Genomic DNA, 144179 nt, shown 5'->3' on the forward strand with positions numbered 1-144179 from the left:
TACCAGGAGATATTGGATGGAAACGTGATGCAGTCCGTCACACACCTGAGGCTTGGGAGACGTTGGACCTTTCAACAGGACAATGATCCCAAGCATACCTCCAAGTCCACTAGAGCATGGTTGCAGAGGAAAGGCTGGAACATTTTGGAGTGGCCATCGCAGTCACCAGACTTAAATCCGATTGAGAACCTCTGGTGGGACTTAAAGAAAGCAGTTGCAGTGCGCAAGCCTAAGAATGTGACTGAACTGGAGGCCTTTGCCCATGAAGAATGGGCGAAGATACCCGTAGATCGCTGCAAGACACTTGTGTCAAGCTATGCTTCACGTTTAAAAGCTGTTATAACTGTAAAAGGATGCTGTACTAAGTACTAAGATTGAATGTCACTTGGGGGTTGAATAAAACTGATAATGCTGTGAGCACAGAAAAGACATTTGTGGTTATTTCATTATAACTGTTATGTTATATTTGTCTGACCTACAAGTGCCTCTTTAATGTAAATGTAAGCAAGATGACTGAATGATCAAAAGCAATGTCAAACTGGCCAAAACACTCAATTTCAGTGGGGGTTGAATAATTTTGGCCACAACTGTAAGTGCGAGTGTTGTTTTTCATTTATTTTTATCTCTGTCTAAAACACTTGGTTGGTCACAACAGCAGCTGCACATTTATTAAAGTATTATTCATTAGTTAATCATATAAGCGTTGGTGTTATTTTTAATCTTCTCTCCTGGGCTTACTTTCTGGGCTGTATTTCTCCCTGTCTCCCAGTAGCATTGCTCATGGAGTACCTCTGACACCCTATTTTCCTCCTTGGGTTCCCTGCACTGTCTCTTCTCTCCAACCATGCCATAGGCAGAGACAAAATTCAGTGATGGCCAGCCACAGCCCGCCTTCTCCATTTCTAGAGTTGGGTTCCAGTTCAAGACTGCGGCTGCAGCAAACTCAAGTTTTCTATGCTGCCTTCTCCGTGCGCTTTTCGAACTCCAGTAGGGAGGGTGCAGTAATTTGCAAGCAAGGTGCAACATCCTGCTTGGTGACTTATAGGGGCCACTAGACAGTACTACACATGCAAGGGAATAATGACTTTTTCTTGGGTTGTGAAAATATACAATTATTTTGCCACTTTTGGAAGATTATAGAGTTTGCAAGGATTAATGCTCAGCAATGACTGTTCCGGGGATCACAGAGAAAATCATAAGCCTTACAGGAGAAATATAGCAAAAGCACTACCTGTGTGGAGTTTGTATGTTCTCCCTGTGCCTGCGTGGGTTTCCTTTGGTTTCCTCCCACACTCCAAAGACATGCTGGTAGGTTAATTGCCTGATGTCTAAATTGGCCCAAGTATGTGTATGTATGAATGTGAGTTAGGGACCTTAGCTTGTACGCTCCTTGAGGGTTAGGGACTTATGTGAATGTACAATATATGTAAAGCAATTCATAAATTGACGGTGCTATATAAGTACCTGTAATAATAATAATCAGTACTGAACCCTGGAGTTATGTAGAGAGAAGCTAACCTTGATCATGACTTGGCTGGATGTCACTTCTGGATAAAGAGTTGGATCAGTAGGATGAAACTGTAATGCTTGTTATAGGATAGTGTTGCTATTAAAGCATAAAAAAAAAAACAGGAAGTCAGTTTCTTGTGAATAGGGGCCATGACTGGAGAGACAGGGACGTGGTGTGCAGGAAATGACTAGAAATTAATTCCCAGATGAGGACTGACAACTCATGGGGCCCCCGGACAATAGGGGGTCATGGGGACCCTGTGTCCTTGCCCAAACTCAAAAAAGTCTATGAAAAAGGTACCAGGGGCATCTCATGGGGCTCCCTACTGACCCCAGGCCCTCGGGCAGTGCCCGAGTTTCCAAATGGTCAGTCCACCCCTGTTCATACCATAGAGAAAATGAAGGATTTGGGGCAGGATGTGCAGATCTGCCTATCAATGCACTGATGGGAACTCTGAGGTCTGTGTGTAGAGATGGTTTAATGTAGCAGGGATCTCAGGCAAGGTCACTTCTTTAAAGAGTAGATTAACGAGAACCGTACTTTGATCTCTGCTCTTCCAAGTATTTTTTTCAAATGTCAACAGTGTTGCTGCAACCATATTGTCCTTAATGCGTTTCACCAAAAAATGGCTTGATCAAAAGCCATTTGTCAGTGAAAGGCAATAAAAAGTTGGGGACTCTGGGGTGCAGACATTATGGTTGCAGCTAGTCAGTGGATGTTTGAGCAAATTGCTTGGAAGAGCAGATATCAGAGTATGGCTCTCATTCATCTACTTTTTAATAATGGGCAACGATAGGCTTCTTTGAGCAGGCACCTTGTTAGTCTATAGAAAAGTAGGCAAAGCAGGCTCGGAACAGTGCTGTGGATATCTTAACTACAAGGTCACAGCTTTGGCAAACATTGGTCCCATTTGCATTGTCAGTACTGTCTTGGACTGTTATTCATATACCAATTGCCTACAAGTACACCCTTCATTGTGATGTGAAAGGCAGGTGCACAACTTTAACCAAACATGCTATCCCCTGATTTACAGCATAGAGCATGCATGCTGCAGCTGAGTCCCTTAGATATCTACCATGCTCTAGTTTCTTGCTTAGGTTGCTTTGTGGATGATCCAGCTCTGAGGCTATGAAATGTAATGGGTTTATATCAATAATGTATAGAGGTGCAAGTGGGCTGTACTCACTGTATTGAAGTGGGTGGGATGTCCTTTCCATATACTAAAGAGATAGAGACATCGCTACCGTCTGAGGAAGACTCCACCCAGAGACATAATGCACAAGGGTGGAGTGAAGCAGTGACATCATCATGATGAGTGATTTCCCTTGATTGCTATCTCCAATCTCCATATCTGTGGATTTTTTAAAAGAGATATGCCACTTTTATATTGCTTCAATGTGAGCAGCTGGTATGCTTGTTATCTGATCAATAAAAATTTAATTCAATAAAGAGGAGTAGATTGTCTGGTTTTATTGCTTCAAGAGGCACCTGTACCACATCACCTAGTGGATGGTTGTGGATTGTAATCTCTGGGATAAGATCCCAGTTATTTCTATGGTAGGTGGAAACAAAGAGTCCCACTCTATACTGCCCTATTTGACCTCCTATTTATTCAGAGGTCAGTTCCAAGGTAAGCAGTATTGACATTAGAGCACATTGGGGTGATGGAGTGGATCCTCACTGTGTGAATAATTTCTGAAGAGCCTTCTGGTGGATACACAAAAATAATCTGAAGATTTTTGGTACTGCACAACAATTTGAAGATATGGGACTGGTATATGTCACATACAAGGGCGGACTGACAACTCATGGGGCCCCCGGGCAATAGGGGATCATGGGGCCCTGTGTCCTTGCCCAAACTCAAAAAGCCTATGAAAAAGGTACCAGGGGCATCTCATGGGGCCCCCTACTGACCCTGGGCCCTCGGGTAGTGCCCGAGTTTCCAAATGGTCAGTCCGCCCCTGGTCACATACCTATTGTCGCATAATGTTTTTTGGGGTATTTTTGCTATATAGTTTAAGCACAAGGTGATCATATGTTTTTCATTGATTGTTTTCACTACAATTTATGAGCCCCTCACATTTTTATAATTTTCCTAATTTTATATTATAATTCCATGAGTGATACACAGAAGGTATAGACTTGCAGTTAAGTCACATGGTTTTAAAATGTTTTTGTGCACACCCAATTTGTATTTATATTGGTACATACTGCTCATTATTACAGTATTATAGACAGAAATTATTTGTACCATGTGGACTTTGAAATACTAGAAATAAATACTAAACAAAAGTATTTGCTGACAGATTAATATGTATTCAGTGGCTAGTATTCTTAACATTTTGTTGTTACTGCACAGCAGAATGCAATAGGCATGCTGGGTGCAAACAGTGGGCTAGCTTGCTTAGTGCTGAGTTTTAAGTTTCTGTAAAGAGGTATGGTGCCCATACGGTGCCCAGTGCCCACATGCATTTCAATATGATCAGTTAATCATTCATTTGTTTCAATGGTGGGATCGAGTCTAAAAAATGAACCCATGCTGATATTTTCAGTTGCTATCAGCCTTGCTTTTTTTTTTTTAAAGGTTGCGTTGAAAGGCAGTAAATAGACAATTTTAAAACTTGTGATTCAATTCTTCTGTAGTGTGTTATAATAAGGGATTTTTTTTCAGTTTAGTCTTTTTTTTAGCATACAAAAGTCAATCAACCACATTTATTGGAAAACAATTGTAATTTGAATTAAAGTGATAATAAAGCCAGGACCTTGCATTCACTATATCTGGTCTCCCCGGACCCTGCATTCACTATATCTGGTCTCCCAGGACCCTGCAATCACTATATCCGGTCTCCCAGGACCCTGCATTCACTATATCTGGTCTCCCAGGACCCTGCATTCACTATATCCGGTCTCCCAGGACCCTGCATTCACTATATCTGGTCTCCCTGGACCCTGCATTCACTATATCTGGTCTCCCTGGACCCTGCATTCACTATATCCAGTCTCCCAGGACCCTGCATTCACAATATCCAGTCTCCCCGGACCCTGCATTCACTATATCTGGTCTCCCAGGACCCTGTATTCACTATATCCGGTCTCTCTGGACCCTGCATTCACTATATCCAGTCTCTCCGAACCCTGCATTCACTCTATCTGGTCTTCCAGGACCCTGCATTCACTATATCTGGTCTCTCAGGACCCTGCATTCACTATATCCGGTCTCCCCGGACTCTACATTCAATATATCTAGTCTCTCAGGACCCTGCATTCACTATATCCGGTCTCCCAGGATCCTGCATTAACTATATCTGGTCTCCCCGGACCCTGCATTTACTATATCCGGTCTCCCGGACCCTGCATTCACTATATCCAGTCTCCCCGGACCCTGCATTCACTATATCCGGTCTCCCCGGACCCTACATTCACTATATCCGGTCTCCCAGGACCCTGCATTCACTATATCCGGTCTCCCCGGACCCTACATTCACTATATCTGGTCTCCCCGGACCCTGCATTCACTATATCTGGTCTCCCCGGACCCTGCATTTACTATATCCGGTCTCCCGGACCCTGCATTCACTATATTCTGTCTCCCCGGACCCTGCATTCACTATATCTGGTCCCCCACAGTACACAGAACATGGAAATGCAATTATTTTAGTAAATATAAACTGCTAAATACCTTTTCTCATCAGCAGTTAGAGCAGCACCCAGAAGAGTAAGAGAGTGGAAATCTTCTAATGAGGACACTAGTTCTAGTTACTTAGGGGTTCCCAAGGAATTTCTTTAATTTGCAAAGATTTCCTCTCACTTTCTGTTTGGCTATGGAATAGAAAGTGAATGGAAATCTCTGAAATGGGACACAGATGGCGAAAACAAATCTGATGGGTGATAACCCTTCCTTACTTTATCCAAAATGAAAAACAAATTGCCTACAGTTCTATTTTAAAACAAAAAAAAAAAACCTTAATTTTGCCTTCCATATTGACTCTAATGCATTTTGCCAAATTTCCTGATTTTGCTAAAATTTCTGGAAAACTCTAATCTTACTTATCACGCATGGCCAGTAGATAATGCTAAATCTGTACCAATCTACAGAAACAGGATTCACTAATATTTTAAATAAAGTATACATAGAAACTGCTAACCACGCTTTGCATTTTTTAAAAATTAATCATCAAAATGTGTTATATTGCAGCTTACCTTTAAGCAGGTTGCCTACTGTGTAGTTAGTTGGTTGCTGCCCTGGCCAGGAATGGGAGGGATGGGATAAGGCTTCCTTTTTTTACGTTCCCAGGGTGTTCTCTGTGGGCCTTCTGGTCCTGGCCCACCAGTCCTGTGTGGCTATAAAAGGGATTTGGGTCCTGGATCTGGGGCTTCAGAGTTCAAGTGTGATATCATCAGCGTTAGGTTTTTGTGATCCTGCCCAGATTCCAGCAAACTGCTACCACCTGTATCCAGGAGCCTTCCCCTATGTAGGGAGATTGCTGGGACCTGCAGTCCATGCTGAAGACACTAGTTCCGGAGATACGCCATCATGGACTTGCCTTTACATGGAATTCACCTGTGCAGGTATGTTGGGGCAGCCAAACCTGAGTTAGGAACTAGGGTAGAAAAGGAAAAGACTGTTGCACCTTCTTGTAACGGTTATGCCAAAAATCTTCAGCAAAGCTTTTGAAACTCTGCCTCTGTCTGGTCTGAACTTAGCAAGTAACGACACCATGTGGTTTCCAGTCTGGGTCAGTAGACACATTGGGGTATGAAGACATCAAGTGGTTACCAAGAGTAATGGATATCTAGCGTACAGCCTGTCATGAAGCATGTAACTGAGATAGGTGGGACATCCTGTTGCCACGATGGAGTTGTTGTTTGCCTTATCCCCCCTGGTGGTCCATCTCCTATAGCAAAAGGAGCAGATAAGTGTACAGAGGTCCCAGCCTAAGCACAGGTACAGACGAGGAAGAGTTAAGTGAGTGAGCGCACTGAATCCATGCTAGGTGTTCAGCAGGATTCCATTCTGTTACTGGGAGTGCTGCAGAGGTGGACTGGGCCTCGGCTCATAATGTCCCTCTGAAATGCAACAAGTGTCAGTAATGGTGTACAATGATTCAGCATCTGAGAGAGTATCTGTCCAAGTTTACAATGTGTACGGCTTTCACTAAAATTAGGGGTCCGCCTTGAGGTTGAGTTATACCCAATGGCGGCCCCCTGCCTTGTCTCGGGGGAATGGTGAGCAGGGCACAAGTGAAGGTATCCTCACGTGCAAGGCAAGTGCAAGGCCTTAGGTGCCCAGTGTAGCCCAGAAGGACCCACCCTTGAGAAGGCCTTTTATGTTACCCATACTTGGCACCCAACAAGGAGGGGAACATGGAGGAAGTACCACCCACCTACTACTACCCCACAACAGCCCATACATACCAGTTCCTAGATGTGGTGGCTGAATTAGTTTTCTTTATTTCAAGCTTATTTTCCTTTATTTTCTGCCAGTAGCATGCTTTCAGTCATAGGAAGACAACTCTCACCCTTCTGTATCAGGAGAATATACATTAGATAAGGATGTAGAAACCCACCCTCTCTTATTCTTTATAACATAGTGGGAAGTGATTCTGTAGTCCTCGGAGAACAAATGGATTTGATAACAGTCTGCACAGGCAATGAGCACAGAAAGTTATCAGCTCACAAAATTTCTGGCATGATCAACTGGTATTTCTTTTAACTTATATAACAGATATAACCAAACACTTTCAGTGATATATTTATCAGACTATATATATAGCTGGATATACATCAGTACATTTTTGTACGAACGTTAGTACAAAAAAATCACATTAATACATTCATAATGCCTGCGTCATGCAAAATACTTCAAAATGTTGTTTTGCTTTTAACATTCAACTTTGGAATGAATCTAATTCCACAAACAATAACCATGTATGTCCTCAGAAGTTTGTTCAAGAAAACATTTCCATCCTGCTACTTCAAATGTTCTCATCACTATGGCTGGAAACAAAGGTCGATTTGACACTACTAATGATTAGAAAATGAAACCTACATTCCGACAATGAAAATTGTGAAACATAGGATATGCTTTAAAGAGTAACTCCACATTTGTTGAAAAATAAAACATTCCCCTGTGGGTCATCAATGTACATTGCCAGGATTTTTACAAACTTTGTTACAGATTCCTACCTGCTTCTGCTCTGAAGAAAAAGCTGTTTGTTTGATTATGTAAATTTTTCATTAATAATCAGCTGATGCACATGCACAATTCTAATGAGGAAAGCTGCAGGGTCTGCATCCTTTTAGAAAGGAATAACCCATTAAGTATATCTCACCAGAAATTACATTTGTTGCAGGGGATGCCTAAAATCTGAGATGTGAGCCAGTCACATGAGCAAGAAATTATATTTATGGGGAAGTTCTGTACACCAGTTGTGTACAGAAGGCCTCCAGGTCACCATATTGCATTGAATTTTACAGAAAATGACTGCAGTTTGAAAAGAAAATATATATTTTAATGACATTAAATTACAATATGCATTGTGTCACAAATATATATGATATATTATTATTATTTGCTATATTTTTCCCATTGAAGTGGAGTTACCCTTTAAGTGAAATAGGCCTCTCTACCATTGTTTGTGTATGTCATTTTAGCATGCCTTTCCTTAATGCAGCTTAATGAATTGGGGCAATCACTTCACCCTTGTTTACTCTAGTTTTACTTTCAAGTGGTTGTAAAGGTAGAAGGTTTCTTACCTTATTGCATTCTCTGCATTAAAGTAAAAGACCTTCTGTGGTCAGCATTCCCCCAGCCCCTCTTATACGTACCTAAGCCCGATCTCGATCTAGCCCTGTGCATTAGAGCAGAGGCTCTTGGCTCTCTTTCTCCTCATTGGCTCAGAGACAGCAGCAGGTGCCATTGACTCCTGCTGCTGTCAATGACAGCCAGTGAAGGGAAAGAGGGGGTGGAGCAAAGCTGTGCTCTGTGTGTCTATGGACACACAGAGCCAGCTCCGTATTGAGTCCGCATGAGGGCCCCCATAGCAGGTTTCTTGCTATGGGGGCATGGGGCAGGGGGGAAGGAGCCAGGAGCACTGCCAGGGACCCCAGAAGAGGAAGATCAGGACTGCATTGTGCAAAACCATTGCACAGAGCAGATAGGCATGTATATTATTAAAAAAAAATACAAATGTATCCTTTTCAATCACATTAATGCCTCACAGGTTGATTTCTCAAACTGCAGAGATGCCTGTAAAAAAAAAAGAGAAAGAAAGAAGAAGAAAAACACATTCTATTTGCCGGACAGATTAAATCTTGTGTTAAAGAAAATTAGAGAAAGTCAGAAGTACCAGCATGGCAGGAGATAAAGTTAAACAGCATTACTGAGATATCACATTTACATTAGAATAAGATTTCCATTTTAATGGATGTGAATATGAGGAATTACACAATGCTTTCCCACCTTCTCCGTGTCGACATTCATTGTTACTAAGCACAATAATAACTTTAGGCCTAGAACATAATCCCACACTTTACATGAATCATGGGTCTTAAAACAATTTCTACATACTGCGTGCTTACCATGTTTTATTTTCATCATCTTTATTCATAGGATGCTACAAATAATGATGATGCTGTGTTAAGGTGAACCTGTTCCCATAAATTAATATTTACTGATTTGCCTATAGAGTATGATATGTTAACGGTACTTCCCAGTTAAAAAAAAGAAAATGAAAACTTAAAATGCATAAAGGGAACTTTCCTTTCCTACTCCCGGCTTCTGCTTTTTATGTCTGTGGGACTGTACAAATCATTTTATTGTAGACAGGATAATATATCCAAATAGTGCAACTCAACTAAAGCATTTCATCAAAAAAGGACTTAGTCAAAGCTGTGACTAAGGTCTCCTTTGGATGAAATGCATTAGCAGAGTTGCACTATTTAGACGTATTATCCTGTACTCAATATAATGGTCTGTACAGTCTCCCGCTGGAGTGTCGGCTTTCATCTTACATTTGTCATATACAATTTATTGGAGCTTTAGTCGCAGCACCCATCCTCCTCACAGCTCCTATGGACCACCTGGGTTGAACATGGGGAGTCTATTTTGTTCTTTTGCTTTTTATCTAGGCATAACTGTATTGCACCTAGGCACCCAATGAATCATTACCAAGGAAGAGGGATGAGCAATAGAATCAGGTCAATGACTAATTTAATCTCTACTCTTGCTGTTCAAAGTTTTTAAACTAAATAGCTAAATGTGGCCTGTTCGCTCCCACCTAAACCTCTGGCTGCTGCTGGAACTAGAAACGATTCATATAGTGATGGCATCACTACAGCCAATAAGTTAAAGAGCTCCAAGGAAGAGGACTTCCTTCAAAATGCATCAGCTGTGCCTATCTGACTGAAATGCATTCGGTGGTGTTTTGTGTTTTATGACTGTGACCAATGTTTCTTTGTGAGTATAATGGAGTGTTTTATTGTTATTTATTAAAAGTCTTTAAGTCCATTAGGCTGGTGCGCCTTCCTCCTATTTTCCATTTCCAATTCAGTGTCCCTATACCAAAGAAGGCAGCAAAGCCGTTGTGCATCCATTGGCAGTCACAGTTCTTGATAATTCCAGGTGGCTCTATTTTGTTGTGAATGATGGAAGTCATTCTCCATTTTGGTCCTTTTGAAGATGGGAACACCAAGGAGAGTTCTTTATCTTAGCGCGGACTGGTGCATTTTTATAAATTGAGGATTCCCTGGCCTACCTGCAGCAGGTATCCCAATTGATATCAATGTCCTCAGTCAGCATCACTGGCTGGCCTGTTGAAATTCAGCAGCAGGTGGGTGAATGGTAATTTGCTTTGAGAGTCCATTGGTAGCAGAACTGTCATGTTGGGTACATGTCAGCAGGCCATGGGCCATCTTCATTTGTAATTATAGATGGATCTACATGGCCGAGTGAAGTGATATACAATGAATATACACCATGAGACATTTTTTTTTAAATAAATTACTTTGTCAGTGTTCTCTGTGTGTTTATTTATATTGTACCTTTATTTTTAGAATGAGTAGCAGAGGGGTGCTAATACCCCCTACTCATTCACATATCTCGGGGCCCCTTATTTTAAAGGAGGTTTTCAGATTTTGACAAGTCCTTCCTGCAGACCTCCACATACACTCACCGGCCACTTTATTAGGGACACCTGTCCAATTGCTTGCTAACACAAATTGCTGATCAGCCGATCAAATGGCAGCAACTCAATGCATGTAGGCATGTAGACGTGGTGAAGAGTTCAAACCAAGCATTAGAATGGGGAAGAAAGGGGATTTAAGTGACTTTGAACGTGACATGGTTGTTGGTGCCAGATCTGGTGCTGATCTGAATATTTCAAAAATGGCCCGAGATAGAAAAAATATCCAGTGAGCGGCAGTTGTGTGGATGAAAATGCCTTGTTGATGTCAGAGGAGAATGGGAAGACAGGTTGTTGCGACATTCAGATGGCAAGGTGAGAATTTGGCGTAAACAACACGAAAGCATGGATCCATCCTGCCTTGTATCAACGGTTCAGGCTGGTGGTGTAAATGTGGGGGGGGATATTTTCTTGGCACTAGCAAGGTGTACCTAATAAAGTGGCCAGCAACAGAGGGACAAGATGCTTTGCCAGGCAGGTCACTTCTGATAAGGTACCTTCCCCATGTTGAGGGCACATGGCCCAGTGTGATTTACAGTTGCAAGAAAAAGTATGTGAACCCCTTGGGATTACATGGAGTTTTGCATGAATTGGGCATAAAATGTGCTCTGAACGTCATCTAAGTCACAACAATAGAAGAACACAGTCTGCTGAACATAATACTATACAAACATTAGATGTTGCCATGGTTTAATTGCACATAACATGTAAACATTCACAGTGTAGGGAGGAAAAAGTATGTGAACCTGTTGACTTAATAACTGGTTGACCCTCCTTTGGCAGCAATAACCTCAACCAAACGTTTCCTGTAGTTGCAGATCAGACCTGCACAAAAATCTGGAGTAATTTTGGACCACTCCTCTTCACAAAACTGTTTCAGTGTAGCAATATTCTTGGGATGTCTGCTGTGAATCGCTCTCTTAAGGTCATGCCACAGCATTTCAATCGGGTTGAGGTCAGGACTCTGACTGGGCCACTCCAGAAGGCATATTCTGTGCTGTTGCAGCCATTGTTTTGTTGAATTACTTGTATGCTTTGGGTCATTGTCCTGTTGCATCACCCATCCTCTGTGGAGCTTCAGTTGGCGGACAGATGGTCGTACGTTTTCCTGCAAAATGTCTTGATAAACTCTGGAATTCATTTTCCCATCAATGACAACAATCTGTCCAGGCCCTGAGACAGCAAAGCAGCCCCAAACCATGATGCTCCCTCCGCCATGTTTTACAGTGGGGATGAGGTTTTGATGTTGGTGTGCTGTGCCTTTTTTTCTCCACACATAGTGTTGTGTGTTCTTCCCAAACAACTCAATCTTGGTTTCATCTGTCCACAGTATATTTTGCCAGTAGTGTTGTGGAACATCCAGGTGCTCTTTTACAAACTTCAAATGTGCTGCAATATTCTTTTTGGACAGCAATGGCTTCCTCCGTGGTGTCCTCATATGTACTCCATTCTTGTTTAATGTTTTCCTTATTGTAGATGTGTCAACAAAAATGTTAGCATGTGCCAGAGATTTCTGTAGGTCTTTAGCTGACACTCTGGGATTCTTCTTTACCTCATGCAGCATTCTGCGCTGTGCTCTTGCAGTCATTTTTACAGGACGACCACGCCTAGGGAGAGTAGCAACAGTGCTAAACTTTCTCCATTTGTAGACAGTCTGTCTTACCGTGGACACATGAACATCAAGGCTTTTGGAGATACTTTTGTAACCCTTTCCAGCTTCATGCAAGTCAACAATTCTTGATCGTAGGTCTTCTGAGAGCTCTTTTCTGCGAGGCATGGTTCACATCAGATAGTGCTTCTTGAAACCAGTAAACCCAAAACAGGTGTGTGTTTTTTAAGGGCAGGTCAGCTGTCAGCAACACATCCAATATCATCACACTGATTGGAGTCAAGGTTGGCTCACTCCTGCCTCCAATTAGCTCCGGGAGAAGTCATTAAGCTAGGGCCTCACATACTTTTTCCTCCCTGCACTGTGAATGTTTACATGTTATGTGCAATTAAACCATGGCAACATCTAATGTTTGTGTAGTATTATGTTCAGCAGACTGTGTTCTTCTATTGTTGTGACTTAAATGACGTTCAGAGCACATTTTATGCCTAATTCATGCAAAACTCCATGTAATCCCAAGGGGTTCACATACTTTTTCTTGCAACTGTAAAAGGGAGGGGGGCACAAGCTTCTTGTCCCTTCCATTTCTGGCCGGCAAGGCTGCAAGCTTTGATAAGAGTCTGGTATAGATTTTAGAATATACCCTACATTTTTTCGCATGGAGTTTCCCTTTAAAACCCATACCAGACCTTACTCCCGTTTACAAACAGAACAAAGCTGGCTGGAAAATGTCATATAACAGCATTTTTTTTCTAAATGTTCCTTTTCATGTAATACATCTTGGAAAATAACACTTTATGTAAGGCATTCCCTAAACATGTTATTTAAAGGAATTACATATTTTTAATGTTGCTTTTTATGCCTTCAAAAAAAAAAGACCCACTGCCCGCCAAACAGTTCAGTTCAGGGTTTGCAGATATTTTAATTTGCTTGTTGAATGTCCAGCAAATCAAATTTGGTTCTCTCATCACTTCTGAGGAATGTGTAGACTCCCACTGCCAAACCCACCATTTCAAAATGTGAGTTTTCTGTTTGCTTTGTTGCTCTCAAAGCTTCAATACTGTTTAATTAATTGAAAAAGTATGCAATTTCCGACTTTTTCCTGTTTCCTGCTACTTATTGTACTGAGTCTCTGGTTTCAAAGTATTAAAGTGTATGCAAACCTTTACAATGAGTGCCTCTTATTTGCTATCTTTTGGTTTGTTAAATGTACCATTGAAAGCACGTTCAATACCCTATATCCACTTATAGTGCAGCTCAAGGTGCTCTGCTTCTGGTGTCTCACAGCTATGTATGGGTGCAGACTGTCTTACAGTATGTTTGATCCAGAAAGCAGTGAAGCATGAGAGGATGAGAGACACTGCACACCATTAGTTCAATAGGTGGAGAGGGATGTGAATGGTCTTAGCCTTGAACTCCTCCTAAGCCATGCCTCTGATGCATTCCAACCCACCCACAAAGGCGTAGTCATAGAGAGCCTCCTAGGCATAGTTCAAGGCTGAGGCCAATTTACTTTCCTTTCCACCTGCTGAGCTAGTGGTTTGAGGTGTCTCTCCTCCCCTCATTGAAAGTATTTTGTTGTAGAATAAATGGCATAATGATTAATTAAAAACTAATGGCTATTTCACTGGATAAACACAAGAGATTTCTAAAAATGTTATCTCCATGGATAACCTACTTGTAAGCAGGTTGAAATGCTGGGTAGTGAGATAGCTGCTTCCCCAGCCAGGAGGGAAAAAGTTAACCTGGTTTCCACACTTTTTGCTGAGCTCTGCCTCTCTCCCTGTGTTGATAATAAAAGCGGGGAGGGCTCTACCCAGACAGACAATCTGCATGTGAAGGAAAGACACGGAAAAGCCACAAATTGTAATCTCCAGCTGCTTACAGAAAAGAGTGAAGGGAAAGCAGTTCCATCTTGGAGAGCAAGCCTCACATCCACCATGTAGGGGAATTGCTGAGGCCTGCTCTCTGCCCTGAAGACACAAGTTCTGGAGATCTGCCACTAAGGACTCTGCCATGAATAGATATTCATTCTGTGCAGGTACACTGGGGCAGCCACAAGCCTAGTTATGGATTAGGGATTTTAGGGAAAGACTGTTTCTGTTATCTGGAATGACAAAGTTTTTCAATAAAGCTTTTGAAACTTTGTTCTTGCCTGTTCTGGAGTTACCAGAGAGGTGCGATGCAAGTAACTGGCACATTCTACCCATAGTCTACAGTATGGCTCAATAAAGCACATTGGGATATAAAAACGGCACTGTAGGAGTAACGTGGCGTGGAGTTATTCAAGTGGTTAGCAAGGGTAATGAAGGTTTACCAATCAACCTGTCATGAAGTGTGTGCCTGTGACAGGTGGGACAGCTTCTTACAGCGAGATTATTGTTGTTGGTACTCTCTCTGTGAGTGGTCTGTCTCCCATAGCAATGGGAGCAGATCAGCACTGCAGAGGTCCCCAGACTATGCACAGGTGCAGAAGACGAAGACTTACTGCAGAGCATGCATGGAGTTCGCTCTAGGTGCTCGGCAGGACTCCATTCCATTACTGGGAATAAGGTAGTGAAGATATGCTGGACAGGTGGAGAGGGCATAGGCTCAGCATGTCCCTCTTATATGCAACAAATTACAGTAAAGGTGTACATGGACACAGGGACAAGAGAGTTAACTGGAGGACAGTTTATTGTTCAAGTGTACACAGTGTACGGTACAAGTAAAAGCACCCCATGTGTAAATGACCAAGTTCAAGGTGCCTAGCATAGTCCAAAAGAATCCACCCTGGGGTAGGCCTCCCATGTGACCCACACTTGGCACCCAACGAGGAGGGGAACATGGAGAGAGTGTCACCTGCCTGCCCTACATACTCACAACCTAACCAGAGAGCCCTAAGCTTATGATATAGACCAGAAGGTTGATTCATCCTCAGAGATGGGGACACCCCCTCTCTTTCCTTTAAGAGTGCCCCTCTTTAACCCTTCTTTTCCTGTACCCTATGGATTCAATTAATCTAGTCTTTCTATCAATTTTTTCTATCTTTTCAACTTTCCCTTTCCTTTTCCCCTTTACAGGTAGTGCAGATAAAATACATTATCATTCTGAACGTCTTCAAATCCCCTTTTGGGCTAATCCTAGTCCTATTTTACTAAATTTTTACAGTAGTATCAAAATTCAGTTTAACATATATTAAAGCTCTCAAAATTATAACATTACGGGACATCATACCTAATGATGTTAACTTTACTGTATTTATATTAAGAATAGGTCATGAGATACTTTGATACTCTATCATTGATTTTTGTACTTCTTTTTGATACTGTAAAATATTAAACCAAAAATGTAATTATCTACTTTATTTATTTTGTGCTTGTAAAACTTTAATAAGTCATATTGATCAAGAAAATGCTTATTTTGTTATACCTGTTTGATAAGTGCAATACTATACCTGTTGAATTCAGAGTGTACTTTGCGCACTTTCTGTGTTATCCTAAATTTAGTTCTTATATTTGACTACAGAAGTAGTAGTAGTAGTTGAGTAGTTTAGTAAAAGACAACTGGAAGGGATGACACCACTCAGTCTACAACAATGTTGTGTGGTCAGCCCACAATATAGTTTAAAGCTAAACTCCAGGCACAAATGGGAGGATTAGAAGATTTGGTAAATATATCTCCACTCTCTTCTCCCCAAGAAAAAACAGCAGTTAACTTGTGCAGTGCAGGCACAGCTCCTCTACTTAGGGAAAAATCATTTGCCTGGAGTTCAGCTTATAAACTGTAATCTAGGAATTCAGCTACTTTGTAAAAAGTGCAGGATCATTATGATTTAAATCCAAGGAGGAGCATGACATTCCCTGAATGTATCTTTATTATTTATATCTGACATGTTTATGGCTCTTCCTGAGCATACACTGACAATTGGGGCTGTGAGAGAGAAGCACACAGAGCAGCTATGACTGCCCCTCCCCTCTGCTGCCCATTTAGAGAAGTCTTTGTATTTTGTGAATGAGTTAACATTAGAGAAAGGCTTCTGTGATTGGGCAGGAGGATGGGGACGGGCAGGCATAGCAGCTGAATCCACTTCACTCCACTAATGTTGAAGATACTTAGACCTAAAGCGTCATTGACAGGGGCGGACTGACAACTCATGGGGCCCCCGGGCAATAGGGGATCATGGGGCCCCTGTGTCCTTGCCCAAACTCAAAAAAGCCTATGAAAAAGGTACCAGGGGCATCTCATGGGGCCCCCTACTGACCCGGGCCCTCGGTTAGTGCCCAAACGGTCAGTGCGCCCTTGGTCATTGGGCTCCCAGAAATATAGCGATAACCATCTTATGGAAGTGCAATAAAACTGTCATATGTAAATAATAGAGATAAGTCCAGGAGATGTTGTACACCTCTTTGGTCTCAATTCTTGGTAAGCCTTCACTTGTTACAAAAGAATTGAATTCCTGGAGTTCAGATTTAAGCTGAGTACATTACTGGTGGAATAACAGGCATTTTTCTGTTCTTGGATGATCTTTAAAGGGATTAAACATGGGGAAATATGCATTTATTGAGTATGCTTTTGTTTACTTCCTGCATACACTTTAAAGCCAGAGACAACAAGGTAACCAGAACTCAAGAGGTACAAAATTCCACAGGAAAAAACTGTTTCAAGCACAAAATAATCCCCACAGGCAAAAATAAAAAAATGGGGGGGCAACAAGAACAGGATACCATTGTGACTCCAAGACTATATTCAAAGCAACAATGAATGAAACAGAGTTGATGCAAAAGTAACAATGTTAATTCGTATCTATCTCAAATATGAACAGGGCAGCTTCTACTTTTTTGACAGTAACAGCTGCTGTATTTAGACTGCAACTCCTTGTAGTCATTTTAAAGTGCTGGAAGCGATACAGTGAGGTAGAAGGGCAAAATGTACAACACGTGTCTTGTGTAATTTAATGAAATGACAGGGCCCACTGGTTAAATGCCTCTCATTAACAACTTTTCATCCAGTCCCCATCAACTTTTCTCTACCTTTAACTCTCTACATTGTCCTTCACTGCCTCCACCTACTAACTCATACACTGCCCAGGAGATCGCCAATCACTTCAAAAGTAAGACTGATACAATTTGTGATGAGATCTCCACTGTACAGATATCTCCCCCACTTAACACACCATGTCCACAGGTACACCTAACACTTCCCTCTCTCAACCCTACTACTATAGACGAGGTTGCTAAACTTTTTTCTAACGCCCACCTCACCACCTGCCCCCTGAACCCTGTTCCCTCTCAAATACTGCATTCACCCTTGGCTCTATTCTACACTCTCTAACTGGCATATTCAATCTCTCCCTCTCTTCTGGTAACTTCCCCAACACTCTAAAAACATGCAGTAGTTAAAAGCCTTCCTTGGATCCCACCAATTTTAACAACTTATGCCCTGTCTCCTTGCTCCCCTTTTCCTCCAAACTCCTTGAATGTCTGGTCTACATCCAACTGAGGGACCACCTCATTAAGAATAACCTTCTTGATCCCCTTCAGTCTGGATTTTCACTCAACACTCCACAGAAACCGCTCTCCTAAAGCTCACAAACTATTTACTAACAGCTAAAACCAATGGACTCTATTCTGTATTACTACTTCTGGACCTTTCAGCTTCCTTTGATACGATTGCCCACCCCTTCCTCTTGAGAAAACTTTACTCCTTTGGTCTTCATGACTGCATTCTTCATTGGTTCTCATCCTACCAATCCCTTAGTGTCATTTAAATTTCTACTTCCTCCTTTCTTTCTCCATCAGGGTTGCCCAAGGTTCTGTTCTTGTACCTTTCCTATTCTCAACCTAAACCTCTTCCCTGGGTCAGCAGATAGCCTCCCATGAATTTCAATATCATTTCTATGCTGACAACACACCCAAATCTACCTCATAACATCATGCTCCTCAAGCATCACTAATTTACTGACCGATATATCAGCCTGGATGTCACACAACTTCCTCAAACTTAATATATCCAAAACCAAGCACCTAAAATTCCCCCCCCACGTGCCCCTTTCCTGACTTCTCCATCAAGATCAATAATGCACCCATCAATTCATCCCCCCATGTCAAGGTGCTAGGTGTAATCCTGGACTCTGAACTCTCTTTTCGGCCCCACATCTAATCACTGTTTAAAGTTTGCCACCTAAACCCACCAACATCTCCAAAATAGGCCTCTTCCCAAACAATGACAACACAAAGTTCCTAATTAACTCTCTGGTCATTTCTCACCTCAACTACCGCAACTTCTTCCTCATTGGATTACCTTTACATAGGCTATCTCCCCCCTAGTCCAACATGAATGCTGCTGCCAGACTCATCCACCTTACCAATCCATCCATTGGCTGCCAGTCACCCAACAAATTAAATTAAAAATGCTAATAATAACTTACAAAGCCATTCACAACTCTATACCCATCTAGATCACTAATCTAGTCTCAAAATACCAACCAATTTGTTCTCTTCTTTCTTCCCAAAACCTCCTGCTCTCTAGTCTCCTTTGCACCTCCTCCCATGCTTGCCTCCAAGACTTTTCCCAAGCTTCTCCCATCCTATGGAAATCCCTACCCTAATCTGTCTATCTCTTACTATGTCCACTCTTAGGCGATCCCTGAAAATCCTTCTCTTCAGAGAAGCCTACCCTGCCTCCACATAACAACTGTATTTCCACTTTCTGCATCAGGCCATCCCCCACAGGTATTACCTTTTTGATCAGTTGCCCCTCCCTTTCAGATTGTAAGCTCTAACAAGCAGCGCCCTCTAATTTGTTTGTAAGGGGTGCTGTTGCGCTTAGGAAAAAAATTTATATATATTTGAAATAATTAACTATATATAAGAAACCTATATAGCAGCAGTCCTAAATGTGAATCTTATATATTTAAAAAATGGACCGCGCTAAGGTCACAAATTGACAAAATAAACTGTGCAATCTTTACAGTGATAACACTGAGCAAAATACAAATAAAATATTAATATTCAGTCCCAACTTACCTAGATATAGGTGGTCATGAAATTATGGTGAGTTTACATCTATGTGGGGCACCAATGTGAACACAGTGAAGCACTTGTCATTTCAGTATGGAGTATCACCGTTAAAGATACAGTGCCATTGCACCAATTATTCACATTTTGGGACTGAATATTAATATTTTATTTATATTTTGCTCAGTGTTATCACTTTAACCATTTACCACCCACCCTATGGCCGAATGGCGGCCGGCAAATGTCATCAGCGTTCCGGGTGTCCTCCCGCACATGCGCAGATTGCGCTCCTCCAGAGCCGCGCAGCGGCGCGATCTGTCACCGGCCGTGAACCTCGGACAGGGCAGATGACAGATCTGAGTATTGGCCCCTGTTGCAGGTACCATGTGACCTGCTGTGAGAAATCACAGCAGGTCACATGACAGTTGTATACAATGGATGGCTTCATTCATGCCATCCATTGTATACTAGTGTCTAGCTGTGAATGGTCACAGCTAATCACATGCACATGTCATGTGATTAGCTGTGGCCAAATCACAGCTAAGCACAAAAAAAAACCCTGAATGAATCGATGTCATTCAGGTAAATGCTTGCTCATAGCAAAGTAATTCTTTGCTATAAGCAAGTTGTGTAAAAAAAAAAAAAAAAAAAAAAATACTGATCACTTCTCCAAAGTAGTACAATGTTACTATGGTAACATTGTACTACTTTATCATAGTGAAATATGAAAAAAAAAATCTTAAAAAAAAGAAAACAAGTTTAATAAAAAAAAATATATATATATTTTTTTTTTTTCATACTGTCACCAGTCAGTGTCCCTGATCACCGCCACACCATGCCAGTTATATGATGACGCTGTACTGCACTGGTGACAGTATGTAAAAACAAAATAGTGAAACAAATTTTTTTCAGTTTTTCATTTTCCGAAAAATTATGACAAAAAAAATACAACTTCAAAAAACTCGCCATGCCTCTTATGAAGTACGTTGGACTGTCTACTTTGCAAAAAGGGGTCATTTGGGGGATATCTGTACTGTTCTGACATTCTTGGACCTCAAGAAATTAGATTGGCTGTCAGTACTTCAGGACTGGTCAATATTCAGATCTATACCATAGTTTGTGAACTCTATAACTTTCCTACAAACAAAAAATACATCCTAATTATGTTTTATTTTCACCAAAGACATGTAGCAGAATACATCTTGGCCTAAATTTATGAAGAACAATTATTTATTTGCAAACTGTTATAACAGAAACAAAGAAAAACGTGTTTTTTTTCAAACTTTTTGGTCTTTTTTTGTTAATTTAGCAAAAAATAAAAACCCCAGCGGTGATTAAATACCACCAAAAGAAAGCTCTAGTTGTGTGAAGAAAATGATAAAATTTTAGTTTGGGTACAATGTTGTATGACCGCGCAATTGTCATTCAAAGTGTGAGAGCGCTGAAACCTGAAAAATGGCCTGGGCAGGAAGGTGTAAAATTGCCCGGTATTGAATTGGTTAAAGATTGCCTCTAATTCCTCCTGTATTGAATTGTATTGTAACTGTACTGTCTGTTTTCATGTTGTAAAGCACTGCGTAAACGGTTGGTGCTATGTAAATCCTGAATAATAATGATAATAAAATATGTTCCAATTTATTCCCTTATTAAACCTTACTTCACACTAATCAACCCTAATTAGCACACTGTTTCCCTATGCTTTTATTTCCTGCTATTTATTTTTGTTTTCTAATAGTATTCAAGCATTTTTTTTGTTTTTTTATTCATTATGTTCTTTGTTTTAGTGCCACATAATAAAAAAGGGTCTTTGAAACTATATCATAATTTTTGTGCTATTTTCAACAGGAAAAATTATAAAATAAAATCTATACTTTTTAGCTACACTAATGTTTTAAAAATTAGCACTAAATACAATGGAAAAGGTGTTTTTTTTAGCTTTGTTATGATTTTTGTCTACCGATTGCATACAAAATAAAATCATTTTTTTTGTAGACTAACAATATACAATATTTTTTACTTTCTCTCCTAAGTAATGACAAAATTATAGTTGAATAAATGGGCCTATTGCAGAACTATAAAATGTATTTTGATCCATAGGGGGTATACAGGTGTGAGGGCTGAAGTGCTTAAAATCCTGTTTTCTGTGTTTTGGGCACACCAGATGTTTAGTCATGAGAACATCCAAGGGACGTGTTCTCAATTTTGCTGACCCTTACTGTTTCATGCAGAGAATAGGAGAAAGATTACAGAGCACAAAGTCTTGTGTACTGGCAGTACTGGGTAACCTAGAAATTTGACTGAGGAAAATTATTTTGGTTGTAGGACAGGTTTTTTTTAAAAGTGGAGCTGCATTCTTGCAAGCAACATTGACTATTTTAAATCCTTATGCCGCTAGCATTAGAAAATAGATAGCAAAGTATATTGTGTTTACTTGTTTCAAACAGTTTTTTTTTACATTTCTATAGTTACATCACAGTTTCTGGCCTAGGCAAATTATTTCATACATCCCAGGAGTCTTCAGGAGGGGTTTTCTCAGTTAAATAAATCCTGCCTGTATGCCTGAGCTAAGGACAGATGGGTTCCAAAAAGTAAATGCTACATGAATCATCTGCCCTTACTCAAGATGTCCAAATGCTAGTGGGGTGTTTTTTTAACCGCTCTTCAGGAGGGGTTTTCTCAGTTAAATAAATCCTGCCTGTATGCCTGAGCTAAGGACAGATGGGTTCCAGAAAGTAATTGCTACATGAATCATTTGTCCTTACTCAAGATGTCCAACTGCTAATGGGGTGTGTTTTTAACCGCTTGCCCTCTGCCCTATAGTAAAAGTACTAATACAGGGTGGCAGGGCTATGCAAAATCATGTGTGTGTGTGTATATATATATATATATATATATATATATGTGTGTGTGTGTGTGATTTGCATTTCTGTGTTGCCCTACCTGAGCTGCCATTGGTGGCTAGAGATGTCAATCACTGGGTCCCGGCAGGGGATTCCACGCCAGCACTCGGTGATCGTCAGGGAAAGTTGACAGGGGAGAGACCTGTGTGAAAACAACACAGGTCTGTCTCCTGTCAGCAAGGACATGCTGCTTTGTATTTCTTTGCACAGCAGAGGAATACAAAGCAGCATGTATGTCTCTGTTGTAAAACAGCACACAGCACATAATGTGAAACACACACAGCACACAGTTAACCCTTTGATCACCCCAAATGTTAACCCTTTCCTGCCCAGTGTCATTAGTACAGTGTCAGTGTTTTTTTTATTAGCACTGATCACTGTATTAGTGTCACTGTGGATGTCAGTGGCAGTTAGTCAGTTCCCCCCAGTGTCAGAATGCCTGCTGCAGTCCCACTATAAGTCACTGATCACCACCATTACTAGTATTAAAAAAAAAATCCCAGTATATACCACCATTTGTAGTCACTATAGCTTTCATGTAAACCAATTAATTTACACGTATTGGGATTTTTTTTTTCAGCAATGACATGTAGCAAAATACATTTTGGTCTAAATTTGTGACAAAATATGATATTTTACTTTTTTTTTTATTGGATATGTTTTATAGCAAAAAGTAAAAAAATATTTTTTTTTTTTCAAAATTGTCGATTTTTTTTTTCATAACACAAAAATTAAAAAATTCACAGGTGATCAAATACCACCAAAAGAAAGCTCTATTTGTGGGAAAAAAAAGTGTACGCAGCGCCGTATCACAAAAAATGGCCTGGTTAGGACGGGGGGTAAATCCTCTGGAAGGCAAGTGGTTAAAGTGATTTCTCAACAACATAAAGCATGGAGACATGGATGGATGGGGGAGTTTGTTTTGAATATTTAAAATGAATTAAATAGCTCTTTTGGCTTGTGGTGCTCAGATATGTAGTTCAACTTTAGGATTATAGATTTTTTTATATTAAAAATGTGTTTCTAGAAATGTTCTATACCTGGTTTAGTGTCAAGCTTATGTATAACTCCTGTATACTGTATGTACAGTACTGATATAATAGAAAGTAGGGGGTCTAGCCTCTCTTAATGCCCCTTGTACCTTGGAGGAAATAACCCATGCGATTAGCGCGCTAAAAAGCTCCACTGCGCCGGGTCCTGACGGATTTACTGCTCATTATTATAAACACTTTGCCTCAGCGTTGGCTCCCTATCTGATAACTTTATTTAATGATGTGTTACAGGGAGGTACATTTCCTGAGGAGATGCTGCTGGCTAATATGTCTTTATTACCCAAACCACAGAAAGACCACCATCTACCACAAAACTATAGGCCAATTTCAGTAATGAATAATGATCTGAAAATATTCAGTTGCATTTTGGCAGACCAATGTGAGACCAATAATGGGTAACCAGAGATATCTGAGTGTGATCTGAATGCAATTGCCAAAGGTTCTAGCACCAGTGCAAACAATAGGGGTGAGAGAGGACAACCTTGACGGGTACCTCTTCCCAATGTTGGCCCCTGTCATCTCCTCTTTGGTATCTTCAGACCAGTCAGGTTTTATCCCAGACAGATTTATCACTGATAATATTTGCCTCACTTTAAATGTTATTCAAGATGCCAATTTGCATTCTAAAGAGGTTTTGTTGCTAAGTCTGGACATTAATAAGGCCTTTGATAGTGTCCTTTGGCCTTACTTGTTTACATTGCTGCAGAGAATAAGATTCAGTGATGAGTTCTTTTCTGGTATACACGCCCTATATGACTCTCCTAAAATGAGAATAAGGCTTCCCGGTTGTAACTCTGACTTTTTTACATTGGGAAGAGGTACCCGTCAAGGTTGTCCTCTCTCACCCCTATTGTTTGCGCTGGTGCTGGAACCTTTGGCAATTGCAATCAGATCACACTCAGATATCTCTGGTTACCCATTATTGGTCTCACATTTCAAAATATGCATGTATGCTGACAGGGGCGGACTGACCATTTGGAAACTTGGGCACTGCCCGAGGGCCCGGGTCAGTAGGGGGCCCCATGAGATGCCCCTGGTACCTTTTTCATAGGCTTTTTTGAGTTTGGGCAAGGACACAGGGGCCCCATGATCCCCTATTGCCCGGGGGCCCCATGAGTTGTCAGTCCGCCCCTGTATGCTGATGATGTAATGCTTTTTCTCACTAACCCGTTAACTTCATTGCCTAATTTATGCACAGTATTGAATGACTTTCACTAAAGTGTCAGGTCTTACTGTTAATTTTACCAAATCAGTGGTTATGCCTGTTAATATTCCTGATTCCCTAAGTGCATCTCTCCGTAGTTCTTTTCCATTTCGTTGGGCCACGGATCGGATTTCCTATTTAGGTATCAATCTCACTCCCAGATACTCAGATATATTTGCTGCTAATTACCCACCATGTGTGTCGTGACTTTCTACTCTACTGAAGGTTTGGCATGGTTACCCCATTTCCTTTCTGGGTAGAGTCACGGCGGTCAAGATGAATATTTTGCCCAAACTACTTTATCTATTTAGAGCACTTCCAGTCCCGGTCTCGAAAACATTTCTGGATCACTTTCAGCGGGTTATTAATAATTTTATCTGGTGTAGTAAATGTCCACGCTTTACCACATCTGTTCTGTACCACTCATAACGGACGGGAGGTCTAGGTCTTCCCAATTTTTGGCTATATTACCTCTCAGCCCATTTTGCACAATTATCACAGTGGGCGACTGTAAATTCTCAGATCCCGTGGATTAGATTTGAATCTCAGTCTATACGCCCATTTTATTTACCGGGTATTTCGTGGTCCAAAATCCCCCCTCGATCGTTCACTTTTCACAACTCTATAGTTACCCATTCATTGACACTTTGGTCTAAATATACACTTAAATTAAATCTGGTCTCTTTTGTTTCTCCGGGTGTTTCGTTTTTTGGTGATCCAAACTTTTTTACGGCATTTTCTTCCCCTCAAACGTTTAGTTGGTGGTATGATAGATCTCTTATTAGATTATCTGATTTTCAAAGAGGAGGATCTTATATTACTTTTGATATGCTGCAAGTACTTTTTGAGGCTCCGCTTCACAAGTACCATCGTTATCGACAGATTAGACATTTTTTTCAGTCACATTTTGGCCTCATACCCTCCTCTCTGATCTCATTCTTTGAACGTATTAGCCGTGGCTCTCCTAGGGGTAGGGGTCTTATCTCAGATCTTTATCATCAATTTTTGATCAGTTTCTCTCCCACACCCCCTTTATATAGACAAAGATGGGAGGAGGATAGTGGTATCACTTTTTCAGATGAGGAGTGGGATTCCATGGTGGATAGCATATGTAAGAGTTCGAGATCCCTTTCTGTCCGTGAGACTGCCCTCAAGGTATTAACCAGATGGTATTATACCCCGTCAAGACTACATGTACTGTACCCACAAATGTCCCCTTTATGTTTCCGGGGCTGTGGCCTCACAGGTACATTTGTTCACATGTTTTGGGCTTGCCCAACTATATCCTTGGTTTGGCGTAGGATATCAGAGGTAGCTGCTTCCTTGGTAGGTGCCCCGGTACGTCTGACTATATAGTCCTGTTTACTGGGAGCTCATATCCCGGGGGCCTCTGATGCTGTTATGAGATTGATACATACCATTTGTATTGCCACTTTATGGGCTATTGCCCTACATTGGAAATCCATCACGGTACCCTTGGAATCTGTTTTACATAGAGTTGACTCTGTGATGCTCATGGAGCGTATTAATTATACTTTGCTGGGCAAGATACACTTGTTTGATAAAAAATGGGAATCAAGGAGGGTTCACAGACATTCATTACATGACTGAAAAGCATTCTGTTGAAGATTATTTGGCATATGCTATTGACAGATGTATCTTTCAACCCACTTTATCGTTTACTTTCCTCATGTACTTAAAATCTTTTCTCTTTTTTTTTCCTCCCTATCTATCTTTTTTACGTATATGTACTCTTCTGAAATGTACTTTTCAAATGTGCCTTGTTATTAATGTACACATTACTTGAAACTGTACTGTTGTTCTACAGTCTACCTTTGAAAAATAAAACTGTTCGTAAACAAAAAGAAAAGTAGGGGGTCATAACATCTTTCTTTTCAATGTCATAATTGTGTTGTGTTCATTGTTTCATAGCGCCTGGCTACTTATGCCCTGAACAGCGAGCCTGAGCATCAGGGTCTGTGCACCCGTCCCTTGGAGTGTAAAGTCTCTGGATAGCTTCATCTCTTAAATTGCTTTTATTTGCAAAGAAAGTATGGTCAAAATTATCTTAAAAAATAGGAAATATTACTCGGGGAGGAAAATTGGCTTTGAAGTTTTGAGCTTCTTCAGTGCAAAAAAAGTGTGTAGACATGTAGGGGCTGTTCACAGTGGGCTCCGTTCACAGATGCGATATTTAAGTGTCTGGACACATTTTGCCTAAATATCAAATGTGATCCTGAAACTGTCAGTTCAATATACCATTTTGCGTAATTTTACGCTCAAAAACGCTCAGTGAATACTGAATGGAAAGGCATCAAACTGAATTCACAAAAAGAAACAAATAATTAAATGCATGCGGTAATTAAGTAGCAGGGGCGGACTGACAACTTATGGGCCCCCCCGGGCAATAGGGCAACATGGGGCCCCTGTGTCCTTGCCCAAACTCAAAAAAGCCTATGAAAAATGAATCGGGGGCATCTCATGGGGCCCCCTACTGACCCTGGGCCCTCGGGCAGTGCCCGAGTTTCCAATTGGTCAGTCCTCCCCTGTTAGGTAGTGGTCCAGGCAATTTAAGAAATGTAAAAATATAATAGGCAATTTTGAGTAGTTTCTGTCTTCTTGGGTCAGTTTTATAAACAGTAACGCATAGAAACCTAAATATAGAAATATGGAAATCATTGGAGTTGATTTACTTGAAGAATAACTAAAGGATTTTTTTTTTTAATTTGGTGTGGAGTTGGTCTAGAACTCCTGTCAGGTTTTTATTGCTGTCTGTGCCCCCGTTAGATTCACCCTTTGTATTTGTCCTGTTTACAATTATCACTGAAAGCGAAAGTAAAAGAAAGTCCCACATTTTGGGTTGTCCCCAGAAAAGTAATAGAGGGGAAACCTTCCAATGGGGACATAGATAGCAAAACAAAACACAAAAACACAGGGGCCATAACCCTCCCTTACACTATCCCAGGGGTCTCCAAACTTTCTAAATAAAGGGCCAGATTGCTGTCCTTCAGACTTTAGGGGGGCCGGACTGTAGCCAGTAGGAAAAGAAAGCGTCCTGGTGTCAGTGGAGTAAACAATGACCTAACATTAGTATTGGGGGAGGAATAGTGCCCCATCATTGGTATCAGTGGGCGAAATAGTGTCCAATCATTGGTGTCAGTTGGAGGAATAGTGCCCCATCATTGGTATCAGTGGGCGGAATAGTGTCCAATAATTGGTGTCAGTGGGAGGAATAGTGCCCCATCATTGGTATCAGTTGGCAGAATAATGTCCCATCATTGGTGTCAGTGGGAGGAATAGTGCCCCATCATTGGTGTCAGTGGGAGGAATAGTGCCCCATCATTGGTATCAGTGGGCGGAATAGTGTCCAATCACTGGTGTCAGTGGGAGGAATAGTGTCCAATCACTGGTGTCAGTGGGAGAATAGTGCCCCATCATTGGTATCAGTTGGCGGAATAGTGTCCCTTCATTGGTGTCAGTGAGAGGAATAGTGTCCCATCATTGGTGTCAGTGGGAGGAATAGTGACCCATCATTGGTGTCAGTGGGAGGAATAGTGTCCCATCATTGGTGTCAGTTTGTGGAATAGTGTCTCATCATTGGTGTCAGTAGAAGGAATAGTGCTCCTTCATTGGTGTCAATGGGAGGAATAGTGCCCCATCGTTGGTGTCAGCGAGAGGAATAGTGCCCCATCATTGGTGTCAGTGGGAGGAATAGTGCACTATGATTAGTATCAATAGGAGGAATAGTGTTCCATCATTGGTGTCAGCGGGAGGAATAGTGCCCCACCATTTGTGTCAGTGGGAGGAAAAGTGCCCTATCATTGGTGTCAGTGGGAGGAATAATTTCCCATCGTTGGTATCCGCGGGAGGAATAGTGCCCCATCATTGGTGTCAGTGGGAGGAATAGTGCCCCATCATTGGTGTCAGTGGGAGGAATAGTGCCCCATTGTTGGTGTCAGCGAGAGGAATAGTGCCCCATCATTGGTGTCAGTGGGAGGAATAGTGTCCCATCATTGGTATCAGCGAGAGGAATAGTGCCCCATCATTGGTGTCAGTGGGAGGAATAGTGTTCCATCATTTGTGTCAGTGGGAGGAATAGTGCCCCATCATTTGTGTCAGTGGGAGGAAAAGTGCCCCATCATTGGTGTCAGCAGAAGGAATAGTGTCCCATCACTGGTGTCAGCGGGAGGAATAGTGCCCCATCATTGGTCTCAGTGGGAGGAATAGTGCGTCATCACTGGTCTCAGTGGGAGGAATAGTGCCCCATCACTGGTCTCAGTGGGAGGAATAGTGTCCCATCATTGGTGTCAGTTTGTGGAATAGTGTCTCATCATTGGTGTCAGTAGAAGGAATAGTGCTCCTTCATTGGTGTCAATGGGAGGAATAGTGCCCCATCGTTGGTGTCAGCGAGAGGAATAGTGCCCCATCATTGGTGTCAGTGGGAGGAATAGTGCACTATGATTAGTATCAATAGGAGGAATAGTGTTCCATCATTGGTGTCAGCGGGAGGAATAGTGCCCCACCATTTGTGTCAGTGGGAGGAAAAGTGCCCTATCATTGGTGTCAGTGGGAGGAATAATTTCCCATCGTTGGTATCCGCGGGAGGAATAGTGCCCCATCATTGGTGTCAGTGGGAGGAATAGTGCCCCATCATTGGTGTCAGTGGGAGGAATAGTGCCCCATTGTTGGTGTCAGCGAGAGGAATAGTGCCCCATCATTGGTGTCAGTGGGAGGAATAGTGTCCCATCATTGGTATCAGCGAGAGGAATAGTGCCCCATCATTGGTGTCAGTGGGAGGAATAGTGTTCCATCATTTGTGTCAGTGGGAGGAATAGTGCCCCATCATTTGTGTCAGTGGGAGGAAAAGTGCCCCATCATTGGTGTCAGCAGAAGGAATAGTGTCCCATCACTGGTGTCAGCGGGAGGAATAGTGCCCCATCATTGGTCTCAGTGGGAGGAATAGTGCGTCATCACTGGTCTCAGTGGGAGGAATAGTGTCCCATCATTGGTATCAGCGAGAGGAATAGTGCCCCATCACTGGTCTCAGTGGGAGGAATAGTGTTCCATCATTGGTGCCAGCGGGAGGAATAGTGCCCCATCATTGGTGTCAGTGGGAGGAATAGTGCCCCATCAATGGTGTCAGTGGGAGGAATAGTGCCCCATTGTTGGTGTCAGCGAGAGGAATAGTGCCCCATCATTGGTGTCAGTGGGAGGAATAGTGTCCCATCATTGGTATCAGCGAGAGGAATAGTGCCCCATCATTGGTGTCAGTGGGAGGAATAGTGTTCCATCATTTGTGTCAGTGGGAGGAATAGTGCCCCATCATTTGTGTCAGCGGGAGGAATAGTGTCCCATCATTGGTGTCAGTGGGAGGAATAGTGCCCCATCATTGGTGTCAGTGGGAGGAATAGTGCCCCATTGTTGGTGTCAGCGAGAGGAATAGTGCCCCATCATTGGTGTCAGTGGGAGGAATAGTGCCCCATCATTGGTATCAGCGAGAGGAATAGTGCCCCATCATTGGTGTCAGTGGGAGGAATAGTGTTCCATCATTTGTGTCAGTGGGTGGAATAGTGCACCATCATTTGTGTCAGTGGGAGGAAAAGTGCCCCATCATTGGTGTCAGCAGAAGGAATTGTGCCCCATCATTGATGTCAGTAGGAGGACTAGTGCCCCATTGTTAATGTCAGGAACTACGGTATGTCCCACTCTTCCTGACAGTGAGGGAAATAGTGCCCCAAGGGCCGGATAAAACCAAGCAAGTGGCCGCAGTTTGGAGACCACTGCTCTATCCAAGATGTTTTCCTATTACTTTTCTGCCCCCCCCCCCCCCCTCATTTGGGATTTTCTTTTAATTTCACTTCCAATGATAATAGTAAACAGGACAAATACAGAGGGCGAATCTCCCTAATGGGGGAACAGATAGCAATAAAAACCTAAGGCCTTTTGTACATGGTACTGATGTTTGAGCATCTGCTTTTTTGGACGTAATTTCAGACGTTTGTGCGTCTCCACATATTCACACGCACCATGTATTCCTAGGCACAATCCATTAATATTTATGCTCATATGCGAGTATTTGCGCAAATCACTGACCAGGATCACACATTTTTCTATTCATTTTTTTAAACTCAAGAATACATAGCACTTGTTACGCACCTGTGTGTACGGCACATTGTAAACAATGGGCTGCATTTTAGAGTAGTAAAAAAACCACCATATTGAGCTTTTTCAAGTTGCAGTGTGCAAGAAGCCAAACAGGTGTCCTAATAACTCTCCACCCTATCCAAAAAAAAGGGTTTCCTATAGTAATATTTTAAGTAAATACAAAATATATTTCTAAATGTCAAAAATTTACAGAAATAGTATCACACACACACACACACACACACACATACAGTCAAGTCCATAAATATTGGGACATCGACACAATTCTAACATTTTTGGCTCTATACACCACCACAATGGATTTGAAATGAAAAAAAACAAGATGTGCTTTAACTGCAGACTGTCAGCTTTAATTTGAGGGTATTTACATACAAATCAGGTGAACGGTGTAGGAATTACAACAGTTTTCATATGTGCCCCCCACTTGTTAACGGACCAAAAGTAATGGGACAATTGGCTTCTCAGCTGTTCCATGGCCAGGTGTGTGTTATTCCCTCATTATCCCAATTACAATGAGCAGATAAAAGGTCCAGAGTTCATTTCAAGTGTGCCATTTGCATTTGGAATCTATTGCTGTCAACTCTCAAGATGAGATCCAAAGAGCTGTCACTATCAGTGAAGCAAGCCACCATTAGGCTGAAAAAACAAAACAAACCCATCAGAGAGATAGCAAAAACATTAGGCGTGGCCAAAACAACTGTTTGGAACATTCTTAAAAAGAAGGAACGCATCGGTGAGCTCAACAACACCAAAAGACCCGGAAGACCATGGAAAACAACTGTGGTGGATGACCGAAGAATTCTTTCCCTGGTGAAGAAAACACCCTTCACAACAGTTGGCCAGATCAAGAACACTCTCCAGGAGGTAGGTATATGTGTGTCAAAGTCAACAACAATCAAGAGAAGACTTCACCAGAGTGAATACAGAGGGTTCACCACAAGATGTAAACCATTGGTGAGCCTCAAAAACAGGAAGGCCAGATTAGAGTTTGCCAAACGACATCTAAAAAAGCCTTCACAGTTCTGGAACAGCATCCTATGGACAGATGAGACCAAGATCAACTTGTACCAGAGTGATGGGAAGAGAATAGTATGGAGAAGGAAAGGAACTGCTCATGATCCTAAGCATACCACCTCATCAGTGAAGCATGGTGGTGGTAGTGTCATGGCGTGGGCATGTATGGCTGCCAATGGAACTGGTTCTCTTGTATTTATTGATGACTGCTGACAAAAGCAGCAGGATGATTTCTGAAGTGTTTCGGGCAATATTATCTGCTCATATTCAGCCAAATGCTTCAGAACCGCTTCACAGTGCAGATGGACAATGACCCAAAACATACTGCAAAAGCAACCAAAGAGTTTTTTAAGGGAAAGAAGTGGAATGTTATGCAATGGCCAAGTCAATCACCTGACCTGAATCCGATTGAGCATGCATTTCACTTGCTGAAGACAAAACTGAAGGGAAAATGCCCCAAGAACAAGCAGGAACTGAAGACAGTTGCAGTAGAGGCCTGGCAGAGCATCACCAGGGATGAAACCCAGCGTCTGGTGATGTCTATGCGTTCCAGACTTCAGGCTGTAATTGACTGCAAAGGATTTGCAACCAAGTATTAAAAAGTGAAAGTTTGATTTATGATTATTATTCTGTCCCATTACTTTTGGTCCCTTAACAAGTGGGAGGCACATATGCAAACTGTTGTAATTCCTACACCGTTTACCTGATTTGTATGTAAATACCCTCAAGTTAAAGCTGACAGCCTGCAGTTAAAGCACATCTTGTTTGTTTCATTTCAAATCCATTGTGGTGGTGTATAGAGCCAAAAATCTTAGTATTGTGTCGATGTCCCAATATTTATGGACCTGACTGTATATACACATATATATATTTTTTCATTTAATTAATTCAACTTAATTGCTTTTACACACCAGGTGTGTCCTGTGAAAGCAGTTTCCCTTGGCCTGGTATTCTAGTCACCTTTTTTCTTTTATATTATCAGATCAATATCAAGCACTTCCTGCCCAGGTCAATTTTCAGCTTTCAGCACTGTCACAGTTTGAATGACAATTGTGCGGTCATGCAACCAAACTAAATTTGTGTAATTTTGTTCACACAACTAAAGCTTTCTTTTTTTTTTTTTTTTAATTACCAATGAGTTTTTTATTTTTTGTTAAATAAATGAAAAAAGATCAAAAATGAAAAAAAAAATAAAGTTTTTCTTCATTTCTGTTATAAAATTTTGCAAATAAATAATTGTTCTTCATTAATGTAGGCCAAAATGTATTCTGCTGCATTTCCCTGGTGAAAATACTGTAACCCAAATTAGTGTATATTATTTAGTCTGTAGGAAAGTTATAGGGTTTACAAACTATGGTATATATCTGAAAATCGGTCAATCCTGATGTACTGATGATCTAAATTTTTGAAGCCCAAAAATGTCAGGACAGTACACATACCCCCCAAATGACCCATTTTTGGAAAGTAGACTGCCTACGTTATTTAGTAAGAGGCATGGAGAGTTTTTGATGTAATTTTTGTCTCAATTTGTTGGAAAATGAAGAAATGAAAAAAAAAAATTCAGGCGATTGTCGCCTGTCGGTGGTGGCGACCGCAGGCCATGACATATGACAGGCACGACCGCGACTAACAGTAATACGTCACACTCACGGCGTCAGACCCCAGACCTTCTCACCAAACACGTGACCGAAGGACCGGCTGATCTAAAACCCCGGTGTGATGCGCGGAACAAGTCCCCACCCAGCTGCACCCTGCACAGCGATTGCCCAGCTAATGGTCTACAATCTGTGCCTGCAGCCTGAATGCGCTTGTTACTGGGTCGGGTTAATTACGTCACTAACCCTCTGTCTGCCACCACCACTTTTGTTTTAAAGAAAAAGGAAGACTGGGAAACTCCCGTTATCAAATATACACTATAATGATTGAAATATTGATCTATATAGCACGGCCTGTGGAACTGCTATACAGAGATATAACAAACAGTAGAATCTCTTCAAAAGGCAGGAATTCGTGAATTGCAGGTAAGCGCTTAAAAACAGTCTAACACTTCCAGAAAGAAAGATTTATTACTAAAAGAGTCAGACAGGTGCGATACAATATTTACAAAGATTTCACAAAAAAATATATATATATATGTATATAAAGACACAGCAAAGAGATAATTAGGAAGAAGATTACAGGGTTAAGTTACTTGCCCATATGCCTGGGTTTGCAGATTCCAGCTGCAGAGCAGGGTGATTCCTTAGTCTCCTTTTGTTACGGTATTCAGCTGAGGAGATCTGTTACATTCTACTCACAGGCTTGTCTCTTCTTTAAAACTCCCTCTCAAAGGGAGGGGGGGCTCTGACTACACATTTTAGGAGTGGCCAGTGGGAAACTCTGAATTAACTACAACTTCATAATACATGACATGAAACATACGGTTGACCGGAGGAATGTGCAATTACTCTGGTCAGTTTGATAATGTGTGGGCTTACGCCGTTTTGGGTCAATGCTTCCCAGCCCTCTGAGAAATGCTGCCTATCAGACGTAGGTGAGAAAGGTGACAGTTCTCCCAGACAACTGGTGCAACCAGGAATGCTTCTCCTGGGCTGACCCCCACCATCTGTCAGGAGATAACAACGTTTGTCTCTGAGGACTGGACAGGGGGTAGGGAATGAGGGCTGAGAAATACCTCAAATAACAGAAAGGAACCAGAAAAAGAAGAACTCCACTTCCAGCTCTGATGAGCTAGTTTGTTACACCAACCTCCTCCACTCTTCCTACCACTCCATCCCTCACAGCTATCTCCTCCTGTGCCACCATCCCCTCCCTCCTAGATTGTAAGCTTGAAAGAGCAGGGCCCTCAATCCCCTCATGTTTTGCATTGTATTGGTATTGTTCTGTCACATGTGCTGTCCCCCTTTGTAATGTAAAGGAGAGGAGAGGAGAGTAGGTGATAATCTGATGGGTTGGGGCAGGGAGTTCCAGAGGATGGGTGACACCCTGGAGAAGTCCAGGAGGCGGGCATGGGAGGAGGAGACCAGGGAACTAGAGAGAAGGAGGTCTTGTGAGGAGCGGAGTGTGCGTGTTGGGTGGTACTTGGATATTAAGTCAGTGATGTCGTTCGGGGCAGTGTGGTGGGCGGCTTTGTACGTCAGTGTTAGGATTTTGAATTTGATCCGTTGCGCAATCGGAAGCCAGTGGAGGGATTGGCAGAGGGGGGTGGCGGAGATGGAGCAGTTGGAAAGGTGAATGAGTCTGGCTGCCGTATTCAGGATCGACGGAAGCGGGGATAGCCAGCGGCAAGGCAGGCCAGTAAGGAGGGAGTTGCAGTAATCGAGTCGTGATATGATGAGGGAGTGGATGAGCTATTTATTGGTTTCTGGAGTCATAGACATATATATAACACAATCATCAAAAAGTGACAAGGAAAAAAATGTATATCACAAAAATTACATAAACATATGAGTGCTTGTAAGTGATGAACTAAAAGTGCCAATGAAGAGCTAGAAAGTAAATTTACAAATCTTCTATATATGAAAAGTGGGAGATAGATGTGAATCCCAACAGCCTCTGAACTTACCTGTAGTAAAGCTGCACACCACCTCAGTGTGTAAACATGAAGACTGAGTCCCGTGAAAGATTGAGACTGAGCTCTGCAGTCACTTTTTCAGCAGTTGTTTTCTTATTCTGGATCACAATCCTACGCAATGTCCTTTTGTCTATTTTGGTTAGTTGACCATGTCAACCGCGCTTATGCTTATCAGACATTTTCCAGGAAACTGTACATGCCGTCATAACCTTTGATACTGAACCTCGACACAGGGCAGATAAATTGGCAACTTCAACCACAGAGGCACCAGCTAAGCGGGCACCAACAATTTGGCTTCTTTGAAGCTCAGTAAGTTCAGATATGACTCAGTATTACCAGCAGCACATGCAGCGAATGACGACTAAGGCTTCCCACCTGTTAGCTAGGTATCTCATCTCAATGGAAACAAAAATTGTTACTTCTGCTTTCAATGTGAAACATGTCATCACTTTTACATCTGCAAATCATGTAGAGGTTCCATTTTTTCTGTCCAATCTCTATGTGTGTTTAATGGATTCTACTCATGTTTATTGCCTGTAGACACCCAAAAGCCATAAGACTTGGCGCTGCCATCTTTGATGTGGTGTCAGTATCATCAGCCAAATCAGGTGACTTTCTGAACCTGTTTACCCCAGAGGAACCCCTAAAAATAATTTTCAGGGAACCCATAATAAAACCCTACTACATTCATTGGTGGACAATAGCAAAAATTCCATTGGAGGCCAGTAGGAAGAATGCAATCCTTACAGTGGTGGTCAATGGAAAGAATGCAACTCTTAGGGCTCGTTCACACTTGGCTGTTTTGCCAACGCTTGCCAAATGCCCCTATAGCGTTTGGCAAGCGCTGGTCCGGCGTTTGCGGAGCGTTTTTTTAACGCTCGGCAAACGCTCCGCAAACACCGCATGCGCGGTTTAGCGGAGGTTGCTAGGCATTTGCCGAGCGTTAATAACACCCCACAAACGCCTATAATGCAGTTTGAGTGGTGTTACCACTCCGCAAACGCCCCGCAACCACGTCGCAACCGCACCGCAAACGCCAGCCGAGCGTTTGCGGAGCGCAACCATAGACGAGAATAGGAGGCTTCAACGCCTCCTGACTCGTCCAGAGGCATCCGTTTTACTGCAACGCAATGCGACGCAACGCAAATGCTCCCGTTAGAACGGCACCATGTGCTGTAATGTGCAGAATTGGCAGAGGCGTTTGGGAAACGGTAAAAATGCTTCCCAAACGCCTCTCTGCCGCCTGCACACAGCGCTAGTGTGAATGTAGCCTTACATTTGTGGTCAGTATGAAGAAGGGTGGTGGTCAAACTACAAACCTTACAGACAGCTCAAAAAGATATTTGATGTCATGCTGCTGGCTTTATCAAGTGGTGTTAGTCCTGGAAATGTGTAGCCACCATTAAATGGGAGGTCAATCAGCCATTGCTCAAGGAATCCCTAGCAACTTGAAATTGGTTCCACGAAGGGGTTCCACAAAGCTGTGGTCATGAATGGCTGGTCTATAGTATACTTCTTTCATCTTCTCCCAGGAGTTACAAGAGAGGCTTTGTAGGTGAGGGAAGGGGTGAGGATGATATACAGTATCAGCTAAGAGAGTAATTAGGCATTTCCAGAAGAGGAGGACTATGACTTGCAAGGAGGGAGGAGGCTGTGCTACATAATTTTCTCCATACAGTAGTTACATTTTTAAACTAGTTCAAAGCCACATTGCAAGTGAATATAAAAAGTATGAAAGAATATGTAAACACAACATTTCATATTCCTTATATGTGCCTGCTGTATTATGTAATTGTATGAAAAAGTATCCTTTTCTCTTTGTATTGCTTCCTGTATGAAATCCCTGGTGATCCTGCCAGTCCCTCTGCTTTCCTAATAAAAACTGACCACACTAGGCATGAGAGCACAGTGTGGTCAGTTTTTAAGCTATGCTCGGAACTCAGCCTGCTCTCCTCCAATGATCTGAAGGAGCCATTCACTGGGAGGATCAACGTTGCTGTTTCTCCTGCCCCACCTCTCTGAGCTCCTTATGCAGCTAAAAACAGATTGTATGTGATCACTTAAAAGAAAGGCTATATATATATATATATATATATATATAAATATATATATATATATGCTAATTTTGTTACATAAGTCACATTATAAGTGCATTTTTTTTTTAATTACTTTTCCTTTTCTACCTGCAGTGCTGTAATTTTTTGTAAAAGTTCAATGTGGCTACCTGAAGGCAGTCTGTACACAACACAACTTGACTACAAAACACCCCACCAGAAATGTAATTTTCCTCCTGTGTGATTGGCTCACTGATCTTCCTAGATGTCTGCAGATTCAAATCAGATTTTGGGCATCCCCTGCAACAGAAGTTTAATTTTTGGTGACATACTCCCAAAGGGAAATCATGTATAAAGAGATGTAGACCCTGCCACTTTCCTCGTTAGGGCTTTGCAGGTGCAGCAGCTGGTTGATAATTATAACATCACTCCTATATAGATTCATTCTGCACATGGACACAAACTAACAAACAGCTATTTCTTCAGAATAACAAAAAGGAATCTATAACAAAGTTTGTTAAAATCCCTGCAATGTACATAGATCACCCAAAGGGGAATGTGTTTTTTCCCCAACAAAAGTGGAGTTGTTCTTTAAAGCAATCCTATATACAGTGCTCAGCATAAATGAGTACACCCCAACAGATTTGTCATAAAACCTTGACTTTCCTTTCAGAATCAACATTTTCTATGGGACACTATATTACAAAATACTCCCACAAATGTGGGCCATTGACTGCAAACAATATTTGTTAATTTGCATACATGAAAAAGTATTTTCCTAACAAATTCATTCAGCCTGTGTTCACACAGATACGGTCCGGAATTAACACTGGTTTCTGTGCGAATTCCACACCGCATCATAATCACACCCCATTGATGCAAACCTCTGAGGGTGTGTATGTTAACCTCCCTGGCGATATGATTATTTCAGATTTTTGGTGCTGAAAGCGGTACCATTTTTTTGCATGGAAATATGTAGTTTTTTTTATTGTAGGCTCTAATTTTTAGGAATAACTCACTGAAATCTGTCCAAACAAGAGTCTAGTAAACATTCCAGATATGACAAAACTTGAAACACGAAATCATAAATTATAATTTAATAAATAATCATAAAAAATAATAATATAATAATAAATGTAATTCAATAATATAATCAAACCAAAAACACTGAAATTTGAAATATAGCGCCAAGTTCGCACATCACTGAGCAAAGTCGCAGAATCGTTTTCAGTGTCTGATGACGAATTTCCCCACGAATCATTATCACTCAATTCTGCAAGTGGTTCTGATTTACTATCGCTGTTCTCTAGCCGGTCTAAAACCGCTTTTGACCTAAAGGGACGCTTTTTGGACGCCATGGACTTTTCTCAGTTTTCAGGCAGAAAGAACAGTCAAAATGCAGGCAGGACACAGGACAGAGCACTCGGGACAAAATGTATGTGAAATGCTTTGAAACAGCAATGTTTTACTATGTAATAATCATTTTTTAAAAAATGAAATTTTTTTTAAACTTTCAAATTTGCCGCAGGTTCCGGCGCCCGTACGTCCCGACGTCACAGGGAAGCCGGATGCCGACATCAGCCGGAGGAGATGGCCGGGGTTGCTGCAGGGGACACATTGCGGGAGCGAAGGACAAGGTAAGTGCTGCAGGGAATCCCTGAGCAATGCCGCATGGTAAGCCCGAGTGTAGCTCGGGGTTACCGCTTGTGGTACTGAAATTTTACCCCGAGCTACACTCGGGAATACCGCCAGGGAGGTTAAACTAAGAACACCCCAAAATCAGTTCGCAAAACGCGGTGCGATGTGCAGAATTGGATCGCATGGGTGTGATACCCATGTGATCCGATTTTAGTTTGGACAAAAAAAAAGGGTCCTGCACCTTTTTGGTGTGGATGCGGTGAGATTTGAGCCATACAAACTGCTCAAATTACACTGCACAGAATTCACATGTGATTTGCACAGGAATGTGGTGTGGTTCCTGTGCTAATTACATGCGATATGCTGCACCGCAGAAGTGTGACCCCAGGCTCAAGACCTTGTTGCATAGTGAATACACCCCAATGAAAATCTTAGGAGCAAAGTTAAATTTTAGACAACAAAACCCTAATTAACAATAATTCAACTACAGGTGAGTCTAATTATTCATTAAACAGGTGTCCAGCAGACAGTTGATTATAAAAGGGCGTTACTTAACAAAGAAAACCCCTCCCCATTTCATGCTGTCAGCAATGGCACCACATGGAAGAGAAATGTCTCAAAGCCTAAGAAAGAAAATCATTTCTTTACACGAGAAAGGTGAAGGCTACAAGAAGATCAGCAAAGCTTTACTTATCAGTCAGAATACTGTAGCAAAAGTGATACAAAAATTTAACAGATGGAACTGCAACAATTTTACAGAGACATCCAGGCCATCCACGGAAGTTAACACCTTGACAGGAGCGTCTTCTGATAAGAAGGGTTGAAGAAAATCGCCATATAAGTTCACTGCAGTTAGCTAAAGAAGTACAAAGACAAACTGGGGTGATTGTTTCCTGTGAAACAATACAGCGTACACTGCAGGAGAATGGCATGCATGGGTGTCGTCCACGAAGAAAGCCTCTCCTAAAGCCCATGCACAAAACAGCCTGCCTAGAATGTGTCAGGGCCCATGCTGAAAAAGAATAAGACTACTGGGACTCTGTACTCTGGTGATGAGATCAAGATAAATGTTTTAGCAACAGATGGCTTCAAAACTGTATGGCATCGCAAAGATGAGGAGTACAAAGAAAAATGCGTGGTGCCTACAGTAAAACATGGTGGTGGCAGTGGGGCTGCATGAGTGCTGCTGGTGTTGGGGAGCTGCATTTCATTGAGGGTATCATGAATTCACAGATGTGCTGCTCTATATTGAAAGAGAAGATGTTACCATCACTCCGCGCCCTTGGTTGTCGTGCACTTTTCCAACATTACAATGATACAAAACACACATCTAGAACCACTGTTGCATTTCTGAAGAAGAACAGGGTGAAAGTGATTCAGTGGCCAAGTATGTCTCCTTACCTGAACCCAATCGAACATCTATGGGGGATTCTGAAGAGACAAGTTGAGCATCACTCTCCATCCAGTATCCAGCATCTAAAATAGGTCGTTCTTGAAGAAAGGAAAAAGATAGATGTTGCAATATGTTGCCAACTTGTTCATTTCATGACTAGAAGGCTTGGCGCTGTCCTTACAAATCATGGAGGTCATACAAAATACTAGATGGAGTAGTTTTTGTTGTGGGGTGTATTCATTTTTGCATCAACTAATTTGAGTAAAACTGAAGATTTTGTCATCTAAGTTATATTATTAACCTTACTTTCATGTAATGAGCGAAACAAATGTTCTATAAAACTCAAATTTTGTCCAAATTTTGGAAATTGCTCATGTGTTTATTGAGATATTGAGTAAAATCACTTTTCAAAAAGGGTGTACTCATTTATGCTGAGCACTGTATATACTGTATATAAATCCAATTGCGGAAGTCTATATACCATATATTTCTATTCCATAAAATACTTTTATAGTGGAAATGTGTAATACATGTGTATATGTGAATTGTGCTTTATTGTGTGAATTAAAGACCTATTTTTCTATAACCTTCAACCTTTGACCTGGTTTTCCCAAACATTCTCTGCTGCTTTTACTTTAGAATTCTTTCTTTCTATGAAGGCATTCACTCCCTTATCCCTCCGCATATCTCAGCTCTTACAATAACCCATTCATAGGCAACACTTAAGCCTGACTCACTTGTAATTTCCTCATCACTGCACATCTGACACATGTGTACCACTTGTATAGAGCAAAGGACCCTATGCACAATATTTAAGTTATAAGCACTCATTCATTTTGATTCATTCATTTTGATTCATTTTTTGGAAGAAAATTAAATTTTTGAAGATTCGGATGTATGCAAATCTCCAAATGAATACAGAAATGAATTGCAAAAAATCCAAAAACAGTTAATACAAAATTAAAAAATGAATTTGTTTCATTCCTATGATGTCGATAGTAGTTTGGGCCCATGGGGAAATTAATTTAATTTTCAAATTCATTTGATAATTCGGATTCAGATAATGAATGTATCCAAATTTTGATTCATTCTTCAATTTAGATGCACTTGATGCCAGTCAATATTTTCCAATCAGCTCATGCCATTTCTCTTGGTGGGTTGGACTAGCGTCCGTAAAAATCGAATCTGTCTAATTCCATAATGTATCAAATACATAGAAATCTTCCGCAAAAACTGCAAATTTTTTCAAAACCATCTGGACCAATGAATATACAAATCGAATGCCAAAGATGCAAAACAAATTCTGAATACAAATCGGGTCAACATAAAGAATATGATGAAACAAAATTCTTTAATGAACGAATGCATTGAAAACGAAAAGAAAATTTCCATTGTGCACATGTCTAACAAGCATTGGTTTACACATTGAGCTGCAGAGCTGAACTGCCTTGACAGCCCAAAGAAAAAAATCCACAAACATGAATCAGTTAATATTAGCTTGAGGCAAGTGTGTATTATAAATGGATTGTTTCAGTACAATCCTCCAGCTGGCATATCTTCTGCAGATTTGTGAAAAAAGTGTAGCTTCAACCATGAAAGTACGTTTGCATGAGAGAGGGGATGCTACATTAGTATTGGTTATTGTGAATTGAGCTAAATTGTATTTACCATAGAACCAGCCTAGTTAATGCCTTATTGTGGTACCATTCTTCGGGGTATTTGTCTATTAATGGAAATCCATTTACTAACCATTATGGTCACAAGAGGTAAATCTGTATTTAACCCATAACATTAGGGTTGCCAACTGTCTGTAAATTTACAGACACTCTGTATATACTGGCTGATTTACAAATTGTCCATTATTGTCCAGCTTCATACAGCTGCCTCCCCTAAAAAATATGGCCGAGGGGCCGGCTTAAGAACTGCACAAGCGGGCTCATGCAGGTCAGATGAAATAGATGGGAACTAGCAGTGATGTCATGGCACTGCTTGACACCTGTCAGGGATCCCTCCGTGCAGCCATGCGACGGTGGCGGATCCCCTCTGGCTGCGGCGGTGCGAGTGCTCATGCGCAGGAGCATGCGGGTGCGCATTCGCAGGAGTGTGCGAATGCGCCCATGCGCAGTAGCCTACACATCACCGCAAGGCGGGCTATTTAAACCTGCAATACAGTTTAGTCAATGCCTTCTGGTCTATAACGTTCTGCACTCCATAACCTGATTCTGTTGCCTGTATCTGATCTGACCTAAGAAAGAACTCCGCCTGCACCGACCCCAGCTTACCCCTGACTATCCGCTTGCCTGCTTCCTTGTACTTGATTTGCTCATTTGATCCTGACCCGGCTTGTCTGACTCTGCTGCACCTACTTACCTGTATCTGCACCCGGCGTGCATCCTGATTGCTGCCATACCAGCCTGCTGCTGCACCCACGGTCCTGCACCTGGCCTGCATCCTGGTCACCACCATACTTACCTGCTGCTGCACCCATGGTCCTGCACCTGGCCTGCATCCTGGTTACCACCATACCTGCCTGCTGCCGCATCCACACTCCTGTGTCCATTCCCGGTCTGCATCCTGATTGCAGCCATACCTGCCTGCTGCTGCACCCATGTTCCTGCATCCGCACCTGGTATGCATCCAGATCTCCTGGGTCTTCACCTGCCTGCTACCAGCTCCAGACCTACCCGGCACTTGTGCCACTCCTGGCTCTGTGCCCTCTATTCCCACTATCAGGGGCGCCGAGCGGGAGTAGCAAGAGGAAGCCTTCTCTCCACGTCAGGCTTCCCAACCAGGTATGTGACAACACCTTTTACAAATTAGATATTAGGACCTGAGGGGGAGCCAAGAGCGGGAGTGCTGCTGGGAAGCACGGGTCACAGTCAGTGAGATTATGCACCCATGGAAGTAAATATAGCCCTGCATCAGTGATCAGCCAGATTAATAAGGGCCCCTGTGCTAGTGAGAGTGATATATGTTCCTGTGTCAGTGGTCACAATGATACCCCTGTGTCAGTGCAAACTATGCCCCTGCACCAGTGCTCAATGGAAATGGTGCCCCTCTGTCACTGGTCAGCAGAAATTGTGTCCCTGTGTCAATGGCCAGCAGAAATGGTGCCCCTTTGTTAGTGTTCAGTAGAAATGGTGTCCCTGTTTCAGTGGTCAGCGGAATGGTATCCCTGTGTCAATGTTCCATAGAAATGGTGTCCCTGTGTCAGTGGTCAGTGGAAATGGTACCCTTTGGGCACTGGTGCCCCTATGTCAGTGGAAGTAATGGCTCTTCATTGACGTTTAGTTGCTTTCACCTCCATGTCCAGCTCTATATCCCAAGGCACTCCTTGTAGTGATGGCCTGGCCTGGACTATACATTCACATATGGAAGTAGAGTACACCACTAGATGATACCTGTAGTCTGTTAACTGCTGGGTGCAGAAACACTCTCTTTTCTAATGCTTGGCACTCTGTAGGTTGGTTAATGCGATTGGAAAGCCCTGCATGCATGGCATTCTCACTACAGAGGCCAGTCTTTGGCAACCAGCAGGCCATAACTGGCCTGCGGACTATATTTTAGGGACCACTGTCTTAGTCACTGGCCAAGAATACAGCAAACCAGAAAATGCCTTTGGTGTCTTCTTTAAATGTAATCAAGCAGCTGATATACCTATTAAATAACTTGCCCTGGTCTGGTAAAATGATCACAGATACAGCACAGAAAATACAGGACCTTTACACCAGGGCCCACAGAGTTCCCCCTTGCACTGTAAGGGGGAATCCTGCAAACTCTGATGTAAGGGGGAACTCTGTATTGGGTTATATTAATCTGACCTTCATGTATATGGAGAAATATATTCTTTGCCTTTTGCTATATTACCTTAAACACATTGCTAATCGCACAGCTACAGGTTTGTAGCTTAAATATTGATAGTTGCACTGTTTTGTACTAAAAATGGCCATTTTATGTACTTTTTTGAAATGCCAGCTAAAAAAATGGCATGTCCTGTCAGTGAGTTAAAAACTTTCAGAGATCAATGCCGCTCATTACAAATTATCACATGTGCAAACTAAATAAAGTGCTGGTGCAATTCCTTAATATTTAAAGTGTTAATGCAGTGATAAATGTAACTAATAATCAAAGTGCATATATTCAACCAAACATGTGCATCAATAATGTGTGGTACAAACTCCCACATACACAAAAGTCTACTATGTACACGAATTCCACTTAAATTATTACAGTCTTATGCGTCTTCTATGTGCAAAAAACACAGCACCCTTCAGTGTCCCTTCACCTCTGACACACTTGTGTTCTCACCTCCTCGTTTGACCCATATTATTAGGTCAAACCACGCTTTTCCCTTTTAACCTGGGAAGGTATAATATCTTTAAATTCAACTCTTCTCCGCACTCTGTTTCCACAGGTTCTTGTTACTTGCTATCCAATGTGTCCTCCTATCATGCAGAGAAAATGCTCAACATAGTGTAGCATTATAAACCGCTAATATTTATTTAAAATTGAATGCACTCACTTAAAAAGTGTATATCTGGGACATTGCAGTTGACAAGCTCTCAAAATGTAACATCCAGCAATTTTTGGTCACTCAAAAAATGGCGGCTTGTAAACTTCCGGTTGTGCTGCTTGACGACATTGTCCCACCCTACGTGTAATATCACAACACGTGACTTCATCAAGAGGAATCCTGATGAAGTCACATGTTGTGACGTAACGCGATCTTAACCTGCCTTATACGCATGCAACTGAAAGAGTCTCACCAATGACTTGTCACTGTGACTAATCCTTTAGGCCCTTTGTTTTTCAGATCAAAGCTCAATGCTCAGAAACGCTCAATAAGTAAAATCCCATTAATCTCAACGGCACCATTCACATTTGAGCGTTTTGTTGCCTGTAGCCAAATGCCTGTTGCTTAAAAAAGTACGTGTGCTACTTTTCAGGCAGATTTGCATGTTTTTGTCCCAATAGACTTGATTGGAAACCACCTGAACAGCAAGAAATTTGCATTTTTGTCCATTTTTTCAGCTGCCCTCTCCTTTTCTAGCATCACTCAGTTATAGACACACATCTTGTGATCAAAATGGAGGAGAGTTTGCTTCTGGAGGCTGAAACATGCATTGCTCTCATTCTTGGCCACCCCTGTATCTACGATCCCAGGGATCCCCACTATAGGAGCTGGGCAAGAACCACCAGAGCCTGGGAGGAAGTAGGACGAAACTTGCTGCCACACTGGAACAGTTACACTGCTCTCCAGATCAAGGAGTAAAGTACAGAACTTCTGTGTACAGCAGACATGTGCTTGATTATGGTTCTTCTGTTGTATGTACCTAGGAAACACCTACACAGATTTCTATTGGCCACAGCAAAAATGCCTGAAAAAACACCTATAGTATTTGCAAATATTCTAAAAAAAAAAAAAAGCTCAAAAACGCCTGAACAAAAACGCTTGAAAAAATGCCTGAAAACTATCAGCTCAGTGTGTATGTAGCCTTATTGGACAGTTCAGTGTAAAGGTTCAAAGGCAGAAAAGCAGGTAGCATTTTATGACTATTTCTTCAGTTAACTCTCAGTGATCTGGTGATTTTTTTGTCATGTATTACATGTACAGAACATTTGTATAGCTCTCTGAAGCTACCTACGCCAGGAGGGTACTCATTAGACACACACACACACACACACGAAAGTACTCAACAACTGCTTGGCAGAGCCTTCTACAGAAGTTATCATTCTGCTCACCCCCTTCTATCCATCCAGGTCTCCATTTACTCATAGGCTCACAATGGCCCCCAGGGTCAGTGATGGCGAGGTGAAAATCACAGGCCATAGTATCATAGGCTCTCATTTTTTCAGTTGACTTTGCCGAATCACCCCAATAGCGGGCCAATTCTGACACTTCTCTCATCCATATAAATAACTGCATTTTTTTTGCTAGAAAATTACTTAGAACCCCCACACATTATATAATTTTAATCAGAGGCTCTAGAGAATAAAATGGTAATTGTTGCAATTTTTTATGTCACATGGTGTTTGTGCAGTGGTTTTTCAAAGCAAATTATTTGGGGAAAAATAAACTTTAATGAATTTTAATACACAATAACAAAATATTATGCCCAATTATTTGGTAAATTATAAAAGATAATGGTGTGCCGAGTAACTAGATACCTAACATGTCATGCTTTAAAATTGCATATGCTCATGGAATGGCAACAAACTACGGCACTTAGAAATCTCCATAGGCAATGCTTTTAAAGCCTTTACTGGTTAGCAGTTCAGAGTTACACATGATGTCTGGTGCTAGAATTATTGCTATTGTTATAACCTTCACAGAGATACCTCACACGTGTGGTGCGAATACCTTTTATATTTGCTTGCGGAACCTACACTAAGTTGTCAAAAGTATTGGGACACCCCACCAAGTCATTGGATTCAGGTGTTCCAATCACCTCCATGGCCACAGTTGTATAAAACCAAGCACCTAGGCATGTAGACTGCTTCTACAAACATTTGTTAAAGAATGGGTCATTCTCAGGAGCTCAATAAATTCAAGCTTGGTACTATGATAGGTTGCCACCTGTGCTATAAGTCCATCCATGAAATTTCCTGGCTACTAAATATTCCACGGTCAACTGTTAGTGGTATTATAACAAAGTGGAAGCAACTGGGAATAGAAGCAACTCAGCCACAAAGTGGTAAGCCACATAAAATGACAGAGTGGAATCAGCTCATACTGAAGCAAACAGTGCACAGAAGTCATCAACTATCTTCAGAGTCCAAACTTCATGTGGCCTTCAGATTAGCACAACAACAGTACGTAGAGAGCTTCATGGAATGGGTTTCCATGGCCGAGCAGCTACATCCAAGGCTTACCTCACCAAGTGCAATGCAAAGCATCTGAGGCAGTGGTGTAAAGCATGCCGTCACTGGACTCTAGAGCAGTGGAAACATGTTCTCTGGAGTGATGAATCATGCTTCTCTGTCTGGCAATCTGATGGACGTGTCTGGGTTTGTCAGTTGCCAGGAGAACAGTACTTGCCTGAGTGCCATGTACCAAGTGTAAAGTTTGGTGGAGGGGGGATTATGGTGTGGGGTTGTTTTTCAGGGGTTGGGCTTGGCCCCTTAGTTCTTAGTTCCAGTGAAGATAACTCTTAAGTCGTCAGCATACCCAGACATTTTGGACAATTTCATGCTCCCAACTTTGTGGGAACAGTTTGGGGATGGCACCTTCCTGTTTCAACATGACTGAGCACCAGTGCACAAAGTAAGGTTCATAAAGACATGGATTAGTGAGCTTGGGAGAACGTGACTGGCCTGCACAGAGTTCTGACCTCAACCCAATAGAATACCTTTGGGATAAATTAGAGCGGAGACTGCGAGCCAGGTCTTCGACCGACATCAATGCGTAACCTCACAAATGAGCTTCTGGAAGAATGGTCAAACAATCCCATAGACACCCTCCTAAACCTTGTGGACAGACCCAGAATAGTTGAAGTTGTTATAGCTGTTATAGCTGTAAATGGTGGAACCCTACGGACTAAGACTGGGATGCCATTAAAGTTCATGTGCACGTAAAGGCAGGCCTACTTTTGGCAACTTGGTGTATGTATTCTTTGCCTTTGTGCGTATTCACGGTAGGGCGGGGGCGCCTTAATTTTTTCTATTATTATTTTTTTTTTTTATTAATCCCTTTTATTATTATCATAATGGATGAACAATGTCCTTTGTGATAGCATGGGCAGTTACAGGTACTCTTTATTGAGACATCTTGGTCTTTTAGCCCCAAGATCTCTCCTCTGCCCTTTAATACTCCTATACCCTTTAATCGGTTCAAACCAAGATCAGTTTTATCAGATGTTGTTACAAGCCAGTAATGGCTTGTAAACAACAAATTGGAAGTAACAAAATCCTTGTTGCTTCTGGTTTCATAGACCAGAAATGATCTGGGAAGTTCTGTTCCTCAGTCATCTCTACGGTAACCTGGCAGAACCTCCAGCTTTAGTTCCAGGCTCCCCGGTAGACCCCGAGAGACCAGGAAGGCAGCAGAAGGTGGAGGGGACACCATGTAAAAGCGACCCAGTGGCTCTACAGCTGCTTGGATCACTTTCACATTATTCATTATGACCAGCTGGAAAAAAGATAAAGCGATCATTACTGCAACTGCAGCCATGGCTCCAATGTAACCATTTCAGCCTAGGACATACAGGCAGGAAATGGTTAACACTGCATATCTTGCCTTCAGCAGATAGCTCCCTGAACTTCAAATACAGATCTTTTATAGCAAGGGATGTCAAAACTAGGGAGATACACACAGGAATTCTATTTCACAGTGACCTCTCTTTACTGAAGCAAACTAGTCAAATATAGAATTTTTTTAAAGTGAGAATCTATGGGCTGCACAGAGCTAGCTGTGGCATGGCAGATACACACAACTGTATATATAAAAGAGATATAAATCAAAAGTTTAAAAGTGAATACACATTTTTATATAGTAGTAACTCAATAAGTCTTTATTACAATCCCTGTAATACCCTGGAAATCAGCAAAAAGTCAATCATGCTTTATTGCATTGCCCAGGGTTGTGAATATAAGATTTTTTATTGAAGTGGAGAGCCCAGAGATGTCTTCATCCATGAGCTACCTCATTATTCATTCAGAGCTTAGACCAGCAGTCTCCAAAATGCAGCCCGGGGGCCAGATGAGGCCCTTTGCTTTCCTTTATCTGGCCCTTGGGGCACTATTCCATCCACTGACACCCACAATGGGACACTATTCCTCCCATTGACACATTCAAAAAGAGCACAATTCCTCTCACTCACACTAATGGTGGGTCACAATACCTTCCACTGATATCAACAATGGACCGCTATTCCATCAAAAGGGCACAATTCCTTCTACTCACACCAATGGTGGGGCATAATTCCTAACATTGATACTAAAGATGGGTCATTATTCCTCCCACTGACACAATCGAAAGGGCACAATTCTTCCCACTGATGCTAATGATGGGACACAATTCCTCCCACTGTGCAAACAGTAGACTAGCCCTATCTTTAGAAAGTTTGGAGACCCTTGGTCTAGACCAAGTAGAATTGATTTGAATGTAATACAGAAAAGTAAATGGTTAGGACTAGTGATCAGCTAGGGTTTGGCTTTGGGTTCTCCTGAACTCACAAGTTAGTTGTCATTGCTGGGCCAATGATCTGTGGGCCAGAGTTCCCCCCATAGTCATATGACAATATTAGATAAATAGTGTCAGGAGCATTTCTAACCCTTTGTATATATGCACCTGCTGGTCAGGCAATATCTCGCCCATAGCTCATAGGTCCAGCAATGACAAATACCTTTTAGGTATGAACCAAATCCAACCTCATCCCAAGTCAGGACCTTTTATAGTGTCTGGATTAGAAAAGTCACTGAAGAGAATTACAAAATATTTATCAGGTAAAACATTAACGTATGTGTTCTAACCTAGCATTTAGCTGTTTGCCTACCCTTACGGTGTCATTCTAAATGTATGTAATATGGATTACGAAAAGGTCAACTTTGATTGTATAGAGCCCATCTAAAATGCATACATATGATGAGAATATGTTGTACTTGTGCACCCTGAAACAATGCAAATAGTCCTTATGTGATACTGCTCTGTAGAATGTGAAGAACTTGTTTGTGAGACCAAAGTATTAGAACGATAACAGAAAAAGGATTAGTCATCAGAAGCATTGCTGTATATCTGAAGAGAAGAAGTTACTAAGCAACATGATTTGGGGATTTCTAACCTAATTCATTAACTGCACTTCTTTTATGCATGCATGCTTTCTTCATATGTGTGTGTGTGTGTTCTGTGTTACTCTGGATACAATTAGTTCTGTTCCTAAAGTGTTTCTTGTGATCACCCAAGTAAGGATGTCTTCATTAGACATCCACCACAGGTCACACTTGAAAAAGAATACCGGGTTGATGTAGACAACTTAATTTTAGGGTTCATTAAACAAGGTGAGACTGCAGTTGGTAGTGTGAGCTTAAATGAAACCTTGAAACAGGCTAAAATCAATCCAGGCAGCACAGACTAAAATCTTGGTAAAACAATGTCCACTATGAAAATAAGGTCTTTTATCATATAACAAGATTGAAGACGGGTCTGGTCAAGACCATATTATACAAACAAACTTAAAAATGTAAATGGAGCAGATATAGAAGTCTAGGGCATCGTTTCTCAACTGGGGTGCTGTTTTTGTTCCCCACGGTGTTTCAAACACAGGAACTGTGCAGGTGGGCCAGCACTGAATCTTTCTTTGTTGCACCATGGCAACTCATGACACTGATCCAGGGCAGGTGGTATGTAGTGACACTCCAATATTTAAGAGAGTATAGACGTTTGGATCCTCCAGACATACACCAACTGATACACTGCTGGAGCCAAACAGAAGAGCTCTGATTTGGAGAAGTGACTGTAATTGGGAATTAAATACCTGGTGATCCTCCCTGAATCCCTACTTTCCTATTTCAGAATGACCACGCTAGGCAAAAGAGCGCTTCTTTCCTTACATAATCAGTTTTCTGAATGCCCTGGGAAAACAGCCTGCCTGTCCTCCAATGGTCAGACTTGTGCCCCCCTCAATCAGAACTGGGGTCACGTTACCCGAGAAAAGGAAAAGAAAAAAATGAGGGAGAAGAGAAAATATGGAATACTAGTCAATACCAGTGCAAAGGTATGTTTGCTTTAGAAGCATAAATCACCTCTAACATTGGGTGTCCTACATGTGTGAATGTTGCTGTGTTATGTAAAGCTATTAGTTTAGTTTTACATTTTAGAAAAATGTGCCTTGAGATTGTGCATACTTATAAAGGGTGCGTTGACTGAAAATGGTTGAGAAACACTGGTCTAGAGATATGAAATTAATGACAATATAGATATGGGAGAAATGATTGGCTTATTGGGGAACATCCTTTTTTTTAGAAAGCCTAAGTAAAAGAACAAAAATGAAAACAATCAAAAAAGGAGACCCTGACTTCGAAGTTAAATTAAATAGGACATTAGCAAGTAAAGCTTTTGGTGTCCTTCAAAAATAACCCCAAATGGAAAAGAAAAAGCAACATCGTTGATGAAAAGTCATAAACAAAATAAATATACAATTACTACCTTTGGTGCCTTTTTTTCCTTTTGGGTTGTTTTGGAGGACACCCAGAGCATCATATTCAAGCCATATTTAATGAAAACAATGGCCTTGCAGTGGCTCACAAAAATTATGAGCTAGCTCCACCATTGCAATATAATGATGAAGTTTTGGAGAGTTATTTTGGGTGCATATAATCTGAATATTGGACAGTTCAGAAGGAACCAGTTCACATTCAGACAGTGTGTACAGCTGTCTGTCTGACAGAAGGCGGTCCAACCAGGTGCGGACTGACCATTTGGAAACTCAGGCACTGCCCGAGGGCCCGGGGTCAGTAGGGGGCCCCATGAGATGCCCCTGGTACCTTTTTCATAGGCTTTCTTGAGTTTGGGCAAGGACACAGGGGCCCCATGATCCCCTATTGCCCGGGAGCCCCATGAGTTGTCAGTCCGCCCCTGGGGACAGTGTGTACAGCTGTCTGTCTGACAGAAGGCGGTCCAACCAGGTGCGGACTGACCATTTGGAAACTCAGGCACTGCCCGAGGGCCCGAGGTCAGTAGGGGGCCCCATGAGATGCCCCTGGTACCTTTTTCATAGGCTTTCTTGAGTTTGGGCAAGGACACAGGGGCCCCATGATCCCCTATTGCCCGGGGGCCCCATGAGTTGTCAGTCCGCCCCTGGGGACAGTGTGTACAGCTGTCTGTCTGACAGAAGGCGGTCCAACCAGGTGCGGACTGACCATTTGGAAACTCAGGCACTGCCCGAGGGCCCGAGGTCAGTAGGGGGCCCCATGAGATGCCCCTGGTACCTTTTTCATAGGCTTTCTTGAGTTTGGGCAAGGACACAGGGGCCCCATGATCCCCTATTGCCCGGGGGCCCCATGAATTGTCAGTCCGCCCCTGGGTCCAACGACTGTCTTTTGTTGAAAGGGACATCCTGGAAACTAGCATCCGACCAGCAGCTGATCAGTGCTGGCAGCCAATGGCTGTGAGCGCTGATTGGTGTGTTCTGGTGGGAAGGCAGTCTCCCTGTCAGAACACAATATTTCAGTGGGAGAGATCATTGCATAGTTAGTACAGCAACCAAAAAAAATGTAATGTGTGTACCAGGCATTAAAAAGCTTCTGATTTGACTTTCGCTATGGAGAAACAGCAGAGCTGGTGGGGGTAATTTTTACAACAATGCATTATGGCTCATCCTGTAAGTACAATAAAGAAATGTCAAAGGGTAATTGGTTTGAATCAGGGTATAGCCACAACATTAAATCTCTTGTATTTGATACAACAGTTTTTTACTGATTTTGGAGCAATAAATACAAGAAAATACGTACACAATAAACATAATAAAAATCAATAGCACCAATCTGCTTGTTTAATAAATTGCCCACTTTTGCTAGTTCGCTGTTGAAAAGTCTTTTGAAGACTGAAAAGCTTATTAAAAGCTGACTAAAATAATCTCATAAATTAGAGTATTAGGGATGGCTGCTTTTCAGTGAATGATCCATGTGGATTTCCATGTCAATAGCCTGACTTAATTACATATGCAATGTGTTTTTCGCTTTGAAGCGTCTATTAAATGCTGAAAACAGATTTTGCAGTAGGCTAAAAGGAAAAAATCCCACATATTTGTCAATTGGTGTAAAATACAAGGGGTTGCATCTTGTTTTTTTAACATTTCTGCAGCTCAGACCAAGCAGATTCATAGGTGCCACAAGAATGAGAAATTAGTATATGATGTGTGCTAAAGGGCATTCCATTCCATCAGCCCCCTCCTCCATTACACCATACAGAAACCACACAGACTTCTACATGGGAAACAACAGCGTCATTAATTTTAATCTAAACACATAGAAGAATGTGCCATACAGGCACTGAGCAATAAGATGGAACGCTCAAAGACTGGCCACCAAGAGCATAAATGGCCATCCTAACGTCTGAAGCCAATTTATGGGGTTATCTGTGTTTGTGATATGTTATCTAGCTCATATGAAAAATGATGAAACTTTAAATTAAAATTGTTTTCTGAAACAGATGTGGGGTATGATGTACAATATGGCCCACTCTTTCAAGCAATGGCTGTCTGCAGTAGACATGTGCATGGCAGAAAACGTGGTTTTTGTTTTGTTTGCGATTCGTTAGGTATGCATTTTGGTAGATTTGACTTAATCTTTTTCATTGTGTCAATCTCTTTCTTTGGGATTCAATTTGTATATTCATTATACCAGGTAGATTCTAAAAGTTTCGACAAGTTACATAGCTAGTCTGGCTGAAAAAAGACAAAAGTCCATCCAGTTCAACCATAAAAATCTAATTTGCTCCTGCAGGGGAAAAAATTCCTCAATGATCCCCGAGAGGCAATCGGATATTCCCTGGATCAACTTTACCTATAAATGTTAGTATCCAGTTATATTCTGTGTATCTAAGTCTTTATTTTATTTTCAGATGGATCCAAATACTTTGTTGGCAGGTTGTTTAAGGAGCTGACGACTGCCGTGTCCTTGACAACCATGACTTATCTGCTGTCAGTGGGATTTCTCGATGACAGCAGAATGTAAACAAAAGAGCAGGCGGTCGCCATGTCCTTAACAACCATGACTCATCTACTGTCAATTGAATTTCTCGCTGATAGCAGGATGTAAACAAAAACATTTAAAAAACAGTGTGGTTATACCCCCCAATCCATATTAGGCCCTTCGGGGGTCTGAATTTTGAGGGGAACCCACACCAAATTGTTTTTAAAAAAGGCCTGGCATGGCCTAGGAGTGTGTGTGTGTTGCGGGTGGGGTCTCTCACTCACTCCTCCCCTTTCCTTGCCTGCCAGGCTGTATGCTCAGTTAAAGGCCTGGAATGGATTTAGATTTAAAAAATTGGTGTGGAGTTCCCCTTTAAAACCTATACCACACCTAAGGGTCTGGTAAGGATTTGGGGGGGGGGACCCCAAACCATTTTTTTTTACATTTTGGCATGGGATACCCTTTAAAATCTATATCAGACCTAAGTCTGGTATAGAGTCTGGTATGGATTTCTTTTAATCTTGGTGTTGGGTTCCCCTTAACATCCAAACCAAACCTAAAGGGCCGGGGGGGGGGGGAACCCACGCTGCTTTTGTTCTAAAAATGTTTTAACTGGAACTTGTTTAGTTTACATTCTTCAGAGATATGGTTGTTAAGGACGCAGCGGCCACCCAATTGTTAACAACCAGCCATTATTCACAGTGAATTTGAATGTTATCAAACGAATTCGGAACAGTGACATCATCTGGGAAATGTCATGAGCTGATTGGACAACATCATGTGCATCCAAATCAAGGTATAGAATGACATTTGGATCCATTAGTTATCCAAATCCAAATTATCAAACAGATTTTGAAAATTGAATTAATTTCCCCATGGGCCAAACTACTATTGCGTCATGGGATGCCATCCAAATGAAACAAATGTTTTTCGGATTTGTTGCCATTCATTTCTATATCCATTCAGATACATTCAAATCTCTGTAAACAAAATTTTTGTCTGAAAAATGAGTCAAAACAAAATGAATTGCACATGTCTAGTCTACAGATAGGTAAACATATAAACATCCTATGAAAGCACAGGGCTCAACTATAGCAGCCCAAGTAGGCACCATTTTGGACATATTTGAAATGTTCAATAGCATTTCATAAATATGACTGTTACACGATGAAGGTTTCTCAAGAAGCCATATATTTTGTACCAGTCATGGTGAAACGAACACATACACACAGATACAGTATTATATTAGACATATATTTTAGTAACTGGTGCTCCTATCTGTTGTCAGGAACTCCATTTTCTAAAATTCTTGCAAATATTTTAATATTTTATATCTGCCATCTTTACTTTATAGCACCCATGGACAATGTTTACAAAAATTGAATGTAGCATTTAAAAATGATGCAAGTATAGAAAAATATCTGGTGACCTGTGAGAAATCCAGTGAGCTCCTAATGGCTTGTAGTGAGATGCTTCTCCTGCACTGAAATCTCAAGCTGTGTTGGCAGCCCTTTTCAATTATTCCTGGCTGGTCTAGAAAACATCTCATTCTCTCTTCATCACAATAGCATAATAAGAAGGGGTTTTGTTATGCAGAAGAGATGGGGGATTGATTTACTAAAGGCACATAGGCTGTTTGCTTTGCATGGGAATTTGTCCCCAGAGCTTAGAGAATATGATGAAGTTTCACTTGGATTTCTGACAGAATCAACTGGTAATTTTCTTTATTTACAACATTTTACAGCAGTAGTCTCCACGGGCTGGATGTGGCCCTTTGCTTGCCTTTATCTGGCCCTTTAGGAACCATTCCTTCCAATAAAACCAATGATGGAACACTATTCTTCCCACTGATACCAATGATGGGACACTATTCCTGCCACTGATACCAATGATGGGGCACTATTCCTCCTACTAAGACCAACGATGGGGCACTTATCCTCCCTCTGATACCAATGATGGGGAACTATTCCTTCCACTGATACTAATGATGGGGCACTATTCTTCCCACTGATACCAATGATGGGGAACTATTGCTCCCACTGATACAAATGATGGGGAACTATTCCTCCCACTGATACCAATGATGGGACACTATTCCTCCCACTGATAACAATGATGGGACACAATTCCTCCCACCGATACCAATGATCTAACACTATTCCTCCCACTGATACTAATGATGGAACACTATTCCTCCCACTGATACCAATGATGGGACACTATTCCTCCCACCGATACTAATGATGGGACACTATTCCTCCCACTGATACCAATGAATGGACATTATTCCTGCCACTGATACCAATGATGGGGCACTATTCCTCCCACTTAGACCAACGATGGGGCACTATTCCTCCCACTGATACCATCAATGGGACACTATTCCTGCCACTGATACCAATGATGGGGCACCATTCCTCCCACTGAGATCAGTGATGGGGCACCATTCCTCCCACTGAGACCAGTGATGGGGCACTTATCCTCCCTCTGATACCAATGATGGGGAACTATTCCTCCCACTATACTAAAGAAGGGGCGCTATTCCCCCCCACTGATACCAATGATGGGGCACATTTCCTCTCACTGATACCAATGATGGGACATTATTCCTTCCACTGATACCAACGATGGGGCACCATTCCTACCACTAATGCCAATGATAGGGCACTATTCCTCCCTTGACTACCAACACAGTGTGTACAGTTTATTTCTGTCACAGTTTGCACAGTTTATTTCTGCCTCTCAAACTAAAGACAGCACGTTTTTCTCCCACTGATGCCAAGGTGTTTTCTACTTCCAGTGGCCACAGTCCAGTCCCCCTAAAGTCTTAAGAACAATAAACTGGCCCTTTGTTTAGAACATTCAGATACCCCTGTTTTCAAGAGACAAAACACACACAAATGTGCATGTATGCCAGAGATGTACTGCATTTCTTTTTTTCTTTACCCAGGCATACATTTTAATTGTTGCTTGACATGTTTATACAAAATAATATTTTTTACAATTCATGTAAAAATGTTGAAGTTGATAAATCTGAGGGTTGTTTTTATTAATCTTTCTATTCCTGAATATGTTTTTCTTACCATTCAATACATTATCCCAGTATATTACAACTGACTATTTTAGAGTTAAGTTCAGCTTGCTGTCTTTCAGTAGTAAATTAAATTATACTCAGAAATGTATTACTTTTTATATAAAAAAAATTAGAAAGACCAGAAGGATGGGAACACAATGTTTTAAAATCTACACTTGCTTTGGAAAAAAGAAAGAGTTCTTGGAAACTTTTCTAATTTTGGGAGCATTATACGGCCGGCATTTTACCAGCATGTTCAGCTCTCAATTGAACAAGAAGACATATTTTAAAAAGGAATTTTAAGTTAAAAACGAGTAGTTAGAGCCAAGATAACTGACATGAATATTAAGATATTTTCAAACAGAAAAATAGAAGGTGGAAAAACTAATATGAGTAAGAAATTACACTGAAATAGTATGTTACCCTTACATTTTATATTCCTGATATGTCCCTGCAGTACCATGTACTTGTGTTCAACAGCATCCTATCCCTCTGCTTTCCAATTTAGGAATGACCATGCTAGGCATGAGAAAAAATCCTTCCCAGCATGGTAAGTTTTCTGGATGTGCTGGGAAGACAGCCTGCCTGTCCTGCAATAGTCAGACCTGTGCTGACGTGCCCTTCTGCAGAGCCAGAATGCAAGTGTACAATCCAAACGCACACGTTCCTGCGTTAAAAATGGCTGTGTGTATAAGTGCGTGCTGCAGCGACCGTCGGCTGGAACCAAACAAAATCAGCAAGGGAAAATGTCACCAGCACACCGAGGATTACCAATAGAGATGAGCGAATCGAACATGACGAAGTGGAATTCGTTTCGAAGATTAGGAAAAATTTGATTCGCGCCGAATCCGAAAATTAGCAAACTTCGGATGCACGAATCGAATTTTCCCAAAAATGGCGGCGACATGTGTGGCGACGGAGCGGGGATCTCTGGGAAGGCGCGCAGACAAAGCTCGCTGACCCATAATGCATTCATTCATGACATGTGATCGCATTAGCCAATCAGCAGCCAGCTAGCCAGCACTGTGTAATGGTGGAGCTATAAATCGCGGCCATCTTAGAATTCTCCATTAGCCTCCGGTCATTCAAGAGAGACAGACCTGTCTGTATTAGGGACAGAGTTAGGGCCACAGAGACTTTAGGGCCACAGAATCGTTACTCAGGGACACAGAATCGTTACTCAGGGACACAGAATTGTTACTCAGGGACACAGAATCGTTACTCAGGGACAGACACAGAATTGTTACTCAGGGACACAGAATTGTTACTCAGGGACACAGAATCGTTACTCAGGGACACAGAATCGTTACTCAGGGACACAGAATCGTTACTCAGGGACACAGAATCGTTACTCAGGGACACAGAATTGTTACTCAGGGACACAGAATCGTTACTGAGGGACACAGAATTGTTACTCAGGGACACAGAATTGTTACTCAGGGACACAGAATCGTTACTGAGGGACACAGAATCGTTACTCAGGGACACAGAATTGTTACTCAGGGACACAGAATTGTTACTGAGGGACACAGAATCGTTACTGAGGGACACAGAATCGTTACTCAGGGACACAGAATTGTTACTCAGGGACACAGAATTGTTACTGAGGGACACAGAATCGTTACTGAGGGACACAGAATCGTTACTCAGGGACACAGAATTGTTACTCAGGGGCACAGAATCGTTACTGAGGGACACAGAATCGTTACTGAGGGACACAGAATCGTTACTGAGGGACACAGAATTGTTACTCAGGGACACAGAATTGTTACTCAGGGACACAGAATTGTTACTGAGGGACACAGAATCATTACTGAGGGACACAGAATTGTTACTCAGGGACACAGAATTGTTACTCAGGGACACAAAATCGTTACTGAGGGACACAGAATCGTTACTGAGGGACACAGAATTGTTACTCAGGGACACAGAATTGTTACTCAGGGACACAAAATCGTTACTGAGGGACACAGAATTGTTACTGAGGGACACAGAATTGTTACTGAGGGACACAGAATTGTTACTCAGGGACACAGAATCGTTACTCAGGGACACAGAATTGTTACTCAGGGACACAGAATTGTTACTGAGGGACACAGAATCGTTACTGAGGGACACAGAATCGTTACTCAGGGACACAGAATTGTTACTCAGGGACACAGAATTGTTACTGAGGGACACAGAATCGTTACTCAGGGACACAGAATCGTTACTCAGGGACACAGAATCGTTACTCAGGGACACAGAATTGCTACTGAGGGACACAGAATTGTTACTCAGGGACACAGAATTGTTACTGAGGGACACAGAATCGTTACTCAGGGACACAGAATTGTTACTGAGGGACACAGAATCGTTACTCAGGGACACAGAATCGTTACTCAGGGACACAGAATCGTTACTCAGGGACACAGAATCGTTACTGAGGGACACAGAATCGTTACTGAGGGACACAGAATCGTTACTGAGGGACACAGAATTGTTACTCAGGGACACAGAATCGTTACTCAGGGACACAGAATTGTTACTGAGGGACACAGAATTGTTACTCAGGGACACAGAATTGTTACTCAGGGACACAGAATCGTTACTCAGGGACACAGAATTGTTACTCAGGGACACAGAATCGTTACTTTCTGCTTCACAACCACTATTGTACGTTCAAAGAGTTAAATCCTGTTTTATGTTTGGGGTGCTTATTGAATTAAAGAGTATGTCAGACAACACGCACAGGAGTGGCAGAGGAGGCAATGTTTCAGGAGCGAGCCCACTGAAATCACGTGTCCTCTACCTGCCCCTGTCCTTTGGTGTTCCCTCACCAAGCGAAGTATCGCATGCTGTGGGCTCAGCCCCACTGTACAGTGAGGAAGAGCTAACAGAGGGCGGTCAGGAACGGGGGGAGACATCCGCCTCTTCAGCAGCCAGGCGAAGAAGTACTGGCGAGGAGAGTGGCTCGGTAGCCGGTCTAGAGACAGGTCTGTCTCCTGACCCACACGCAGCCGAGGGGGCTAGTAGTGATGCGGAGACCCTAATTGATGATGATGAGGCTGATCGCACTTGGCAGCCTCGTCGTCATCAGGCTATTGCTTCCGCATCATCAGGAGAAGAGGGTGCCAGCTTGGCAGCGAGCAAAACAGTCGGTGGGTTGCCCAGGAGGCAGCAGGGTCGCAGCAGTGTCAGTGGAGGCAAACGGCCACGGAGTAGAGCACCAGCTCCACTGCAGCCTACCACCACGGCCAGTAGTGGTGCCGGTGTGCACGGAGGAAGTAGCAGTCAGCCAGTGAGGAGTAGCGGGGGCAAAGTTTCCTACTCGGCGGTGTGGCAATTTTTCGTCAAGCCGCCCGAGGAAGTAAACGTAGCCGTATGTCGACTATGTGGCCAGAAAGTCAAGCGTGGCCAGGGGGCCCATGTTGGGACTACAGCGTTGCGTCAGCATATGCAGCGTCGCCATTCGGTGGCCTGGGAAAACCGTGATAAAGATACGGCGGTTCTGCCTGCCCCAGCCCCCGCTCCATCACCCGCTCCATTTCTTGCTCCGTCACCCGACGTCAATCGCCCTCTATCAGCCAGTCAAGGCTCCAACACCTCTGCTGAGGGGACTTGTCGCTCGTTGGCATCTTCCGCTCGTTCAGATGCTCCTTCTCCTGCTACTCCTCTTCACGGATTCCGTCAGCAGTCTTTCTTGGAATCCGTTTCCAAGAGACAACAGTTTGCGAGCACGCACCCGACGGTGCAGAAGCTGAACGTCCTCCTGTCCAAGTTGCTGGTGCTGCAGTCCCTCCCTTTCCAAGTGGTGGACTCAGCACCTTTCCGAGAAATGATGGCTTGTGCCGAGCCGCGGTGGAGAGTGCCAAGCCGGCATTTCTTCGCCAAAAAGACAGTGCCAGCCCTGCATTCACATGTAGAAGAGATGGTGGGCCAGTCTTTGAGCATGTCGGTCTCTGCCAAAGTGCACGGCAGCGCCGACGTGTGGAGCTGTAACTACGGTCAGGGACAGTACATGTCATTTACGGCCCACTGGGTGAACGTGGTGCCGGCACAGCCGCACCAGCAACTTGGACAGGTCACGCCGTTTTTGCCTCCACGTTTGCACGTCCTTGGTCCAGTAAAGATGTCCGCCTCTACCACCTCTTCTTCCGCCGTGTCCTCAGCCGCCACCCCCGTGCCAAGTCCCATTACCCGACCGGCATATCACATGTGCAGGGCGCAACGGTGTCACGCTGTGCTGCACCTGGTATGCCTTGGCGAACGTAGTCACACAGGGGAGGAACTTCTGAGTGTAATGAACAGAGAAATCGACAGATGGCTGTCTCCGCGCAAACTGAAAATCGGAACCATGTTGACCGACAACAGAAAGAACATGGTGTCTGCTCTGCGTCAAGGAAGGTTGTGCCATGCGCCATGCATGGCTCACGTGTTCAATCTGGTTGTCAAGCGGTTCCTAAAATCCACCATCCCACTGCAAGACATCCTTAAAATGTCACGTAAACTTTGCATGCATTTCAGCCATTCCTACACCGCAAAGCACACCCTCCTTGAGCTGCAGCGGCAGAACGGAATTCCACAGCATCGCCTGATCTGCGACGTTGCAACAAGGTGGAATTCAACCCTACATATGTTAGACCGACTTTACGAACAGCGAAAGGCCATCACCGATTTCCTGATGTTACAAGCGGATAAAGGTACTCCCCTGTGTAACTTTGATGTCAGCCATTGGCAGCTCATGCGTGACACCTGCCGCTTGCTCAGGCCCTTTGAGGAGGCCACGCTATTCGTGAGTCGCCAGGACTATGGGATGAACGACGTCATTCCTCTGTTGCACGTCCTGGAACAAATGCTGTTAACAATGGCTGGTCAGGGTGCGGTAGACGTGGCGCACAGATCTCAACGCCACATGACCCCTGTGGGGGCAGGACAGGAAGAAGAGGAGGAGGTAGAGGAGGACATTGGTGCTCAGGAATTATTGAGTGAAATGGGTGGTTTTTCCACTCAGCGGACAGGAGTGGAGGAGCAGGAGCATCTGGTAGAGGAGGAGGAGGAGACAGAGGACCCAGACGCACCATGGCAGTATGCTGTGGAGATGGAGGCAGGGAGTCCCTCGCATTCCTTGGCACAAATGGCCCATAGCATGCTCGGTTGCTTGCGTAGCGACAGCCGAATAATAACCATCAGACAGAGGGATGACTTTTGGCTGTCCACCTTGTTGGACCCTTGCTACCGTTCAAAAATGGTGGCCTTTTTCACACCTGCTGAGAGGGAGGCCAAAATAAAGTACTATAAAAACCACCTATGTAGTCAGTTGGTCTCTGCCTTTCTGCGCCAACGTCCATCCTCAGACACTGTGGGCCCTGTGCGCTCGCGTTCCGCTGCCATGGCAGCAGGGGAGGGGTGGGGTGGTAGGAGCAGTGGCAGCTCCACCAGCAGCGGCTGCCTCAGTCTGCAGTCGATGATGAGTAGCTTTCTTCACCAGCGCAGTGAGGAAACTACTAACCAGCCGCAGCAGCAGCAGCATCAGGTGGACCTGGAGCAGGACCTCAAACAACAGGCTCGGGCCTACTTGGACAGCACCCTGCCAACCGAGGTAGACAATCCCCTTGACTACTGGGCAACGAAACTTGACCTTTGGCCCCAACTAGCTGAATTTGCCCTTGAAAGGCTGTCATGCCCGGCCAGTAGCGTGGCATCGGAGCGCGTGTTTAGTGCGGCAGGAGGTATTGTAACTCCGCGGAGGACACGACTGTCCACCCAAAGTGTGGAGAGACTCACGTTTGTGAAAATGAATCAGGCGTGGATTAGTCTGGATTTCAAACCACCAGTTCCTGACACAACTGACTAAATCCGCCATGAATCATGCCCCAAACATGTTATTATTTTTAACATAGGCCTCTGTATGGCCTTCAATTTAAGCTGCTTACGCTTCGCCACTCTGCCATGGGCCCCTGTACCGCCTCCTCTTGCTGCTGCCAGGTCCAGAGTGTGTCATGGGTCCCTGTACGGCCTCCCATTGCTGCTGACTTCATCGCCTGACTCTGCCATGTGCCACTTTCAGGTCTCCTTACACTGTTGGTGGGTTCCATTTTGTGATAGGGTGCTGTATGGCCTTCCATTGCTGCTGCCTCCACCGCCACCCTGCGCCATGTGCCTCTGTCGTCTGCTCACGCTGCTGACGGCTTCCGCTTTTTAACCGAGGCCTGTGTTTGGCTTCCGAATACTGCTGCATCCACCGCCACCCTGCGCCATGTGTCTCTGTCGTCTGCTCACGCTGCTGACGGCTTCCGCTTTTTAACCTAGGCCTGTGTATGGCTTCAGAATAATGCTGCCTACACCGCCACCCTGCGCCATGTGCCTCTGTCGTCTGCTCACGCTGCTGCCAGGTCCATACTGATTCATGGCCCCCTGTACCGGCTCCTCATGAACGTGGTTCAGCGGGTTTGCATCACTTAACGGCAAATCGTTGACAAACGCTGGGACGTTCAGTGTTGTGCGCATTAAGCCAGACACCAAAGGGCAGCACAGACCTGTTATTACTCGCTCGCTCAAGCATGGCTGAACAAAACCAGTCTCTACCACAAATTGGACCCAGACCTGCCCAGGGTCTCGTAAGTAGATTGCACGGAGGAGTAGAGTTCGTTATTGGAATTAACTGTGAGGGACTTTTAAACCTAGGCCTGTGTATGGCCTTCAATTGAAGCTGCTTCTGCTCCGCCACTCTGCCATTGGACTCTTGATAGTCGTCTCCCCACGCTGCTGCTGGGGGGACTTTTTAACATAGGCCTCTGTATGGCCTTCAATTTTAGCTGCTTACGCTCCGCCACTCTGCCATGGGCCCCTGTACCGCCTCCTCATGCTGCTGCCAGGCCCGTAATCTGCCATGGGCCCCCGTACCGACTCCTCATGCTGCTGCCAGGCCCGTAATCTGTCATGGGCCCCTGTACCGCCTCCTCATGCTGCTGCCAGGTCCAGAGTGTGTCATGGGTCCCTGTACGGCCTCCCATTGCTGCTGTCTCCATCGCCACACTGCGCCATGTGCCACTTTCAGGTCTCCTTACACTGTTGGTGGGTTCCATTTTGTGATAGGGTGCTGTATGGCCTTCCATTGCTGCTGCCTCCACCGCCACCCTGCGCCATGTGCCTCTGTCGTCTGCTCACACTGCTGACGGCTTCCGCTTTTTAACCGAGGCCTGTGTTTGGCTTCCGAATACTGCTGCATCCACCGCCACCCTGTGCCATGTGTCTCTGTCGTCTGCTCACGCTGCTGACGGCTTCCGCTTTTTAACCTAGGCCTGTGTATGGCTTCCGAATACTGCTGCCTCCACCGCCACCCTGCGCCATGTGCCACTTTCAGGTCTCCTTACACTGTTGGTGGGTTCCATTTTGTGATAGGGTGCTGTATGGCCTCCCATTGCTGCTGCCTCCACCGCCACCCTGCGCCATGTGCCTCTGTCGTCTGCTCACGCTGCTGACGGCTTCCGCTTTTTAACCGAGGCCTGTGTTTGGCTTCCGAATACTGCTGCATCCACCGCCACCCTGCGCCATGTGTCTCTGTCGTCTGCTCACGCTGCTGACGGCTTCCGCTTTTTAACCTAGGCCTGTGTATGGCTTCCGAATACTGCTGCCTCCACCGCCACCCTGCGCCATGTGCCTCTGTCGTCTGCTCACGCTGCTGACGGCTTCCGCTTTTTAACCGAGGCCTGTGTTTCGCTTCCGAATACTGCTGCATCCACCGCCCGCCCACTGCTGCTGCCAGGCCCGTAATCTGTCATGGGCCCCTGTACCGCCTCCTCATGCTGCTGCCAGGTCCAGAGTGTGTCATGGGTCCCTGTACGGCCTCCCATTGCTGCTGTCTCCATCGCCACACTCTGCCATGTGCCACTTTCAGGTCTCCTCACACTGCTGGTGGGTTCCATTTTGTCATAGGGTGCTGTATGGCCTCCCATTGCTGCTGCCTCCACCGCCACACTGTGGCTCCACACTCTGGTTTTGGCCCCGTGACTGCCCAAATGAGTGAAGTGTGCGGTGATTCTAAGATCGACGGCACTCATCTGCATGTCATACTGACTGACAGTATTAGTTCTCTTCCCCAGCAGACTCCAAGGGCATTTAAATTAAAGGTACAGTGTTCTGCACTAATATAAAGGCTCTCTGAAGCCTAGAAACACCCTTTTTATAAGTTAAATTTGCAGCGAATATATTCGCCTCGAATCGAATTTATTCCGCGAATTCGGCGAATCAGCCGAATCGAATTTTTGAATAATTCGCTCATCTCTAATTACCAATATGGGTCCAAAGGTGTTAATGAATGATCACATACAGGGGCGGACTGACAACTCATGGGGCCTCCGGGCAATAGGGGATCATGGGGCTCCTGTGTCCTTGCCCAAACTCAAAAAGCCTATGAAAAAGGTACCAGGGGCATCTCATGGGGCCCCCTACTGACCCCGGGCCCTCGGGCAGTGCCCGAGTTTCCAAATGGTCAGTCCGCCCCTGATCACATAGTTACAGCAAGGCAACGTTTCGGAGTCTTTCAGAACCCTTTTATCAGGCATCGTCATATGCCTGATGAAGGGGTCCTGCGAGACTCCAAAACGTTGCCGTGCTGTAACTATGTGATCGTTCATTAAAACTTTTGGATCCATATTGGTGATCCTCGGTGTGCTGGTGACATTTTTCCTTCTGCACAGCCATTCACACAGTGTACTGCTTTTTCTCCACCCCGGCTCTCCAAGCCCCTTATTCAGCTGAGAACAAAGATTATGTGACATATATATATATATATATATATATATATATATAGTATATATACTGTATATATATTTGTGTTTCATTACTATTCTTTTTCAGATGAAAAATGTATTCATACGAATCTCCGTAACAAATGTCAATAAATCCGAAAAAAAGTTATAATGAAATGAAAGTGTTACTAAACCCACGACAGTAAAATCAGTCTGTATATGCAGTAAAGCTTGCTTGTTATACTCACCGGCATTGTGTAGAAAGGCCATTTGATCCTGTCTTCTCTGCCCCTCCTCTTGTTCAAATGTCCATGTCTTATCTCCAGATAAGACAGACTGAACCCTTAGCCATTCTGCACATGCTCAGTTTGGTGTGTATTGCTAGAGATATTTTTTTGTTTTGGTAGAGTGCCTATGATCAGCATAGGGCCAATCGGCACTGTCCAGAGAGAGGTCAGGGGTTTCGCATCCATCTAGAGCAGAAAGAAAACTCCTCCAACAAGCTTTAGCTACTGCTTAGCTGAACACTGATAGAAGTCACAAGACTGCTCTAACTGCTGATAAGAAAAGGTATTTGGAAGTTTATATTTACTAAAATATTTGTCTTTCCATGTTCTGTGTACTGTGGGAGACCAGATATAGTGAATACAGGGTCCTGGGTTTAGTAACACTTTAACAAATGCATTTGTTTCATTCGGATGACTTCACAAGATGCGATAGTAGTTTGGGCCCAGGGGAAATTAATTACATTTTCAAATTTGTTCATTAATTTGGAATCGGATTACGAATAGATCCAGAATTTATTCCATTCCTTAATTTGGATGCACATAACGCCTGTCGATATTGTACAATCAGCTCATGACATTTCTCTTGGTGGGTTGGACTAGCATCCGCAAATATCAAATCCTTCATATTGGAAATCCATCTGATTCCATAAAATATTGAATATATATAGCAATCTTCTGGAAAAAACTGCAACACTTTTCCAATCCACCTCGACCAATGGATATACAAAACTAATGCTGAAGATACAAAACGAATATATAAAAACAAATCAGTTCAACATAATGAGTATGATGAATTGAAATTCCTGATCAATAAATGCATTGGAAATGAAATAAAATCTTCCAGCGTGCACATGTCTAACAATGATGCAGAATACTGCTTCATGCATCATGGATAGCCGCTCACTGCTGGAGAAGATCCAAAGAGGACAATGCTGGTCATGTGATTGGCTGGAACCCATCTGGAAATGGTAAGTATAAATAAAAGTGAGGGGGTGCTCTGGATGTTAAGAGGAGGGACTGGGACTTGCAAGGGGTCTAGGGAGGACCTGGAATTGAGCTTTAACTGTTACCATTGTGTGATATTTCATTATAAGGTTAAAGATCCAATCACACAATATCCCCCGGTAGAACACGTTTACTTTCCTTAGCTCATCATAGCCACAGAATCATGAGAAACAAGCTCCTCTGATCTGTAAGTTGACCAACCTTCTGTTCATTTGCATTTCTTGCGTTACCCTCCCTTCACTTCTTTCTCAAACAGCTCAATTACTGACTTATACCATCATTTCTACAACGTTATATACGTATATCCAGTCATTTTCCCTTTCATTTGGAAGTACATTGTTCTTTGTGGTTCATTGTGGTTTTTCACACTTTTAGGCATTCTTTTTTTTATTTTAGGAAAGAGGAACATGTGTTATTTCCCTTTATTTGAATATTTTGGGCTGAAACCATTTTAACATATTCTCATATTGCAGATTTTCCTCCCTTCAAAATTTCTCTAATGGCTTCATATATTCCATCTGTGATGTTAGGCTTTTTACAAGAAAAGTGTTGCAAATAATCACCCATTTTAATGCAACTGTAAAAGTATTAATTTGTGTTCTGTACATTAATACATGCAATGTCCTGACCTAGGCTTGCTAGAAAAACACTCTGCAAGGATTATATCTACCATATTGAGACAGTAGTCTGTGAAAATTAGTAGTGCAATCCATAATAATCAGTCAGCTGTTATGTAATTTATTATATTTGTTATTGCAGAGACTTATATAGCACCAACAATTTACATATATACATTCACATCAGTCCTTGCCTTCATGTAGCACAATGGCAGCTAGGGTGTCCAGTGCGCCCCCCCACCAACAATTGAACAGTACAAAAAATGGCCACTGCCCCAGTCTATAACTGGTCTTCACAGCAAGGAACACATGGATGGACAAAGCATGTCAAACAAAACAAAAAAAAAAGAGAGAAAAATTCTCAGCTCAACTTGCCAGCCAGCTTGCAAACAAACCAAATTAACCTGTCTAACCGTATGCGTTAAAAACATGTTGAGAGCCCCCATAGTAGAGGCACATGCATTTAATGGATGGTCTATCCATTAAATGCATGTGCCTCTACTATGGGGGCTCTCAACATTTGTATATTTAGGACTACAGAATATCAGGGTGCCATGATGTGGCTCTGTAGCTTACGCATGTATTTGCAAATGTTTGCTAACTAAACCCCTGTTTTTACTGTTAGACGGGTTAATTCAGTTTGTTTGCAAGCTGGCTGGCAAGCTGAGCTGGGAATTTTTCTCTTTTTTCTTTTTGTTTTTTTGTTTTGTTTGACGTGCGTTGCCCGTCCATGTGTTCCTTGCTGTGAAGACCAGTTATAAACTGGGGCAGTGCCCATTTTTTGAACTGCTGAATTGTTGGTGAGGGGGGCGCACTGGACACCCTAGCTGCCATTGTGTTACATGCTGGTTGTCCAGTGTGCTCCTGTACCTTTAAAGAGGGGTGGGCTCCCTCAGGTCCACCTGCCTTTGGTCTATCCATTAAATGAATGTGCCTCTACTATGGGGGCTCTCAACATTTGCAGAGTTAGGACTATAGAATACTGGGGTGCCGTCACATGGCTCTGTAGCTTACACATGTATTCACAAATGTGTGCTAACTAAACCCCTGTTTTTAATGCATACTGTTAGATGGGTTAATTTGGTTTGTTTGCAAGCTGGCTGGCAAGTTGTGCTGGGAATTTTTCTTTTTTTGATATTTTAAACTTAGTTCAAAGCTTTGAGTCACTAGGCACATTGGGTTATGAAGACAGAACTTAAAGAGACATCTTGGTGCAGTACAGCAAGTGGTTATGAGTAGTAAAGGAAGCTAACAGTTAGTCAAGCAGCCTGTCGTTGGCCTGTACCTGTTGCAGGTGGGAAGGCCTCCAGCCGTGGGGGAGATGTTTTCAGCATTCCATCTGCCAACAGTCTGTCTCCCATGGCAATGGGAGCGGATTGACATGCAGAGGTCCCCATCCTGTATAGAGGTATGAAATCTCAAGATCTACGTCAAGTGCACGTACGGAGCCCAGACTAGGTGCACGTTGGGGCCCCTTTCTGCTACCAAAAGAGGTAGTGGAAAACTCTAGATAGGTGGATGTGGACAGGGCTCAGAGTGTCCCTCCTAACTGCAAGTCAACAATAAGGGTGTGCATTTGCACGGGGACCTGAGAGTTAACTGAAGGTCAGTTACTGTGGAAGTGTACACAGTGTACATTCATCTCTAAGGGCAGAGGGCCACTTTAAGGTTGAGTATTCCCTTGCTTCAGCCTTGTCCCAGGGCATTGATAAAAAGTAGAGTGATCATGTTACAGGTGTCTACCGTAGCCCAGAAGAACCCACAATGGGGGCAATCCTGTTGTGTGAACCAGATTTGGTGCCCAACAAATTTATGAGGAATGTTCCAACTGCCTGCCACATGGCAACTAGATATAAATCTAACTTATAATAGGACTTTATAAAAAATGTATAGAGACAACTATATGTGTGCTAGTTACTTAGAAGGATGGGCAATAATTTTGGATTGGGATATTAATCTTATATAGGTAGAGTGACACCCAAGGGAGGCAAATTATCTCAAATGTAAAACCCCCTGTGCACTGACCTTACTCCTCCCAAAAGTATAATAGGCCATTTTGATGAAAATATCACAAATCTGGGTCCAGTGATCTAAATGGGTATGAGTCATAATCTCCCCACACACTGAGCACACTTCATCAACCTCACCTTGGTCTATGCTACAAGTCACCAGGAAACACATATCAACCGGAATCCACTGACCCCTCCCCAATAAAAAAAAACATGTGTGCTCTATTTTACATGCTCCAAGATTCTACGTCTGAAATGATAAACCATCTTACCCATGTACAGCAACAGCAAGGGCATTTTACAGCATATAATACTACCCCATCTTAACTGCAGTTGTTGAATGATTTGATCCTAATCACTTCTCAATTCTTTTGTTCACAAATGTTTTCACCATGAGTATATAGGTACATGCTCTGCAGTGCCTGCATGGTCTCCCTAAGGGCCTCACTGGTAACCAGGTAGAAGTTATATGTGACACCAGATTCCCTCTAAATGACTCTGTACTAATAGATTTTTCCCTTTACTGTAGGTAACCATCGGGTTCTTAGGGAGCACCTCAGACAAGTCTTTGTCATCATGAAGGACATACCACCATAAGGACGTACCTCCCTATAATGTTGAAGATCTAATCAGACTGTCTGGAATATTATCTAAAATGCATATCCCTGGTGAACACATGTTTTTTTTTATTGGGGAGGGGGTAGTGGACTCAGGTTGATATTTGCTTGCTGGTGACATGTAGCATAGTCACCATAATTTTTCTCTCCTGGGTGTCACTGAACCTTAAGTATCTGTGATTGATATTTCGATCCAAAAATTGATTGTGAGAGGACATACAGTATGTTTCTAGAGTCCTCCATCTATATCTCCGCATGGCAGACAGATGAGAACTCTTTTGAATTGAGCCATTGCTGAGCTATTTTACTTTTTTCTGGACAGCTGCACTAATAAGCCACTAAAATTCATGGAAAGACACGCCAGGCAGAGAGAATGTTGATCTTTCTCTCCTTTCATTTCTTTGGAGTCTCTATGCCCATCCTCATAAGTAACAAGCACACATACAGTCATGTACTGTATATACATTTTAATAAAGTCCATTGATGTACAGGTAGACGCACCCCGCTCACATTCATACATACGTATACTAGGGCCAAATTATACAGGAGCCAATTAACCTACCAGCATGTCTTTGGAGTGTGGGAGGAAAGGAAAGGCAGAACATGCAAACTCAGTGCAGGTAGTGCCATGTTTGAGATAAGAACAGACAACCCTAGGGCTCTCTAAGCAGAAGTTCTAACCACTTAGGCACTGTGCGGCTGGAGTTAGCAGCTAACATTTGGTTCCTGGCAGAGTAAGAGGTAACTCAAGTAATATCACTGCAATTGATGGCTTGCTTAGGTTTGACTGCATTAGAATACTCCGAAAGTTGCTCGGCAAATCTTTTTTCTTTTTCTGGAACTAAAACTGCACAAATCACTAATTGAAAGTCCTCTATTCTACTGTAGGGGATAGTAGTAAAAACATTTATTTTAACATTAGTGTTTATTACCTGTATTGTTCTGTTTGCCTGAACATGTTTATGCAGATTCTTTACATATCTTTACAGTGGTATTAACCTTTTAATCCTCGTCAACTCTTTTCTGTCCTTAATTCCTTACTCCATCCCCCACTGCCTCCACCCACCAACTTATTTACTGCCCATGAGATTGACAGTCATTATTTCAAGAACAAGATCGACACAATTTGTGATGAGATCTCCAGTGTCAGGTTTCCTCCTCCAACCAATATGCGAGACCCAACACCACACTCAATACTCTTCTCCCTCAAACCTGTTACCACCGAGCAAGTTGCCATACTCCTTTTCAAGGCCCACCTCACCACCTGTCTCCTGGACCCTGTCCCCTCATGATTATTGCGGCCTCCTTCCTGCATTATCCTAAACTCTCTAACCCGTATCTTCAACCTCTCCCTCTCCTCTTGCACCTTTCCCTCCCCGCTCAAACATGCACTGGTTACCCCAATATTTAAACATCCCTTGCTGGACCCCACCTGTTTTAATAACTTAAGACCCATCTCCCTGCTCCCATTTGTCTCCAAGCTTCTCGAGCGCCTTGTTCACAACTTTATGAACTGCTACCTCACTGACATCAACCTTTTTGACCCTCTACAGTCTGGCTTCCGCCCACAACATTCCACTGAAACTGCCCTACTAAAACTCAATAATGACCTACTAACTGTCAAGTTCAGTGGCCATTACTCCATACTCCTAGACCTTTCCACTGCCTTTGACACAGTTGACCACCAGTTCCTCCTCAGTAAACTCCACTCCCTTGGCATCCGTGACTCTGCTCTCTCCTGGTTCTCCTCCTACCTTTGTCAGCGCACTTCCAGCATCACATACAACAACAACTCCTCCACTCCTCTTCCTCTTTTTGTTGGGGTACCCCAAGGCTCAGTCCTTGGGCTCCTTCTTTTCTCTCTCTACACCTCCTCCCTGGGCCAATCGATAACCTCCCATGGCTTCCATTACCACTTCTATGCTTACAACACCCAAATCTATCTCTCCACTTCCCAGCTCACCCCCCTCAATCTCCTCACGTACCACAAATCTATTAAGCAACATACTGTATCACCATGGATGTCCCACCACTCCCTCAAACTCAATGTTTCTAAAACCGAGTTTGTAATATTTCCTCCTCCCCGATCCCCCACTCATGACTTTACCATTAAGATCAATAGCATGACCATTGGTCCTTCCCCTCATGCCAGGGTGCTAGGTGTAGCTCTAGACTCCGACCTCCTTCGGGCCCCACATCCAATCACTGGCTAAATCTTGCCGCATCAACCTCCGCAACATATCCAAATTCTGCCCCTTCCTGACTAATGACACCACAAAACAACTTATCCACACCTTGGTTATATCCCAACTCCTCACTGGCCTACTGTTACACAGGCTATCCCCCCTTCAGTCTATTATGAATGCTGCTGTTAGACTCATACACCTTACCAATCAATCAGCGACTGCTGCCCCTTTCTGCCAATCCCTTCACTGGCTTCCACTAACCCAACATATAAAATTTGTAAATACAAACCACAACATACAAAGCCATCCACAGCTCTGCCCCTAGCTACATTACCAACCTCATCTGCAGATACCGTCCAAATCGGCCGCTCTGATCCTCCCAAGACATCTTGCTGTCTAGCTCCCGTGTCACCTACAGGACTCTTCCAGAGCCTCTCCCATGCTCTGGAACTCCCTACCAGTATGTCCAGGCAGACCCGTCCCTGTTTGCCTTTAGGCAATCTCTGAAAACTCACTTATTCAGGGAAGCCTACCCCACCTCTGCCTAAGAACTGTACTTGAGTCACCTCCATCAGATCATCACCTGCAGCTATCACTCACCTTTTGTACCACCTCTCTCTTCCTTTAGATTGTAAACTCCACAAGCCAAGCCCTTCTATTTCTTCTGTATTGAACTGGATTGTACTTGTACTGTCTCCCTTTATAATGTAAACTGTTGGCACTATATAAATACAGTATAATAATACTAATAATATATATATATATATATATATATACACATATATGTTGCAGCTACCAATTCTTAAATGTGGTAGGTGCATTATTTCTCTTTTTGCAAACCCTGTTTTCCTTTATTTTCACCTGGTGATCTGTACAGTAACACACTTCCTGTCTTCGGGTGTCTCCATTCTGGAAGATGGAGCAACCGAACCACCTTTGGACAGCAGCGTTGTCAATCTGGGAAGAGGGTAGTGTTCAGGGGTGGACTGACCATTTGGAAACTCGGGCACTGCCCAAGGGCCCGGGGTCAGTAGGGGGCCCCATGAGATGTCCCTAGTACCTTTTTCATAGGCTTTTTTGAGTTTGGGCAAGGACACATGGGCCCCCTGATCCCCTATTGCCCGGGGGCCCCATGAGTTGTCAGTCCACCCCTGGTAGTGTTAGATGCAGTAGCAGATTTAGATAGACTTGAATAACAAAATAAAGCTGAACTCCAGCTAATACTTTTAACACAGTTACAGCAAGAGTCTTTTCCTTTTGGATTAAAGTTTTACATAAATGAATAAAAGCTGGCCATTGTAAGCACCCTTGTCATGTAAATGGTTTGTCACAACCCTCTGTCACTTTTACTACACAGATTGGTCTGTTAAAAGAAGTTAAAACAACAGACTTACTGGCTAGGTCACCTAATGAAAACAAAAGAAATAAAAAGCCTAAAAGAAACAAAACAAAACAGCCACCATTTAAGAACAGGTCTATATTACATTTTGTTTTTCTGTTTAATAGAGATATAGAAAAAAATCTGTTCTCTCAAAGCTGGATTTTCAGTGATTGAATATTTTGTTGGAACGGTCATTTTGGTAAAAATACTTTACCTCTTTGTTGGAGGACACCAGGTTATCATATACCAGTGAAGCACAAGGTCGCAGAAGGGCCACTATGCAAGGCCAATTTTTGAGCCCCTCCCATTCAAATGCTGACCAAGTACAATGACTTATTCACCGTGTTTCATTTAGCAGCTAGATATCAGTGAGCCAAGTCTGTGTGAGGTGGAATGGTGCCATCACTCATGTGACCATCTATTAAAAATGGACCTCTAAGTCTCAGAGGATCATTTTTCAGCTGCACAGTCTGCATACTGTATATGGTATGTCTGCCCCTGTCATAAACCTTTTGAAAATGTCCAATAGGCTTAAAGTATTACTAAACCCAGGACCCTGCATTCTCCATATCCGGTCTCCCAGGACCCTGCATTCTCTATATCCGGTCTCCCACAGTGCACAGAACCTAGAAATGCAATTATTTTAGTAAATATAAACTGCTAAATACATTTTCTCATCAGCAGTTAGTGCAGTCTTGTGACTTCTATTGGTATCCAGCAGAGCACTGTTTAAATTTGTAGGTGGAGTTTTTCATTCTCCCCTGATTGTCCTATGAGGCTGCGAGACCCCTGACCCTCTGTCTGAACAGCGATGATTGGCCCTGTGCTGATCACATGCACTCTCCCAAGAAAAAAAAAACTCTCTAGCAATACACAACAAACTGAGCATATGCAGCTTGCCCCCCAAGGCTCTATTCTATGAGTAGATGGATTGGGGACAGTAGAAGAAGGGTAGGATCAGAGAAGACAGGATCAAACATCCTTTTTACACATTGAAGAGAATTAACCCATTAGGTTTCACAATGAGTATAACAAACATGCTTTAGTGCATATACAGACTGATTTTACTGTTGTGGGTTTAATAACATGTTAATGGTTGATTTACTAAAGGCAAATAGACTGTGCACTTTGCAAGTGCAGGTGCACTCGTTTTCCCCAGAAAGAAGCGAAACTCTGCTGGTTTTCATCATCTAATTATGTGCAAGCAATCGTGCAAATTCAGCTTTTTTTTCCTGCACCTGTTTAGGTATTCTTTACAAATTAAAGCTTCACCGCATTCACTAACCTCTGGGGAAAATTAGTGCAATTGCACTTACAAAGTGCACAGTCTATTCGCCTTCAGTAAATCAACCCACTTGTGTGTGCTACAGCTTGGTGTATGTGCTGGCAGTGTGGTGTTTAATTTGCAACCCAATCCACAGGACCTACCCCTGTTGTGGCATGATACGTACTCATATGCCAATATAAAATGCCTTTTTCCTTCCTTTTTGGTAGGCAGATGCTTCTTGATTCCATGCTGTTCAGTTACACTCCACTTTTATGGAACTGTCTTAGAGGTAATGGTTTCAGAGATTCAATAACAATTGCTGGAATAACAATTTATGGAATACATATGTCTTAGTAATTCTCAAAAAGTGTAAGGATTATCTAAAAGAATTTCCCCAACTTTGGAAATATTTCCTCTTACTTCTTGTTACATCTATAGTATAGAAAGTGAATAGAATTCTCCTCAATGGGAAACAGCAAAAAACTCACAAGGGTTTTATCCCTTCTTTATTCTATCCAAAACTAAAAAGTTTTAGTTTTTTAGTTTACAATTAATTACATTTAATTAAACTTTCCAAATACTACAATGTACCCTACAAAAATCTTCTCTGCCACTGTGTCTTCAAAGTCCAGCACTCTTTGTTCCCAGTCCAGGGTGTCCTTCAACAACTTCTGTTCCTTACAGTCTGTTCCTAAATTCTTCATATTCCTAGTATTCCCCCCAGTCCGTGCCCTCTCCCCCCTGACTTCTCCATCAAGACCAACAACACTATCATCAGTCCCTCCCCTCAAGCCAGGGTACTAGGTGTCATCCTTGACTCCAATCTGTCCTTTCAGCCCCAGGTCCTATCGCTGACAAACTCATGTAGACTTCACCTCCGCAACATCTCCAAGATACGACTGTTCCTAACCTCGGAAACCACTAAGCAACTCATTCACTCCCTTATCATATCACGCCTCGACTACTGTAACTCCCTCCTCACTGGCCTACCTCACCACAGACTATCCCCACTCCAGTCTATCATGAATGATGCTGCCAGACTCATCCACCTTACTAACCATTCTGTATCTGCCACCCCTCTCTGCCAATCCCTCCACTGGCTTCCCATTGCCCAATGGATAAAATTCAAAACGCTAACAGTGATGTATAAAGCCGTTCACAACTCTGCCCCAAACTACATCTCCAATCTTGTCTCCAAATATCACCCAAACCGTACTCTCCGCTCCTCACAGGACCTCCTACTCTCTATCTCCCTTGTCTCCTCCTCCCATGCTCGTCTCCAGGACTTCTCCAGGGCTTCCCACATCCTCTGGAACTCCATACCCCAATCCATCAGACTATCGCCTACTCTGCTCACTTTTAGGCGTGCTCTGAAAACCCATCTCTTCAGGGAAGCCTACCCCGCCCTCAGCTAATACTGGAATCCTCTACTCTTCCAACCACTCCATTCCCCACAGTTACTACCTCTTGTACCTCTATTCCCTGCCTCCTAGATTGTAAGCTCCAAGAAGCAGGGCCCTCGAATCCCTCTTGTATTGAATTTGTATTGTTACTGTACTGTCTCGTGTACTGTCTCCCACCATAATGTAAAGCGCTGAGCAAACTTTCAGCGCTATATAAATCCTGTATAATAATAGAATAATAATAATATTCAATGAATCTCACAACTGTGTCCCTTAGCAAATAGTACCATACTCGCTATTTTCCCCAAAATTGCCCCAAATTCCTCTTTATTAACACTACACATGTGATTAGTCACCATATTTACGCATGTTTGTACTCTGCAGGTAGCAAATACTATAGGTTTACAGGCAGCTGAGCACATAGAACCCTACTCTACCCATAAAACAAGAACTATATCTATTTCCAGGTACTTCCAGGTTGGCTTTCAATTATACCATAGACTTGCATGAGTGAACAATGTGAACAAGGACTTCATTCTGTCAATTCACCTGACTAATCTGGGGAACTACACAATTAAAGAGAATTATTTAGTGCTAAATACATACTGTATAAACAAACCACAAGATATAACCCCAAGTTCAATTTCAGAAAAAAAACAATTTCTGTACGAAAAAGACTTAGGGCTGGTTCACATTTGTATTTCAAAGTACATGCATTCTTATATGTGTATTTAATGTGTTTTTTTAAGCAGTGCAAGTACATTTTTAATGGGAGGGTGCTTTTTTAGGCTCCTGCCGTTTTAAAGTGGAATTAAAGTCCACCAAGTGGGTCAAATATGCACAGCATATTTTCACATTATGGCACACTTATTATCTGCCAAATCACCCCCATTCAGCATTGCAATAGCAGTGGTTTCCCTTATTGTTCTGTTGCCACCATTGATATCTTAATCCAGTGACAGTCTTCACCAGGGTTTGGCATCTTTAGCAATCTCGCTGCTCTGTCGCCACCATTGATTTTTTTACTCATTCTTTGTCAAGGTTTGGCATCTTTGGTCATCTCGTTGTTCTGTCACCACCATTGATATCGTCACCCAATCTTTGTCAGGGCTTGGAACTTTTGGCCATCTCATTGTTCTGTTCCTATCATTCATATCTTATCTGAAACCTAGTCTTCATCAGGGTTTGGCATCTTTGGCCATCTCATTGCTCTGTTGCCACCATTGATATCTTCACACAATTTTCATCAGGATTTGACATCTTTGGCCATCTCGTTGCTCTGTCATCATCATTGATATCTGTCTTGGAAATTCGCTTTGAACAAATTTTTCCTTACAGTGAGTACTCGCAGTTGGATGTGCAGAAATCCCCCATAAAGTTGTGCGAATCTCGCTTACCGCGACTGCAGCTTAGCTCCACGATTCCTGCGCCTCCAACTGGTTTAGCTCTGTTGAGATGTGGGGAAATGGAGCTCCCGTTACCCAGGAATGATCAGACGATACTCTCTGGTTGCTGTTGGAATTCACATAGAGACTGCCTCCAATCCCAGCCTCCGGTTTTATTACAAGCACATACACGCCCACACACGCCCCCACACACGAGGGTCACGTCAATCCCCTCCCACAGAACAATGCATAGGGATGTCCATACATGAGAATGAACATCCTGTTTGGAGTGTAGAATTTCCTCTTATCTATACTGGAAGCCAGTTGAACCAGTCCTCCCCTCCCCCATGAGCTCTCGGTGGAGAGCAAACTTCCCATCCTATCAGCTCCTACTAGTATGTCCATTCCCTGTACAAGCATCCCTTAGATCAGTGGTTCTTAACCTTGTTGGAGGTACTGAACCCCACCAGTTTCATATGCGCATTCACCGAACCCTTCTTAATTGGAAAAATAAAATATGATTTTTAAAATTCAAAACATAGGTATATATTTATACATAGGTGCACAAAATGAACAAAACCATTAAGAACAAAGAACAAAACCATTAAAACATGTTTTTCACACAAAAACAAAAACATAATAATGAATATTTACTGCACGAATCATATGAGTCGGGTGTGGGTCTTCACCTCCGCTGAACCCGCGAGACTGACTCACCGAACCCCTGGGGTTCGATCGAACCCAGGTTAAGAACCACTGCCTTAGATTAAACAGTGTCAGTCTGTATCTGAATGGGCCCGATACGATCTTTATTAAAACACATCCATCCAGATACAGTTCAGGTCGGTAGTGGTTTCTAAGATATACATGAGCCTACACACGGAGTTCGCACTGCCTGGCGCCTGGCCATACGAAGTCCATGTGGTACTATGATCTGCCATCTCATCCATTACCGAGCTGAGTACTGTAATATATACATTGTAAATGCGCATGGTCTAATTGCAGCCTTCAGAGCTTTAATTAAGCCACATGAGAGACATATGAATAACACTAATATATGACACATTTAAAGTTCAACCAGTAAATACAAAATTTCCATGACAATATCTACACTCAGTTTTTGTCAAGGTTTGACATATTTGGCTATCTTGTTGTTTTGTCACCACCATTGATTTTTTCATCCAGTCTTTGCCAGGGTTTGGCATCTTTGGCCCTCTCATTGCTCTGTGAGCACTATTGATATCTGCACACAATTGTCATCAGGGTTTGGTCTCTTGAGGCCATCTTGTTGCTCTGTTGCCACTATTGATATCTTCACCCATTCTTCATCAGGGTTTGGCACCTTTGGCCATCTTGTTGCTCTGTCACCACCCTTCACCCTTGATATTGTCACCTAGTCTTCATCAGGGTTTGGCATCTTTGCCCATCTTGATTGGTTGACCCAAGATGATAAAGCTCCTGCATGTGCACACTAGTGTTAAATCATCTTGGTACCATGGCATACCAAGATTGTACACTGAGTTCTGTTAATGAAGTCAGAAAACACTGCATGAAAGCAAACATAGGCTGTATCGATGATAACAGTAGTACAGAACTGATTATGAATTTTGCAGGCGATATGGCATTTTGATAAAGCCCACAAAAATGCCAAGGTGTGAACAGGCTCTTAATGAGCCTCAAGCCCTTAAACATCTGAACTTTTAGTAGCTGGAAGCTTCAAGAATCACCTAAATATCCCGTAAACTAGCCGAACTTGTTCTGGCAGGTTTATATGATCCTTGCTTCCTCTTTAGATGATGCAGAGAGTAGCAGTTCATCAGAACATTTAAGGCATGGTTAAAAATGATATTCTGTATATAAGTCTTTATTCGTATTTGTTATATTTCAGACACTTAAAGATACACACAACCATTTTCCAGTAATAGTAATTGCAGGATAATGTCAAGATGTATGTTTCATAAAAGTAAAGAAGTATCCTACGATATATGGGAGTGTTATCTTAGTAAGGAGACAATTAAACAAATAGCAGTGTAGCATTTATAATGACATTTCTCACAACACATCCAAGTCCCCTAAGGCATGTCACAATCTCAGTACATATAGAAAGAGAATAATTAGGAACAAATGTGAACTAGAGAAAAATACTAAAAAAAAAAATTGCATCAGTTGCCTGAACCAGAAATATTTCAGGAATTGTATTTTGTTGTATGTCTGTATCAAAATTATTTTGACTGATCAGAGGTTTAACTTGGTGTATTGCAAATTATAGCCATAAGGTATTAGTGGTGTTATGATAATGGTTATTGTACATTTACACTTAGGGATTAGGGTTCAAAAGTTAAGATCAGGCTTCAGGGTATGGTAGAAAGTTAGGGGATGATTTATGACAGTTAGGAATTAGGTTTTAATGGACATTAACTGCTTGGTGAGCTCTGTAAAGAAACATTCCAGCATGCTGCCTTGTACTGAGGGAATGTTCTGCATTCTATTTTGGCTCTAGGAGTCCACAGTAGTGCAGACTCTCCTAGTCCCAAGACCATGCTGTCACTATCACTGCTGGTCTTATATTGAAGCCCCATTCACACTGGGCATTTTTAGAGCTGCTGTTTTTGGCTTCTGGCATTCTTTCCTACAGCCAGTAAACTCCCCAGCATGCTATCCTATATGTCCATTCACACATAGGCTTTAATCAGTGTTTTTTGGAAGGGGCGTTTTCTGGCTGGAAAAAAATCTCCAGAACTAGTGGGTTTCCAGGGGAGTTTTTTAGCTGTAAAAACACTCTAATGAAAACCGGCATTTTTGAGCCAAAATTGTTTTTTTTTTCTGTAAAAATTAGTTAAAAAACCGCTAACACAGAAAAATGTGGCTAAACACACAACTAAATGCCAATGCAAGAATGCGAAAAAAAATGTAGAACAACTTGCATTTTTTAACACGACTTTATACAGATAATGCTATTGGCATTTTTAAGATGCACAGTGTGCATGAGGCTTAAAGATCTGGAACCATACTGTTCGGATTTCCAATCATGCGATCATAATAAAAGCCAATCATAGTGATCACATGGATTTGTTTACAAAACAAACCTGCTGGCTCAGCTGTCATATACAAAAAAGTAAAGAAAAGAGTAAATAAAAAAAATAAATAACGAAAGTTAAATATATATTTAGCTCAATGTTATCCTATGTGCCCATGCACATTAGGACGCTTAGCCCTCATGCACATTGCAGCTCAAAGAAGTTGCTCCTACAGGAGTTTGAGCAGCTTTGCGCTTTTATTTGCTGCATGTTAACTTTTATTAGCTCCATGCTAGCCTATGTGTCTATGCACACTATAGGCGTTTTCAGGAGTTTAGTGGCAGGGTAGTTCACAGGCAGAAGAAAAAAACGTCGCTTGTGAGTTGTGAGGAGCATTTGAGCATAAAAAGATGCTCAAACGTGAAAAGACATGGATTAGCGCACATAAACATGCATTAATGCATTGTAATGGGCAGACATATGGCCAATAGAATGTATTAACGTCAGATGCAGGAAAGCACAGTAACATGCCTGAACGAGCCTTAAAACGCAACAACGCGCATTAACACGCATATAAATACGAGGCTTTCTACAGTGTTTTTGATTCTGAAAACTCATGTAGGGGAACAAAGGTTTTTGAGCTTTAAAGTGTACATGAGACCTTAAGGTCCATGCATGCTAGGAGCAGAAAGAAATGCCAGAACCTCTTGCAAAAAAAGCAGCCAGGGGCGGACTGACCATTTGGAAACTCGGGCACTGCCCGAGGGCCCGGGGTCAGTAGGGGGCCCCATGAAATGCCCCTGGTACCTTTTTATAGGCATTTTTGAGTTTGGGCAAGGACACAGGGGCCCCATCATCCCCTATTGCCCGGGGGCCCCATGAGTTGTCAGTCCGCCCCTGAAAGCAGCATAAAAAATACTGATAGTGTTTGGAGTTGCACAAGAGTTTAGTAGAGTTTATGGACATTTGCTTTTATTTTTATTTATTTCAGGTACTTATATAGAGCTGTCAATTTACACAGTGCTTTGCATATATATTGTACATTCACATCAGTCCCTAACCCTCAAGGAGCTTACAATCTAAAGTCCCTAACTTACATTAATACATACAAATACTAGGACCAATTTAGACAGGAGCAGGGGCAGGCTGACCATTTGGAAACTCAGGCACTGCCCAAGGGCCTGGGGTCAGTAGGGGGCCCCATGAGATGCCCCTGGTACCTTTTTCATAGGCTTTTTTGAGTTTGGGCAAGGACACAGGGGCCCCATGATCCCCTATTGCCTGGGGGCCCCATGAGTTGTCAGTCCACCCCTGGACAGGAGCCAATTAACCTACCAGCATGTCTTTGGAGTGAGGGAGGAAACCGAAGTATCTGGAGGAAACCCATGCAGGCACAAGGAGAACATGTAAACTCCAGGCAGGAGGTGCCATGGCTGGGATTCGAACCAATGACCCTATGACTGCCAGGAGGAAGTGCTAACCATTTAGCCACTGTGCTGCCCACATTTGCTTTTAAAAGTTTTTTTCTGCCAAAATATTTCCTTTTGTTAATTTTTCAATATACTCTTGAAAAAACCGTATATTCCTAAATGCTGCGTTTATGCAAATGTATGAGTGTTTAGCATTTTTCTGCATGAAAACTCCTCTCAAAAACACACTTGTGATGGGATTTTTTTCTACCTCTAAACACTCCTCTTGAAATATGCCTCTAAATGCCCTAATGTACATGGACACATAGCATAACAATATGCTGCTTCTACAGGCTGGGGGAAAAAATGGAAAAAAAAAAACTCCTGTAGAAGCAGCATTTTTAATAACAAGGTGCATGGACCCTTATAATGTGTATGTCCATTTGTCAGCTTATAATTAAAAAAAATAAAAAGAACATGGAATTTCTGGCTGTGTATATTATAAATTAACGGTTTATCCTCAATAACCTGATAAATCATTCTTGTATTGAATTTAAGTATAAGCCTTTTACAGGATCTAATAGTAAACCTGCTGTTAACAGGTGCATGCATTCTATGGGGGTGGATTTACTAAAGGAAAATAAGCTGTTAACTTTTCAAAGGAATTTCCTCAGAGCATTTTTGATTGCAAATGATTGAATGTCAGCAGAGCTTCACCACATTCACTAGGCTCTAGAGAAAATTCTCTTGCAAAGTGCAACTTCCCTTGCAAAGTGAACAGCCTATTTGCCTTTTGTAAGTCAACCTCTTTAAACAAATACAATAGACATTTCAACTCATTTCTCTTGGATTACACATATATTTTAGTCTTGCTAAAACTGGACTATAATGACTGTAAAGGATCAGGGAATGCAGAATTTTGCAACATTTTGTTTACTTCAAAGTCAAAATGTTGTTTTCTCTGAAAAAGGAATAAGCCTAATACCTTTTGTAGTCGCATGACTTGCTGACCGTGTTGATCCCCTCTGCTGGGGGAACTGTGCAAACAGTGTGCAGCAGTCGCCTCTCACCCTCTGTGTGATCTCCCGCTCACTTCCCCTCCCTACTGGCAGGCAGCAGAGGAGCCAATCAGGAAAGGTTGGAGGAGGATCATGGGACATGAGTGACCTGCATTATCATTGGGACTGGTGAGCTGCTGCTGTGGGAAGTTAATATCTGCTGCTAGAGAGACCGAACCCTTTAGGAACTGCCCATAAAACCATCTAGTAACCTTATTTTCTGCCTGCAGGTTTGACTGGGACTGGTCTCACCAACAGTACAAATGGGTCCCAACACTAGCTGGTTGAAAAGGTATGACTAAAGACTGTTCCTTTAAAGCTGCTACACAGAGACTTTTAACTATTGCTTAACCTAAGAGGTACCTCTTAGGGGACATTGCACCATATCCTACCCATTCTACTATTTTTCACTTTAAATTAGCTATAGTGCTATTATTTACACCGCAATTAAGGGTAATATGCACTGTTTATTGCTGACTTTGCCGGTTCATGAGTTAAGTCCAGTAGAGTGGTACAGAACTTTATTCCAAGTTACCGTGGCATAGTGATTATATTGTCCAACGGACTGTATCTGAGCCTACCTTCTGTGTGCATATTTATGCTCAAACCACCATTCATTGTAACTCGTGCCAATACATTGAGTTCAATTACCACCAAACCATCTTGTATCTATTTTCTGGTACTAACTCACAACCAAGTAACAGATATTTATACTCTTGTTCTTATAAGTGCTTGTAGAGACTTTCATTAAGCTAGGTGTGTCAGAGAGCCAATATCCAGCAAGTTTATACCACTTCTCCATGCTGGTCCACTCCTATTTACCCCACTTCTCCCAATGTAGGTGCTGGTCCGGTTTGCAGCCAAGATACTTGGAAAAGATGAGTTATCGCACTCTTAACTTGCCAGAGGTCCAAAAATGTTATTTTAGAAATGCATCATAAAAATATGATCACAGCTCCATAAAGACAAGTACAGACATAAAAGTGTTTCATGCTGGGAAGTGGTTAACCAATTAGGTGCTTCCAGGCGTGAAACGTGTTTATGTCTGTGCCTGTCTTTGTGGAGCTGTGATCATGTTTTTATGATGGATTTCTACAATAATGGTTTTGGACCTCTGGCAAGTTAAGAATGTGGTCATCTGTCTTCTCCTACAGGTGTGTCAGAGGGACTGGAGGTGTTCTTGGAGTTGAGGTGCAGAACAGAGAACCCAAATTACCAAGTCGCTGCTTTGGGGTAGCACTACACTTTAATTTCCAAAGATGCACCAAGAAGGCTGAAGGCATCTTAGCCTGCTTATGCTGGGTAATACAGGACTTTTGTTGATTTTTCTGCTCACAAAGAAGTAAATTCTTAATATCAATTCAATGGAATTTTCCTTTTTACCAATATTAACACTCTTACATCTGGATTTCTCATGTGTTTAATGAGTTATTGGATTGCAACTAATGTTATTCAATCCAAGGTGAAAGGTACACTTAAATATAAAGGCTGCCATACAATATTGCTAAATGTAGTTTAAAGGTCTCACTTGATATGTGTAATCACACTAATGGAAACACAACTTACTGTAATAGTTTTCTATTTATTCACTCTTTCAGTGACAAGTCAACTTTAATCAAGGCCATATCTATTTTGAAGTATAGGAGGCATCGCGTCTGGGCTAATATTACTCACCTTACTTCTCACCATTCAACTGCCTACTACAGATGAGACCACTAAGGGAAAGATAGCAGGATGAAGGTCACATGCGCGATAAAAGGATATCAGATCCATGCCAAGTTTAGTAGAGGTTAGTTGTTAGGTGTCCTCTTCTATGCCTGGATCGAGCAAGGAATACATTTCAATTGTTTTTTTAGTTCAAACTAGCATTTATATTTACAACACGGTGTTAGTCATGTATTTATATACAATTTTCATACTGGTGAGCATTATTAACTGGTTCCTGTATATACTGTATGAGAATAAAAATAATAATAACTAAAGCGGCACTAAACCCAAAACCAAAAATTTTATATATTGCAGTTTACCAATCCTTAGATGCTTTTATTGCATTCGTTTTTTGTTTTTTTTTCAATCTATTTTCACTTGATGATCTGGCCAGTAACACACTTTCTGTCTTAGGGTATCTGTACTCTGGATGGAGGAGCAGCAGTATTGTCCATCTGGGGAGATGGTAGTGTTAAACGGACTAACAGATTTAGATGGATTTGACAAACAAATTATATCTAAACTCCAACTAAAACTTTTACAGGCTTGGTTCACACCTATGCTTTACGCTTTTTATCCATTTTTAATGCTTTTTGCATTGTGCTTTGTGTTTTTAACCGAGCGTTTTTGCTGCGTTTTGGTTTATTTATTTTTTTTGTTAAAGTGGAAAAATTTTTGTTGCTGGGCTAAACAAAAATGCAAAAATCAGCAAAAAACACACTACATGTATTTCAGCAGCTTCTCCATTGAACTCTATTGTAGCAAAAATACTGCTTTTTGTGATTAAAAAAGTCTCTGACCCTTTCAAAAATTGCAGCAGCTCAAAATATCATTTGTAGCACCCTCTTAGGTAGCTAGGGGGAGCTAGACTCCAATTGTTAGCTAGGGTTGAGTAGCAGCCTGGTAGTAATATCTAGAAGTGGTAAAAATTCTGTCAGAGCTGAGAGGATCTGCAATCCAGCCCTCTGCAATTTCCCTCTGTCCTAGACCTTTGGAGAGAGGTCTGGAAGCAGTGGGTGCATCTGAGGAGTGGCTGATCTGCACTTTTGAGGGAGCCTGGCCAATGCTCAACAGGAGGCATGGCAAGGGGTCAGGGCAACCCTTAAAAGTGATTGAGCCTGCTCAGCAGCAGGGGAGTTTGAGGAGAGTTGGAGGAGAGTAGGAGGAGAGTTGGAGGGGAGAGTTTGGGTGGAAGAGAGAGAAGGATGTGAGGCAGGAGGCAGGAGCCTGTGAGGGGGCCAGGATGGCAGAAAGGCAGAGTATCTTGGAAGGATCTTGGAAGGTGGAAAACCTGTTCTTCACCGGACCCCTGAAAGAGGACCCCCTGTGTGGCAAGGGAGGAGTGGCCCAACTAGAAAGCCTGGTAGCAGCCACCGACCCACTGGCAGCACAGGAGAGGGACCAAGTAAGTAAACCTGCACCACCTGGGCCAGTAAGGGGAAAGGAGCACACTAGTGGGGAACTGGATTTACTATCTTACCCGGGACTGTTCACACTGCAGTGGCAGGCACTGGATCCCCTTGCACTTTTTGACCATGTGGTTTCCGTGCGGTTCCCGCACTCGTGTTTGTGCAGTGACACACTGCAGGTGCAGGAAAAGGTGTGATTGCTGCACACGCAAGCAGCCCGCAGCCACAGTCCTGATGTGAACCAGGCCTCATTCAACGCATGTAGCCATTTGGCTGCAATGTGGATCAGTGTATTTCAGCGGCGGGGGAATCCCACTGTCAGCATACAATGACATATTCGAGGTAGATGGGGAAATCAGTTCAGTTTTTTTTTTCATTCAGCCAGTCATCTGTACTGTATAACTAGCGTTAGACTGAGTGGGAAGTGGCTTGGACAAGTACCTTTAATTAATGTAAAAATAAACAGTAAAAACACTTGTAGGTAAGTGCAGTTTATGGTCTCAACTGCAGGCAGCTCTCGTCCACAGCGGCATTGCAACTGGAAGTCAATAGAAACTGGGTGTCTCTTTGGTTCCCTCAGTCCCCAGGAGCAGTGATCTGTTTAGATGCGCTGGATCCGGGTGACCCTGGTGGCTATCTTAGGTCTTTTTAAGTCTCTTCCCCCAGGTTTTGGTGTGCTTTGTGTGAGTGGCTAGTATAATGGTTGTGCGTACTGGGCACGGGAATAGCAGCATATGTAGCAGCCATTTTGTCCACATCACTAGTCTCTTATGCCATTTTTTTCATTAGAAAGCATTGCACAGTGACCTTTTCCTCTCTGCTGGCAGACAACCCTTATTAGCCTGGTAACAGGACTAGCAGAATCTAACCCCCAATATAAACTGCTCAAAAAATTAAAGGCTCACTTTTTAATCAGAGTATAGCATCAAGTCAATTAAACTCCTGGGATATTGATCTGATCAGTTAAGTAGTAGGTTGTTAATAAGTTTCAGCTGCTTTGGTATTAATGAAATTAACAACAGGTGCACTAGATGGGCAACGATGAGACAACCCCCAAAAGAGGAATGGTTTTGCAGGTGGAGGCCACTGATATTTTTTCCCCCTGCTCATCTTTTTTAACTTATTTTCACTAGTTTTGCATTTGGTTAGGGTCAGTGTCACTACTGGTAGCATGAAGCGATACCTGGACCCTTCAGAGGTTGCACAGGCAGTCCAACTCCTCCAGGATGGCACATCAATACGTCCCATTGCCAGAAGGTTTGCTGTGTCTCCCAAAACAGTCTCAAGAGCATGGAGGAGATTCCAGGAGACAGGTAGTTATTCTAGGAGAGCTGGACAGGACTGTAGAAGGTCCTTAACCCATCAACAGGACTGGTACCTGCTCCTTTGTATAAGGAGGAACAGAATGAGCACTGCCAGAGCCCTACAAAATGACCTCCAGCAGGCCACTGGTGTGAATGTCTCTGAGCAAACAATCAGAAACAAACTTCATGAGGGTGTCCTGAGGGCCCTATGTCCTCTAGTGGGCCCTGTGCTCACTGCCCGCCACCAAAGAGCTTGATTGGAATTTACCATTGAACACCAGAATTGACAGGTCTACCACTGGTGCCCTGTGCTTTTCACAGATGAGAGCAGGTTCACCCCAAGCACATGTGACAGACGAGAAAGGGTCTGGAGAAACTGTGGAGAATGTAGCCTGTAACATCGTTCAGCATGACCGTTTTGGTGGTGGGTCAGTGATGGTCTGGGGAGGCATATCCATGGAGGGACACACAGACCTCTACAGGCTAGACAATGGTACCCTGACTGCCATTAGGTATTGTGATGAAATCCTTGGACCCATTGTCAGACCTTACACTGGTGCAGTGGGTCCTGGGTTCCTCCTGGTGCACGACAATGCCCGGCCTCATGTGGCAAGAGTATGCATGCACTTCCTGAAGGATGAAGGAATTGATGTAATTGAATGGCCCCCACGCTTGCCTGACCTAAATCTAATAGAACATCTCTGGGATATCATGTTTCGGTCAATCCTACAATGCCAGGTTGCACCTCATACTGTCCAGGAGCTCAGTGATGCCCTGGTCCAGATCTGGGAGGAAATACCCCAGGACACTATCCGTCATCTCATTAGGAGCATGCCCCGATGTTGTCAGGCATGCATACAAGCACGTGTGGGCCATACAAACTACTGAGTATCATTTTTGGTTGCTGCAATTACATTTCTGCAAAATGGACTAGCCTGCTGCATCATTTTTTCACTGTGACTTTCACTGTGTCTTGAAATTCAGTCCTCTGTAGGTTGATAATTTGTATTTCCATCAAACGATGGAGCATCCTTATATTCCTAACACATTACCCAGTCTATATCAGTATAGAGATCCAGCATGATATTTTTCCCCATTGAGATCTAATGTGTTTTCAAAGTGTTCCTTTAATTTGTTTGAGCAGTGTACATCACCCATAAAAATGTCTGACATAGCCACTTTAATGACCAGAAAATTACCAGACATTGGGCTATAAATACTTTAGTTGGAAGCCAGGAGAATATACATCCCTGATGGACTAGTTCTCAGCCAAGACTCTAAAACCTAATGTGTCATATCTCATGAAATAATGACAGCACAGCAAGAATATAGACATATTTACCTGCCTCAGCTATTGGGTAGCATTTTGAACCCAAGCACCCCTATGCTAGGAAGTAGCAGAGTGGATTAGGCCTCAACACTTTTCCTATGAAAAATAGATATCTGAGACCTGCTATATCTATATCCATTTCAAAGCTAATTTAATGCTGGACAATAATCTGCATGGTAGCAGACTGTAAACGGTAGGTATTCAGAAATATGGATACTTAGAGGAACTGTATTTGGGACTTGGCCATAAATGTGGTGACCTCCCAGCACCCACCCCTTAAACCGGATATTTGCTCAGATGGTCCTTGTCAACATCACTTTGATACCACAGAAAAAGGAAATGGCAGGACCTGATGGCAAGCTCTCATTTTACCATCAATGAAGGAACATCTGTGAATTTATGAGAGCCAATAACACTTTGCTTATGGTTTTTTTATTTCTTTGAACCAACTTTTTTTCTTTCTGTAAATACCTTATTTTCACCATTTTGAACATTTCATGATTAAACCCTATTTTGAAAAGTGTTACACTGTCCCTAAGGCTTTTAATGCAAACTAGAAGAATACATGCCTCTTGAAGAGTGCTACTGTATATGACAAATCTCTGAATATACCTGTCTGTGGTGACAGTGTACAGATGTTTTTTTTTTCATATTTGTTATTGCTAAGAATGAGTTCCCGCCTTCTCAGTCAAAAGGCATTGGTGGTAGCTTAAAGAGTTAATTGCTTAGGTGACTTAACCTATTTAGAATTGCTCTCACTCTATTGGCACTTAGATTGTGGCCCTGCAAGGGGCATTGTTACGTAAGTGACAACGCAGTGTGAAATTGGCTGGTCCTTTGTCACAAATTGGTGAGAAGGGCAGGGGTTTGTCCCAGTAGTGTAGGGACAGGACACCCATCTGTCAGAGACAGCACTAGCAGTAGGGAAAGATTACTGAGGAGTAGGGAAAGAGTGGGCCTACATCTTCTTATTTATTATATATTTCAGGTACTTATATAAACCCACACAGGCACAGGGAGAACATGCAAACTCCAGGCAGGTGGTGCCATGTTTGGGATTTGAATCAACAACCCTAGTACTGCCAGGCGGAAGTGCTAACCATTTAGCCACTGTGCTGCCCACTGTAGCAAGCTCCCTTTGGGTTGGACCGGTCAGGCTTCACTATGTTCTCCCTTGGCGGGCACTTTCTGCAGCTCGGACTACTGCATGCACCTATAGCTTCAGGAGAAGTTTAAATTAAAGTATATGTCAGAGCAAAAAATATAGCCAGTACATCTCTCCAATACATGTACATTTCCCAGAGTTTTGCCTCTTCAAAAATATTGCAAGGGCAGAAAAACACCTGCTAAGCCTACCAGAATTTTAGTGAGATTTAAATTTTCCTGTGTTTCTGCTGCACCAAAGATCTCGAACAGTATCATGTCTACTTCTGTGAAAGACAGGATACCTACCCCTATCCTACTGAGTGAGTGAGGAGTGAGAAGGAGTGAGAAGGTATCCTGTAGTCCAAATCAGGTGCGAGCAGTCTTGGGCAGTCTTTTTCAACCAGAGTGCCCAGGCACCCTGGGATGCCTTGAGGTTTCTTCAGGGGTGCGTCGGCAAAATGTCTAAAAATTGCCCAAAACTTGTATACAAGCCAGAAAGTGCAACAATCCCACCAGCGGATGAATCAAGCCTGCCTTTTAGTTACACAAAGTCACAGGTTTTCATTGTGCACCATTACGGCCTTCTAGACACCTATGTCCTGACAACCAATGCCATCATCAGTTGATAAGGAGGATGTCAGTTGCCTGCACAGCATCCTAGTTTGACCCTCCCCTACCCCTCTCCATCAGTGCTGGGGTCTCATTAGCTCAGTGATGGAGAAAAACTGAGAGAGAAGAGAAATACTGGAATACTATGCAATGTGCAAAAGTGTATTTTCTTTGGAAGAATAAATCACCTCTAATATTGGGTGTCCTACATGTGTGGATGTTGTTGTGTTATATAAAACTATTAGAATAGTTTTTCACATTTTAGAATGGGGTGCCTCAAGACTGTCCAAAATTTGAAAAGGTGCCTCGGGACTGTCCATAATTTTAAAGGGTATAAAACAGAAAAAGTGCAGCGCTATAAATAAAATAAAAAACTAAAATAAAAAGTCCAATGATTTCCAGCAGAAATAAAAAGTCTCTCATAAAAAATATAAATTAAACATTTTTTAAAAATCACAATGGGAGTCCACCATTACCAGCACCTCAGAAAATACTGCCTCTTACCAGAATGAAATGACCCACATAAGAGCGGGTCAAGAAGAGCGTAGTGCGGATATCAGATTTGGATGACGAACTCAGACACTTTTGACTCTGGAGGGATAAGATGATTTCCAAGTGTTGGATATAGATAGACGCCTGTTGGATCCCTCTCAATAGATACCCATATCAAGGCATTAACTCCTAACTGATATTCCAGGTAATTTTGCCAGATATAGACCTATCAGTAGCTGCTTGGCTCTTGTGTTGTTTGTAGGCTCCACCTCTTCCCCAGTGGCCAGCACTTGTTGAACGGCAGCAAGATCGAACAGCAGAGGGCATCGGGATCCAGACACAAGGCTGGAGCTCAGCATGGCATACCAGTAGCCAAACAGCTACTGAGAGGTCTATACCTGACCTCTCAGTATCAGAATCAGCAAGGTAGAATGTCACCAGCACACCGAGGATCTACAATATGGGTCCAAACGTTTTAATGAACGATCACATAGTTACAGCAAGGCAACGTTTCGGAGTCTCGCAGACCCCTTCATCAGGCATCGTCACATGCCTGATGAAGGGGTCCTGAAAGACTCTGAAACGTTGCCTTGCTGTAACTATGTGATCATTCATTAAAACTTTTGGAAGTTGAAGGAGTGAAGGAGAAAAAATTACTGTTTGCAAAATTTTATAATAGAAACAACGAAAATCTTTTTTTTTTATTTTCACTCTTTTTATGTTTAGCAAAAAAATAAAAAACCCAGTGATGTATAAATACCACCAAAAGAAAGTTCTATTTGTGTGAAAAAAAATGATAAAACTTTTATATGGGTACAGTGTTGCATTGCTGCTTGTCATTCAAAGTGCTACAACACTGAAAGCTGACAATTGGCCTGGGCAGGAAGGGGGTGAAAGTGCCCGGTAGGCAAGTGATTAAGCTGACAACCTGTTATAGGGCTGCTACATTCAGGAATGTAGCCATCCTCTCTTGCTCTCTCCTAACATGGACTATGGGATTTGTAGTGTGCATGGAACAGTATACATGACCACATTTAACGTGTACTTCTCATTCCAAGCAAAACGGAAATGAGAGGGGAAATGGAGAGGTTCATGAAGGACAATACAAGGAAGCAGAAAAACATAGTAAGAAACAATTTAATGAAAAAGAGATTACAGGGGCATTTGTGGACCAGCAATGTACTGGTACATCACTGGACTTAGAGTGGATATACAGGGATGATGTCTGCAGCTGCAGGCATCATCCCAGTATTGTTTTTTTTCAAGCAGTCGGCTTTCTTGTAAAAGCAGTTCTAGCAGCTTCTGACAACTTCCAAGGTTCTTCCGTTGGCAGGGGAGACCTGAGTATGCAGCCAGCAGTTCCACTGATCAGAGACTGAAATGACCATGACAGGGGCGGTCTGACAACTCATGGGGCCCCCAGGCAATAGGGGATCATGGGGACCCTGTGTCCTTGCCCAAACTCAAAAAAGCCTATGAAAAAGGTACCAGGGGCATCTCATGGGGCCCCCTACTGGGCAGTGCCAGAGTTTCCAAATGGTCAGTCCACCCCTGGGTGTGACCACTGCAGTCAGCATGGGATACAGGCATCTGGTAATGTATGATGCTGAAGATGCTGTCATAGACCGTAGCCCTGCAAGAGAGTGAAGACTTGAGGCATGGGAAACAGCAAAGGTGAGTGGTAATGCTCTTCATTTGCAGCTTTTCAGGGCTACTTTAAAGTAAATATACAATCACATAATGGAAAACATCCATCTGGAGCTCATGAAAGACATACATTAGCCTGTGCATCTCTCCTCTACTATGTGAATTGATGTTCTTCTATACCACTTTATTGCAAACTCTTTTGTATCAAGCAATATGGATACACTTGTAGACAGCAAGTGATGGTGTTTGGAATCTTGTAGGAGCCCCTTTTAGCACTAACACTTATTAACCACTTGCTCTCCAGAAGGTTTTACCCCCTTCCTGTCCAGACCATTTTTTGCTATGCGGCACTGCGCTACTATAACTGGCAATTGCTTGGTCATGCAATGCTGTACCCAAATTAAATTTATATAATTTTTTTCACACGAATAGTGCTTTCTGTTGGTGGTGGTTGATCATCACTGGGTTTTTAATAATTTATTATATAAACCACCGAAAATTAAAAAAATATATTTTTTACTTTCTGCTGTAAAACATATCCCATAAAAATTTAAAAAATAAAATATGAAATCTCTTAACCACTTGCCCTCCTGAGAATTTACCCCCCTTCCTTACCAGGACATTTTTTGTGTTATGGCGCTGCGGTACTTTAACTGACAATTGCGCAGTTATGCAGTGCTGCACCCAAATGACATTTATGGTTTTTTTCCCCCGCAAATTTAGGTGGTATTTGATTGCCTGTGCATTTTTAATTATTTGTGCTATAAAAAAAAAAGGCTGACAATTTTGAGAAAAAAAACAACATTTGTGACTTTTTGCTATTAAAAATGTACAGTAAAAAAATTTAAAAAATCTAATTTCATCATAAATTTAGGCCAAATGTATTCTGTTACGTCTTTGCTAAAAAAAAATCCCAATATGTGTAAATTAATTGGTTTACATGAAAGTTATAGTGTTTACAAATGGCGGTATATATACTGTTTTTTTTTTTAATTTTTACTAGTAATGGCCGTGATCAGCGACTTATAGCAGAACTGCGGGACTGCAGCAGGCATTCAGACACTGTGGGGAACTGACTTGGGGTCACTGACATCACCAATACAGTGATCAGTGCTAAAAAAAAGCACTGACACTGACACTGTACTAATGGCACTGGGCAGGAAAGGGGTTAAAATAGGGGGAGATCGAAGGGTTAATTGTGTGCAGGAAGTGTTTTACTAGGGGGCGGTGTGTTTGTGTGTTTTACTGTAATCACACTGCTCTGGATGGCTGTGCTGTGCACAGCCATCCAGAGCAGTGTGCCCGAGCTGACAGGGAAGAGGACTGTTAGAAAACAAAGCAGTCCTCTTTGGAGATGTTCGGAAATCACTTGGCACCGGCGGGTAATCACTGTCCGGGACCCAGTGATTGATAGCCATGGACGCGAATGGCGGCGCAGGTAGGGCGCACGCCCCCTACCAGGAAACACAAAACCACGTATGGGACTGGGCAATTGACAGCCACGGCCACGAATGGCGGAGCGGGTATTGCATGTGCACATGCCTCACACGTGCCCCCTACCCGGAAATGCTAAATCATATATATATATATATATATATATATATATATATATACACTGTATATGGTGCGGAAGAAAGATGGTGCGGAAGAAAGATGGGAGTCTCGGTTTCTGCGTGGATCTTCAGAAGCTGAAAGCCCAGACCGTCCGGGATGCCTACCCCCTTCCGCGGATTGAAGAGTCATTGTCCGCCCTGAATCATGCGAAGTTCTTCTTGACTCTTGACCTGGCCAGTGGGTATTGGCAGGTACCGGTGGCCAAGAAGGACAAAGCGAAGACGGCCTTTATCCTACTTATGGGTCTCTACGAGTTCAACCGGATGCCATTTGGCCTATCCAATGCCCCGGGAACATTCCAGCGGTTGATGGAGCACTGTCTGGGAGATCTCAACTTCGAGTCGGTATTGATATACCTGGACGACGTAGTAGTGTTTTGGGCCTCTTTTGAGGATCACCTCCAGAAACTGCGACAGGTCTTAGGATGGCTGCGAGACCATGGGCTCAAAATCAAGCCCAAGAAGTGCCAACTGTTTCGACAGCAGATAGAGTATTTGGGACATTTGGTCACCCAGGAGGGGGTAAAGCCAACCCCCGACAATGGTACTGGGAAAGACTTTGGCTGATTGGGAGAGGGTCCAGGATAGCTGCCCAGACCTATGGAAAGTGAAAGAATGGGTCCGGACCAAGATCTGGCCTTGGTCAGAAGAGTGGGCTCGCCTGACTCCCGAGGGCCAAAAGTTGTTGAGGCAGTGGGATAAGCTAACTGTTACCCAGGGCCTCCTGTGTCGGACAATATACTTGCAGTCAGAGTTGCAGTACACGGCTTACACCTTCACCAGTGAGAGAGGAAAACTTCCATGTTTAGTTAGTGCCTGGATGGCAAGGATTTATTTTGTGTTTTGTTTGGTTTTGATATTTTGCAACCTTTAATAAAACTGACAACCAGTCAGATATTAAAGGGAGCCTGCTGTGCGGTCTACATTTTTCCCAGGGAAGGTGATCCCCCCCCCTGAGCTAACCCCACAATATAAATATATATATATATATATATATATATATATATATATATATATATATATATATATATATATATTATTGGATGCCGCCCTGTAGCAGTATTTCTGCTATAGGGCAGTTGGGAAGCAGTTAATAGATTTAGGTCAAAATGTATTCCGCTACATGTCTTTGGTTAAAAAAAAATCCCATTAAGTGTATATTGATTGTTTTTTTTTGTGAAAGTTATAGCATCTAGAAACTATAAAATATATAATGGAGTTTTTATTTATATACTAGTGTAGCACTCACCCCCGAAGGAGCCACTGGAATTAACGGGCACTTCTGTCCTTACTTCAGTGATGAACCATATACAGTATACAGGTGAAACTCGAAAAATTAGAATATTGTGAAAAAGTTCATTTATTTCAGTAATGCAACTTAAAAGGTGAAACTAATATATGAGATAGACTCATTACATGCAAAGCAAGATAGTTCAAGCCGTGATTTGTCATAATTGTGATGCTTATGGCTTACAGCTCATGAAAACCCCAAATCCACAATCTCAGAAAATGAGATTACATGCAATCAATAAAACAAGGATTGTACATAGAACAATATCGGACCTCTGAAAAGTATAAGCATGTATATGTACTCAGTACTTGGTTTGGGCCCCTTTTGCAGCAATTACTGCCTCAATGCGGCGTGGCATGGAAGCTATCAGCCTGTGGCACTGCTGAGGTGTTATGGAAGACAAGGATGCTTCAATAGCGGCCTTCAGCCTTCTGCATTGTTCGGTCTCATGTCTCTCATCTTTCTCTTGGCAATGCCCCATAGATTCTCTATGGGGTTCAGGTCAGGCGAGTTTGCTGGCCAATCAAGCACAGTAATCCCACGGTCATTGAACCAGGTTTTGGTGCTTTTGGCAGTGTGGGCAGGTGCCAAGTCCTGCTGGAAAATGAAGTCCGCATCCCCATAAAGCTCGTCTGCAGAAGGAACCATGAAGGGCTCCAAAATCTCCAGGTAGACGGTTGCGTTGACCCTGGACTTAATGAAGCACAGTGGACCAACACCAGCAGATGACATGGCTCCCCAAATCAACACAGACTGTGGAAACTTCACACTGGACTTCAAGCATCTTGCAGTGTGTGCCTCTCCATTCTTCCTCCATACTCTGAGTCCTTGGTTTCCAAATGAGATGCAAAAGTTGCTCTCATCAGAAAAGAGGACTTTGGACCACTGAGCAACAGACCAGGTCTGTTTTTCTTTAGCTCAGGTAAGACGCTTCTGACATTGTTTGTTGTTCAGGAGCGGCTTGACAAGAGGAATACAACATTTGAAACCCATGTCCAGGATCTGTCTGTGTGTGGTGGCTCTTGATGCACTGACTCCAGCCTCAGTCCACTCCTTGTGAAAGTCCCCAACACTTTTGAATGTCCTTTTCCTGACAATCCAGGCTGCGGTCATCCCTGCTGCTTGTGCACCTTTTTCTTCCACACTTTTCCCTTCCACATAACTTTCTATTAATGTGCTTTGATACAGCACTTTGGGAACATCTAACGTCTTTTGCAATTACCTTTTTGAGGCTTTCTCTCCTTATGGAGGGTGTCAATGATGGTTTTCTGCACAACTGTCAGGTCAGTAGTCTTTGCCATGATTGTGAATCCTACTGAAGCAGACTGGGAGACCATTTAAAGGCTCAGGAACCCTTTGCAATTGTTATGGCTTAATTAGCTGATTAGAGTGGGGCACTTTGAGCCTGACTGCAAGATGTGTGAGTGTGCTCTAACTACCTGGAGGCCTTTTTGGGCCAGGGCCTCAATTTTGGGCTTTACCCCAGCATACTATGGCCGAGCCCGGCCAGGATCTGGGAGGGGGGCCCCCCTGGGAGAGCATGGTACCGGTCCATCTCATGTGGAGGACCTGGGAAATGCCCCCAACAGGGTGAATCCTATACAGCTTATAGGGGACGTGTTACTGCTCATGTGGCACGCATAAAGGAGGAGGAGAAGCTTACCAAAATGAGGATGGAGCTTAAGAAACTTAAAGCAAGCTTTGACAGGGTCTGGAGCACGAAGAGGCAGCTCATGCGTCCAGAGATGGATTCCCTGGAGCTGGCACTCCGCAGGCAGAGTGCCTACATTTCCACCCTCAATCAAGCCAGTGGTGTACTGAAGGAGAAGTACACCAATGAGGAGCGCTTTCGCCAGGCACGGGAGAAGTCGGTTGCCGCAGTAAGGACAGCCCAGGGGTGATGTGTCATCCGACCTGTCAGGTCCGGACGTAGCACCGGAGGAGGCAGGAACCCCAGAGCCAGCAGCAACTGCAATGGAGGAGGAAGTCCCAGCACATGTCGGTGTGAGCGCGCCGGCGGGAACTGAGAGTGCAGCGGCCGGAGTGGGAGGAGTCGGTGACGTCCAGTGGTGACGCGGCCGGCTTGTAGTCCGTACGGGAGCTGGAGTCTCCTCTGTCAGGGAGACATTTCATGTTCACGTCCGAGGAGTCTGAAGGGGTGGACGCCGGTCCTTCAAAATCGGCAAAGCAGCTCGTCAAGGAGAGGGCAATGTTTGTAAAGCTGGAGAGGATGTTCAGCTCCTTGCTGTCAAAGGTGCCAGGCAAGGAAGTGGCGGCAGAGTCCGGGGGAAAGCTGCAGAAGGGGTCAGTGAGCATAATGTCTGCTGATCCGGCTGTGGACATGCACGGGGTTAAACAGACTGGTGACACAGCTATACCGGCAAGTGAGAAGTCTGATGTTGTTTTGCCTAGTGTAAGGAGCACTGCATTATCTGGTAATAAGCCTGATGGGTTTGCTAATGTTAAAGCTAATGCTAAAGCTGTGTGCAGTACGGCAGGGTCTGGTACTGAGGAGGTGCAGGGTATTACACTGATTGCGGATAAATCCTGTGAGCCTGGCTGTGTGGAAATTAATGCTGCAGGTGTGCAGAGTGGAGTAGCACCCGGTAATAAGGTGGGGGTGCCTTTGAATGTGTTGGCGCAAAATGCTGTGGTTAGTGGCAGCAATGCCAATGTGTCTGGTAATGTTGGGGAGGTGAACCCCCTCCTCTTCACCCCCCTGCTGCTGGAGGGGTTCTGAATTATTCAGCTGCCTTGAGAAGAGGTCGGGCTGAGGTGAGCGCACCTGCACCAAGTATGGGTGGATCAGGGATCCAGAGGAGGAATGTGGTCCAGTTAAGGTGGGTAGGAAAGGGTCCCCCCCCCCGTTAGAAGGGAAGTGGTGGATCGGGTGATAGAAATGGGGTTCAAAGCCCAAGATATTTTCGCTTTTATCGCCCCGATAGGATCTGGGGAGTATAATATTTCCTTCCAGAGACCAGAATGTCTAGACACCTTTTGGATAAAGTATGATAACAATCGCAAGGGGACCCCCAGATGGGAAGGTCTTGCACCAAAGGTAGTCTCAAGGCAGCCGTTAATAAAACATTTTACGATATTAGTACGTAATGAGTCAATTCCTGCAGCGGACATAACCATTTTGTTAGGGAGATATGGGGAAGTGTTTGTTCCCCTGAGGAAAATCTCAGATGACAAGGGAAATTTGAACAGGAGGGTGGTCAGCCACTGTTAGGCTGCAGGTGGAGGACAATCAAGTAAGGCACCTGCCCACGTCTGCCTTCATTGGGAGAGATCGGTTGGTCATTTTCTATGCTGGCCAGCCCAAGGTCTGCCATAGATGTGGCAACAAGGGGCACATTGCGGCAACCTGCAAAATACTCAAGTGCTCCTTATGCCAAGGGATAGGCCACACTGCAAAAGAATGTAATCAGATAAGATGCAATTTATGCCAGCAGCTTGGCCACTCTTATAGTAAGTGTCCGGAGGCACTTCATAACCTGTCCAGTGTCTTAGAGGAACTGGGTAGGATGGAGGCAGAGGAAAGGGGTGAAGGGTTGCCCCCCCCCCCTCTTTCAGACACTCCACCAGCCTCAGGTGCCTCGGCACCAGTGGTGCCCAGTGAGACCACTGTTGTATCTGTTTCCCCTCCCCCTGTGGAGTCTCGCCGTTTCTGTGGTTTCCCAGGTGTCTTCCCTTGAGCCCCCCATGTGTCTTCTCCAATGTCGCTTGCTCCAGACCCTAGTAAAATGGTTCCTGTCCCTGCTGCTCGCAAGAGCCAAGGTGTTCCGGTCAAGGAGACGGCTAAGCCGTCCTCTATGGCACCTCCTCTGCTTCCACGGCGTCGCCAGAACCCAGGAGCGGCTTCGGAGATGTCTGGAGATGCAAACCTGGTTTCTGCCCCTGGAAAGGGAAAGGGGCCTGTAGTGGAGGCTGTAGGTGGGGAGTGGTCACAAGTAGGAAAGGAAGGGAGGAGGGTGGTGTTGTCTCCTGCATCCTCTGTCTCTTCATTAGAGGTTGAAGAACTGGCAGTGCAGAATAGGTTTGAGGTTCTCTCTGGGGAAGAGGGTGATTCAGGGGGAACCCTTTCTCCTATGGAAGAGGGGGTGGTTAAAAAACCTAAAGAGAAAAAGAAAAGGGTCAGGTCCCCTGCAAAGCAGAGGAAAACAAAGGTTAAGAAATGACCATCTCAATTACCTTGATGGCAGTTCCCGCTCCGATAAACATCGCAACTAGAGATGAGCGAATCGAACCAGGCGAAGTGGAATTCGATTCGAATTTCAGGAAAAATTCGATTCGCGTCGAATCCGAATATTAGCCTACTTCGGGTGCGCGAATCGGATTTTTCCCGATCAGCCGGCAAAAGTGTCCCTGCAGAGAGCTCCGCTATTTCTGACAGTTCTCTGACAGTTCCTTCACATGTACAGCGGTTGAAACATTGTATCTATTTGTTTCCATTTAGGATACAGATGTTTTTATTCGGAAACAGATACAATGTTTCAACCGCTGTAAATGTGAAAGTCAGAGAACTGTCAGAAATAGAGGAACTCTGCAGATACACTTTTTGCCGGTTTGGAATTATTCTTATTTTCATCCTACTTCTTCTTCTTCTTCATCCTCATCCTCAGAAGAAGAAGAAGAGGATGAGGATGAAGAAGAAGAAGAAGAAGAAGTAGGATGAAAATAAGAAGAATTCCAAGCCGGCAAAAAGTGTATCTGCAGAGCTCCTCTAAGTGTATCTGCAGAATAGAGGAGCTCTGCAGATACACTTTTTGCCGGCTTGGAATTCTTCTTATTTTCATCCTACTTCTTCTTCTTCTTCTTCTTCCTCTTCATCCTCATCCTCATCCTCTTCTTCTTCTTCTGAGGATGAGGATGAAGAAGAAGAAGAAGAAGAAGTAGGATGAAAATAAGAAGAATTCCGCTGTATGGAGTGAATGTCAGAGAACTGTCAGAAATAGCCTATTTCTGACAGTTCTGTGACATTCACTCCATACAGCGGTTGAAACATAGCCTATGTTTCAACCGCTGTATCTATCTGCAGAGCTCTGCTAAGTGTATCTGCAGAGCTCCGCTATTTCTGACAGTTCTGTGACATTCCCTCCATACAGCGGTTGAAACATTGTATCTATTTGTTTCCATAAATGGAAACAAATAGATACAATGTTTCAACCGCTGTATGGAGGGAATGTCACATAACTGTCAGAAATAGGCTATTTCTGACAGTTCTGTGACATTCCCTCCATACAGCGGTTTCAACCGCTGTATGGAGTGAATGTCACAGAACTGTCAGAAATAGGCTATTTCTGACAGTTCTGTGACATTCCCTCCATACAGCGGTTGAAACATTGTATCTATTTGTTTCCATAAATGGAAACAAATAGATACAATGTTTCAACCGCTGTATGGAGGGAATGTCACAGAACTGTCAGAAATAGCGGAGCTCTGCAGATACACTTAGCGGAGCTCTGCAGATAGAAACAGGCTATGTTTCAACCGCTGTATGGAGTGAATGTCAGAGAACTGTCAGAAATAGCCTATTTCTGACAGTTCTGTGACATTCCCTCCATACAGCGGTTGAAACCGCTGTATGGAGTGAATGTCACAGAACTGTCAGAAATAGGCTATTTCTGACAGTTCTGTGACATTCCCTCCATACAGCGGTTGAAACTCCTTCTTCTCATCCTTCTCCTTCTCCTTCTTCTCATCCTTCTCCATCTTCTCATCCTTCTCCTTCTCCTTCTTCTCATCCTTCTCCTTCTTCTCATCCTTCTCCTTCTTCTCATCCTTCTTCTCATCCTTCTCCTTCTTCTCATCCTTCTTCTCATCCTTCTCCTTCTTCTCATCCTTCTCCTTCTTCTCATCCTTCTTCTTCTTCTCATCCTTCTTCTTCTCATCCTTCTCCTTCTTCTCATCCTTCTTCTCATCCTTCTCCTTCTTCTCATCCTTCTTCTCATCCTTCTTCTCATCCTTCTCCTTCTTCTCATCCTTCTCCTTCTTCTCATCCTTCTCCTTCTTCTCATCCTTCTCCTTCTTCTCATCCTTCTCCTTCTCCTTCTTCTCATCCTTCTCCTTCTCCTTCTTCTCATCCTTCTCCTTCTCCTTCTTCTCATCCTTCTCCTTCTCCTTCTTCTCATCCTTCTCCTTCTCCATCTTCTCATCCTTCTCCTTCTTCTCATCCTTCTCCTTCTTCTCATCCTTCTCCTTCTTCTCATCCTTCTCCTTCTTCTCATCCTTCTCCTTCTCCTTCTTCTCATCCTTCTCCTTCTTCTCATCCTTCTCCTTCTCCTTCTTCTCATCCTTCTCCTTCTCCTTCTTCTCATCCTTCTCCTTCTCCTTCTCCTTGTCCTTCCTCATCTCCAAGGGCATTTAAATTAAAGGTACAGTGTTCTGCACTAATTTAAAGGCTCTCTGAAGCCTAGAAACCCTTTTAATAAGTTAAATTCGTAGCGAATTAATTCGCATCAAATCAAATTTCTTCCTCAAATTCGGCGAATCAGCCGAATCGAATTTTTGAATAATTCGCTCATCTCTAATCGCAACCATTAATGTTGCCAGCATAAAGTCTGTAGGTGCTAGAAGTGCGGCCTTATTTTTGCTCAGCAGTATTTGTGCTGATGTTTTGTTTTTACAAGAGACCATGCTCAGTAGTTTAGCTGATGTCCATCTAGCAAAGAGGGAGTGGAGGAGTGTCCCCTCTTTCTGGTCTCTTGTGGCCGAGCCTTACAGCGGAGTTGTGGTGCCTTTTACCGGTATGGTAACGTGTCAGCGGGTCATTGAAGTGGAGGTTGGAAGATGCATGGTCTTGGACATCCTTGTGAGGGGGCAAGAGCTGAGGCTCATTAACATCTATGGTCTCCAGTCTAAGCGGATAGGAATTGTCTCTTTACGAGGATTAAGCCTTTCCTTTTTACATCCAGGCAAGTTGTCTTTGGTGGAGACTTTAATACTGTCACTAGGCCTAAGGACAGGAAGGGCTCCAATGACAGGCTTGGATATGATAGCGTGTTCTTAAATGCGACAGCTAGGGAAGCAGGTCTGGTGGATGCCTTAATTAAGTGCATCCCAGATAGCACGGGATTCACTTTTAGGCTAGGTAGAAGCTAGAGTAGAATAGACAGGTTTTTTTTAAAGGGGGACTCTGCCTTCTCGGCACCTGAGTGTCGGGCAGTGGAGTTTTCCGACTACCTTTTGTTGACTGTGTCTTTGAATGTTTCAGATACGCCACCAAAGGGGAGGGGTGTCTGGAGATTGAATTCGACTCTGCTGGACGATGAGGAGATTAGACGATCCTTTGAGGATTTTTTTCAAGCTCAGGTGACCATCCTGGATTTCTGCAGCAGTAAGTCGGAGTGGTGGGAGCTTACCAAGGTGCGGATTGGCAGGTTTTTCAAGGCCCTAGGTAAGAAAAAACAATTTGATAAATATGTTGCCTACCAACAGCTGCGGAGGAAGCTCGATCGCCTTGTGTCTGAGGGTGGAGATTCGGGGGCAATCTCGGAGGTTAAGCTTCTCCTGAAGAATTTCCTTCCTGGGTATAAAGATAGGCCAGCTGGGCCTTGGAAAGGTTCTTTGCAGTTTTAAGTCTCATACAGGCTAAAGCCATGTTAAGGGACATATGAGCCATAAAGGCATCACCCCCTGATTAAGGCAAAATAGGCCTTCGTAGGCAACTTCTTTCTCTAATCCGCAAGGTGTATAAAATCCCATGCAGACCACAGTCGAGATATGGGATGTGGAAATAGTGGCAAAATAGGCCTTGCTAGTGTTTTCTTATAGACCATGTCTGTGCTCTCAAGCAGGCCCTGAGCCTGGGGATGAGAGATGAGCCGCAATTGCATCATTCCTATATTTTGAGGTCAAATAGGCCTTGGTAACACTTGCTCTCGGGTACAAATCCACATGACAGTAGATTCCCATATGGGCCAAAGCCTGGATGGGGATATATGCTTTGGCTGAAGCAGTACCCCCTAAAGGGAGGGCCATAAGGCTTTCCATTTTTTGAAAATGTTTATTTCTTTATTAAACAAAATGGTGAATGTTTTTTTCTTTGGTGCAGGCCATAAAGGCTAGGTCACATGTAAAGTATGGTTTCCTTTTCACAGTGGAATTGGAATTTTGTTTATGTCATGCTCCTTTCTATTAATGTGATGGAGCATTGCAAGTCTTAGTTGATCCTTGTTTAGTTTAAAGCCAGATGAATGGTATATTGTATTTATCTTGTAAATATTTATTTTATACTTTTGTAAAAAAAATGTATTTTTGTTGCTGGTTGCAAGAATTTTTTTTCTAATAAAAAAAATTTCCAACTTCTTTTGCAATTACCTTTTGAGGCTTTCCCTCCTTATGGAGGGTGTCAATGATGGTTTTCTGCACAACTGTCAGGTCAGCAGTCTTTCCCATGATTGTGATTCCTACTGAACCAGACTGAGACACCATTTAAAGGCTCAGGAACCCTTTGCAGGTGTTATGGCTTAATTAGCTGATTAGAGTGGGACACTTTGAGCCCAGAATATTGCACCTTTTCACAATATTCTAATTTTCTGAGATTGTGGATTTGGGGTTTTCATGAGCTGTAAGCCATAATCATCACAATTTTGACAAATCACAGCTTGAACTATCTTACTTTACATGTAATGAGTCTAAGTTGCATTACTGAAATAAATAAACTTTTGCACGATATTCTAATTTTTTGAGTTTCACCTGTATATTGGATCCACAGCACATCAGTACACCTTGTGTGAAGTTTTATAACAGGTTTAATAAGGCAGGTAAAACTCTGTAAATAGACTGCAAATAAACTTGGAAAATAGCAGTTAAATGCACTGAATATACAAACCTTCTAGGATTGGCACAATAACATCAATAAACACAATATTCATGTATATACATATATACTGGTATAGCTATAGATCAGTATTAACCCCCTGCAACTATAGCAACAATTTATCCTCAGCTAAACTGACGTCTCTTTAGGCTCAGTCCCAAATTCACTTGTATGCTGTGGGATTGTAACACTGTGTGAGTCTATGTGTTGCACAGGCCTGTGTTAGTGAATCAGTAGAGTGCTCTTAAGGGCTGACATGTCACTGGTTAGCAGTTGCACACCACATCCAAGAAGAACAGTCTCCAGGGGTTAACTCCTTTAAGGGATGATGACTTCGGCTCTGTCTCTCTGTTAGTTTTCTTTCTGTTGTCAATTGTCGGTACTGCACAATCTCTGAGGTGCCTCACCTGGGATGGTCACGCGCCTCCTCTGCGACTTCCAACACTCTGACCTCTCTCTGCAGTGGGAGATGTCATTGCTGTCGGTAACTGCCATCGCGGGTGACTGGTACCAATGATCACAGTTGCTGCTGACTTGAGCTGCTGTAGATAACCATTGTCCTTAGCAACCTCTGCTGTTCTGTAAACAGTGTCAGTGTACATCAACAGTAGGGTCTGCAGACTAGCTCTCACATGTCCTCTGCACAGGCACATGTGGCTCCTCCACCCCCCTTCCTCCTTGCAAAGCCCCCTAGTCCTGTAGAGCTGTGCAGTATAAAGTTACATTGTCTGCCTCCGTAAGGAAACTGCAACTCCCACAAACACTCCAGTAAAGCTGAGAGCTGAGCCAATCAAACCCTTTCTGACAACATGCAGTCTTAAAAGGGAAACAGTTCTTTAAAAGGGAAACAGCATTGGCCCCGCTACACTCTCCCCCACTTAAATCTTTGGGCCCTCCCAAAGGATAACTCTGTATATACAAATTTCAACAGTTTTGCACTAATTACACAACACAAATTGTACACCCTTTTTTGAGAAGGTAGACTCAATTTGCACTACCTCTTAACAAATGAGGTGGATAGGGAGAAATTCCACCAAGGTGTGCTGATGACCGGGGAGGACTCAAGTCCTTTGATATGTCTATGGACAGGGTGGACTCCTCAGTTGATCTTCGCACAGTAGTTACAGCTTCTTCTGTGCTATTACTGCATAAGTCGTAAGTGAGTCTCTGAGGAGGTTGCACCGGTCGCTTAGACCTTGATTCTAGAAGCCATGAGGGACCTCCATCTGCAGAATCATCTTCTAATTGAAGTACAGTTTGAGGGAACTCAATTATCTCTTCTTCTGGAGAAATAGGGGTTTCTTCAGAGCTGGTTCCAGGGGTGTCATTTATTATTCTGAGTGGGGGTCTCACTGTTCTCTTAACTCTCTGTTCTTTGGGCACAAGGTGCGTTGCTTCACAGGGTTCTTCATCAGGTCCAAGGTGGCTTTCCTCAGAAAATCCTCCTTCAGGTTGAGAGGCATTCTCATCTAGACTAATGGATAGTCTTCCTCTACTAGCTCTGTGTTTTCCAGTTCCAGAGGTATGAATTCAGGTGCATCGGGTCGAAGCATGTCTGAGTGCTGGTTAGCAGTGACGTGGATGGAGTGGCATCCATGGACTCAGATGGCCACAACCATCCAACCTCCAAATTATCATCACTATCATCTCCTCCATTTGCAGCCTCATCTGATGGTAGAGATTGAGACCTGGTAACTGGAACTCGCCTGGAAGAAGATGGTTTGGGTGATGAAGTAGGTGGTTTCGATGCCAGGTCTTTAAGGGCCCTGCCTTGCCATCAGGCCGGATTTGGTATACAAGCAGGCCAGAGAGCTGCCTGCAAATGACATATTGTTGATAACTCCACCGATCAGCTAACTTATGCTTTCCAGAGGGGCCCAGATTCCGTAGCAACACTTTGTCAGCTGGCTGTAAATCATGGTTTCAAACTTTTAGGTCATAATTCTTCCTTTTCCGCTGACCTCTGTTATTAGAAGCTTGCTGTGCCTTTTCATAGGCTGTCTTCAGGTTTTTTCTGAGCCTATCCACATAACCCCTGTGGGACGTAGCTGGACTTCTGTCTATCGAGATTCGGAATGCAAAGTCCACTGGCAGACGAGCTTCTCTTCCAAACAAAGTTCTATATGGCGAGTAACCCGTTGTGTAATTTTCAGTACTATTACAGGCATGAACAGGGGCGGACTGACAACTCATGGGGCCCCCGGGCAATAGGGGATCATGGGGCCCCTGTGTCCTTGCCCAAACTCAAAAAAGCCTATGAAAAAGGTACCAGGGGCATCTCATGGGGCCCCCTACTGACCCTGGGCCCTCGGGCAGTGCCCGAGTTTCCAAATGGTCAGTCCGCCCCTGGGCATGAACCACCGTAGAGATATGTCTACTCCAGTGCTGTTTTCTGACAGATGGGAGGGTTCCAAGCATGTCAAGGAGGATACAATTAAACCTCTCTGGTTGAGGATCCCCTTGAGGGTGGTAAGGTGTCGTTCTTGATTAAGAAATACCACCCTCAAGGGGATCCTCAACCAGAGAGGTTTAATGCCCAAGAGATCGAGTAGCTGATTAATGAGTCTGATTTCAAAGTCTCTTCCTGGATCAGAATTCTGTGGGGCAGCCCATAGTGAACAAAGAATTTCTCCACTAACACTTTGGCTACTGTGACAGCTCGCTGATCCCTCGTTGGATAGGCCTGGGCATAGCGGGTGAAATGGTCAGTCACTACCAATATGTTCCCTTGATCACTCGTGCCGGGTTCCAAACACAAGAAATCAATGTACACCAGGTCCATGGGGCCTTGACTTTGTAGGTGGCCCACTGGGGCAGCTCTGGTGGGCAAAGTCTTCCTCTGGATGAAGCGAAAGCAGGAGTGACAGTAGCTTTCAATTTCACCTTGCATACATGGCCAGTAGAAGCGATCTCTAAATAACTTGAATGTTCTATCAGATCCCAAATGCCCATGCTCATCGTAATGCATTCAGCACTGTCCCCCTATGCAGTTGCCAAGACTCTTCTGAGTCATCCAAGGGGTCCCTTTGGTAGACCACCCCTTCTGACAACTGCAGTCGATTCCACTCCTTGTGAACCAATCGAGCCTTCTTTGGGGAGTCTACTGCTAGCAAAAGTTCTGGATGACCACTCTCCAAAGCTTTCAAACTCAGGCAACAAAGAGGATCCTCTCTTTGATCATTCCTCAAGTCTTGCTTGGAAAGGGCAGGCAGTCCCTTATCCCGCACTTAGGTTAGGTCACAGTAGAGCCTTGGGACTCCAACAGTGGTTGCTCCAAGGGTTACAGCACCTGTTGCTCCTCTGCCTCGGTACTCAATCCCTTGACACAAAGCCTGAATGCCTTCTGTCGTTAGTCGAGTCCACTATTCCTTAGAAGCTCACAGGTCATGGGTTCTTCTTGACAGAGCATCAGCATCTCTATTTGGAACTCCAGGTTGGTACTTCAAGCTGAAACGAAAACTGGAAAGTGCTGCCAACCATCGATGTCATGTGGAATCCAGTGGTAAAAACATATGTGAGTGGGTTGTTATCTGTCTAGACCTCAAATTCTGCACCATACAGGTATTCTTTCAACTTGTCCATGGCAGCCCGTTTCAATGCCAAGAACTCCAACTTGTAGGTAGGGTTGTTTCTCTCAGATAGAGTAATGCAGGCCATAGATGGGGAGAAAAACGGCCGATTTTTCGTCCGAAAATAAAACCGGCCGATTATCTTATCGTTAGTGGACGATTTTGTCGGCCGTTTTTCGTGTATTTTGGACTTTCAGATTATCGGTGATGTTGGAAAATTTTCGAAAAACGCCCGACTTTATCCTTATTTGATGGTCAAAAACGAACGATCGTTTTCCGAAAAATGATCACAAAGGCCACAAAATGACATAATTTCCCGTTATAGGTTACTCATTAATCGGCCGATTTTCGTAATAATTGGTGGTCAGGTAAGTTTTTTAGACCGACCAATAGTTCGTTAATCGGCCGAAAATCTGCCGTTTTTCTCCCCATCTATGGCCTGCATAAGTCTTCGACTCACATAAGCGACAGGTCTCAAACATCCATCACATTCTTGATACAACACACCACCCAGTCCATCTCTGCTGGCATCAACATGGAGCTCATAGGGCTTGCTGGGGTCAGCGTAGGCTAAGACTGGGACATTAGTCAAGCTCCACTTCAATTGAAGGCATGCTTGTTCGCATTGATCAGACCACTCTCCTTCTATGGACTCTTGAGACTTTCCTGCTCCATTAGCTTACTGGGCTCCCTCTGAGGCCTCTTGCTCCCTATCATCTTCACCAGCCTGCAGAGGTCCAGTGAGAGGTCTGGCTATCTTGGTGAATCCTTCCACAAACCTCCTGTAGTAAGAGCAGAACCCCAGAAATGATCTCAACTCTTGCACATTTCGGGCCTGGGCCATGTGGTGACGGCTTCCAATAATCTTCCAGAGTATATCCAAAGACAATTATTTCATCTAGATACACCAGTACTTCAATCAGATTCATGTCACCAACAGTCCTTTCCATCAAACTCTGGAAGGTAGCAGGGGTTCCAGACAGACCGTGCAGCATCCGCTCAAACTCAAAGAACCCCACAGGGCAGATGAAACCAGTTTTCTCTTGGTCATCTGGATGCATGGGGGTCTAATGGTACCCACTTCTCAGGTCCAACAGGCTGAACCATTTGGCCCCTGAAAGACATTGCAGAGTGTCTTCTATCCGTGGTGTAGTGTACTGGTCTGGAATGGTTCTCTTATTGAGGGTGCGATAATCAATGCACATCCTCGGTGACCCATTCTTCTTTCTCACCACCACAATGGGAGAAGCATAGGGATTTTGGGACTCCTGAATAATTCCTGTCCTCTTTAACTCTGCACTATGTTCCTTGAGGTCATCTAAATCCGCTAATGGGATTCGTCAAGACCTCTCTTGAAATAGCGTATCCTCTTGTAGACGAATATGGTGCTGTGCGCTCTTTGCACATCATACGTCAAACTCATTTGCAGAGAAAATTTTCCTCCACTTTAAAAGTTGTGTTTTGGCCTGTTCTCTCCATTCAGACATCATAGGAGAGCTCTTTGGATAGAATTGGTCCTCTGATAATTCTTCATCGGCTTTCCCCACTGTATCATGTGGTGTGATGGGTGTGGCTGGGTTCACTTGCACTATCATCATTTGGGCCCGCAGCTTGACAAGAGAATCAGTAACATTGATAACACTGACAGGAACCTTTCCATGGGCTCTCCATAAGGCCTTCATAGAAATGACTTCTGGAATCAGTTCCAAACCTGATTATATCGTCTGTTGGTCACCTTCAAGGACAACAAGAGGGCCAGGTTGGTCCCAATTCAATATAACTGAAGCCTGCATACACGGTACTTCACCTGGTTGCAAAACCTTTTCTGTCCTGTCCAACTTCCATAGTTTTCCCACTCCTTGAGCTGGAGCCTTCTGTTCCTGAAGCAACCTCTGGTACACTGAGAGCAATGCCGGATGTACACTTTCAGCTGCAGTCTCACTCTCTGAGACATGAGGAGTGAGTAACCGTCAAACTAAGTCAGTGTTTGTCCCCACAATCATGGAACTCCAAGTTGCCCCTGGAGGGTGGGGACATACAGTGGCCAATGTGACAGAAGTTACTGGCTGTCCTATGACAGATGGGCCAAATTCAAGCTTGACTGGGAGATATCCATCGTAGGGGAGCTTCTTAGTTCCTATACCCCAGATCTCTAGACTATCTAATGTCCGCAAGGGCAGGTGTCTCAGGTGTTTATCATAGAAATCATGGTAAAGTAAAGTCACTGGGGCGCCAGAGTCTAAGAGGGTTTTTGTATATACACCCTCTACCTGAAGAGGCACTATGGGAGAAGGTCCCACCAGCTGGTCAGAGAACCTGCCTGGCTGCTTTGGTGCAGTTTGCTCGGCTGTTTGGGCTTGAACCCCTGTTTTGTTTTGTGAGCGTTTCTGTTGCTGTCTACGCCAATGGTTTTGAGTTTGGTGTGCACTGATCCCCTGTGATTTTTGACCGTCGGAGAATAGCTTGGGCAGCCTAATTGAGGCTTTAGGTGAGACTTGATACAAAGATTTGGGCCCCACGTGCCCTTCGTTTACAGTTTGGGAACTGGAGCAAACTGACTTAATTGAGCACCCAGTTGGCTCCCTCATCAGGGCCCTCTGGAGTTACCCACCGTGTTGTGATTTCCTTGTGGCTTGGGTAGGCTGGAAAATTCACGCTGATAGTGACCAATGCCTTCACAATTGTAACAGACAGCTGAACAAGAGTGTTCTCTAGTAGGAACATTTTGTGTTCTCTGCCTGGGTGGGTTTCAATACCTTTTCCCCCATCAGATGTGGCAATCCTGGTGGACAGTAATGTCATCAACTCCATCATCTGTGACATCTGAGTCTTTAAAAGGTCTATTTCTGAACTGTCATTGGACACGTTGACTGTTCAGACCTCTTTTACCAGTGTAGATCCTGGTCCTTTCTTTTTCTCCTCCAAGATGGCCTATTCCTCCCATACCTTCTTGATAAGGTCAGGGTATCGCAGTGAAGTACCTCCTTGTAAAGTCTTCAACTGAATTCAAACAGGATCCAAACTCAGTGCACCTCTCAGGATCTGTTTCATTCTGACTTGGTCTACATCTGTAGGCTCTATTCTTTTCTTCAGTACAATCTGATACAGCATTTTATTTAGTCGTCGAATATACTCAGACAACTGTTCATCTTCCCGCTGAAATGAATGTTCAAACAGGTAGCTTTCTCTGTGTGTCCACATTCATCTTGTGACATGAGAAGATAATCATAAACTGTACAGCACTCTAGACTGAATTTCAGATTTCTAATGGCTTCTGCTGCAATACCTTTCAAGCTCTCAGTCATTCGCTGTTTCTTTTGAGCCTCTGGAACATTCCATTCTTCTAATGCTTGCATAGCCTGTTCCATACAGGTTTCATACTCCTCTTCCCCGGGTGGCACAGGGACCTTCCTGGAATAGAATCGCAGCTTGCAATATCCCTAATTGATGGACACAGCTGAGTTTTGGACTAAAGTCTCCACCAGCTTTCCCATATCAGTGAAAATTGTAGGAGGGAACCCTGTATTTGGAGTGGAAGTAGCATCTGACATTTCTGATCCTGACACTTTTGAGCTAGTAATCTCAGGGTGTTCATCCAGCATACTTGTCTGTATAAGCTGGGCTTCAAGGTCCCTGGGCAAGTGTATTTTAAACCCCTGGAAACAGGTTGGGATACCTCTCTTCCATTCTATGAGAGCATAAGTACTGGAGGCTACCTGATCAACCTTCAGGTCCGCTACGAATGTCTTCTGATCAGGTACTAAAGTTGACACTACTTTCTGGATTTGTTCCTCTGTACAAGTGGCACAAGAAAGACACATAATTACACAGAGCCCCAACCTGCCATTTTGCTCTTCACACCACTTGGCTGCGGTAGCAGAAACCATTATAGCGGCTTGGCCAGTAGAGGTGTTTATCACTCTGTAACAGGGACCAGAAGGTGTTGCACTCACCCCCAAAGGAGCCGCTGGAATTAACGGACACTTCTGTCCTTACTTCAGTGATAAACCATATATACAGTATATTGGATCCACAGCACACCAGTACACCTTGTGTGAAGTTTTATAACAGGTTTAATAAGACAGGTAAAACTCTGCAAATAGACTGCAAATATTTGGATAATAATGGTTAAATGCACTGAATACACAAACCTTCTAGGATTGGCACAATAACATCATTACACACAATATTCATGTATATACGTATATACCGGTATAGCTGTAGACCAGAATTAACCCCCTGCAACTCCAGCAGCAATATGTCCCCAGCTAAACTGATGTCTCTTTAGGCTCAGTCCCAAATTCACTTGTATACTGTGGGATTGTAACACTGTGTGAGTCTATGTGTTGCACAGGCCTGTGTTAGTGAATCGGTGGAGTGCTCTTAAGGGCTGACATGTCACTGGTTAGCAGTTGCACACCACATCCAAGAAGAACAGTCTCCAGGGGTTAACTCCTTGAAGGGATGATGACTGCGGCTCTGTCTCTCTGCTAGTTTTCTTTCTGTTGTCAATTGTCGGTACTGCACAATCTCTGAGGTGCCTCTCTTGGGATGGTTATGCACCTCCTCTGCGATTTCTAACACTCTGACCTCTCTCTGCAGTGGGAGATGTCATTGCTGTCATTAACTGCCGTCGCGGGTGACTGGTACCAATGATCACAGTTACTGCTGACTTCAGCTGCTGTAGATAACTGTTGTCCTTAGCAACCTCTGATGTTCTGGAAACAGTGTCAGTGTACTTCAACAGTAGGGGCTGCAGACTAGCTCCTACATGTCCTCTGCAAAGGCACACGTGGCTCATCCACCCCCTTCCTCCTTGCAAAGCCTCCTGGTCCTGTAGTTCTGTGCAGTATAAAGTTACATTGTCTGCCTCTGTGATGAAACTGCAACTCCCACAAACACTCCAGTACTGCTGAGAGCTGAGCCAATCAAACCCTTTCTGACAGCATGCAGTCTTAAAAAGGAAACAGTTCTTTAAAAGGGAAACAGCAATGGCCCTGCTACACTAGTAATGGCAGAGATCAGCAACTTATAATGGGACTGTGATAGTGCGGTTGGCAATCTGACACTACCTGGCACTGGGAGGAACTGACTAACTGCCACTGACATCACATTATTACAGAGATCAGTGCTAATAATATGCACTGTCAGCGTACTGATGACACTGGGCAAGAAGGGGTTAACATCTAGGACGATCAAGTGGTTAAATGTGTGCCTAACAAGCGTTTGTGTGTACTGTGTGCCGCTTTTACTGGGGATCTAGTTGTTTTCATTCCCTTCTTAGCAGTAAATGAACAAACAACAAGATCTCCCGTCACTAAACACAGTTGTGTTGTTTACATTCACAGAGCTGTGTTTGGTGAAGCTCAGAGCTGATCATGCGGTAAATCACTGGCTGGGACCTGTTGATCGGCATGTGCTGTGAAGAAGCACAGCCGGGCCAGTGCGTGTGCATGTGCGGGTGTGCACACCCCCTGCAGTTCAGGTAACTTGGTACATGATCCAGCGCAGGGTGGCTGCTCTAGCACTATAAAACTAAGTTATACAATATGGTCGGCAAGCGGCTAAGTAAGGGCTCATTCCCCTGTACTGGTTTGTGTGCCTTTTAGGAAGAAAGTAAACCAGGCAGAAATAACAAGAAAAAATGTATATCTCATTGTATTTATTGGTAGGCTAATATATGATATAATATTTGATAGATTTGTTAGTTTCATTTCACTATAATTTGTTTTTCAGACGAAAATGTCATTTTCAGAGATTCAGATGTGCTGTACATGAATTTTCAAATAGACACAGTAGCGCTGTGCCTGAGAGCAGCATCGATTGTAATTGGCTCCTACTGCTGTCTATCACAGCCTATCACAGGAGGGAGCAGGGGGTCGGACCAAGCCACACTGTGTGTATCAATGGACACACACAGAGTGTGGTACAAGATCGAGTCCATGTGAGTACCACCAAGCTTGCTATGGGGGCACTCAACGGGGAGGGGCTGGAATGCCGGCACGGGGTCCCTAGAAGAGGATGATCAGGGCTGCTCTGTGCAAATCCACCACACATAGTAGGTAAGTATAGACCTGTTTGTTGTTTTTTTAAAAATCTATTTTTCCCTTTACAATCAAGTTAACAGTTACATTCAAGATAAGCCATAAATGCTAACTGTCACAATTGCTTTTGTTCTCAAGTGATCTGTCAAGCCATCAAATAGCTGGTTTCATAACTGATCACATGTGCAGCACCATGGCAACTGCAGATCAAACCGGGGGTAAGATGGCAGCTTCCTTGGCTGGATAGGAGGGTTTAGTCCTGCTTTAACCGCTTCTCGACCGCCCTATAGCAGATATACTGCTGCAGGGCCACAGGGGTGTGCAAAATTTATGCATGGTTTTGTGTTCCCGGGTAGGGGGCGCGTGCTCCCTACCCACGCTGCCATTCGTGGCTGCGGCTGTCAATCACTAGGTGCATGCAAAATGCATTAGCAAAAATGGACCCCAAGGATTTTTAGACAGAAGTGATATGCAAAAATCTAGCAATTGTTCTTTAACCACCTCCCATCGGCCGGACGGTGGCAGTGCAGGGGCGGGTGGCCGTTTATAAATGGCCTCCCCGCCCCTTGCTTGTGCGTGCTCCCTGGGAGCGCATAGCACCGCAATCCAGTGCCCGCTGTGTCCTCTGGACACAGTGGAACACCGATCGTCGGACGGGACCTCGGTCCCGATCATGTGATCACTGATTGGCCAATCAGTGATCACATGCAGAATAGTAAGCAAGATGTCACTTATGACATCATTGCTTACGACGTGTGAAATCTGTGAATGATTAAAGAGGTCACATGGTACAAGGCTATTCACAACAGCCTTGTACCATGTGACATGCTGTGACCAATCACAGCTCACACAGTATTTCTCAATGGCTGCAAGAATTCAGCCAGAGAGAAGGAGAAATGATTGCTTTTACAGCCTTTATGGGTGTAAAAGGAATGTGTAAAAAAAAAAAAAAAATCTTCATCACCCCCCACAAGTAGTACAGTGTCACCATGGTGACACTGTACTGCTAGGGTGACAGTATGTTAAAAAAACAAATAAGAATATAAAAAATTTAGATAAAAATGTAAAAAAAGTTTTAAAAGACTAATTTTGGTTATTTTTTTTTTACTAAAAAGGTAACTGAATAAATTTTGGACAAGATTTATGATGAAATATTTGTTTGCAAAATTTTATAAGAAAAACACTTTTTTTAAAAAAATTTGGACATTTTCATTTATATAGCAAACAAAATAAAAATCTCAGTGGTGAATAAATACCACCAAAATAAAGCTTTATCTGTCTCAAAAAAATGCTAAAAAAATCATATGGGTACAGTGTTGAAGGACCGCGCAATTGTCATTCAAAGTGTGATAGCGCTGAAAGCTGAAAATTGGCCTGGACAGGAAGGGGGTAAAAGTGTCCGGACTTGAAGTGGTTAAAGGTTAACTCCACTTTTGTTGAGAAAAAACCATTCCCCTCTGTGGGTGATCTACAGTATGTACATTCCAAGGATCTAAACTTTGTTGCAGATTCCTACCTTCTGTCATTCTTTAGAAATAGCTGTTTGTTTGCCTTTACCCATGTGTTCAGTGAATCTGTATAGGAGTGGCTTTATAATTATCAGCCAGCTGCTGCTCTTGCATGGATCTAATAAGGAAAGTGGCAGGGTCTGCATCCCTTTAGACATGAATTACCTCTGGTAGTAGCTCACCAAAAAATGAAATTGTTGTTGCAGGGGATGCCCAAAATCTGATTTATATCTTAGTGCAGGCTTCTGGGAAAATCCGAAAGCTAATCACACAAGCAGGAAATTACATTTCTGGAAGGTGGGGGGGGGGGGGGCATTCTGTACAGCATCTATGTACAGATGCTCTCCAGGTTGCCATATTGCATTTTACATAATATTACAGCACTACAGATTAAAAGAAAAAGGTTATTTTTTATAGCATTCAATTATATTATGACTTGTGTTGCAATCGTACATGCTATATTAATTTTTATATATATATATATATACATTTTTTTCCTCGAAAGTGGAGTTACCCTTTAAGAAATGACTGTAGATTGGATGTTATAGGTTAGGACTTTTTGCAAATCTTCATAGATGTTTGTATTACCTTATTAAATATATAATCAAATAATTTTAACTTAATACTGAATATAGAAAGATGTATTTTTGTGGTTTGGTGGAAACGTAGAAAATAATTTTGGGTTTATGCTGTATTACAATAGCCAAGCATTCCAGTAAATCTGCAGTGACCAAATCTACTGGTACATTTACATAAAAAAATCTTTATAAGAAATCTTTCTAAAGTGATAGTATATTTAAAATAGCACATGCAAGTTAAAATTCCATTTCAGAATCCATAGCTTCAGTTACAAACATTTACAGTCTGCTTGTTCATAATAACTGGATTTAGTAGAAGTAGTCATTTTTTTTTTTTTTTTACAAAAAGCAAAAATCTAAAAGGGAATCAAAACTGTAGCAGTTATTATCCAGTAAAGCATCCTCTGGGCTTTATGTAACAGTAGTCGATGAGCTTTGGTTCAATGTGTCTAGGGTTGATGTTCTGCAACATGACTTCTGGGATGCTGTGAAATGTTTTAAGGATTTTGTGGCTTGGCAAAGTCTTCCTGCATCAATCATTGCAAATTCACTCTAAACCATTAGAAGCCTGTTTTATGATTAGCATTACACTAATATCTGAATATGTGACAGCGCTTACCGCCATGAGAGAATGCTTATCAGAACTGGGTCACTACATCAGCATTTCAGACCTATGGGTTGACCATAAGCCATGTGAACCCTCTCTGCAATAGACCTGATCTGTACTTGCAGCCAGATAAACCCAAACCAAATGACTCACAGCCCTTAACAGTTATTATATCTGTTTAACCTATTACAAATGTGGATTTTTATGGTATTTAAAAACAAAGTGGATCACATCATTACATCCCAACTCCAGGAAAAAATGTCATTTAAAGTGGAAGTAAAGGCAAAAACTAACTAACTCTAAACCTACTCTCAGCCATATTCTAAGCCTCAACTATCTAGCCCTGTAAAGAAAACAAATCCCTATATATACACTATAATGCCAGAATTATTGGGCCAGCCCTCCAAATCATTGGATTCAGGTGTTCCAATCACCTCCATGGCCACAGGTGTATGCAATAAATCACCTAGGCATGCAGACTACTTCTACAAACATTTGTGAAAGACTGGGTCGTTCTCAGGAGCTCAGTGAATTCAAGCATGGCACCGTGATAGGGTGCCACCTCTGCAATAAATCCATTTCCTTGTTACTAAATATTCCACAGTTAACTGTTAGTGGTATTATAACAAAGTAAAACAACTGGGAACAACAGCAGCTCAGCCACCAAGTGGTAGGCCACGTAAAATGACAGAGCGGGGTCAGCGCATACTGAAGTGCACAGTACGCAGAAGTCGCCAACTGTCTGCAGAGTCAATAGCTAAAGACCTTCAAACTTGGTGTGCTGCCTTGTATTACACAAGGCATTCTTTAGCATTCAGCAGTGTCTGTCCCCTTTAAGGCCAGGGACTTCCTGTCTGCTAGCTTGGGAGGAAGTGACCTCATCTCTTCAGACTGAAGAAATTCTACTATGCAAGTAGATGTGGGATGCTGTTCTCTCTTCATATATGGGCTTGATTAGACCCCCAAAGTCTGTAAGTACCCCTCCTATGTACTGTGGAATGTTATGCATATAGCTAGGAAGTTAGATATGTACTCATGTCTGTTTTATTCTGTTTGTATTTCAGTTTTACCACATTCTCACATTCATTCACACTTCATGTACTATGTTCACATGTTATCAGTAAAAGATCATTGGTTATCAGTCATCGACTCGTTACTGTGTGGATATCAAAGGTTATACTGCCTGTTACCCTCTATAACTCTTTCATAACTGCAGAGAAGGCAGGACACTTGGTGTGCCCTTCAGCTTAGCACAACAACAGTGCATAGAGAGCTTCATGGAATAGGTTTCCATGGCCAAGCAGTTGTATCAAAGTCTTACATCACCAAGTGCAATGCATCGTTTTTTGTTTTTTTTAATAGCTGAACTGCAGTTTTAAAGAGCTCCAGTTATAAAGATCACTAAATCAGTTTAAGTGAAGTTATGCGCATACATTTATGTTAATTTTTCCAAACCAGAAATTGCCATGTGAAAAATGTGGGGGTTGTTATGCTTATGGACCCAATGCATCATTGTACAGTATGCAAAATTTGTTTTTGGCCCCATAAAAGGCCATGGGGATTTTGAAGTTAACTGGCTACAAATTCTACAAATGAAGAATTCTGGATGAATGAACAGAGCTAATTGCAATGTGCATAATTACACTTATGCTCTCCAATATACAGATCTTTTATATAAATGTTTTCTGAAAAGAACCACAACCCAAGGTGCTCTAATAGGAACATTCCAGCAGTCCCTAGCAGCCTACCACACTTTCTTATTGACCCATCATAGTGAATTACAATCTTGGATTGTACTGGAAATATAAGGAGCACATGCTAACTCTTGATAAACCTCAAACATTTCAGAGATCCCAGGATACTGAAATATACCTCTAGATGCCTGAATTTTAAACCCTAATGCCAATTTAGAAAGTGTTGATTATTAACACTTGTACTGTACCATGGGTTGGCAGTGCTTCCCCATAGTGGACACATAGAGTGACGTCACCACTCCAAACCTGCATGAAAATCCATTACCTCTGAAACTCAGGGTGCTGACCAAAGGGATGTCAGCCATGCTCCATGAAATCAACAGGAAAGCAAGAGGTCACACACTGAAGATGTCAGATCACATCCAAGTTTATTAAAGCCAGGCAACGCACACTACAGTCCCACCTAGTACCACCCCTCTTCAATATCTCATCCAATATATCCCCTAACTAGCCTAATTTGTTGAACATGTTAACCTGTCATTGGACGAGTAATGTATCCTGTGGAGAGACACATTGCCCAATGACAGGTAAACATGGGGGTAGGGTTACCCGATGATGTTACAAGGTAACCCCGCCCCCATGTTTACCTGTTATTGGGTGAGTGACATGTCCCATGGAGAGACACTTGCCCAATAACAAGATAAACATTGGGGTGGGGTCACCCCCCATGTTGGGGGCTTGTTGCCCAGTATGATTCAGGAGGAGCGGCACTCACTCATAACCCCCCGTTCCTAGCTAGGATAAGAATCTGGTATGGATTTTGAGGGAAACCCCATGCCATTTTTTTTAAAACTGCAGCGTGGGGTTCCTCTCAAAATCCACACTAGACCCAAAAGGCCTGGTGTGGATTAGGGGGGGATATCACTGATAGATGATTTGTGGTTGTTAAGGAAGCAGAGCCTGCCCGCTCTTTAACAGCCAACTATTATTCACAATGGATTCAGATCCTTCTGAAAATAGAATAAAGATATTAAAACTTCTTGAAACCTTTCCAACCCACCTGGGATAGCAAACATCAAACGAATCCTGAAGAAAAGGAACAAATCTCGAAAATGAAATGGACCAACACAACGAAAGTAATTAAATTAAAATTATACCTATTGAATGCATCCGAAATGAAAACAAAAAAATGTTGGGACAAACCTTGAAAAGGGATGGTCCTAGGCAGGATGGCAGTGCTCTTTGTCTGGTTTTAATGAAGTTGGATGTGATCTGACATCTTCTGTATGCAACTTTCTATTTTCCTGCACAGCACTTGCCTTGTGTTATTCATTTCTGCACTCCAGGGCACAAAGACTCCATATGCAAAAGCAAGGTTTCTGAATGTTGAAGCAATGTCAAATCTTCAGTGACTTGTAGAAAGTGACTGTCATGGTACTCTGGGCTGCAGGGGTATATAGGAATCTATTATTTTATTATATAAAGTTGTAACCTGCATAAAGAATTCAGAGGGTATTGAAGGGCTAAAATAAAGATATGTGTGTACTAAAACCCAATGCAGCTTTATTGCCTAATAGTTTAAAATGCTTTCCTTACAGTTTGATTTATACATAAAAGAAAATAAGAAAAACAGTCAAATTACCCTAGGACAGTCCCAGCTATTCAAAAACTCTCTATCTGCTTTTAGGACATCCACAAACAAAAGTGAATATTCCCTTGCAAACTAAAAAAACAGCCTATTTTGCCTTTGGTAAATCAACGTCTGTGTGCAGACAGTAACTGTAGGGTTTAGGTATTCCCTTGCCAACTTTAACTTCTCTACCCAAAAGAAAATGATCCTTCCCCTGTTTACTGTACTGGAATTTAAATGTTTCCCAAGTCACAAAGGAAAATTGTGATGGATTATGCAGTGCAATGATCTTGGTAACCCCAGATAACAATGTCTCCATGTCTCCATCTATGGCTACACTTGGACAAGTAATTAATAAAAGCTGCTCTTCGTTATCATCCATCTCCATGATAAGTAGGTTTTCTTTTCTTTTTTTTTGCAATTGAAGTGGCCATAGCAAGAGTAGCCTATGCATATGCTAGGTATCCAGGCTGCTCTCATTTACCCCCAATGGAGGATGCAATGACCTGTAGCTCAATATATCAATAAGAGACATGACCTCCTAAAAAGTCAAATGGGGGCTGTCACTGAAGCAAACAATGACATGTAGGCAAATACTTCAAAAAGAGATATGACCCTCTTCGAAATTTACATGGAGGTTATCCAATGACCTTTAGCCCAACCTCAAAAAGAGACATGACCCTCCTGAAAAACGCATAGATATTGAAACAATCCAGTAACAATTATTGCTTTTATTGGGCTATTGTTATATAAGTGATTTTGTTTACATTTTATTACAATGTAAAGTTTGTACTTTATTTAGGCTCTATGTGACTTTTAAGAGAGTCATGTCCTTTTGGGTATAGGGTTGCATTGCAGTTTTCTCCTCCATATACTGTATGTAATAAGTCAGTGTTAGCCCTCTAAGTTGTCTGACGACAACCAACTAGATTAAAAATTTCACCAGAAGATAAGAGTGGGAGGCAGTACATAGGAATCTTATTGGTTCCTTGGTAGTGTCTACAATATATATAATTTTGTGTTATTAGATTTCAGCTTCTTCATCATTGATCATGCTGACAAAGCTTTCTTTTTGCCCATGCAGTGCTGCTAATATCTTACCTATGGAGTACTTATACATTATCACACTAACGTTAGCTAACGTTTCCCAGGATCTGGAACAGATAATTATCTGCGCGCTGTTTCATGGATTTTTCAGATCTATGGGTTCTGTTTGCACAGCCTGATACAATAAAAAAGTAAAAAGCAGAGAAGCGTTTACAGGGACAGATAAAAGAAAATCACAGCAAGAGCCACAGAATCTGCTCTAGTTTCCAATGACACAACCAATTACAGCAGACCTTACGCTTTCAAATTTAGGTTCATATTACAGTATGGTGGGAAAGCAACAAATTAAAATCTAATTTATTCATATACTTATAGAAGCATAGAGGAGAGCACTATATTTAGCACAGTTTTGACTAATGGGGCTTGCAGTGAAAATTCCCAATTTTCTCATATTGCTTGTATATTATATGAAGAGCAGTATTTCAGTTGAGAAGCCTTCCAGATACCCAATCATTCCCCATCTTTCAGGGTGAATGAAAGATAATGTTTTCTTTCTTTCAAAAGAAAGACGTCTTTAAGAGTACGTATGTTTCTGCTGAAATTTCTGTTATCGCAACTCATCTTTGTGACATAGTCCAAGCTTTTAAAGTTATGTTGAATCTTTTTATTAGGAGTTTTCAGGCAGTACAGTCAACAGGAACATGTATACATATTGTCCAAATAAGTGTAACAAAACTTGGCCAGCTCAAGATCATGACATTCTGAGTGCAAAGTAGAACACTGAATTGGTTTGATTAGGGACAACAAACATACACTATCATAACCACTAGTGTGGCCAGAATCATTAATCTGCATGAGAAAAATGGCGTTAAGAAGAAACTCAACATATAAGAGACCATTCAGTTAAGACAAGAATGACTGGGAGTATTTTATCATGAGTAGCATTCAAGAAGGAAAGTCCACATTGCAAGTAAGGCATTCTGAGAAGATAAAAGGAATAAAGAAAAAGGGAGAGAAGAATAGAAAAAAAAAGGAGGGGATTGGGGGGAGAATGGGAAGAGCAATGGAAGGAGTGAAGCTGTGGTATATACACATGGAAGGTTTCCAGATATGACTGAGTCTTTACACCGTTAAAGAGACAAAGGATTCAAATTCAGAGGAATAACTGAAGTGAGACCATACTGTTGACATAAGGTTGTATTTTTCAGAGTTATCCTCATTTCATGAGATCATACATTTCACATAGTCGATCTTGTTCATTTCACAGGCCCATTCGGACACTGATAAAACCTCAGTCTGTTGCCAGTGCCTGGCAATTACAGAGTGAGCCACAGTGATAGAATAGCGTATAGGTAGGTGGCTTATTGTTTTATATGTTAGTTAGTTACTTGGCTGCCAAGGCTGGGGGGAAGGGGTTAATATTTTTGACGCCTTTCCTGAGTATGTTCGAGGGCTTTTCTCTGGGGTCCAGCTTCCCTCCCATGTATTATAAAATGGAAGAGGTTAGCATCCTGAGAGAAGAGAGGGGGTCAAGGACAGGACGAAGCACAGGAGCCTCATTGCAGTCTGCTGGGACCTGTTGAGCACCGTATCACTGGGACACCTGTAACCATGTGCATCTCCATTCGAGTTGTTCACCATTTATGGACTCTTCCCCTAAGGACTGCTCCTGTGTAGATATGCTGGGGCAGCCACAGTTAGGTGTAGTTAGGGAAAGGATGTTTGTTCTGCCAAGTTTTCATTTCAACCGTTTTGAGCCTCGTCTGAAGTTATAAAGGGGTGGATGTTGGGTCTTGGCGTATTCCTAATGAACCTGGGTCTAGTAATAGCACTATGGGGTATATGTAACATCAATACAAAAAGGTGAACCCGCAAGGCTAAGAAGAGGAAATAGTTTCCTCCCTCTTAGATTGTAAGCTCGAAAGAGCAGGGCCCTCGATCCCCTCATGTTTTGCATTGTATTGTATTGTTATTGTTCTGTCCCCCATTGTAATGTACAGCGCTGAGCGAACTATTGGCGCTTTATAAATACTGTATAATAATAATAATAGTTTCCATGGATAACCTGGTTAGGTGACAGGTCTTCTGCTAGTGAGGGGGTCAGTTTTTTTGACTCCTTACTTGACTGTCCGTCTCCGCCAGTCACTGGGAGCAGACTAGTGTTATGAAGGCATGATCACTAGGTACAGGGGAGGAAAGAGTTAACTCAAGACAGTCATGGGATCCACACTATGTGACCGGTGGGGTTTCATTCTGTTACTGGGAGTGAAGTAGTGGATGTACGCTGGACTGGTGAAGTGGGCAATAGTTTTGCATGTCCCACCAAATGCAACACATACATCAGTGTGTAGTTATTTAGGCCAAAACACCTTCTGGAGGAACTAAGTACATTACTATTACATGCAAGCAGATCATCTCTGAGTTGGGGGCTGTCTTATTGTTTGACTCTTCCACCTGGTCCTAGGCGTTGGTGAGCATGTCTTTGGGTGAAGTAATACCCCACATGCATAGGCAATACCCCGCCTACCAGCTCTTGAAGTTGTATAATATTGTCAGGGTATATTCTACAGCAGAACAACATCCTCATACAGGCACTAGGAGCTCCAAAAAAGTTCAATAGTTCTGGCAAGGAGGCTCCCACACAGCAACTCTTCATTTGATGGCTACGAAACAGTAGCTCAAACCATAAAACAGAAAAGAGCGCTAGACCAAACCTAATTACATTTTAACTTTTTATTTAAAAAATTATATAAAAATATCCAACGCATTCAGGTCAACTCCACTCACCCTTTATCAGGGTTCAACACAGGAAAAAACTTGGATGGACTGAGAAAAAGAGAGAGCTCCATTGCTGCTCAATAAATGCTGTCAGCTTTTTCCTCCATGAAGAGAGTTCAGTGGTAGTTCTACAATAGATCTGTGAAGTCACTGCTTTCTCTAAGTCCAACTAATCCTATATTTATCTTGAGCCCTGATGAAGAGGGAGTATTGTCCCTCAAACATGTTGGCTGCTTTTTTTATCAACAATTAAAATTATCCGGGACTCGTCTGATTTTGCTCTAACGCTCCTTTTTGTGTTTTTATATTTCACAATAGTCAGATACACACTTCCTTTTGCATTCAATTGCCCCATTCAATGGCCAGTCCCCTTGACACATCTAGGGAATGAATTCACTCACATACCAAAGGCAACAGCACAGAGAACATGTTATTGGAGACAAAAAGCTCTTTGATTACATCATCAGATTACTACAGCAACTTCTAGCTGAAACAGTTCATGAAAGGCTTCTGGTAGGATACATTAGTGGCAACAGAAAACAGACACAACTCTTTATCAAACCACGTGTCACCTTTTTTATTGTCTGATAATGTCAGTGTATACTTTATTTTGTTTAGTAAATAGTGTAAAAGACAATTCTATGACACAGTCCTCATAAGATCATCTACATATAGATTTGTAAAAATGTGGGTTAAAAAGACCAAGGACAAGTACAGCGACTACTGCTAGATTAATGCAAATTTGATGCTGGTCCATAGGGATTAGTAAATTAATTGGCATTAGTCAGGTAATCCAGATGGATGCCTCCAAGCCAGGTTTTGGCAGCCAGTGGCAATTCATTTAGTTAGTAAATTTGATTTGCACAAATTAACTTACTCAAGTGGCTTACAAAGTTGGAGAGAGTCCCTTCCAACATGACTATTGTTCCTGCTAATGGCTACATGGGTTTATGAGCCAGAACTCCCTCATGTGACATCAGAGACCTAACAAGTTAGTAATATACCTCCATATTCCTTCCTTGTATTCCATACCATGTGTATTGGGCTACACTGCTCAATATAGACCCAACACAATAATAAACTGAAATCCATTGTTCTAAGTAGACACAATTCACACCAATGCGTTGTGTTAAAGAGTTGTAAAGGCTGAAGGTTTTTTTACCTTCATGTATTGTATGCATGAAGGTAAAAAACCTGTGTACTGCTCCCCCAACAGCCCCCCCCCCCGAATACCTGCTTATGCCCCATCTCGATCTAGTGATGTGCAATGGAGCCTCGGCTGTCCCAGGTCTCTCTCTCCTGGTTGGATAAGATTTCTGCCATAGGCTTCCACAGCTGTCAATCACAACCAGTGAACCAGGGGGGCGGGGCGGTTGGGAGGCGAGCCACAGCTCTATGTGTCTTATGGAGGCATGGAGGGTCTCATAAGTGATTACACAGCAATATCCCAAAAGCAAGTGGCTTGTTATTGGGGCACTGGACAAAGAGGAGGAGCCATCAGGGGATTCGAGAAGAGGATCAGGGCTGCTCTGTGCAAAACCATCATACAGAGCAGATAAGTATGACAAGTTGGTTATTTATAAAAAAAAAAAAAGAACCTTTGGTCCAGGACATGGTCAGAACGTGGCAAGGCAACATTATCCTTTATACTTGACTATCCTTCTGGAATACACTGGGGTTGTTTTGCTAAAGGCAAATAGGCTGTTCATTTTGCAAGGGAAGTTGCACTTTGCAAGTGAGTTTTCCCCAGAACTTAGTGAATGTGGTGAAATTGCACTTTGCAAAGAATACCCAATACCTCATTTACTAAGTAAGCTCTGGATAAAATTCCCTTGCCAAGTGATACCTCTAACACACTGATTGCACTCTGGTCAGAACGTGGCATGGCAACATTATCTTTTACACCTGACTATTCTTTCCTTACGGAATACACTGGGTTTGTTTTGCTGAAGACAAATAGGCTGCTCATTTTGCAAGGGGAGTTGCACTTTGAGTTTTCCCCACAGCTTAGGGAATGTGATGAAATTGCACTTTGCTAAAAATACCCAATGATGCACAAAGAAAATCAAAATCATAATTTCTCCTTACACATGATTGGATGATGGAAGCCGGCAGAGTTCCACCTCATTTACTGAGTAAGCTCTGGGTAAAATTCCCTTGCTAAGTGCAACTTCTAAAGCACTGATTGCCCTCTGGTCAGAACATGGCATGGCAACATTATCCTTTACACCTGACTATTCTTGTCCTTATGAAATACACTGGAGTTGTTTTGCTGAAGGCAAATAGGCTGTTCATTTTGCAAAGATAGCTGCACTTTTCAAGTGAGTTTTCCCCAGAGCTTACTGAATGTGGTGAATTTGCACTTTGCAAAGAATACCCAATGATGCACAAAGAAAATAATTTCTGCTTACACATGATTGGATGATGGAAGTTGGCAGAGTTCCACCTCATTTACTAAGTAAGCTCTGGGTAAAATCCCCTTGCAAAGAGAGCAGTCTATTGGCCTTCATTAAATCAACCCCACTGTGTACCCCAAGAATTATATTTGTGACACCTTAGTTATGGATAACACCCTTCTGGAAGTTCCATTATAGACGTCACTAAATATACCTGGCATCAATAAACTGTGACAGTAAGAACAATGTAATCCAATATAACTGTGCTTGTTTCTATGGAAGTGATATGTGAAAATGAGTCACAATGTGGCCTTTGATATTCTGCACATACATTTACATACATTTCCTTGAGGATTTCACGCCAGATATGCTTACATGGAAATACATGTCACACTGCTGAGATTGATTTGGCTGTCTATGTTTTAAACATGTGCTGTATTTTTATGTCAGATTTTCGATGCGAATGGTATATTTAGCTCAGATTACAAAGAGTGCGTGTCTTTCGCTAGCTATTGTTTACTCTACAAATTATAGATATTAAAGTGAAGCAAAAGTACTTGGGCACTGGCAAGAATAATGTCACAAGTACTGTATATGTTAATGAAAATACCCATGTGTAAAATGTTATTATGTGTGGTAAAATATTAACTAATGCTAACTTGGCTGTAAAATATTATCTTTTCAATAAAATAGGATTTCTGCTGAAATGAAAACCCTAAAACCTCTGTTTACTAAAGTGGAGAGTAATTTACCTTTCAAAGCAGTGGGATTGGGAGTGACAAGTTCAAATTTTACCTGCATTGCCCCTGTTGGTTATATCTGGTATTGCACTTGTGGTTTGATGTAATTGAAAAACTTCTGGCCCAGGCAGATGGTAAGACTCCTTGCAGGCGTTCTATAGGCTCAACTGGGTCATCAAAATCTTCTGATCCAGGAACCAAATTGACATCAGTTGCCACAAGCCACACCATTGCCAGCTTTAGTGGTATGGCTTTTGAAGTCCAAGTTGTGAAGGGAAGGGGCATCTCGTCTGTGATTCATGTGATGCTTAAGCTAGGAAATCTACTTCTCACATGGTATGCCATCGGATGTAGAAGGAATACTTCACTTGGTGTGAGTCTTGGGGCTCTCACCTCAGACGTTTCTCTCCTTTCTACAGATAGATCTGGACCAGCATCTGTGTCAGATCTGAACCTGGTCTAGATCTGAACCTGGGACCTCTGCAGTGTCTGGCTGTAGCTATTCTTACTGTGCCACCTGAGATGCTGTACAATGCCTTGTCTAATCCTTTGGATAGTATTGTGTCTTTTGGAACCTTGAATTCTTTGCTTTTTCTATTAACTTCTGTCAGGGCTGGGCTCCTGCTACTTAACAATCAGCTCTTTTCTTTTAGTGCTCAAAAGCTGCTCAGCTGTCAGTTAATTACCAGCCACTCATTGTCTCCACAGTGACTCACCTGGATACCATTACCTGCCTCATTAGTCCAGCCCACAGCCAGCTCTTTTTGCTATTTTAGCAGCTTAGCTCATTTCCTCCTTGCCCTTGTGTGGTTTATGATCTCCAGTGTGTTCTTGTGTACAACTCAGTCTGGCTGACTTCTCTTCCAATCCCTGTTCCTGGTTTTTGCTCCTGGCTACGGTGACTTTTGGGTTCTTGGCCCCAGTTCGTCTAAGTATCCACTCTAGCATCCAAATGCTGGCTTCTGTTTTTGACTATGTTCCTGACCTGAACTGTGTTATGTTTGCTATTTCATTAAAGGCGTGATTTTAACTACACTTTTTGTCTCCCCCTGGTTTATGGTTCCTGACAATTTCCTGATTTAAGCCATGTCTCTGCACTTCCTGTTTGCCAGATTATTGTGCTCTCTCCAGCCAATGTAATATGTTACTGACCTTTGGCTTGTTCCTCAACATGCTCGTCTGCTTGATCCCAACTACTGCATCCCAACAACCTACATCTACTTCATGCCTGCCTTTGGCTTGTTTACTGACTATGCTTCTGCTTGATACCTACCTGCTACATCTGTTACTGGACTCTGGCTTGCTCACCTCCTCGTGTGGTGATCTTGAGGACTGAGACCTGCCACTAGCATGTAGCAAAACCCATCTCCACCATCAGAAAAATAATTTGTCTGATGTTATTATTTCTGTATTTCCAAATGGCAACTGAGGGAGCTTGGGTTTGTTTCCAACAATATCTGTCCACATTAAATAAATGAGGTAGTATTGAGTTTTCATAGGTCTTCCTTGGGATTAAATCTCATCAGTGGTGATACTTATTGTTCAGTTAGCAAATTGACGGTGTGTCCTTGACCAAGCTGTACTTCAAATACTTTGGAGGTCCAGGTTCTCTTTCAATGAATCAGCCTTATCACCTCTTTCCAATTAGCAGGAAAGTCATTTAGGCTTTAGGCACACTGCTGCTTGTAAACATGAGTTTTTTTTGCCAAAGCCCCTGAACTCGACTCAATAAAAGCCTATGTGTCCATGCACACATAGGCTTTTATCAGAGTTTAGCAACAGTAGAGTTTAGGGGCAATTAAATGTCCCTCTGCTGCAGAAGAATCGCGTTCAGGAGAGGAACCTTTTAGCCAAAAATGCCAAACGTGAAAAAAAACATGTAAACACATGTAACACACTTAAATACTAACCATGTTTAGCCATTGGGCATTTTCTCAATAAATTGGTAAGTACTCTGGCCAATGAAATGAATAAATGTCCAAGCGATAAACGCAGCTATGGGAGCACTCGTGCGGGCTTGCTCCCAAGCCGCCTTGTCTGTGTCCAGTGACACAGGCAGCTGGGTTTGGCCCCGCCCCCCCACTCCCTCATCATAGGATTTGATTGACAGTAACAGGAGCCAATGGTTCCCTATGCTATCAATCTACCCAGTGAGGAGGGACAGTCTGCAGAGACACAGCTAGATCAAGATCGACTGAGGTAAGTATAAGGGAGGTGAGGGGTTGGGAGGATGCTCTGCAAGGGTTTTACCTTAATGAATAGAATGCATTAAGATAAAAAACTTAAAGGATGGGTTCACCTTTTAGACAAAAATAATAAATGCACATTTTTTTTGTAGGTAAAAAAAATGTGCATTTATTATTTTTGTTTACCGGAGCCTGGAAAGCATTGCACCAGAGATCAGTAGATCGCTGATGCCATGCAGGTCTCCTGCAGACCTGTCAGAATATCTGCTTGCCGTATGGGATGAATGATGTGGCTGTGTGGGCAGAGCCCTGTGCGGCCACGCTGTTTTCGAATTTGACAGATAGTATGAGGAAACTTCTCCCCGTACTTCTCTCAGAGGTAGGGGGTGGCATGGACGGCATCTGCAGCTATGGGAACATGTTACATAATCGACCCTAAAAAAGGATGGAACATGCAATATGTTCCCAATGGTGAACTTATCCTTTAAGGCTTTAGAACCACTTTAAGGCCTCTTGCACACTGCAGCTTGAAAAAAGCTCAGTACAGATTTTTTTTTTCTGAGGTGAAATGTAGCGCATTATTTGCACTCAGGTCTGTAAATAGGAGCTGCATATTCCTGCGTATTCCTCAAAAAAATTGGTCACTAATTTACTCTGTGTGCATGCAAATACGCGCATATGATCATAAATATGAACGACTTTTCCCAAGGATATATTGTGCGCGCAAACGCATGAACGCACATATGTGTGAACACACATATTCATGCAAATACACGCATAAATACGTGCGGATATGCACAAAACAAGCGCCTGAAATTACATTGAAAAAAGCAGATGCTCAAACATCAGCACTGTGCGCAAGAGGCCTAACAGAAACCTAAAAAAAAAATATATAAGCTATGTTTGCCTAGAATTCATTTACTAATGTGTGTGTTACTTGGCTATCATGCTGATGCTTTGGCTTCAAAAGTTTTTGAGTCTGCGGCCAGGAACAAATAAAGTGATAAGGAATTCTGATTTTCCTAGGCCAACATTTTCAAAAGGAGGATAGCAGACCCCCTAAAATTTTCTCATGATGGGTATTAGTGTAATAGAAGCCTGTAGGCAGGTGCAATCCACTGTCTCTACTGTAGGTGGCACTCGACCAGGGAGGTGCCACAGCCTGGAGAAGTCCAGAGAAACCTAGTTTCTCTATGGTTTCCTGGTCCCTGAAGGCAGCGTTCTGGGTGGCTACATTGCATTCAGGTGACCACAGATAGCCATCTTGAGTCAGCAGGGTTCTTATAAGTCCCTGCCCCTGTGTTTTGGCATGCTTTTGTAAAGTAGTCAGAGTAGGGAAAGATCACCCGTCTGTCAGGGAAAGTGATTAGCAGCAGGGAAAGGTTCCCAGTGAATAGGGACAGGCTAGGGACATGCAATCCTTTATGGAAGCTGCCTCATTGGGGCCGGATTGGCCATGCCACATTTTGCCCTCTAAAACAGACACCGTCGGTGCATCTTACCTGCTGCCTCTCTACACTGAACTGTGAGTTTTACCTGATGTGGTACTCTCCCACTCGGGTTGTTTTTAGACCAATACAATTTTTGAGTTATCTGCAACAAGTATCATCACTGCCGCCACACCACGCTGCACCTACCCACAACCCTAGGAGGAAATCTGATTTAGCTTCAGTCTGCAGTCACTCTCTAGCTATGTTTTAAGATTTTTAAGTGGCCATTTGGAGAAATGGGGCCTGGAGATAAATGTTACACACATGCCGAAGGTTACACAGCACACTACAGTTCCCTTCCCTGGTTCCACAAATTTCTGCATTAAAGAAATGCTGTATTATAGCAGATCAAGTATTCTAAAATTACAGTCTTTGTACATTTTATTGCAGTGTCATTTCGTTGCTTTCTTTGTAGAAAACATCTATCAGCTCAATCTCTGCATATCATCTGTGTTGAAATAAAAAAAAAGAGCAAAAGGTATTTTTGTAAAAAGCTATCTTTTCATTTTATTGACAATGATTTATTTCTCTTGATCCTCAAGCTCCTCTGTATCAGCATTGGTATTAGTATTTGTACCATAAAAGTAATATAAATATTAAAGTATCTGTAACCTTTTTACTTTTATTTACTGTAACCTTACAGTAAGTAGATCCTCAAAGGAATACATTACAGGCCCCACAATTAGTGCCACAATCATAGGAAATAATGTTGTCATTTTACTTTCTACTTTACGGCAGTGACATCTCTATTCTGTTTGCCTTATTTTATCTTTACTTTGTTAAAGGAATCTGTGATAAAAAAATAAAGAATTTTGTTTGATTTGCTTATTAAATATAACCTATTAATGAGACAAGTAGTGACATTTTAAAAGGAATATGTTGCGTACTTTTAGCAAGAATTCATATGATGCTGTAGGTGTAATAATCTATTATATACATATATATATATATATATAATTTTATAAATATATATATATATTTAGTTATAAAATTATATATATATATATATATCTATATATATATATATATATATATTTATCAGAAATTTGGGGCATCAGCAATCGTAGTAGTTTTAACAACTATCATTAGGGATGCACCGATACCCTTTTTTTATCTGCAGGTACAAGTACTTTGTGGTGTGCGGTCAATACAAAATGTATGGATGCAAACTGCACCGCAAAGAATAGCATGTGAATTGAACCAGAATGTAATTCCTGTCCAAATCGCATGTGGTTTCCCCACTGTTCCTGTATGAACTCAGGCTTTTCATAGCCTGAGTTCACACAGGAGCAGTGCAGGGAGGTTTCCTGCAGCGGAGAGTGGGGATGCATACGATGGTGGCAGATGCTCCATATTCTCAGTGGTAGGAGGGGAGAGAAAATGGTGAGGATATCCCCGTGGCTTTCTTTCCTCTCCTTGCAGGGATGACAGTTCAGGCTAGAGGGCTTTTGATTGGTCAGCACCGTCACATGGATGGTGATGAGCAGTCACATGCCATCTAGCCCATACTGTCATCCCTGCAAGGAGAGGAGAGAAAGCTGCTTCACAAGTCTGGGGATTTGAAATCCCCACGGCTTTCTTTCCTTTCCTACCACTGAGAATATGGACCGTCTGCCTCCATACTATACATCCCCACAAGCCCACTCTCTGCTCAGCATGGGATTCCTGCAGGGAGGTTTCCTGCACCGCTCCTTTGTAAACTATGACAGCCTAGGTTTACACAGGAGTAGTGGGGAAACTGCATGCGATTTGGACAGGAATCGCATTCCTGTTCAAATCCCATGCTAATCTTTGCAGTGCAATTTGTATTTACGCAAATTGCACCGCAAATTATTGGTTTCAGGTATCAGGAGCATTTCCACAAGCATGAGTACTCGTGAAAATACTCAGTATTGGCACCGATACTGATTCCGGTATATGTGCATCCCTACTTATCATATTTATTAGATTATAAAATATGGGGAAAAAATTCAGGAACATTTGCTTTACTGGATTCATTAGGATCCATCACATATTCATGGGCATCCAATATGGAAGAAAAATATAGTTAAATATATTTAAAAAATATTCTTCCCAAATATGTTGACATATATTTGAAATGCTACAATTTTGGCCATATTCAGTATATTTATATATATATATATATATATATATATATATATATATATATATGTATATATATCTATATATATTGCAAGTTGAAATGCATTTTTATTACAAAATATATGAAAAATATTTTTAAAAATACATTACAAATATACTGTATGTCTTTAAAAATAAAATCTACATTTTTGGAATGCATTTACAAATATATGTAAAAATATATGTTAAACTGACTTCTTTATATGTTAAAAAAAGTCTGAAGAATATATTTAAAAAATATATATTTTAAAAAATATTTTTCATATATTTTGTAATGAAAAACGCATTTCACAATGCAGTATATATATATATATATATATATATCTAAAAATCTATAATATGAAATATATTGAACATGGGCAAAATTGTAGCATTTCAAATATATGTCAATATATTTGGGAAGAATATTTTTCTTCCATGTGGGATTCCCCAGCAACATTCATTGTGTTTATAATGTTTAATGTATGCTAGGAATTGAGAGTGTGTAGGTGAATTGGTTAGGATCCCTATCCATAGTACTGACCAGTGCCGGATTAAACTCTGTTGAGGCCCCTCTGCAGCTGAAACGACGCACTTACTGTTAATGCAAAGTGTCCCTTGGCTGCTGCTTTAGTTGAAATCAGAAGTCTTCTGAACCTGCCCTGAACCAGAAGATTTCTGCTGCAGGGGTTAAGAGAGCTGAGGGTCCTGTGACAGGTACTCATCAAGAGTGCTGCCTGTGCATGCCCTTTCCACCCCTTTCTCCATTTATAGAATCCATAATAAAACTTCCATGAATAAAAAGTTCTCTATGAATGGAGGAGGCAGACCTTTAAATCATCTGCTTGTCCTCCATTCATAGAGCATTTCTCTTTCACTGAATTTATAGTATGATGCAGGGGCAGACTGACCATTTGGAAACTTGGGCACTGCCCGAGGGCCCGGGGTCAGTAGGGGGCACCATGAGATGCCCCTGGTACCTTTTTCATAGGCTTTTTTGAGTTTGGGCAAGGACACAGGGGCCCCATGATCCCCTATTGCCCGGGGGCCCCATGAGTTGTCAGTCCGCCCCTGGTATGATGTGAATGAATGGAGAAGGGGGGTAGAAAGGGTGAGTATAGTCAGCAATCTTGATAGGTACCTGTCACAGGTCCCTCAGCTTTAGTAACCCCTGCAGCACCTGAAGATTACCACTGCAATGGTGTGTGTGTGTGGGGGGGGGATTTAACCTCTTCGGCGGTCTGATTCTTTCCGATTTTTTTTGTGCTGAAAGCGGTACCATTTTTTTGCATGGAAATATGTCGTTTTTTATTGTAGGCTGTAATTTTTAGGAATAACTCACTGAAATCTGTACGAACAAGAGTCTAGTAAACATCCCGGGTAGGATAAAATTTGAAACACGAAATCATAAATTATAATTTAATAAATAATCATAAAAAATAATAATATAATAATACTTTTAATTCAATAATATAATCAAACCAAAAACACTGAAATTTGAAATACAGAGGCAAATTCGCACATCGCTGAGCAAAGTCGCAAAATCGTTTTCAGTGTCTGATGACGAATTTCCCCACGAATCATTATCACTCAATTCTGCAAGTGGTTCTGATTTACTATCGCTGTTCTCTAGCTGGTCTAAAACCACTTTTGACGTAAAGGGACGCTTTTTGGACGCCATGGACTTTTCTAAGTTTCCAGGCAGAAAGAACAGTCAAAATGCAGGCAGGGCGCAGGACAAAGCAGTAGGGACAAAATGTACGTGAAATGCATTGAAACAGCAATGTTTTACTATGTAATAGTCATTTTAAAAAAAATGAAATTTTTTAAAAATTTCAAATTTGCCGCCGGTTCCGGCGCCCGTACGTCTCGACGTCACAGAGACCGGAACACGGAAGCCGGATGCCGGCATCGGCCGGAGGAGATGGCTGGGGATGCTGCAGGGGACACATCGTGGGAGCAAAGGACAAGGTAAGTGCTGCAGGGACTCCCTGAGCAGCGCCGCATGGTAAGCCCGAGTGTAGCTCAGGGTTACCGCTTTTGGTACTGAAATTTTACCCCGAGCTACACTCAGGAATACCGCTAAGGACTTCAAATTTCAACTTTCTCTTGTCCTGTTTTATTTATGTTAGACTTAACTTAGACTCTCTTGTCCATGTTAAAGAGAATATAAAGTCTTTTCAAAAACCTATTAGTTTGCAGTCATTTATGTACTTGGTAAAGCCATATTTGCATACTACATACTGAAGTGATACCTAATGGGGGGGGGGGTACTATAACTGGAGCATGAAAAATCTGGGGCAGCAAACCAATCAGTTCCAGGTTTTATTGCCAAAGCTTAATTTAACAAATTGAAGTTAGAAGCTGATTGGCTACCATGCACAACTGCACCAGATTCTGAGCCCTCCAGTTTTGGTAAATCCCCTCCAATGGCTGTGCTTTTTGGTGCTCTTCAAAATGAAAATAGGTCTAGGTGTTCTCAGTCTCATTAAAAACATAAATGTACTCCCTATGTGGCTGATATTTAAACTCCGCAGTTGCTAGGCAGAGAGGCTGAGTGAGGACAGGTAATGCTGGCCTTGTTCCTGTAAAATTTAATCCGAACATTTGGATGGGAAAGAATAAAAATTGTTCATCCCATCATTTGATGATGGCTTCATGGGTTGAACTAATTTTGAGCAATTTTTTATTTGAATACCATGTCAATGTCTCGATTTTCGTAGAACAACTTTTCTACTTTTGGATTAACTTTGCATGCAAAGACTAGTTATGATTTTTCTTGGGCAGGAATACATTCAACAACTTGTAATTTTCCATTTCCCCTAAATTCAACAAACATTTTTCATCCTTGTCGTTTGATTGTCAAATTGTCAATTTTCTAATGAAATTATACATGTGAAGGGCCAGCCTAAAGTGATATTAACCACTTCAATACCAGGCACTTTCTGCCCAGGCCAATTTTCAGCTTTCTGCGCTGTCGCACTTTGAATGACAATTGCGCGGTCATGCAACACTGTACCCATATTACATTTTTATAATTTTTTTCCAACACAAATAGAGATTTTTTTTTGGTGGTATTTAATTACCACTGAGTTTTTTTATTTTTTGCTAAATAAAATAAAAAACACCTGCAATGTTTGAAAAAAAAATGCACTTTTCTTCATTTCTGTTATAAAATTTTGCAAATAAATGACATTTCTTCATAAATTTAGGTCAAAATGTATTCTGCTACATTTCTTTGGTGAAAATAATAATAATCATTTGTTTTTTTTTCAAATGTTTCTATATTTTGTTTTATTTTTTATACTTTTTTTCTTTTTTTTACTATTTTATTTTTCAGCACACTGTGATCAAAGCAATACAATGTTACCATAGTAGCAGTGAACTACTCTGGGCAAGTGATAAAGATTTATTTATTTTTTTAACAGACGATTGCTAATACCAATGTATTTCATTGATATTTGCAATCGTTGTTACTGAATGAAACTGAATCATTCAGTCTTTTGCTGTGATTAGCTGTGATTGGGCAAAGCTGATCACATGATGCAGACGGGCTGTGATTGACCCTGTCTGTATCATGTGACTGCCTTGACCAGTCACAGCTAACAACATAATTGTATAAAATGAATGGCATGACAGGAAGCCATCCATTGTATACAATTAATATGTGATCTGCTGTTATTGGTCACAGCGGTCACATTTTTTTATTTATTTATTACAGGTACTTATATAGCGCTGTCAATTTACGCAGCTCTTTACATATATATTGTACATTCACATCAGTCCCTAACCCTCAAGGGGTGTACAATCTAAGGTCCCTAACTCACATTCATACATACACATACTAGGGCCAATTTAGACAGGATCCAATTAACCTACCAGCATGTCTTTGGAGTGTGGGAGGAAACTGGAGTACCTGGAGAAAATCCACGCAGGCACAGGGAGAACATGCAAACTCCATGCAGGAGGCACCATGCAAGGCAGACGTGCTAACCACTAAGCCACTGTGCTGCCCATGACATGACATGACAGGACACTGTGCCGCCCATGACATGACACTGGCAATGGGCTGGTGTACTGATATGTCATTGGCTGTGTCCCATGAACACATTCGGCCCCGTGGCCGTGTGGGCGGCTCTATTTGACAGGACATCATATGACGCCCAGTCACATTGGTGAGTGTTCCGCTCGGCCGTCAATCTGCTATAGGCCGGGCGGGAAGGTGTTAAAGGCAGATTTTAAAAAATGGTATTTGTTTTTATTTGAAAAATAAACATGTTATACATACCTGTTCTATGCAGTGTTTTTTTACAGAGCAGCCCCCATTCTCCTCTTCTCAGGTCCCCCCGCTGGTGTTCCTAGCCCCTTCTTCCTGCCAAGTGCCCTCACAGCAATCAGTTTGCTATGGGGGCACCTGAGCACACTCGCTCCTGAGCAGCTGCTCTGTGTGTCCATTCACTCCTATCTCTGCTCATTAGCTCATTCGCTAGGATTGGCAGCATCAGGAGCCAATGGCTATCTCTTCTATCTCAATCAATGAGGAGGGAGAGTCCCTGGAGAGCTGAGGCTCTCGCGCACATTGCTGGATTGAGATGGGGCTCAGGTAAGTTTTAAGGGGGCTGCTGCACACAGAAGGTTTTATACCTTCATGCATAATTAAACCTCAGACATGGAATGGGAACAAAGCATATCCCTCTAAAGTATGTACTTGTCCCAATCCAGAGCAAGTGTTATTTCTGTCTACTATCTGCATGAGTCACTTCTGATGTGTTTTACTGACACCAAAAGATAAAAGATGACATGGGAGGGAGCTCCAGCACACAGCCTGTGATTGACAGGCTCAGCTCTATTCCTGTGTGCTGTGTTAAGGAGGGGGCCTCTAATGAGCTCTCACTGAGCTCTGCAGTTTGTCACTTCAGGTCCCCACCCCCTGCTTTCTTAAAGCTAAGACAAGCTGTAAAAATTCTGCACTTTGAACAGCTGTAGAGAAAAGAGTGCTACAGAAAAATTGGTACAACCTATATAGGAGGATTCATTTAATTTCTCTGTATCAAGTGAGACCAGTTACTTCACTGGGTATATGTAAGGGTGTAAAAACACTTTAACACAATATAAATTATATGGAAGATCTAGCATGAAAAGGAGTAAAAGTCACTCAATCAAAAACAAAGTTAAGGTTAACAATGTCATAATATGAAAAATTGATGTAGATAATGCACCGTGTCTTCTCTTAAAGGCATTCTCATTCACTTATATGTGCAATACAAAAATGACAATAATGATAAATTCGTTCAATACCAGAATATTTCCTAACCCTGAGCAAAATAAAAGATCATTCTTACAATCCTGTATGTCACATTCACTAAGCAACCACATACCAGGTCCCATCAAACCATTCACTTACAATATGTCAGAATGGTGTCAAGTCACTGATGTTGTTGCCTGCCTCCTGGCTGCCACTTACAAGTTATCTGATAGAAGGTTGTCACTGCTGGAAGAGGTCACCTTCACTAACGGTGCATCGCTGGACTCGGTTTTTTTTATTTAATTTTTTTACTTTTAAATGTCACTTTTGATGGTTTACTAGCTGAAAGGCTGTTTGTAATTTCTCAGGTTGGTCAATGCTTGGTAACATTGTGCAAATCATAAAAAATTGAAAATTCAAACAAGAAAATTAGTTTTGTTTCCAAAAAAATAATAAAGAAGAAAGAAAAAAAATAAAGGACACGAGGACAAAGTCCAGCGCTGCTCAGTCTGAAAGAGATTAATGCCGGTATGTGCCGGTGCTATAATGTATTGTGTTGCTGGGAATTAAAAGAAAGGTGAAAGTGAATAAACCCCAAATATATGTATGCCCGGTGTAATAGGTTGTGGATAAGTGCTCTCATAAGCAACACTTTCATTAACTTTAGGCACATGGGGATAAATAAAAGAACATTTGCTAAATGTTTTTTTTGGTTGATTTGTATACTTAGAAAAAAAAGAAATGTTCAGAGAGCTTTGTTAGTCACTCTGTTACCCCCACTGAGATTTAGAATAAAAATTCTTTTAACGCTGAGCTCCAGGCACATGTTTAAAACTCACTTTTGAATCCAGTTATGTATTCATTAAAAAAAAAAAAATCATTAAATATATTTTTACATAGAACTGGCAGTACTTCAACTTGTCTTCTTATCGATCTCCTTTAATCCCTGCACAGCAGCACCCAGACTGGAAGATGGAGGACCAGGATTCTAAAAAAAAAAAAAATCACGACTTTATTGCTTTTCCACAGTACTCTTGCCGAACAGATAGGGAGAACATAGAGCGCCCCTTATCCTTCGCAGGTCCTAGACAAGTCTCTAATATTTGATTATTACAGGTACTTATATAGTGCTATCAATATACACAGCACTTTACATATATATTTTACATTCAGTCCTTAACCCTCAAGGAGCGTACAATCTAAGGTCCCTAACTCACATTCATACAAACACATATTTTTTTTTGTTCCAAAATACTTTATTAGAAAAAGTAAGGTGTAACAATGTACATACAAATACAGATCACAGTCCGGACATAGACACAGCATGTAGGATCCCGTTTCGCAGATTGGCCATGGGTTTAACCTCCTCTAGTAAACATCCCCGGTAGGATAAAACTTGAAACACGAAATCATAAATTACAATTTAATAAATAATCATAAAAAATAATAATAAATTTAATTCAATTATATAATCAAACCAAAAACACTGAAATTTGAAATACAGAGGCAAATTCGCACATCGCTGAGCAAAGTCGCAAAATCGTTTTCAGTGTCTGATGACGAATTTCCCCACAAATCATTATCACTCAATTCTGCAAGTGGTTCTGATTTACTATCGCTGTTCTCTAGCCGGTCTAAAACTGCTTTTGACATAAAGGGACGCTTTTTGGACGCCATGGACTTTTCTAAGTTTCCAGGCAGAAAGAACATTCAAAATGCAGGCAGGGCACAGGACAAAGCAGTAGGGACAAAATATATGTGAAATGCATTGAAACAGCAATGACAGCAAAAATTAAATTTTTTAAAAATTTCAAATTTGCCGCGGGTTTCGGCGCCCGTACGTCCCGACGTCACAGGGACCGGAACACGGAAGCCGGATGCCGGCATCGGCCGGAGGAGATGGCCGGAGAAGCTGCAGGGGACACATCGCGGGAGCGAAGAACAAGGTAAGTGCTGCAGGGACTCCCTGAGCAACGCCGCATGGTAAGCCCGAGTGTAGCTCGGGGTTACCGCTCTTGGTACTCAAATTTTACCCCGAGCTACACTCGGGAAAACCGCTAAGGAGGTTAAACTGCAGTACAAATCGAGGTGAGATATATCTTTATGTCAGATCAGCACAGTGGCTAAGTGGTTAGCACTTCTGCCTGGCAGTACTAGGGTCGCTGGTTGAAATCCCAACCACAGCACCACCTGCCTGGAGTTTGCATGTTCTCCCTGTGACTACGTGGGTTTCCCCCAGGTACTCCGGTTTCCTCCCACACTCCAAAGACATGCTGGTAGGTTAATTGGATCCTGTCTAAATTGGCCCTAGTATGTGTATGTATGAATGTGAGTTAGGGACCTTAGATTGTACGCCCCTTGAGGGTTAGGGACTGATGTGAATGTACAATATAAATGTTAAGCGCTGCGTAAATTGACGGCGCTATACAAGTACCTATAATAAATAAATATATATAACAAACCAGCAGATATGAAGAGTATAGTAGATAAATCGATATAAGTATCTTGATTACCGATCTATTGACTTGTGAGCCTGTATGTTAAGGGAATGTGAAGTGTTAGGTAAGGGAAGCACAGGATGATGTGTATGATATGATTTGTGTGTCCAGTTCAGGAACGTGTGAGCCATGTGAAATCAGTCACACCTGTATACGAGATTAAATGTTACATTTGTTGGGAATATATAAATACGGAAGGCATATAAAAAGTGTGAGATAAAGAGAAGTTAGAAAGAAGAATAGTTAGAGAAGAAGATATAAAGTGGGGTAGTGGGGGGGGATATAAGAAAAAAAAAAGGGGGGTAAGGGTAAGGAATAAAGGGGATGTTAGAGTGAGTAATTGCAGATAAAATAAGTCTAATCCTTGTGTATGAGCCAGAAAGATAGTCATATAGCTTAGGATGTAATACGTGGAAGATCATTCACTGAGGCAACACGTGGATCAAGAACCCGAAAGGCAGGCCACGATGCCGACTCTCAGCCCGTCCTAATGTGCATCCAGTGCACCTTCGGTGGACAGGGCGTTCCCTAGTACAACATTGTGTCTAATCATTCAGTCAGGGGGTGTAGGCTGTTCATGCAATAATAGGTGATAGGTGGCGGTGGTTTTAAAATGACTCCAACAAGCCAATGTCTTCCTGAATACATACACATATTAGGGCCGATTTACCTACCAGCGTGTTTTTGGAGTTTGGGAGGAATATGGAGTACCCGGAGGAAACCCACACAGGAACAGGGAGAACATGCAAACATCAGGCAGGTAGTGCCATTCTTGGCATTCAAACCGACAACCCTAGTGCTGTCAGGCAGACGTGCTAACCACCTAGCCACTGCGCTGCCCCTCTATATTCCTTAACCTCCCTAGCGGTATTCCCGAGTGTAGCTCGGGGTAAAATATCAGTGCCAAAAGCGGTAACCCCGAGCTACACTCGGGCTTACCATGCGGCGCTGCATAGGGAGTCCCTGCAGAGCTTACCTTGTCCTTCACTCCCGCGATGTGTCCCCTGCAGCGTCCCCAGCCATCTCCTCCGGCCGATGCCGGCATCCGGCTTCTGTGTTCCGGTCCCTGTGACATCGGGACGTACGGGCGCCGTTGGCGGCGGGAAATTTGATAATTTTAAAAAATGTCATTTTTTTCAAAACACATTTTTCATAGTAAAACATTGCTGTTTCAACCCATTTCACATACATATTGTCCCGAGTGCTTTGTCCTGTGCCCTGCCTGCATTTTGTCTGTTCTTTCTGCCTGGAAACTGAGAAACGTCCATGGCGTTCAAAAGGTGTCCCTTTAGGTCAAAAGCGGGTTTAGATCAGCTAGAGAACAGCGATAGTAAATTAGAACCACTTGCAGAATTGAGTGATAATGATTTGTGGGGGAAATTCGTCATCAGACACTGAAAACGATTTTGCGTCTTTGCTCAGCAATGTACGAACTTGGCGCTCTATTTCACATTTCAGTGTTTTCGGATTGATTATATTATTGAATTAAATGTATTATTATATTATTATTATTTTTTATGATTGTTTATTAAATTATAATTTATGATTTCGTGTTTCAAATTTTATCATACCCGGGATGTTTAATAGACTCTTGTTCGGACAGATTTCAGTGAGTTATTCCTAAAAATTACAGCCTACAATAAAAAAACTACATATTTCCATGCAAAATAATGGTACCGCTTTCAGCACCAAAAATCTGAAATAATCATACCGCTAGGGAGGTTAAAGAAGAGTTCCATCCAAAAGGGGAAGTTTCGCTTTAAAGATTGGTCCCCCGCTCCGCATTAAGGATTGGCACCTTTGGGGAGCGGGAGGGGGAGTGGGTACCCGAAATTGACAGGTACCCGCTCCCACTTCCGCTGCGATGGCCTAGGTGATTGGAAGCGGAAGTTGTCCTTCTACCCTCCCTCCCCGTAGTCTTGTGGGGCATGTGACAGGTCCCAGAAGATGATGGGGCCATTCAGGAAGCGCAGCGCTACTCGCGGATGCGCAGTGGGCACCCGGCTGTGATGCCGCAAGCTGTCACAGCTGGGTGCCCATACTGAAGATGCCAGAACCTAGAATACAGGACAGTCGGTGAAACGGGCAGCGGCGGGGCAACGTGGGATTGCGGGACAGGTGAGTGGCTGTTTTTTAAAAGCCAGCAGCTACAGTTTTTTACAGAGTGAGTGGAACTCCACTTTAAAGCCGGAACTAAGCAGTATCTGATCACCACAAACAAATAGTGCTATCTAATTAAATTTTTAACCACTTGCAGACCACCCTCCTGCATTTTACTGTGAACACATGACCTGCACAGGCAAATTGACATACCTGTACATCTCTGCCTGTTTCCAGGTCTGTTAGCAAGTCCCAGCCCATTATTCCTGATCAGCTGTGTCCAATCACAGCCCAGAGCCCTGTGCTGACAATCGACACAGAGCTCTGTACAGAAAGAACGATCTCTCTGTTTCTCATCCCTGCAAAGAAGGGATAAGAAGCTAAGAGATCCATTAGTAAAAAGCACCACACATTACACATAGTTAGGCACACATTTAACCACTTGATCACCCTAGATGTTAACCCCTTCCCAGCCAGTGCCACTAGTACAGTGTCAGTGATGTCAGTGGCAGTTAGTCACTTCCCCCCAGCATCAGTTAGTGTCAGATTGCCTCCATACTATTGCAGTCCCCTTATAAGTTGCTATATATACACCATAGTTTTTAGGCGCTTTAGCTTTAACATAAACCAATCAATATACACTTATCAGGATTTTCTTTACCAAAGACATGTCGCAGAATAAAATTTAGCCAAAATATAGTTTGATTTTTTAAACCTTTTATTGGATATGTTTTTTTATAGTAGAAAGTAAAAAAAATTTCAACATTTTCAGTCTATTTTTGTTTATATTGCAAAAAATAAATGAACCCAGTGGTGATTGAATACCACCAAAAGAAAGCTCTATTTGTGTGAAAAAAAAAAATATCTATTTCAGCGTTGCATGACCGAGCAATTGTCAGTCAAAGTAGTGCAGTGCTAAATTAAAAGTGACCTGGTCATGAAGGAAGTAAAATCTTCAGCAGCTTAAGTGGTTAATGTTCAAAGCAAACTCTCCCATCCATTCTTGTCTCCATGCTTTTTTTTTTGCTGAGAAATCACTATGAAAAACTCCACCCTGGTATTTCTAGCCATGGGCATCTTGAGTAAGGGAAGATATTTCATGTAACATTTACTTCCTGGAATCCATCTGCTCTTAACTCAGGCATGCAGGCAGGAGGGTGTGTTTAGCTGACAAAGCCCCTCCTCCCCTCTACCAAATTAAAGAGAAC

Source organism: Staurois parvus, unplaced genomic scaffold (genome assembly GCF_062004578.1).
Source record: "Staurois parvus isolate SC_StPar_1 unplaced genomic scaffold, SC_StPar_1.0 ptg000432l, whole genome shotgun sequence".
Lineage (NCBI taxonomy): Eukaryota > Metazoa > Chordata > Amphibia > Anura > Ranidae > Staurois > Staurois parvus.